Source organism: Mirounga angustirostris, unplaced genomic scaffold, assembly GCF_029215605.1.
Source record: "Mirounga angustirostris isolate CCGP_5_RB_7025 unplaced genomic scaffold, mMirAng1.0.hap1 SCAF_4, whole genome shotgun sequence".
NCBI classification, from domain to species: domain Eukaryota; kingdom Metazoa; phylum Chordata; class Mammalia; order Carnivora; family Phocidae; genus Mirounga; species Mirounga angustirostris.
The window spans coordinates 140,535,755-140,655,395 of record NW_026991712.1 but is presented as its reverse complement, the minus strand read 5'-3'; the positions used below and the strand labels follow the sequence as shown (position 1 = coordinate 140,655,395).

Here is a 119,641-nt window from a genome sequence, read left to right as displayed (position 1 = left end):
GATGAGGGCACAAAGGGGCCAAAAAAAAAGATTCCTGCCCTCAAGAAGTCCCATGGGGAAGATAGTGAATAGGCATTTGGGACACGATGTAATTCGTTTCTGTTCCCAGAACAGCCTCGAGGAGAGGCACCTGAGCCATGAGGGAAATGTTCAGAGAGGAAAGGTCCTTGGAAAATGTTCACAGAGAAGCTTGCACGAGAAATGAGCCTTAGAAACAAGCAGCGGCTAATCGGGATGACAGAGAGGATGTCCGGGCCACTGTCCTGCTTAAAATCTTGTTCCATTCAGTAACATGGCATTTACAATGAACCGCATTCACGATTTACCTCCTACCGCCAAATCCTCAAGCTCATTCCTTGTCATGCCCTGCCTCACGCTTTTGGCTACAGCGACATCAGCTGCTGTGTCGTCTAAACAGTCGTACTGCTCGCTAGCTTTTGCTTTAGATTATACAATCCTCTCTGCCGGAAATACTCCACCATCCCTTAGGGAGGTTAGACCTTCAAGAGTCTTTTAACAATCCTTTTCTGCTTCCCCATCTGGTCTTAGATGTCCCTAATGAACACCCCCGTGTGTATCACTATCCCTGTGCTTATGACCTTGTATTAGATTTAACTATGTGTCTTTTCCTCACTAGACAGTGCGCTAGTTGAAGTCAGGGACTATGTATTTTTTATAGTCAAAACATCCAGCACTCAGCTACTACTTCGTAAATACTTGTATTGTGTTGTATTTTAATTTCCAGTATATTTAACATACAGCGTTCTATTAGTTTCAGGTACACAATATAGTAATTCAACACTCCCATACATCACCCGGTGCTCATCAAAACAAGTGCCCTCCTTAATCCCCATCACCTATTTAACCCATCCTCCCACCTCCCTCCCCCCTGGTCACCATGAGTTTGTTCTCTATAGTTAAGAGTCTCTTTCTTGGTTTGTCTCGCTCTCTTTTTCTTCCTTTGCTTATTTGTTTTGTTTCTTAAATTCCACATATGAATGAAATCATATGGTATTTATCTTTCTCTGACTGACTTATTTCACTTAGCATTATACTCTCTAGCTCCACTCATGTTGTTGCAAATGGCAAGATTTCATTCTTTTCTACGGCTGAGTAATATTCCATTGTGTATACCACATCTTCTTATCCATATACTTGGGCTGCTTCCATAATTTGGCTATTATAAAAAAAACTTTTTGTATTGATTAGTTACTAAAGGTAGGCAGACAAATTTGAATACTTCTTTTCTCCTTACAGTTATCAGCTAGACACAGGACACCCAGTTAAACTGGAATTTGAATTTAATTTTGAGTTTCAGTTAAACAACAAAAAATTTTTTATAAGTATGTCCCAAATGTTACATGGGACATACTTACACTAAGCAGCATGTGTCCCCAATATTTCATGGGACATACAATAAAAAATTATTCAGATAAAAAAAATTATTTATCTGAAATGCAAATTTAACTGAGCATCCTATATTTTTATTTGCTAAATCAGGTAGCCCTATTTCTTCTGTTAAACTTGTAAATACTGAAAAGCACAAAGGATGTGAGCAAGAGCCCGCTCATGCTGCTGATGGAAAAAAATGTTCAATCTGGTAAACAATTTAGCAAATATTTTCAAATATAATTAGATAATTGTATGAAGATAATAGGAATTCATTTTGGCATTTGCAATGACTTAAAGTTAGAAACAACTTAAATGTACATCAATAAGGGGCTTGGTTAAATGAAGCAGAATTTTTTTATATTATTTTATTTTTTTTAAGTAGGTTGTATGCCCAACATGGGGCTCAAACTCATGACCCCAAGATCAAGAGTCACATGTTCGACTGACTGAGCCAGCCAGGCACCATATGAAATAGGATTTTATATGCAATGTAACATTGAGATTAAGAGCACAGGATCTAGAGTCAGGATGCCCAGGTTCAAATCATGACTGCATAGAATCCTGGTTCTAAGATGCTAAGAAGGGTTACTTAATTTTTCCATGCCTCAGTGTATACATGTGTAAAATAGGAATAATAACAAATGTCTACCTCATAAGTTTTGGGAAGCTTAAATGATTAATATATGTTCAGCCCTTACAATAGGGCCTGATAGACAGCAACGTTCAGATAAAGATAGCCATTACTCTTATGATCGTCATCGTTCCTATTGTAGAATACTATGGTGACATTAAAAAAGACTATAGGGTTTATTTATTGACATGAGGCATTCCCATTTTACAAGTGAGGAAACGCAATCAAGACAGCATACCTAAAGCATCCATTAGCAAATAATTTTTGAACACCATCCCTGTTAGACCCGCCATTGGAAGTCAGCAGCAGTGACACAGCAAAGAACAAAGCCGAAATGTATAAAACCTAAAGGATCGTGAACAGACATTACAGAAAATGCATACAAATTAGAAGAAAATTAACAATCGGATGAGAGCAATAGAGGAAAATATGTAACAGTGTAATAGGAAAGACCTAATAAGAAAGGGCTATTTTACTTGAAATCTGAAGGATGAGTGAAGTTAGCCAGGGCAGGGCTCAAAGAAGAATATTTTAAGCAAAGGAAACAGCGTGTGTGAAAGCTGTGGGGAAAGGGAAATCAGACAAGTTTAAGGAACTGGAACAAGGCCATTGTGGTTGGAGCCCAGTGGGAGAATGGAGCAGTGAAACTGGAGAATAAGTAGGAGTTGGCTCATATTGAGCTTTGTAAAATATCAAAAGTCAGATTAGGTAGGGTTGAGTTGTTGGGTCTATATCCTTAGGTCCTCCAATACAATGGCATCATCTGGATTTTTGTTTTTCTTGCTCAAGATTCTGAGTCTTGAAGAAGAACAAAGTTGGAAGACTGACACTACCCAAATTCAAGATGTAACTACGAAGCCACAGTGACCAAGGCAGTGTGGTATTGGCGCAAGAGTAGACAAAGAGATCAATGAAACAGAACGGAGAGCCCAGAAATAGACTCATATAAATATAGGCAACTGACGTTTGACAAAGGGACAAAGGCAAAACAATGGAGCAAAGATAGTCTTCTCAACAAATAGTGCTGGAACAACTGGACATCGACACACAAAAAAAGATGAATCTCTACACAGACCTTCATAAAAATTAACTCAGAGTGAATCATAAACTTAAATGTAAAATGCAAAACTATAAAACTCCTGGAAGATAAGATAGGAGAAAATCTAGATGACCTTGGCATTGATGATGACTTTTTTTTTTTTAAAGATTTTATTTATTTATTTGACAGAGAGAGACACAGCGAGAGAGGGAACACAAGTAGGGGGAGTGGGAGAGGGAGAAGCAGGCTTCCCGCGGAGCAGGGAGCCTGATGCGGGGCTCGATCCCAGGACCCTGGGATCATGACCTGAGCTGAAGGCAGACACTTAACCGACTGAGCCACCCAGGCGCCCCTGATGATGACTTTTTAAATACAACACCAAAGGCATGATCCATGAAAGAAATAATTGATAAGCTGGGCTTCATTAAAATTAAAAACTTCTGCTCTGCAAAAGACAATGTCAAAAGAATGAGAAGGTGAGCCATAAATTGGGAGAAAATATTTGTAAAAGAAACACCTGATAAAAGATTCAGAGCTCTGGGTTGGAAAAATCTCACTGGCTGAATTAAAGCCATGTGTCTCCAGGGAGAGGACAGGAAGGATTTCCCCCTTCGGCTCCTATCTCTGCCATGGTACTGAAAAGGTACCATGTGTCCTTGGCTGCCCCAGGTTCCTCCCATCCCTACTGAATCCAGAAACCCCACGTCAACTGCAGTTCCCATCACAATCTCCAGCCTCCAGATAGCAGTGGCCATGATGAGGACATTGGTGTTTCCCTCCTCCAGGTATTTCTCAAGACTTTGGCAAGGAGGATGTCCTCTGTGCTCTCCTGGGAGACAGAGTTGGGGAGTGAGAGGGCAAGTTGCACATGATAAATTCACTCCAGCATTCCTATCTCTCAGAGTCTTTGGATTCTTTCCTTTACTTGATATCAAGGAATTTATGACATCTCAACTCTGTTTAATGTTGGCCACCACTGAATCCAGATTTCTGTCAACCAACTGAACAAACATTGGTGTCTACTCCCAGCTGCTCGAACTTGCAACAGAATTTGGGGTCTCTGCTAAGTGCATCCATATCAATGACTTTAATTTGGTCTAAAATGATATTCTTCTTGTCTTTAGTCAAGAGCCTACAGAATTCATTCCCACACATACTCCCCAGATCTTTGAAGGTGTAAATTAGCAAAGTTTTGCAAATTACTTGTTATCTATGCCTTCTGCTCCCAGGTTTGACTTTTTACTACCCACCTCCTCCCATGAGTCTTCTAGGTCTGATCCCGAAGACAAGGGAGGGTTGCTGCAATGCAGATCATAAAAATAGACTCTTTCAGTGTAACTCTTTAGGGTAAGGAAGTTATAGTACCTTTGGGTGAAAAGTAAAAAGAGTGAACAGTCAAGGGAGTTAGTCTGCTTTGGCTGGCATGGGAGGGTCAGTTGAGTTCTCTGGGTCATCCCACATAGCCTCGTCTCAAGTCTTGTCTTAGCCATGCCTTAACTTTCTCCTAAGAAGTATGACAAGGCTGAGAACTTAACTGATGTAATTCTACAAACCTCAGAATCCAACTTAAATTTGTTTACCATTTTCTCAGTTGTGTGGCTTTGGAGGTTGGAAATCCATTGAGCACAGCCCCATAGTAAGTTCCTGGGTGTTAATATATGCTTTGAATTGAGGATTCCAGGGCTTAAATTTATCATTCTCTTTTAATAAGCTAACCAGAGCCAGTAGGAGCAGCCACTCCATCCCACAGTCCTTGAACTCCTTCTGTCTCTTACACTGTCTCAGGACAGTGGTTAGGGGGGTCTTGAAACCTTGCTTTTCATGAACCCTTCAAACAAATGACCACAGGTGATAGTTAAGATGCCCCACTGCTGTAAACCATGGGCTTCCAGGTTCCTATCTCTGAATCCTAAAAAAAAATGATCATGATCATCAACTCCCCACTGAGGCATTATAATCAATCCCAGATTTCTCCCCTGAAACCCTTCTGACTTGAGGAGACTGTGGCACACTCCTTGGTACAAATTCCTGTATCACGAAACTGTGGGGAACAGAAACAGATTCTAACTACCTTTCACAAAAGAGGAATTCACTGAAAGGCATTGGGTAGCTCACAGGTCTGGAAAATTGTCAGGAACCAAGAGAGACTAGGCAGCAAGAAAGATTGGCCAGGATGTGGTCACAACCAGTTACAGCAGCCATCCTGTGGTTGGTCTCATCAACCCTCTGCCTTTGCTTCACTCACTCAGGAGTCAAATATCTGGGTAGAAGCATTTAATTAGTGACCATAGATCATATACCCTCCCTCTAGTGGGGGAGAGGGTAGTAGAGAGAGGGAACACTTCCCCTTAAGGCTTCTACCAAAATTCTGGAAAGGGGTTTGGTTTTGAGAAGCCAAAAAAATGACAAAGGATCAGTATTGTGGGATGGTGTTTCCCTTAAGGGGGTGTTACTCGGCATAATGTTGGGAGGCGGGTAGGGGAAGCCTGACCCTTGGTCATTATTCATCTCCATCGGCTCACTGAGATGTTGCCACCTGTATGTGGCCTTATGTCATGAGCCCATGCAGTCACCATGGAATCCGCATCCTCCTACCAACAAGAGCTCTATGCCACATCCACTCTCTGTGTGTTTGGGAAACATCCCTCTACCCACCATTGTGCTGTGCTATGGGAAAATCTGTGGGGACATGGCAGATCTGTTTTCCTACATGATACAGGTGGCTGTTTCTACACTGGTGTATTTCCCCCTTTCACAGATTCTCCTCAGAAAAGGGAAGAGGACTCTTGACTTCCTCAAACCTGTCTGGAATATCTTCTGTCCCCTCTCACCCAAGACTTGACCACAGGTGGGGTGTGATGCAGGGTACATTTCTCAACACCCTACTATATCCAAGCTCTCTATGTTTCTCCTGTGACTTTCTGACCTTCTCCATCCCAAGAGTCTCTTGTTGTTGTTGTTGTTGTTTTGTTCTAATGGCTGGATGGTCTGGCTTTACGTCTATATTCCTGAATCTATTACTTATGCCCTGGGTGTCCCTTCTTTTCTGCATTCTGTTTGGCCTTCCCTCTTCCAAGGCAGAAATCATAGAACATTCAAGCTGTTTGCCAAATCAGGGGAAGGTTTATAAAATAACAGGAAATACTGAGAGGCACAAAAAAAGAAAAAGAGGGGCGCCTGGATGGCTCAGTCATTAAACTTCTGCCTTCAGCTCAGGTCATGATCCAGGGTCCTGGGATCGAGCCCTGCATCAGACTCCCTGCTCCGCGGGAAGCCTGTTTCTCCCTTCTCCCACTCCCCCTGCTTGTGTTCCCTCTCTCACTGTGTCTCTCTCTGTCAAATAAATAAATAAATAAAATCTTTAAAAAAAAAAGAAAAAGAAAGTTAAAACATAATAAATAGTAAGTTAAAATAATAATATAAAATATTCTGCAACATTACTCTTTGGGCTTATCCATATTTTTAATTTTTTCATTAGTTAGACCAGATTACAGTATAATTTAAAAACAAAATTGTCTGCCTTATGAGATAGTGAGATCTCCATCAATGGAGGTATTCAAACAGAGGCAGGATGACCATCTGTTAGGGGTGTAGTAAAAGGAACTTCTCCACTGGTGGGAGGTAGGATGAAATGATGTCTAAGGTCAATTCTAAAGTTAATATTTTATGCTTTAATTTATTTTTTATTACATTTCTTATTTGCTCCACAAATTTTGGCATCTTAAGAGGACTATTTTGAGGTTCTTACTAATTATAAAAATTTTAAATGGTCTCCCTGGTTTCTAATAAATCAGTCAACATTTTTAATAGAGCTTGTTCTGAATGCCCAAGATTGGCTATTTCCAATTCTCTTGGTTCTATTGGCTTTGGTACAACTTTTTCTGTTACAATGGCTTTATTGTTCTTTTCAATTCTTCTGGCCTTTCCTCCATAAATCTTCTATGGAGTGGGTGTTTGCTTATTTTTCCTGGGTAAAGAGGAAAAAGTATTTCTCTGACCCAAGTGTGGGGAAAGCATCCTTGAAAACACTGAAGAAGCCCCAGACTTGAAGTGAAGGGACATGTACTGTCCTCTAGCTCTCTAGCAGTGGGAGCCTGAGAAGTCCTTCAGCCTATCTGAGCCTCAGTTTCTCATAAGCAAAGTTGAGAAAGATAATCTCTACCACATCAACTCAATCAAAATTAAGCAAAAATGACATATCCAGGTGTGATATGATCTAGATGTCACAATTTCGTGGCTTCATCTCTACATCTCTGCCATTTTCTCTCCCCGCCCTCCTCTAGGGGTCCATTTCCCTCCTCCCAGCCCCCTCCCCTGGCTGCTTCGTCCTATGGTAGCAAGAAATGACAGTGGTATTTTCAGGCCCCTCCTGCCCATGCTCTACGTTCCAGAGGAAGAAGGTTGGTCTCCACAGTAGTTATCATGGATGAAAGAGGAAACTTCTTTCCTGGAAGTTCCAACAGCTGTTTCTTCTCATCTCAGCAGCCAAATTGGGTCCCATGCCCATCCTGACAAATCCTTGTGGCCTAGAGTGGGCTGAGCCGAACAACCTAAGCCAATCCAAGTCCCCTATGAGATGAGGTAGATACCATCGCCTCTAGATTGGGGAGCTAAGCCTAGGAAGGAACTTCCCTCCAAATGAAGATTTGGATGCATTTTCTGGAAGAAAGAGATGGAAAAATGAGGTCTTGGGGAGCATCCGCCAAATGATTCCTATTCCTACACAACTCTCTAGGTTAATTTAAAAGTCATATGAGGGGCACCTGGGGGGCTCAGTCAGTTGAGCATCTGACTCTTGGTCTTGGCTCAGGTCACGATCTCAGGGTCGTGCCGTCGAGCCCCATGTCAGGCTCCACGCTCAGCATGGAGTCAGCTTGAGATTCTCTCTCTCCCTCTCCCTCTGCCCCCTCCCTGCTCTCTCTCTCTAAATAAATAAATAAGGTCTTTACAAATAAATAAAAGTCATATGAGATTGTGAACATGGCAATGCCTTATACCTGTAAAAATGTCACATTCCAACAAGCAAAGTGGCCTCAGGGGAATGATTTGATTTTTGACCTACTTACCACTTTGGACAATTTATACAACTTCTTTGAGACTTGGTTTCCCCGGGCGCCTGGGTGGCTCAGTTGGTTAAGCAACTGCCTTCAGCTCAGGTCATGATCCTGGAGTCCCTGGATCGAGTCCCGCATCGGGCTCCCTGCTCGGCAGGGAGTCTGCTTCTCCCTCTGACCCTCCTCCCTCTCATGCTCTCTGTCTCTCATTCTCTCTGTCTCAAATAAATAAATAAAATCTTTAAAGGGCGCCTGGGTGGCTCAGTCGGTTAAGCGACTGCCTTCGGCTCAGGTCATGATCCTGGAGTCCTGGGATCGAGTCCCACATCGGGCTCCCTGCTCAGCAGGGAGTCTGCTTCTCCCTCTGACCCTCCTCCCTCTCCTGCTCTCTGTCTCTCATTCTCTCTCTCTTAAATAAATAAATAAAATCTTTAAAAAAAAAAGAGAGAGACTTGGTTTCCCCATCTGTAGAATGAGGGTGCCACCTAATAATGAGACATGCTCACAAATATTCATATATTACAAATTGTTTCTAATTGAATCCATACTACAATTGAATCAGTTCAGGAAGATACACTTGGAGGTCCTGCTTACAACCTTGAGAAAACCAACCCTAGGCACATCAATAAGTTTCAAGTAACCATGGGACTGAGACTTCAGATGGAAGGAATGCTTTGTGAACCAAATTTTTAGTAACATATAGAAAATCATATTCATGTGTGCATAAGTCATCATGCCCTGAACCCTTAATCTCCATATCTCTGATGCAGAAAGATTAATCTTAGAAGGAATAACTGACAACCCATGGCTTCAGGCTGCAGAGAAGATGGAAATGTCCCTTACAAATGTGATTCATATTACAATACTTAACGCACATTGTGCGCTATCCAGTCTTGTTCGAATGAAAGAAACTTAGTCGACTCTTCTGTTGGAAGATACACATTTTTTCCTTTTTTCTTTTGTATCACTCTCAGAATTGTGAGAAGCTAAAAAGAAGCCTGTTTCTTGCTAACACAATCTTATCTATGAGCCAGGCATTGCTAGGGAGGCAGTATGGCTCACCGGAATTTTGTCAGATTATCCTGTTACCAAATTCTGACTCAACTGTTTTCTTAACCTCTGCAAGCCTCAGTGTTCTCACTGGAGAAGTTGGGGTGATAATAGCACCCAATTCCTTGTAAGAAATAAGTGAGATAATGCATGTTAAATGCATAATAGAGAGCCTAGCAGATTTAATACATGTTAGCCATTGCTGTTTTTGAATTTCTGAAAAAGAAGAAATGTGTTTATTATATTGGAAAAGTACCAGGGTAGGTTGATCTTAATCTGATTTTAGACCTTTTTCCCTCATGGCTGGTTTGTTCCAATATTCGAGGGTTCTGGAACAAGAGTCCACCTAGGGGCCCCTGGTTCATGGTTAGCCCCTTTCTTTTCCTACCCTCAACTCAGTCCTACACTGTGAGGAGTCTTATACACATGCTTGAACATCCCAACCCGAATATCCAAGCTCTGTCTATACTCCCACCCAAATGCAAAGAGAAGCTCTCGTCTACCCTCTCAAAATTAGGAGTATACATACCTGTGACAAAGTCTATCAGTGCCATTGGGAGATGGACAGGTGAATAGTCTATACAAGCCATGAAAACATATTGGGGCCTTTTGAGCAGGAATTCCAGGGTGCCTAGAACCAATAGCATGAGTTATAAGGGGTAGTGAGGGACTGGCGAGCAGGTCCCTTTAGCCCTATGGGCACTCAGTCTGTGGGGAGGCTGCAGCTATAGGAAGGCCAAAGAAAGAGACCTCTAATTCATGGGGCCCAAGGGAGGAGCCTGGGTCTGAGAGTGGTACCAAGCTCATCTCGGGGAAACTTATTCTCTAGAAATGAGTATGCCTTTTAAAAAAACAACAAAACAAAACAAAAAAAAACAGCTTTATTGAGATATAATTTACATATGTGCAATTCACCCATTTAAAGTGTACAATTCAATGGTTTTTAGTATATTCAGAGTTAGGCAACCATCACCACATTCGGTTGACTTCCATTGCAGCAGTGGGGGGGATTGCACTCATTGTACTCAACACGTCTAGCCCAGGGGGAGTGTGAGAGGGGGCCTAGAGTTGGCTCATTCTCAAAGACCTGTCTTCTCCACAGCCTCTCACAGAATTTGTAGCTGCACTGAGTTTGATTCTAATGTTTAGAGATAGGAATTTCTGGTACCACATGGCCACAAAGTACAACTCAGTATTTCACTGGGGTTCAATTAAGAAATAGTGATTTCCCCCCTGCCTCCAAACTAAAGCAAAACCTGACCACATCGGACTTACTGATAGACAGTACACCAACCTCTGAAACGGTATTTTCCTAAGGGATTCTCAAGGACAATTTTGACTACGTGAAACTTTCACCTTACACACTGATATCAGAACCTAATCCTTGAGAAAGATACAGCTTCACTCTACACAGGGGCATGAAAGGAGCGTTTTATTTGGTCTGGGATTATCAGAGATGACCTCGGTTTTGCGAGCCCTGTCGGCCTGTGACTTAAAGTCAGACGTAGCAACATGGTCATCAGCAATGGGATCTCCTGAATTCTTTTCATAGTGAATCTCAGTTAAAAAACAAAACCTGGCGCCTGCATGATTACACACAACTGTCCTTCATTATCCAAATATTGGTTCCTTAGTTAGGATAAAGTATTTGAATGGCGAGGAATACAAACTTATCCAAACCTATTTGGCCCCCGAGTTCCCAAGAGCAAGTAGTCCGAGTTTGGATAGCAAAAAATTCACCCTAAAATTTAGCTGAATTGATTTGACTCTTGTGTTCAGAAAGCAAGAGTTTGGGTAGTGAAGATAGGTATATACTTATTTTAAATTACATTTGTGTACTTCTCTACTAATATATTAAGGACATTATAAAAATCACACAAAAAGAGTCTTCTTTTTAATAGAAGAAATAAAAACAAATGCAAAAAGAAGTTCTAATCATCGTGTGTGTCTCCACTTTGGAGATCACTCCAACAGGGCAAGAACCAGGAGAGTCCTCTGGTCACCATGACGCACGCCCGTAAAACAGCCGGATCTCTTCACTGATTTTCAGCGTAATTCTCTGCTCTCATATATATTCACAGCTATTAGCATGCCTCATGCTTGGGATGACTGCCTTTTCTTCATGTAGTCTCATTTTATCACTTTACAAGTTTTGATGGTATTAGCAAATTTGTAATAGCTTCTCCCTTTCACAGAAGATCAAACATTAGCGTTAAATGGGCAGTTTCTGATTTCTCCTTAAAATAGAATCCTAATTGTGTTTAAACTACCTTCTCCCTGGGTGGTTTCTCAATAATAATTGCCGAAATGCTGAAAGGTTTTTGTCCTTCGAGAAATAACAATCTAAATCTGGCCCTTTTGTGCCTCCTATTGAATTCCAGGTGAGCGTCTGGCTGGCCTTTGCTGACCCCGAGAGAGGCAAGTGGGCCTTCACTCATGAACCACATTTGCCAATGTATTTGAGACTTTCAATTCAGCTTAATCAATATTTCTGAAACCTTACCATGCACAAAATTCGGTAGTCTCTTTGAGCCAGATGTTCCAGTTTACGTTAGTGTTGAATTAGTGACGCAGGCATTATTTATGTGGAAAATGGCTAATATATAAGAACCAGGTCTTCTGATAACGTTCAGATTTTTCACGTCACCTTCATACCAAGTTGCCAATGAAAGGAAAAATAGCTTGTCTATTATAATGGTCTTCAATGTCTCTCAGTGGCACAAGGTCTTTTGTCGGAGATTTTATGTGAACCGTCATGTGTGAAAGAGAGGAGAATGTTCTGATTAATGTAGAGCCAGGAGCCCTGGGTCCCACCTACTTGGCCTTCTTTCCCCCCAGCTCCTGATTCTCTTCTTTGTAGAACACAAGAAAAGAGAAGGAGGTAGGGGGAGATTGAAGCATGTAGACTAAAACCTCTGCTCTGCAAGAAATGACATGAATGTGTGACTTTGAGAAGGGGACTCAACCCCTCTTTGCCTCTGTTTGCTTGTTTTAGAGACAGAACCACTAATATTTATTTCCTGGAATGATCATGAGTCTCACAGGAAAAGTTTGTCTCCTTGTCTTACTTCAATCACTCTGCTCCAAGCAGGCTCAGGTTTCCCAAGCAAGAATAAAAAGGCAGCCATTACCATTGCTCTCAACCCAAGCCCAGGCACACAGGTGAGAAGGAATTTCTGCCTGAGGCTCCTTCTAGGCAGCAACACCGATGGGTAGAAAAACGGACTGAAAACTTGGATGTGCAGCCATAAGATTTATGATCCATACTGACTTCTTCCTGTCAGTGAGAGAAACCACAGATGTTCTCCATAAGGTCTTAGTGACTAGTCCCACTTTCTCCTAAATGTATTAATAGCGTACTTTGCTTCTAATCAGTAAATTTTATGTCTTTCCCTCCTCCCATAACGGAGTCTTTCTCCAGATTCTCCTTCTGATCAGTACTGCCCCCACTCGAGAAAAACAACAGGGAATAGGCTCTGAAATTGTCACGAGCTGTTCACATGTTAGTTACTATTGTTGTTCTTTTATACAAGTTTGCAGAAATTCTACATACCATACCTTCTGACATGACAAGCCAAAGGCCTTCATCATTGGCTTCGACCAGCTTTGCTTTTCCTTTGTCTTCTTTCAAACATCGCTGACCTACACCTCACCCATTCCTCTATAGCCCCTGAAGCCCCTGAAACCTAAATCCAAGACAGATCTGTAACTGGTGCCTCTGCAAGGAGAATTTGGCTTTCGTTGCTCTGTCCCTTTTTTCCCCCCTACCAGCTAGTTTTGTTTTCCCCAGAGTAGAGCCAAAATTCCACACCGGATAGGCTGCTGCTCGGGATTCATTTCATTAATAGGCCATCCACGACTAGGAATCCTCAATTACCACAGTCCTTCCCAATCAGGAGGGTAGTGAGCATACTAGGTCTGGATTCATTTCCTGCCCCCTCCCTCCTCTCTACCCGCCCTGGTGGGTTTCAGAATCTGCATTGTTTTGAGAAGGGGCTGAGGGTCAAGGTCCTGGCTGGGATGATTTCTAGGGGCAGCCAAGGGAAAGTAGAACCTGTGAACAGGGAGTATAATAAGCAGCTGGTGCTTAAAACCTTATTTGGACCTGGGGGACCTCGGGCTACAACAGCTGGGAGGAGATACAACTGGGACGTGTGAGTAAAAAGAGGCAAATGTGGCAGGCAGCTCATGGCTCAGGCTGACACTTCAACCCAGACAATGTCAGAAGCCTTTGCCAATCGCCCCACCCTTCTTTGGAAAGGGTGACTTATTGACTATGAAGAAATAAGATGGGAATAATGGAGGCTGTTTCCATGCAGAGACACCATGAGACGGGGTACTCTTTGAGGAAGTAAGTCTCATCAACAATGGCTTCCCTAAGTGCGTCCAAAGTGTCTATCCATTAGGGCCAAAAGAGGAGCTTTGATTCTCCCTTGGAGGGGAGAGCAGTTTAATAAATCAGCTAGTGGATGGAGCACCTAAATTCAATAATTGTGAAGTGCCGATAAATCACAGCTGTCAATGCTGACTTAGACTTTATTCATTCAAAAGAGTTAAATTCAAACAGCAATACTCCTATCCAGCCTCCAGACACACGCAGCTCACAGCCCCCACCCACCGGGCTAAAATGTCTTCCCAGAGTCAGGCTTCATTCCTGGCCATCTGTGGGGAAGTGGGGAAGGAGGAAGGAGGTTGAATTACAGCCTGAGAGATGACCCATTCTAGTGACAGAGAGATCATGGAAGTTCAAAGTGAATAATTCATTGTGCTGTCAGCTGTGCGTTAGGTTTCATCCCAAGAGCTGCTGATGGAAAGGAAATCAGTCTCTGGCATCTTACTCGAGCTGCACAACTGGGCCTTCCAACACATTATTTGTGGTTGATTTGCTCACCAGCGACACGAGGGCGTGAACAATGGTAGGGGATTGTAGCTGGACGCTTTGTAGATTCGAGTTGAGCCAAGACTGGAGGATATTTCCATCTCCTCCCCCAGATTCTTTCCCATAAAGTCGGGGGTGGTTTCTACCCCCTCCATTCAACTCTAAGTAAGTTTCATGTAAAATGCAAGAAAGTGTAGCCCTTATATTTATAAACATGCCAACTTGCAAATGGTTGGATAGGTATTTGAATTATTGATTGTTAAATATTTAAGCTAAATTCCTCATCCATCAGTTCTCGTGAGAAGCCTGGGGACAGATTTACGATGCTGGAGTTTTTCTGGTTAGTTGGCAGTTGGCATCTCTATTAATTATGGCCCCCACGGTGGGGCTCTGTAGGGCTCACTGCAGCATGGAAGTCAGTGTCTCTAATACTCCTTTTAAAGAAAGTTTGTGCTGCAAGAGCTGCTGAAATGAAAAAGGAAAGGAACAGTCATGACCGGATCATCGCTGCCCCTGTTGGAGGTTGCCTAGAACAGTGCCTGATACAGAGAAGAAACTCAATAAATATTTGTTGAATTAATAAATGAGCACATTCTATGTTCTAGAAACTGTGCCCTTTGCCATTTAATCTCGTGACAACCCTATAAGGCAGGTATTACCATTTTTTTAGATCAGGCCACAGAGAATGAGGTTGAGTAATTTTCCCAGTGTCCCCCAGTGCTCAGTGCTCCCACTAAAGGCTACAGTGAGTGCTGAGATCTCTTCGAAGGTTTCTGAGCCCCATGGCTAAGGGGCTATCACATGTAGGAAGGCAAGCCCTGTCTCAAGGAGGCCCTCACTTATCCTCACAAGATGAAGAATTCTGAGGCTCCTTTCCCCTTGCCGTTTCACAGCTAAAGGCTCAAAATTCAGCAAGCTCCCCCAAACCAGCAGAAGAGAAGATAAGTGCCAGTTTGTCAAGCTCATGGAGACTCTGAGGATGGGACAAAGGTCGGGGCACAGGAAGGAAAGGGCCTTGAAGTCCTCAGGGAAAGAAAGTTTTCCTTCCTTCTCTAGGCTGTCTGTGGTCAAAATACCAACATTGTTCTCTCTTTCCTGAAGAGAAACACTCCGCTGTGGCAGAGAGGGATGAGGAGCTGCTTTGGGATGATGCCGTTTGCCAACGGGGTCCAGGAGGAGGAGCTGAGCAAGAACTATTATGTTTTCTGATAGATATGGGGATGGGTGTGTGTGTGTGTGTGTGTGTGTGTGTGTGTGATGTTTGGGTGTGGAAACCATGAAGACCAGAACTACCCCTTATTCACCATTGTATCCCTGTGCTGGGCACAGTGTCCAGCACAGAGCAGACCCGCAACAATTCTTTACTGAATAAATGGATTCTGGGTCTGCCCCCAACCAATTTAGTTAATATGAAGTAAGTGCTCTCTATGAGCCAGGCACAGTGCCACTCTACCTGTGTGATATGAGCAACCCCATCACACAAATGAGGAAACTGAGGCTTCAGAACTGTAAGTAATACTCCAATGGTTATGTGGCGAGTATGTGGTGGATAGTAGGGTCCTGAGTTCAAATCTTGACTCTCAGACTCCAGCCAGTGCTCTTTGCAACAACTCTACGGTTACCTCCTGGTGCTCTAGCTACTTCTAATCCAGGATTTCTCAACCCCAGCACCACGGACATTTGGGGCCAGATAATTCTTTACTGTGGAAAATTGTTCTGTACACTGTATTTAGTGACATTCCTGACTACTAGCACCACTGGACCCTCCCCACACAAAATGCTTCCAGACATCGTGAAGTGTCTCCTGGTGGCAGAGGGAGGCAATATTTCCTCATGTGAGAACCACTGGAACCTCTCTGACTCTTCCCCACCCCATCCGTGACAAAGAATGGAGAAGTCAATCCGTTGGGACATCAAGCCTTATATATCCAGTTGTTTTCTGGATGTTTCCATCGAATGTCCCTAGAATTGAGCTCATCATCCTCTCCTGACTCACATGATGGACGAGCCTCCCAGCTGGTATAAAATTTGAAGGCAGAGTTCCATTCTGGAAACAGCATGCTGATATGGGGGTAGAGAATAGAAATCAGATGAGATTGAGCACGTTCAGGGTGATATGGCCATAGAGGAGAACAGAAATCAAAAGAAAAAATTAGCCAAAGGTTCTGGTGGTGAAGGTGCTTATCCTTTCTGTTCTTCTGTGGATAGAAAAGTTTTCTGGGGCCTTCTTGAATTACTTCCTTCCATTTATTATTTGCTATAAAAAAAATGAAGTGATGTAGTTTCTATTTATTAAAAAAATAACAACACCCCCCCAAATCTTCCTCTCCTCCACCTGCAATATCCAATCCGCCCCAAGTTCTGCCTATATCATCTCTTGCATAGCTCTTAAATGTGTCCATTTCTCTCCGACTCTGCTGACACCCAACATCATTTCTTACCAAGCCTCCTCCTAATGGGCCTCCCTGAGTCCAGAGTCTACAGATTTCCCTGTAGCTCTAAATCTATTCTCCATAGCACAGCCAAAAGGTGTTCCTTCTAAAATATAGATCTAACCGTGCCCTTGTGCAGTTAGCACTGTCCTGTGACACCCAGTCTCACCCAAGGTGAGTGTGAGTTTCCCTTCATGGTTTGTAAGGCCCTTGATGATCTCCCCCTCCAAGCCCATCCCTTCCCCTTTGGTCCTCTGAACTCCATGCTCTGGCCACATGGAACTCTTCCCAATATTCCTGGCTTCCTACAGCCTAAAGGAGCAGAAAATGGGGCAGGATGTGCTCTTTTCTTTTCTATCCCTACCTCCTTTCTTGGGGCCCAGTGCATGTTCACCCCTTTCTCCATGCCTGGTTCTTATCGAAGGTAGGATAACGGAAGGTAGCAATTCAAGTAAAGATTAAGAAAGGACAGACTCTTTCAGCATAACAAAGCACAGGACATATTTAGCATGAGGGGCTCAGCTGCACAGTAAGGTGAGGTGAGGGGCTCAGGAAAGATAAGGAGAGGGGGTCCAGGTTGCAATAATAAACAAGGTGGTCAGGGTAGGTCTCACTGAGAAGGTCTAATCTGAACAGAGTTGTAGAAGGTGAGAGAGGGCACCACCGAGCAAATATCTGGGAAAAGCCTTCCAGAGAGAAAGAAGGAGCTGAGCAAATGGCCCACTGTGTGATTGCACTGGGCTGTGTGAGCCATAGCGGAGGCTAACAGAGCGCCTAAGGAGGGTATAGCGGAAGATGAGAGGTAGGGAGCGACTGTATCTGCTACGCCTAGCACACAGCTAGGTAAATACTTGTCAGGTGAACTTACCCTCTTACCCGTTATAGCTATAGACACACATCTTCAAGCAAACTTTCTCTCCCAGTGAATGAACAGGTGTATGTTAACTGTGATTCAGGGCAAGCCCCTTCTCTCTGACCTTTGATTTTCTCATCTGTGAAATAAGAAAATTGCGCCATTTGGTCTCTTCCTGCTCCAAAATGCTATCACATCAGAAAAAGTGAGATAATAATCTCCATCGTGCCTACAACACAGGATCACTGAGATACTCATGGGAAAAGCATTCCTCGAGAAGTGGAAGTGTGTGAGAGCTGAGGTGTTAAAAAACTTGAGTTTCTCTACCAACAATCTCATCCTTTCTGTGCCTCAATTTGTCCATCTGTGGGATGGGAGACACAACTGCCATCTTACTTTACTTCAGAGCTGGTGTGAGGCTCCTGTGAGGCAATGTACATGGCATGCTTTGAAGGTCTATAAATCATGGAACATGTGCATAGGGTTATTATTATCCCTCCAAACTGCTTATGCTCTGTCTGATCTCTATGGCCTTGCTTGATATACCGAAGATGGGTGAGCACTTTGTCAAGCAATACAAGAGGTCTGTTGTTTGTGGATTATGCTCTTTGAAAGCCAAGATGAAACCCAGATGTGAATCTTCTAGTCCAGGGAGTATTGCCCAGCAATTAAGAAGGAAGGCTTTTAGTGTCAGAGAGAACTGGGGGAGTCTTGGGCAAGTCACTTCTCTGAGTTGCTTGATGACACCCTTTCTCTGGAAACATCCCTGCTCCCCATCACATACAAGGAATCATATTTCTGTCATGTGGCTAAGCCTCAGCCATAGTTGATTGGACTACAGTTGGAGACTGACCTAAGCTAGCCTGTAAAATTCTCTCTATAGAAAATGTACCTGAAAGATGGATCATGGAGTTGGACTGAGAACTGCCATTGGAAGAACTCTAGAACAAAAGGCATCCAACTCCTGCTGTTACAATCCCAGAGTTACTATTCTTCCCCTGCCTGAGGTGTTCAACTATTTTTGGACTCCACAAGAAACCAATGAATCCTTCCAAAAATTTCCTTTTTTATTTGAAAGTGGGCTCTGTGTTATTTGAAATTTTCAGTGGGCTCTGTTTCTTGCAGTCTTAAGAGTCTCAGCTAGCTCTTAGGTAGCCATGTTCTTCTTCCTTGGGATTTTTTTGTGACTGTATTTAGAACCACAGTGTAAAGAATCTCCCTGTGTTCTTGAAACCTGCTTTAAAATTTAGGACAGTGTTTTCCAAACTGCGTTCCCATAGAACACGAGTTCCACGAAATGAATAGTATTACAAAGATAAAGGATTCCAAAATTGGTTTAAGAACAGTAAGTTAAATAAATTATGATAATGGGCACCATTTATGGAGGGCTTGCTTTGTGCCAAACACTAATCTAAGTGCTTTACCTACATAAGATTTTAATTCTCTCAACAACCCTTTTAGGTATGTATCATTTACTAGGCCCATTTTATAGATGAGAAACTAAGGCCCTGAGAATTTAAGGAACTTGTCCAAGTTCATGCAGGTGGTAAGCGGTGGAGCTGGGTTTTGAAGTCCTGCATCTGGGTCCAATAGAACTTTCTACAGTGAAGGAAACATGTTCTATCTGTGCTGTCCAAATGGTAGACACTAGCCACATGTGGCCATTGAATACTTGAAGTGTGGCAAGTGAGACTGGGCAATGGAATTCTTTATTTTGTGTACATTTAATTATTTAAATTAAAATACCCACATGTGGCTAGTGGCAACTGTATTGGACTGCCCAGGTCCAGGCTCTGTGTTTCTAACTGCTACACCACCAGAGGAAAGTTGATTAGGTTTCTTTCCTGAGGGACTTCACAGAGCCTTTATGCATTAATGAATATTGTGAAGCGAAGAAGAAATAGAACATGCCTGAGGGGGTATCATCACAGAAAAGTTTTCTCATAGAACATCTTGAGGGACCAGAGTTCCACAGAATACCGTCACCAACAGGGTGTGACAGTCAGTGTCTGCTCTCCAGAGATGACAGATGACCTCTGTCCCGTCATGGGGAACGTCTGGGGGACTGACATTCCACAGCCAGAGCAGATGCTTGCCCATGAAGCATCGCAGAGGCTGCCGGGTGCCCAGATGCTTTCCTAAAACTTCTACCATGGGAATTGCTCCTCTGGCAGAGAAATAAAGGCATTTCTTCCCCAAAGCACGGAGGTGGTAAGAGATAAACCTTATCCCATGAACACATCATTATTTTAACACAGAATGGATGAATTAATTTAAATGAATTAAGACATAGACTTTACAAATTACAAAGCACTTCAGCTTTTAGCCATGCCACTCAAAGTGTGGTCACCACCAGCAGCAGCAGTTGGACCTGGAAACTAGTTCCAAGTGTGAATTCATCAGCCCGCTCCAGACCTACTTAATCAAACCCTGGGGGTGGGGCCCAGCTCTCTGTTTTAACAAGTCCTCCAGTTGATTCCCATGCATGTTCAAGTTTGAGGTCATTTACATGTATTTCTCTAATTTAATCTTTAGAACTGAAAAAAAAAAAAGAGGTCCAGGAAATTTAAATAACATGCTCAAAGTTACACAGCTGGAAAATTACCGAGCTGGAACAAGAACCCAGCTCTCAACCAACAGAGTGGAATCTGCCTGGAGGCCTTCCAGATTTGCTGGGGAGAATCCCAGCTGCTGGCTGGCCCTCTTCTTTCTTCGAGCTGGCCCAGGATTCAGAGTGGGGTGGTGGCTGCGGTGCAGAAGGGCCAGGGCCATGCTCCCCTGCACACTTTGCTCTCCCACCGCCCCCTCCCTACCTCACCTCCTGTCCCTTTCTGGTTCATCAAGTACAAAGTCAGCAGGTGTTTCATCTTCCCTTCCCTCCCCTTACCCCCTCATTCACCCTCCTCCAGGCTTTTATATATCCCTGGTCTCTCCTGTGAGAAAGTAGAAATTCAATGGGAATAATGGGGGAGGGGCAGAAGGGGTTCCATGGTTAGGAAATGCCGGATTAAACAAGGTAGATTTCTTTATTAAAGGTCTTTTCAGAGCCTTTGCTATGTAAATATGTGAAGCTCTCAAATGAGGGTATGGCTTACAGCATTCACCAACTTCCATGACCACAGAACTTTTTATTCAGGAGACTAGTGTTCTGCAGGGGATGGGTCTTATCTCCATGGAAAGCAGACCATGAGACCTAAGTGGATGAGACATGAGACAGGTAGATTTTGAGAGTCATGGTAAAAGATGGAAAAAGTTCCAGAACACAGAACTCCAGGTGCACCCATTTTTGCCACCCCCGGCCCATCCTCAAGTCTAGCCCCATCAGAGCTCTTTCGAAAGTGCCAAGTTGTATTAAGCGGAGACGAGTAATGCTAGGGAAATAATAGCACTCAGGGTTGAGGGCCAACAGAGAGTGCCCCCCAGCAGTGGGGAGCCAGCTACTAGGGCCCTACTGGGCCAGTTGTTAACCCTTGAGTTGCTGGATCATGGGGAGATGGGATGAAGTGTCCCCCGGGTGAGGGTGCAGGATTGCTGAGTCAGGGAGGGGTGTGTGTGAGTATTCTGAAGGCTTGGGGCAAGAGCATTCTGCCAACTCTGGAATTATTGCCCCCTTGGACAACAAATAGACCTATTTTGGTACCTGCCAGCTAAACATTAGCCCTGAATTCATTTGAATTCAGCAATAGGCTTCAGGAAATATGTCCCTTTGAGCTTGAATTATATGAGTATAACAGCATATGTAACTTTTGGGGACCTGATAAAATACAAAGCTTTATTTTCCACATGAAATCAACTATGTATATTATTAAACACAAGTTATGGTTCCATTCTATAACAATGTAACTATCTGAGATACTGGTGATAAGCTCTCTTTCCCTTCAGGTATCCATTGCTTCTACTTGGTGGACTCAAAACCCCCATTTTTCTATAGGAGTGATCCCATAGCCCAGGCAGAAGTCCCTGGCTTGGTTGGTGGCTCACAATAGGACAAAGAATACTTAAATTAGACTTCAAACCTCGATGCTAGTTCCAGCTCTGCCACTTACTTGCTCCATAGCCTTGGGAAAGTTACATACTTCCTCCTAAGCCTCCTTCTCCTCATTTGGAAAATGGGGGATAATCATAAGGTAATGTGCATGAAAGCAGCTGATATAATGCATGGTGCATAACATGCTTCCAATAAATGTTGCAAGAACTAAAAAATTATTACTAAGACTTGGAAAACTGAAAAAGTCAACTAATTAGCTAACTAAAAAACCACATGCACGCACACATACCAGCTCATTCTGGGCCACAGGCCTCATTTGAAAAATAACGGCTGGTTTGGATTTGGATGTGGCAAGGAATCTGAGATTAACTGCCTCCCCAACTCTGCACCCTTGCCTTCAGTTAAGGAAAAGCAGATGTACAGGAAAAGAGGTACCGATTTGAATGACAAACCCCAGGCTGGAAGAAAGCATTCATAATCCCCATCCCCCGTGAATGGAATGATGCAGAAGGTTATCGCAACCATGGGGAAGAGAGGGATAGTTGTGTGTCCTCGCCTTCTGTGGACTGTGGTGTGGTCTTTAGCCTATGTTTCACCTAAAAAGAGCCACATCAGCACCACCGTCACTTTCCCATCCTCACGTGATGGTAGTTCACAACTCATCAAAGATGCTAAAGAGATCTCAGCTCAGGGGCCCCTCTACAGGAGGTAAGTGGCAGCTTCATGCTCTGCTTTCTGGTAGTCTAACCCCACTTCTGGCCCTTCTCAGATTCCTGAACTATATGATCAGGAAGGATTCTCATGTGTACAATCCCTTCATTCCTCAAGTAGGGAGCCCCAGAGAGGGTATCTTCCTTATTTTATGTCACATGGTATATTAGTAGTGTGTATCAGTTAGCATTTGCCAAGTAACAACCACCCCCAAAACTTAGTGGCAGTGACCGCATATTTAGCTCATTGTTCTGTGTATCAGGATTTGGGGGCTGGGTTCGTGTGGTTTTGCCTGGGCTCATTCATACATGTGCAGTTAGAGACCGAGTCTTCTAGGAGTTGGCTGGCCCATGGTAGCCTCAGTAAGATGGTGCATCCCTGCTCCACATGGTCTGTCCCTCCAGCAGACTAGTCCAAGCTTATTTACAGGGCAGCTGAGCAGGATTCCATGAGAGAACGGAAGTATTCAAGACCTCCCAGGTCTGGTATCAGAATTGGTACGTCACTGCATCCTATTTATTGGTCAAAGCAAGTGACAAAGCCAGCACGGATTCAAGGAGTGGGGAATCGTCTCTGTGTCTTGATGGGAGGAGCTTTAAAGTCACATTTCTAGGGGTCAGCATATAAGGATGGAAATAATGGTGCTTTTTTGCAAACTATCTAACCCTAACTCTATCAGGAATTCTCCCCAAGTCTCCTGATTTTGAAGTATAATGGATACCTGTTGTTTGCCCACCTAGCATCTATTTCCTCTTCTTCTATTAATTCCACTACAATTTACTCTGAATCCAGTCTTGGTAGAACTTTTCATCAAAGACTCCACCTATCCTGGTCAGCAGGTAGGCATTCAACCTAGTAGACCCATCCAGGTGCTGTATGCCTGGAATGTGACCATCAAGTGAAAGGACCAAGCAGAGTGACATTATGACTCCAGAAAGATTCTTCATGTATTCCTGCTACCTTACTTCCCCAGTGGGGCCGAGCCACTCCCCTTTTCAAGCTTGGCTGCTTAGCTTTACTTCAATTCTGTGCATTACCTCCTGTCATGGACACTTTGGTGCACTGTCCAGAATGACTGAGGTACTCATTCTCTCAGCTCCTAGGAGTGTTGCTTACTGATGGTCACAGATAAGTCTCATCCAAGAATTGCCCTTTGCTCATGGGTGCTGTCTCACCCAAGGTTATGTGCCTTCCCTGGCATGGCCTCCCTTGGGACAACTCTGAAAGGTCATCCCTGTGGGATCAACTTCAACTTCTTCCTCTGCCCAATCCTGCTTTGCTCACTCTCTGGTGGGTTTTGTTGCCAAGAGCACTCTCCAGTGAATGTCTTGCAGAAATCTCTCTGCCTGAGAGATGGTTTTATGGGCACTCAACTTAAGATATCTTATATCCCTTCAATAAATTCCATTTTTGCCTAGGTGAATCCATAAGTTTCTGTTGCTTACAATCAAAAACTGTTATGAGATGAAAGAACAAAAACAAACAACATTAACAAAACAGATCCATAAATATAAAGAACAAACCAGTGGTTGCCAGAGAGGAGGTGGTTGGGGGGAATGGGCGAAATAGGTGAAGGGGATTAAGAAGTACAAACTTCCAGTTATAAAATAAATAGTCGGGCACCTGGGTGGCTCAGTTGGTTAAGCGACTGCCTTCGGCTCAGGTCATGATCCTGGAGTCCTGGGATCGAGTCCCGCATCGGGCTCCCTGCTCAGCAGGGAGTCTGCTTCTCCCTCTCCTGCTCCCCCTTCTTGTGCTCTTTCTCTCTCTCACTCTCTCTCTCAAATAAATAAATAAAATCTTTTAAAAAAAAAAAATAAATAAATAAAAGTAAAACCGCAAGTAAAAAATAAATAAATAAATAAAATAAATAGTCATGGAGATAAAAGGTACAGTATAGGGAATATAGTTAATAATATTGTAGTAATTTTGTAGGTGACAGATCACAACTACACTTACTGTTGTAAGCATCACATAATGTATGGAATTGTCGAATCCTATGTTGTACACTTGAAACTAGTATATTATGTCAACTACACTTCAATTTTAAAAAAAACTTATAAAAATAAATAAAAAATTAAAAATGGTTATGATATATTTTAGTTCAGGACTCTTCACTACACTATTTTCTAATTATTTTCTTGTGTAACTACTATTTTACTCCTCAAAATAACCCTCCCATATCCCCATTTTACAATGAAGGTAACTTTAACTCAAAAACCTTAAATGAATTGTCCAAGGTGAATAGCTGATAAACAGAGTAGTTGAGAAAATTGACTTTGGAGCCAGGTTGCCTGGGTCTGATTCCCACTTTCATCTTTGCTTAATCTCTCTTTGCCTCAGTTTCCTCTCTATAAAATGAGGATAATCATCATGCCTATCTCACAGAATTGCTGTGAGAATTAAATGAGGTAACATACACAAAATCTTTGGAACAATGACTGACAAACAGTAAGCTCTACAGAAGTATTTGCTGGTTGATATTAGTAGTAGTAATGGTATTTTTTTTTTAAGGATTTTATTTACTTATTTGAGAAACAGAGAGAGAGAGCAGGGATAGAGACAGAGGGAAAGGGACAGAATCTCAAACAGACTCCATGCTGAGTGTGGAGCCCGACACAGGGCTTGATCCCACTACACTGAGATCAAGACCTGAGCTGAAATCAAGAGTCGGATGCTCAACTGACTGAGCCACCCAGGCACCCCAGTAGTAGTAATGGTATTAATATGGATATTTCTGATTCCAAAGCCTGTGCATGCTGTGTCTACCATCTTCTCCACGAGAACGCTCTTTCTGACGTTTCTCCAGCCCATCTCGCTCTCAGAATGCCAGAACTCGAGCAGAGAGCCACATATCTCTAGTGAAAAGAAGCAACCAAACAGCCACACCAGCTCTGCTGACAGGGCCCCTCTCTGCTGGCCTTCCCATTTCTCTTTGTTGCAGGTTTGATGTACTGTCTCCTCCTTACTCACTGGCTTGGCTGTAAGTAATTGTCTTCTTGGAGCAACCTGAAAGGCGCTCCTGTTTGGTAATTTGTTAAAGTATATTTATACACAATAGACTCCCAGAGCAAATGGGCCCTGGTACCTGCCAGCTCCCTAAGGAGCTGATATAATTATTAGCATGGTTCTGCTGGCCATTCTTTATCTCGGGCCTGCCTCTGTTATCTGTGCATCTTGTGATGGGACACAATGGAAATATCTGAAGCAATAAATTACAAGTTTTCAAGGATGAAGGCCAAACAACAGCAACCTGGTTACTGGGCACTGAAGCCAGCTTCTCCTTAGAAACCTTAATCCTTGAACAAGAAGGCTGGGCAGTAGGACATACTCTTGTTATGGGGCACATGCTGTTCTAAAATTAAAAGAATGTAGGTTGGTCTTAAAACCTGGGACCTTGTAATTACAAGGAATGAATAGCTCATAGTGAAAACAGAAGAATCCCCCGGGGGTTAACTAACATCAGTTTTGAAATCACAATGCCAGAGTGCATGCGAACCACAAAAGTTGACTGAGCATCCCTAAAGGTGCTAAGGGTAAGGAGAGGGGGGTCAGAATCCATGCCATCCTCCCAGGAAGGGAGGTGGGGAGAGATACGAGAAAAGCCTCTTTCCAGGAGAGTCAAGGTGCTATGAAGAGAGGGAAGGGCATCTAGAGCCAGCTGCGTGTCCTGAGCTGAAAAGTCTCAAGATGAGGAAAAGGAGGAGGGGAGAACAGGGCAGAAGGACAAGAGCAATCTTGATGGAGGAAGAAGCTCTCTCAGTGGCACCAATGCATGAATAACTTTGGGAACTGCAAGCATCTCTTCAATCCATTCCCCACCAACTCCACCCCACCTCTTCCCCCTTTCTCACCTACCATCCTGCAGTGGCCTTCTTGCTGGTCCTGCTCTCTCCTGTCCCTCCCATAACCTTCCTACTACTGCTGCCACCCTCCCAAATCCCTCCCCTCTTGAGTAATCCCATTCTGCCTTGAAGGGGCCTCCTCATCAGGATAAGATCTGATCTATTCAGCATGATAGCTGGTGCCCTGTGTGAGCTAATCCCCGGAGGCCTCATCTCCCACATCTCCCCTAGCTTGTGCTCTAATGACACAAAACTAACCTTTGGGTGCCTTCTGTGTGCTAGGCACCATGCTGAATGCTTTTGCCTTATGCATTAGGTCCTTTAATCCTCAGAGCAACCAGGTGGGACAGAGCTACATATCCTCATTTCATAGATGGGTCTAAAAGTTAAGCCAATTTGACCTTAACACCCATGTTATTTCTAGGGCTATAGTTTGAATTAAATTTGCTTATGTTCAGGCTTATAAAGTAATGAGTAAGAAACCCTTAAAAACAAAATTATGTTGGCTACGTAAAAAGAAAATAAACATTTACTCACAATCATTAAATTAATAATCCATCTACTCAAATCACCTTAAAGACAAGGAATTGACACCTGGCGCTATGCTCAGACTCCTGACCACCTGCCTGACCTAATTTCCTAGCAGTTCCCCTCCTGCTCACTTTGCTTCAGCCACACTGGCCTCTTTGTTATTCTCTGAGTAGGCCAGGCAAGCTCCAACCGTGGGTTTTTTGTACTAGCTGTTCCTCTGTCTGGAAGTACTTGTCCATCAAGTTTTTTCATGACTCATTTTCTCACTTCATTGGGATTTTGCTCAGATCATACCTGCTAAGAGAGAACTTCATTGAGCACACTCTCTTAGATAGTCCCATCACTCAATTTCTCTTTCCTGTTACCTTTATTCATAGTCTTATCTCTACATGACATAAGATTAGAGATCCATTTGTCTGTTTATTTGTTATTTGTCGTCCTTACTCCACAGAGTTCTAAAATGATAGAATCTCCAGAACCTAGAACAGTACCAGACACACAATTAATATGGAATGGAAGAATATAGGATGAATGGTAAAATGGCCCCCAATACTTCAAACCTTGACTAAGACCTGACTGAGAGTATTAGAGTAACTAAAACATACGGGGTCATGCAGAAGGTGGCTTGGGTTATTGGTGGACAATGGAAGAACAGGAGAGGTATGGAGGTGAAGTTGGTGGTGTTTACCCACCAGTGCTTAGGGAAGAGCAAGGCTTGTTTAAGTCACACCTTTGTTGGGAGTTTTGTCAGTTATGGAGGTCAATACCTTATCTTTTTATGTTGAGTGCCTGGCTTAGAGAAGACACTCAATAAATACTTAAAGTATTAGTGAATTCTAGAATTTTACAGTTGCCTCAGCCAGCCTCCAGATGGTTCTATTCAAGTTCTGAGAGCTAAGGTTGGCCAATGAGTCTACAAATTATTGTTTCTTAAGTATGCATCTTTTCAATCCTGGGCAAGGAGTGGCAACATTCACAGTCGATTTCTGGTCCCTTTATTGGACAGAAACTGTCCTGTAACTCATCAAGCCAGGCTCAGGCCCAGGCTGTGGAGTCTGGGAAGCTGAGGACTGAATGACTCTTCCAAAGGCCTTCTCTGTATGAACAGTTAGTGTTTCAGCAAGCTTCTTGGACATTCTTCACTATGGGAACCACTGACTTCTCAGGATGATCACAGGGAAAATTCTGTAGGCAGCATTTTTCAATCTGTGGATTTGCAATGGTTTGTGGTGGACTTCAAGCCACTTCAATGTAATGGTTTGTGAAATCAATGTAATGAGTCACATACAGCTTTTTTAAATAAAATATATTACAATAGAAATTATAACTGGGAACCAGAATCAAACATGTATTGCAAAAACAAAGGCAAAATAAGGACATTTTGAGACAACAGATGCACACTAAAGACAATGCTAAAGATGTTCTTCAGGCAGAATGAAAATGATCCCACTCCCAAGTGTAGAGATACGGGAAGGAAAGAACAGAAAAGATAAATTTTAGAAAATCTTATATTAATGTTGACTGTATAAATAATAACAATACTGTCTTGTGAGGTATAAAACACATAGAGAAATAAAATACATGACAACAAAGCACAAAAGTTGCGAGGGTATTAAATGGTATAAGGGTGTTCTAAGGTTCTTGCATTTTTTGTATTGTATTATATGTAATGATATATAATATATTGTATCATTACAGTTAGGTCAAATTTTATATTATTTATAAAATGTAGATTTATATTTATATCAAAATATAGTATGCATATTGTAATCTCTGAGATAAACATTAAAGTAATAATAAAAGAATGTATAACAAATGAGATAATAGAGGGGAAAATGAAACAATAAAAAACTTAACCCAAAAGAAGAAAAGAAAGGAGACAAAAAGTAACATAGAAAAGGTAGAACAAATTAAAAACAAATAGCACAATAATAGATTTCAACCCAAATAAATGAGTAATTCCATTACATTTAAATGGACTAAATATTCTAATTAAAATACAAAGACTGGATAAATCAAACTAAATTCAAATTAAAGACTAGGTAAAATAAAGAAAATACTATATGCTGCTTACAAGAGATATAATGTAAATACAAGCATATAGGATTGAAAATAAAAGTGTAGAAAAAGAAAGCAATGCAAACCTAATAAAAAGAAATAGGATGTAGATAGACCACCATCAGAAAAATAGATTTTAAGGCAAGAAGTATTGCTGGAGATGAAGAGTGATATTTCCTAATAATAAAAGTGTCATTCTGCCAGGAAGACATAAAAATTCATTTTTTTTTGTTCCTAATAACATACTTTCAATATATATATATAATAAAGCAAAATTTGACCAAAAAAAGGGAAATAGACAAATGCATAACCATAGTGGGAGATGTTTAAAATAAAAGATTGATTGAGATATAATTCACATATGAAATTCACCCTTTTAAAGTGTACAATTCAGGGGTTTTTCATATATTCATAGAATTGAGCAACCATCGCCTCTACCTAAATTTAGAACAGTTTTATCTCCTCAAAAAAAACAACATATTTGTATTCACTTCCCTCCTCCCTCTCTGCCCAACTTCTGGCAATAATTTGCCTCCTGTCTGAATGGGTTTGCCAATCCTAGATATTTCTTCATATAAAAAGAATCATACAACATGTGGCCTTATGTGTCTGGCTTCTTCTACTTAGCATAATGTTTTCAATGTGCCTTCATACTGTAGCATGAACCATTATTTCATTCCCTTTTATGGTCAAATAATATTCCCTTGTAAGGATATACCACATTTTATTCATTCATCAGTTGAGGAACATTTGGGTTGTTTTAATCCGAGGCTTTATGAATAATGGTCCTAGGACTATTTCTATACAAGTCTCTGTGTGAACATAGGCCTTCGGTTACCTTGGTAGATACCTAAGAGTAGAATTGCTGGGTCCAATGGTAACTATTTAACTTGAAGAATTGCTAAACTATTTTCCAAAGGGGCTAGCTTATTTTGCATTCCCGCCAGCAACCTGTGAGGCTTCCAATTTCTCCAAACTCTTCTTTTTTTTTTTTTTAAGATTCTATTTATTTATTTGACAAAGAGAGACACAGCAAGAGAGGGAACACAAGCAGGGGGAGTGGGAGAGGGAGAAGCAGACTCCCCGCTGAGGAGGGAGTCCAATGTGGGGCTCGATCCCGCGACCCTGGGATCATGACCTGAGCCAAAGGCAGACGCTTAACGGGCTGAGCCACCCAGGCATCCCCAGGATGTTCTTATTTCTAATTTGCTAAGATTTTGTTCATCATTACCACAAATGGGTATAGGAATTTTATCAACATTTTTAGTGTAATAAATCCAACTCTGGTTTTGCTTATAGTTCATTTGGAAATTTGGCATCCAGGCTCATGGACCAGAGAGAAACTAAATAAGATTATTAGTCCACAGGGGCGCCTGGGTGGCTCAGTTGGTTAAGCGACTGCCTTCGGCTCAGGTCATGATCCTGGAGTCCCGGGATCGAGTCCCGCATCGGGCTCCCTGCTCGGCGGGGAGTCTGCTTCTCCCTCTGATCCTCCCTCTGTCATGCTTTCTGTCTCCCATTCTCTCTCAGATAAATAAATAAAATCTTTAAAAAAAAAAAAGATTATTAGTCCACAGCATCATGTGCTGAAAGTGAAATATCAGTATTATAGGAGGACGTGCCCTGCCTGGTTCTTTGAGACCAGGAAGACTTCACATAGGTTGAGGGCTCTAAGTTAAAGGGTTAGTGGAGTAAGCTGGTTGATGATGAGCTGAGTAGGGGATACAGTGTTTTCCAAGCAGAATAAAGAATATGTTCAAAGGCCTAGAGGTAGGAGAGAACTACCTGCACTGCAGGCGCAGAAAGACATCCCGTATATCTGATCTACAAGGCAAGAGTGGCGGTCCCGAGAGTGGAGGAGGGGAGACCAGCTGAGGAAGGAGGGAGGCCACATGGAAATTTCATCGGTTGGCTTTTTCAGTCCTTGCTCGCTTACATTAACCATATGACTGATACGTTAGTTCCGTGATTTCCCCACCTCTGCTCCAAGCAGCCCCAGGAGTTCAGGAGAGATGCCCGTGGACCGTGCCAGACTGGAAACCTGCTCCTTCGGCATCTATTTTAAAACCCACCATTTCGACCAGCGCAGCGGTTTCACACTTCCTTGATTTGGAAAATGAACTTCTGTGAAAGGTTTCACTGAATTAGATAGAGAGACATATCTGAGTTAGATAGTTCCCAAGAAATGAGCTATTATCTCCACGAACTAGAGTATCTGCCCTGAGGAAAGGATACAGACTCTGTCCTCCTAAGGTAGGCAGGGGTGGGGGTCTCTTTGGTAGAATGGCCAGATGTTCCCAACATGCTGCACTGAAAACCTGACTTGAATGTTCCCAGAGCTGAACTGCGAACATTAAGGGAAGGGGGAGGAACGAGAGCAAGGGGAAAAGTCAGACACGTGAGTGAGGATGCTTGCAGGGACCTTAGAAAATATGTATTCTGAAAGAAGAGAAGCTGCAGAAACTCAAAAGGGACCCTTCTTAGGAGGACTTTCTGAATGAATGAACGAGCTTCTCCTTGTTCCTTGGGCCTTTATCTCCAAAGGCCCAAACGGTGCATGAAGCCAAGCATTTCTCTTCTCATCCTCCTTGTCATCACTGTCTCCATGCCCCCCAACGCTGACTATTGGAGAGAAGATCATTTGAGTTTGGCAGAAAATGCAAAAACAGCTCATTTTCCCCAGACTTTGAAAAACAGCAATTAAAACCATCCCAAACACCTTGAAAATTAATTAATTCTTTTCCAGTTAGGCTGATAGCCTTGTGAAGGCAATGAACTCACCCTGTTAATATACATGGGAACATTTACTCATTATTTCTCCATATCTACCTGTCTTATCTATCTTTATTTAGACTTTTACAAAGTACTTACTAAATTGTGTGCACCAGTAAATATGTTAACTTGGTGCAATTTCATGGAGATTTATGTACCTGCAATGCCGAATATATTAGGTTCCCCTAAAAGCTCGGCATTTGGGGTATGTTCTTTTCAAAGACCCTATGGGGTACCTTTTCAGTGTGCAGAGGGATATGCAGGAGCCAAAATCAATGGGCTTAAATTATTAAAATTCTAAGCAGTCGTTACGGATCGGGTCAGGTATTATAAAACTTACAGTCCATCAATTTACTTTCAATATTAATTTTAGCCTTGTGCCTTGCCATGAAAATCATGAGAATGGAAAGCATGTAACATCTCACTTACAGCTGACACAGAAGGGAAGTGACTCTGAAATATAGGCGCTCTCGGCCTCTGGGGAAGATTTATGTGGCGAGGATCACTCTGCTCAGAGTAAGACTGCAGGTGAGTGGCAAGTCTGCATTATAAATGCCTGGGGTAACTATAAAAACATAAATGGTATCAGGTTATTGATTTTTTTTTTCCTCCTGGAGCCCACAAATTAGAAAAGCCACTGCTAAAAATCACTGGTCTATCCACAAATTTTAATTAAAGCATTATAAATAAATCATTTCGGTTGCCGCACTTGCATATAAACAAAGGGGAGATGGCATCGTTACAAATGCTCGTCAACATTTGGTGACTAATGGCTCACAGGGAAAATACAATCTGAAACAACCGAATTGAAAGCAGATTCTGGAGCTAACTAATATCACATGCAAACCATCTAAAGCTATTACGGCAAGAGGCATTGAAACCACAGATCAGGTTTTTGGGAATGGGTGGAAGGATGAGGATAATTTTGTTAAGTAGAGCAATACTATTTTTTTTATTAAATAAAGTGAAGCCCTGTAATGAGATATTACAGCTGCTGCACTTCCGCCACGTGATGGAGAAATGGATACCCCACCCCTCACACAAAACACCAACCATATGCTGCAGTGTTTCCAAACGGTGATTGTGTTCCTCGAGAAATACACAGCAAGAACGCATATAAATAGGTCTTCAGAAAACAGCGAGGAAGGGGATGTGCTGAGCATTCCTAGGTCCCATTACATAAAAAGAAGAAACTAAGATATTGAAGAGGACAGGAATTCCCAGGGGATTCGCGGTATTGGCGCGGGCACAGGAAGCCGGAACCTGGCATCCACGTTGCGCTCCAGCTCCGGGGGAAGCGCGTGGGCCGTTCCTCGGCACGCATGGCGGGGACCGGCCCTCTGCTTTTCTCCCCGGTGGCTGGAGTGATTTGGAGGCCCTGGGACACTGGGCCCCGCCCGCTGTTGCTACGGGGAGGGGTCATGACGGAAGGACCTGGGGCCCACACTTCCTAATAGAAGGTCTGTCCACAGTGGGCAGATGGACCTCGTGTGACTGTCCTTGCAAGGCTCTGGAAGCTCAGAGAGAGCAGGACGGGTGTTGTCTACAGTAACACCTGGTGTGTCAAATGTTAGTAAAATAAGGAGTAATTTTTTCCCTTCCTTCCTTCCTTCCTTCCTTCTTCCTCCTTCCTTCCTCCTTCCTTCCTTCCTTCCTTCCTCCTTCCTCCCTCCCTTCTTCCTTCCTTCCTTCCTTCCTCCTTCCTCCCTCCCTTCTTCCTTCCTTCCTTCCTTCCTTCCTTCCTTCCTTCCTTCCTTCCTCCTTCCTTCCTTTCTTCCTCCCTCCTTCCTCCTTCCTTCCTTCCTTCCTTCCTTCCTTCCTCCCTCCCTCCCTCCCTCCCTCCTTCCTTCCTTCCTTCCTTCCTCCTTCCTCCCTCCCTCCCTCCCTCCCTCCCTCCCTTCCTTCCTTCCTTCCTTCCTTCCTTCCTTCCTTCCTTCCTTCCTTCCTTCCTTTTCCTGGCAAACTTAACTGTATTCCATGCCTGTTGTTAGCTATTTGAGGATATGGAAAGGTCCGATACAACATCTCTGCCCTCAGGAACAGTTCAAGTTGAAAAAAGAAAAAAGGAAATTCAACACAAGGAGGGAAATATTTTCATAATAGCGTCCTAAGGATCTCAGGGAGCCCAAAGGAAGGTATGCTTAACCTTGGGAGAAAAGCCATGGGGCAGGGAAAGTGTCACAAAAATGGTGGTGTTTGGGCTGAGGTTTAGTCTTGCCATATGAATGTGTTTTGCCAAATAAAAGGATAAAATTTCTAAACAACTGGAACTTAACTTTCTGTGTGCTGAAGACTTGTTTTTTTACCAGTGGTTAAAAGAAGGAAAATTTTATTTAAAGAACAAAAATAAAACAAGGCAAAACAACTGTACCAAAGGCAGAGAACAAATCCTAAAGACAGACTACTTAGTTTTAAATTCTAGCTCCATCACTTCCTAGCTCTGGAAACTTAGGTAAGTGAGTTAGCCTTTCTGTGCCTCAGTTTTCTAATCTTTACAATGGGGCAGCAATAGCAAATAGCACGTATATTATTTTGAGAAGTAAATGAGAGTTAATACCTGTAAACATCCGAGAACAGTGCCTAGCATATAAAAAGGACTGTAACCAGGGGCGCCTGGGTGGCTCAGTAGGTTAAGCCTCCAGATTCTTGATTTTAGCGCAGGTCATGATCTCAGGGTGGTGAGATTGGGCTCCATGCCCAGAAACTGGAAATCATCCCTGACTCCTCTCCCTCTCCCTCACCCCCAAATCCAATCACAAGCCTTTTCAATTTTCTCTCTAAAAGATTTTCAGACCTACCTCCTCTTCTGCATGCTGACACTGACTTCCGGCGCGCAAGCCCTTGCTTGACGTTGCCCTTCTGCGTGACTGCCGAGCCCCTGAGCCAGCCTCCCCTTAAGCCATCAGGCACCCAGCTGCCAGAGGGAACTTTCCAAAATGCAATCTGGCCATGGCCTCTTCACAGTCCTTTAAGTGGATCCTTATTGCTTTTTGTGTATACAGCATGACGTTCGTTGTCCAGCCAAATCAGGCATCATCACATCAAATGGTGCTGCACACCTCGAGCTTCATCCCGAACCCCTCCCTGTCCCATATTTTATCCTCCATCAAGAGGGGGCCGCTTCTGTCCCCACCGTACTCCCCTCCTTCCTCTACCACCTATATTCCACCCCCTGGGAAGCCTCCCCTGACCCCCTCCTTCTGGCTAGTGCCCCTCACTTGTAGTCCCACACCCTCCTGCGCATGACTCTTTCACTTCACACACCACTTGGCATCATGGGTAATTATTAATTCTCCATATCACTGTGCACCGCACCGCACAATGAGCCCAGCATGGCTGCCTGGCACAGAGTAGGAGCATTAGCAATATTCGTTGAAAGAATATAGCGCTTCATCAACCCTAATATGACTTCTTCTGCAAGACACACTATTATTTTATATACCACTGAGGAAGAAAAAAAATGCTACCAATGAAACTGATCCTCCATATTCTTACCATATCTATTTTTTCCTTATTTTTATTTAAGTATAATTAGCGGATGGTGTTGCATTAGTTTTAGGTGTACCATATAATGATTCAACAGTTCTGTGCATTACTCAGTGCTCATCAAGAGAAGTGTACTCTTGCTCCCCTTTATCTGTCTCACCCCTCCTCCCCCCACCTCCCCACTGGCAACCGCCAGTTTGTTCTCTGTTTAAGAAACAGGGCTTTTTTTTGTCTCTCTTTTCTTCTTTTTTCATTTGTTTTGTTTCTTAAGTTCCACATTCATATCTATTATATGGCACATCTCAACTGCAGAGGTATTAAAATGGGAAAGATAGACTTCTTAGAATCCATGAACTATAGTAACTAAAATTGCCTTTTATGATTTTATCAGAATGATGCAGTAATAAAGCATGGGCTCTGCAGTCAGACCAAAATCCTGTCTTCAGTGTTTTTTAGGTTTGTGAACCTGAGCAAATTACATCCCTTCTCTGTGCCTTGGCTTTCTCATTTAGAAAATGGGACATTTAGTCCTACTCTGCTTTGTCCTGCATCATTCCTGAGTATTGGACTTTGAATGATGAAGCCATTGCCTTTCTAGAATGGCTTATTATGTGATTAATAGATATATGCTTGTCTGCCCAGCGTCACTTCCTTTGGTGAGCCAGCCCTCACCCCAGTCCAGTTATCCCTCTCAATCCATGTGGCTCTGGTGGGACAAATGACATTTGTCTCAGCCCAAAGGAGATGGCTGAGGTAGGGGGAGGAGGAGGGCGGGCAGTCCCAGAGGCCTGACCAATCAGAGCACACTATGCAACTTGGCCAAAGAGACCAACTGGTTCAAGGGGAAAAAATTAACATTAGGGTTTCGGTGAGGGTTAAAGAAGCTAATATACAGAAAGTGTACATTAGCCCTTCATGATTATCATCGCTATTAATGTGCTGGATGAGCTGGGAAGTAATGAAGCCTGAAACAACTACGAAAATCCGTCAGGGATATGCCAACATTCTAGATGTACCCATAGATTTTCCGTAACAACCTGGAACTTGCTAGAATGTAAGCTTTATGAGGACAGAGATCTTTCTCTGATTTGTTCACTGATATATCCTCGGTATCTAGAACAGAGGCTGGTATACAACAGGTGCTCAAAAATATTTGTTGAATAAATGAACTCCAGTTTTTCTTAACTTCCTTGCTGTCTTGATGCAAGATATCACTTGTGCTGATTTCAGTGTGTCTACCTCTAACCCCCAACTTTCTTTCTTTTTGCTTCTTTTACTTCTAATCTACTATTCGCTGCAAAGTAAAAATAGCCATTCATATTAGAATTGTTTTTCAGCCGAAGTAAGGCACCCTTATCTCTGTCCACGTCCACCTGTCAATCCTCACCCCTGTCCGTCCCCTCCTGGGGCACCACCTTGCCCCAGAGGGAGCACAGGGGTTTCTCCCTGAGCTGACCACCATGTTTGTATTGACAGAACCTTGCAACTGCAGAGACCATTGTTACACTGCTTCCTCTATGCTTTGCTCCTGGTGGCTTGGCACTGACAGCTCACTCCCCATAGAGACATTCCAAAGAAGGTGTGGGCATTGCAGTGGTCCTGTTTTTGCTTTGGCCTCTCCTAACTTGTCCCATTCCCACCACCCATTCCTGGTTGATTACAAACTTCAAACAGATGGTTGATGCCATCACAGCCCAAGAGACCTCAGAGACAAGCTCCCTCTCCCTTGTCAAAAGGAAGCACACTACTTGGAGGGAAGAAGAAGCTCCCCTCATGCGGGTCCCATTCCAAGAAGTAACACCTGGGCTTACCCTCACTGTCTGGGACCATGGGGAGAATGGAACTATGCACACTTATAGGGTGTAAAGCCCAGCAACATCCCAAAGAGAGAGTCCAAGGACAAAATCCCAATAAAACCTCAATCCAAAAGGGTGGCCAGAGAGGTGACAATAGGATACAGAGCACTGGTATAGAAAACCAAGACACTACTAGTTCGATGTCTCTGGAACCTCTAACGATGGATGTGTATGTGGTTTGGAGATTTCTATCACAATTCGGGCAGCATACGTTTTTTGCCCCACATGCAGTGAGGGACACCTTGAGTCATCTACAGCATTGCATACTTTGGAAGCCCGCTGCTTTTCCTAAAGCAAATATACGATCAGGCCATTTCGTGCCTGTTGTGCTTTGGCACACAAAATGACTGACGAAGAACCGTGGGAGTGAAAGGAGTGACCTTGTTGCACCATCCTAAACCCCCAAACGACCCTAATTAAGGCAATGATCTGGCTGATTTACAAAGACGTAGCCCACAGAATGGCAAATATAACTCAACCACAACCAATCTGGCCCTTGTTAGCTCTGTTGTAACAAGCACTTGTATGAATATCATTATGAAACCCTTACTTAGGACAAGAATTGTGCTGAATTCAGAATTTTCTCCTATGGGGGATGGGGGGGGGACAAAAGCAGTCCGGGATGGTGAAGTGTAGCTACACCTCTACTTTTTAAAAAAGGATTTGAAATGAACATCTTCAAAACCCTGCCTCCTGAGACTCTTTAGCCCTTCAAGGGGATTTAAGTGGTTCAGTTGGATCTCACTGGTTAGTTCCGTTAAACTAATCTAATCTCATACCTTCTCCACCAAGCTGCAGAATCAATAAAAACAAGGAGGGGTAAAACTGGAGAGAATTTGAGTGGAACACTCTTGAGGAAAATGTGGGGTTTTTTTCCTTCCATGGCAGGAAGAAACATTGACATTTCAATAAATTGTATTAGACTATAAACTTATTAGATGTTAGATTGCTTCTCCCCTAAGTTCCATAAAACACCTGCAAGAGTATCATTTACCTATCGGTATTATTTACCTATCAAGTAGCTGGTGATTATTGCAGCCCAAATCTTCCCTTCACTGCCCTAGCTGATGGGACCAGGGTTAAGTCACTTCAAGAGTTTGCCCCTAAATCTGCTCTATTACCAGTCCTCACCTGCCAGATGGCTTATTCAAACCTCCTTTTTTTTGCATCTCTCTGGGAGTTCCAAGGTGAGGTTGGAACGTTGCACATATAGTTGGAACCACTCTGTAGTCACTTCTCCCTTCCCGATCCTCTGACTGTTGTTTCTCTTGTCTAGTATGCTGTGTTTCTATTCAACCACATTGCTGTCCTCTGGGTTGGGTTGGGGGGGAGCCCAATAATGCTAATCACTTCCTTTGCCACCCAGTCCTAGGGAACAGGTGGGATCGGTTTCCTGTGCCCCTTGTGGCCTAGAGAGGCAGGATAAGATGCATAGCCCTTGGGACAGCTTACTCTCAGAGAGAAGAAGGGAGGAGTCTGGCTGACTTTCCATTTATTCTTCCCCAAATTACCAGTTAAGTTTTTCCAACTGTCTGGGAGGGAGTGAATAAAGGAACAGAAAAAGGCCAAGAGTGCCCTGTGGTGTTTGGCTGAGAGTCCTCACTGGTATTGGGATAATGCTGGGAATGCCCTTGGCCTCTCATGCCACTGGGTTTCCTAAAGCTAGATCTCTGGCATTCACCTCTCTCTCTTTCCCCTGCCCTTTTCATAAGGAAGAGGGCCACTGCCAAAGCAGGGTGAAAGGAGGTTAGAGTTATCATTCTAGCTATTTTCATTTTGATTTTTTTTTTCAGTTTGTAACCAGTTTATTGAATGGTCTAAATTCGGTAGAATCAAACATGAAAAATATTATTTCTTCCAGTGGTTGTCCCTAAAAAAAGCTCTCTTGACTCTCATTCTCCTTTCCCTAAATGACATTTTAGGTAAAACTTTTCACCATTTTCAGATATTAAAAAATACAAAATAATACAATTGATCCAGCTTAAAGCTTCAAACTCATATCCAACTTAATTATCTCCCTCCTAACTCAAGAGACTTATTGTCTACTGTGGAAGGGAGTGTGCTTTCTCTCTTTCACTTCTCTTCCTTCCTCCTCTTTCTTCTCCAGTGTTTTGGGACCTTAAAGAAGGGTGGGAAAGGGGGAAGCAAAATTCTTCTATTTAAATGTTGTCTGGCCCCTCCTTCCTTGGCAGTCAATGCCCATAAACAGCCGAAGTCCAAATACTGAGTCTCTCAGGAGCTCACAGGGAGTTCCTACTGAGATCCTCACACTGCACGTGTCCTGTGGGACATGCACTCTGGCATGATTCCTTATAATCCCCCACCCCACCCTGAGTTCCCACTCCCATTGGTAAACCCCACAACATTTTTCTGGATGGAATACCTGGAAAAGAGCTTCAGCCTTATATGTCACCCTAACCCAAACATAGCAGAAATTTGTTTCATTCTGACAAACAGAATTGAGCCAGGAGAGCTCTCTAGCCTGGCTGGGAAGTTCCACCCCCACAGGATCATTCAGGAATGCAGGTCTCCTTATCTGCATCTGCATCTCAGCCTGTGGGAAGGGGAAAGAGGAAGTCAGCATAAGCAGTGTTTCTTTAAAATGATAATTTTTCTTTAAAAGACATCATTCCACTTTCATCCTATTGGCCTGAAATTAGTCACATGACCATAGCTAGTTGCAAGGGAGGCGGGGAAGATGGAATCTTTGGCTGGGTGGCCATCTGACCACCTGAAAGCCTGGAGGAGTTTTTATTACTCAAGATAAACAGACAATGGGTATTGGGGCAGAGTTTAGCAATCTCTGCCCAGGCGTGTTGGGGTATGTCCTCAAATTGTATTCCAAACCATTTTGCCTGCAGGCCCCATTATTGAGTATGGGCCTCAGTACTAGACTTCTTCCTGATTTTCTCTAGACTCCCAATGTCCCTCCCTGTAATGTCTTCCTGCTCCCATCTTACTGTGCATCGAGCACCTCTGTAGATACTAGAATGCCAGTTACAAACAAGTGTCCATGTTCTTTTTTACAGTGACACATGCAGTTGGAATCACTGTGATAAGTGACATAGGAGTAACCTTAGGATGCTCTGAGGACACAGAGAAGAGACACCACACATAAGCAACGTGGAAAGGAAAGAACTGGAGAAGTTTGCTTGGATGACAGTGATGCCTGGACAGAATCCTGAAAGGGGAGGAGTGAGTCAGTGGAACATGAGCAACAAGAAGAGCACGTGCAAGAACCAGAAGAGAAGCAGTACGTTTGTAGAATAGCAAGTAGCCCACTATTGCTTGACGGTCAAGTTTCAGTTGGAATGGGAGATGTTTTTAGAAGATGAGGCTTACAGAGGCAGACAGGAAGCAAAATGATGAAGGCCCTTGTAGACTTGAACTTCATCCTGAGGGCAAATGGAATTTAACGGAGAACTTAAAGCAGGGAAGTGACCCAAACCAATTTGCATTTGCAGAATACGACTCTGATAGCTGGGTGAAGGGTGCCCTGAAGCAGGCAAGGCCGGGTACTGCTGGAACAGTTGGGAGACAGTTGGACAGATCCAAGGGACAAAATTAAGGGCCTGAAGTAGAATAATGACAGGTCTGCCTCCAGAGCTCACATTCTTTCCATGATAATGATGGTTTTCTTCTGTTTGCTTATTTGTTTGTTTGTACACTGTCTCATTCCAAAAAGGATTTGGGATGGCTTTCACAAATTCATTAAGTAGTGTTGTGAATATGAATCCTCGTCTGCAAATTTAGGTATATAAGAAATATTGTCCTTCTTTGTTTTCTATATATCAAATTTAATTTCTAATCCAAGCCTACTTCTGATGTGGTGGGGGGTGGTTTGCCACCCTACCCACCTGGGTTCTTGCCACTTTTGTGAGCTCTGCTTCCCTCTGTTCTCTCTAAACCCACAGACCCAAATAGATTCTGGGAGTCTTTTCGTCATTCTTGGGGAAATCCTCCTCTTTCCATGTTTCCCTCAGAAGCCATTCCTCTCCATGCAGGACACTTAGCTCATCCTCCCTAAAGACTTTAGACTTTTCTAAACAAATCCAGAAAGGGAAGTAAACCATTAGTTTACCACCCCTGAAGCAAGAAGACACAGAACCTGTAAGCTACTCTCACAGAAAAGGGAAGAGACAAAAACTCTCAAACTGGCACATCAAAAGTGGTCCTGTCATGATACCATATGATTATTTTATGTATAAATACTTCATGGTGAAGGGAAAACAAAATAAAATAAAACCAGTGAGAGAATTAATGTTTTGAAAACTTGAAACACTTTCCAAAGTTAGAACCATGACTTCGGCTCTGAGCAATCGAGTGACCAAAGTAAAAATGGACACATGAACTAATAGTACAACTGTCATTGTTTCCACTAAAGAAAGTATACCTGTTTTTCAGGAGTGACAAGGTTCTACCCATCCCTGGTATGAGAGGAAAGTTTCTCCACTGGATCCTTGTAAAGGAGACACCACATGATGCAGGCCACTCCACGTTCAACGTCATCCCTATCATGAGTTTTGTCAGATAGTTCTTATAACAATATGGGCACCAGAGATTAAAAAGAACAACTCAGAAACAGCCCCTGCTCTTGGTATGCCCTGGTCTAGTCAGGAACATGGGTAAACAGACAATAGCCACGTGTCACTAAAGTACCACAGTGGGGGTGTGGTAGAAAGTGCAAAGGGAGCACTTCTACAAGTTTCTAGAAGAAAGGATAGTGGGAGCCCAGCACCCAAAGATCAGGGGAGCTGGAAGGAGGATGGAAAGTGCTCAGGTCACTGATATATTTCTGACAAGCAGAAAATATACAATCTTATATTCAAAACAAACTCATACAAAATACTGAAAGGAAGTGTGCTACTAAATTATTCTTAGTTGTTGTTGCCAGGCGATCATATTGTTGGTGGTTTTTGTACTTTGCCCTCAGCTTATCTACATTTTCAAATTTTTATGAGGAGAAAGTTATTAATATTTAGAGACTAGTTTTAGTTGTAACAGAAGACCCAAATAAAAGTAGCTTTCAGCTTTTGTCATGCATGATGTAATCCAGAATGAAATAATATGAGGTCTGGGATTTGCTTCAAAATAATGTGGGGCAGAGGAAAAGTGGACAGGGGCACAAATGAGGCAAGGCTGGCCATAAGTTGGTAATTGTTTAAACTGGATGATTGATGGCTACGTGGGGATTCATTATGCTAGTCTCTACTTGAGCATATACTTTAACTTTTCTATAATAAAAAGCTGGAAAAACAAATAAGGAGAGTGACCTCGGCACATTAACCCCTCTCTGGTTCAGGTGGCTCAAGTATAAAATGAAAATAATTAAAATGCCCACTTCATACGGTGTTTTGGTGATTGAGTGAGTTAACGTGTGTAAGATGCTCATAACAGCGCCTGACACGTAAGTCACAATTGTAATTATTATTACGATGGCTTAAGCCAGGGGCACAATGACCCCTTCAAGTTCTCAGGTTCCTCCCATCTGCCATCTCCTGAGTGCCACCTGCTCTCGTGGTTCTGTGATGCTGAAGCTATTCTAGGCATCACGGCCCGCACAGCCTTGTCTAGAAGCAGAAGAGAGGTGGGTCTCCGCCTTTCGGTGTGTGTCCTCTTTTAAGGTGCAGGAAACTTTGCCAGAAATCTCCTAGCAGCCTTCCCTTCACTTCTCATCAGCCAGGATGACATCACGTACCGATGTCAAAATCACTCACTTACCAAGGAAAGGGATCCACCAGCTTGGCTGTAGCCTAATCAAAACCTCTACCCTGGGGCTTTGTGAGGGCACCTGAAACATAAGGTCTACAAATGCCAGAAGGAAGAAAATCATGGTTCTGTTAGAGAGGAAGAAAGTGAGCAAGTGCCTAACAGACCGTCAACTAATAGTCACTTCCGTGTGCCTACTGCATCAAGTATTGTAGGGACCAGGAAAAGAGACGGTAACTGTAGGACAGGTGGGGTAGGACTATAATGCACCAGGCAGAGGACACTGCATTTTTTCCTCTAGGCAATGGGAGCCATGAAGACTGAGGCACAAAAGCTAAGGAAAGCATAATTAGGGAAAATATAACTAATTTCACTTTAACTTAGAATTTTTCCGAAGACAGTATAATTTTATGCAAATGATTCACATATCATATGCAAATGTCTTTACTGCTCCCTCAAATATTTACACAATGGGATGTGGTCTGTGCAAGAAAAAAAAACAAATCTTGGTGGAAATAACTGACTCAGCAATAATCTCTCTAAGTGGGGAAGCAAACTAGCCTTGGATTCGATATTTACATCCTGCAACTTTGTTTTCTACTGACTAAGACCTTTTTTTAGCTTCTGTACTAAGTTCCTTTGTAATTTGCCTTCAAGGAGCTGGTGAATATCCACATCCCTCACCACAGTGTGTAGCCTCAGTGCTGACTGTAATTATCCCTATGTGAAAATGAATTCCACATGAAGATTTTGAGGAAGGCAGAGCCATTTTGAGAAATGGATTATTTGATTCATTAAAGAAGACCATGACGCAGAGAGGCTGACCTCAAACTGATGAAGCTTTTCAAATTAAGATCCTGGGAGCTTCATTATCGGCATAAGTTTTGTTTACAGTGGGTGGGGTGGGGGTGGGGATGGGGGCGGGGCTGCACATGTGATGAAATGCACATGGATCAAGAAGGAGAAATGAGAGTGTGTTTGTCACATATGGAACTTTCTAGTATTTTTGAACAAAAAACCTTGATTTCAGCCAGATCTTTGTTGAAAAAAGGAAGATTATTTCTTTCATTTCCATGAAAGTCAAGTTGCTCCTTCTCCTCCATGGACAAAAATAGTGTAAAATAAGAAAGGTAATAAGTTCCCATGTATCTGGTATGTCTGAGGATGGGGATGTTCTCCTTGAGGCATAGAGACTCGCAGAAGTTGTTATATACTCAAATTTGTTCCGAATAAATCAATAGTACCCAACCCTGGTTTAAACCAAATCCCAAGCCTGGGCAACTGAAAATCACTGTATATTTTACATGGATCACTACTTGTATCTTTCTTGTCATTTGCTCATTTATTCAACAAATTTTTATCTAACACTTCTATATAGCAGTTACTATTCTAGACACTGGGACCACAACATTGAATAAAACAGGCTTAAAATCTCTTTTTCCTTGAAGTTGACATTCTAATGGGGACTGATATAAAACAAACAAGATAAACAAGTAATGTATGGAGTATATGTAGATAGTGAGAGATACTAAAGAGATAAATAAAGTAGGTATGGGGAATAGGGGAAGGAGAAAGTAGCTGGGAAGGCATGTAATTTTTTATTGCATGGCCATGGAAGGTCTCAGATGATGACTGTGATAACCATTAATGTTATAGTACTGTTCATCAGTATTTCTGGTTCTTCTTCTGGGCACATGATAGGATTGTATTTCCTTGCCACATTGGAATTAGAGAAGCCTAGTGACTTGCTATTGCTGATGAAATGTGAGTAGAAGTGAGGTATGCTGTTTGGGTGTGGGAGCGCTAAGAGCTAGTTTATGATTCTTCGTGCTCTTTCTTTCCCTTCACCAGCCATGTTTCAATAGTGACCTTTCTGTCAGCTTGAAACCTGGAGTGAGGACAACATGGAGGAGCTTAGCCACCCCCAACATGGACATGCATTATGACTGGTTTCAAGCAACTGAGATGTTGAGGTTGCTTGGTACTTGGCAATAACCTAGCCCTTCCAGTCTGACACAGGGGCAATTGATTGAAGACCCGAAGGGAGTGGTGGAGTGAGAAGTGCGGATAGCAAGGGAGGAGCACTCCCAACACGGGTGATAGTGCCAAGGCCTCAAAGTGGGAGTGTGCTTAGCATTTTAGAGTCAAATAAATGAGGCTAACAGTAATAGAAGATGCAATCTGAGACATAATGGACTTCCAGATCATGTAAGGTTTTGTGTACCGTCGTAAGGACTTCGACTTTTTCTCTAGATGAGTGACACTAGATGAGAGATCAGTCACTAAAAAGAGGAGTCACATTATCCGACTTTAATTTTTTTAAACATTCTACTTGGTGGTCGGGAATAAGCTGAGGTGGGGACAAGACGGGAGCAGGGAGAACAGTAAGGAGGCTGTGGCTCTAAAACCAGGTAAGAGAAGAGAGTCGCCTGAATCATAGCAGTAGCGGTGGAGGCAGTGAGAAATGCTTGAATTCTTGATATATTATTTTCATGGAAAGCTGGTAGCGTTTGCCAGTGGAAAAAGACTGGAGTCAAGTATGACTTCAAGGTTTTGGCCTTAGGTAAATGGAAGGATAGAGCTGTTATTTCCTGAAATGGAGAAGACTGGTAAGTTTGTTTGGGAGAGCACAGAACCCTAATCTTGAACAGTGTTAAGTTTGGGATGCCCATTAGACTTCCAAGTGGGGATATAGGGCAGACAGGTCCATAATGGAGACATAAATTTGGGAGCCATTGGTGTATAGATAGTATTTGAGTTCATGAGACTCGATGATAGCACCAAGGGCAAAAGTGTAAAGAGACAGGTGTAGAGCTCTATGAAATGAGCTTCTTAACGGAATGTTAAGAGATCAGGGAGAAAAAAAGGAACAGCAAAAGTCAGCTGAGAAGGAGCTGTCAATGGGGTAGCAAAAAAAAAACCAAAACAAAATAGAAACAGGAAAATGTGTTGAAGAAAGAGTGTTAAATTCTGCAGATATGTCAAGAAAAATGAGGCCTAAAATGGAGCATGGGATTTAGAAGATGGAGGAAGTCATTTGTAACCTTGATACGAAGAGTTTCCCTGGAGGGGTGTGCCAACAGCCTGAGGGGACTACGCTCAAGAGCTAATGAGAGAAAAGAAATGGAGACAACTCATTTAAGGAGTTTTGTTGTAAAAGGAAGTAAAGAAATGGAGCTTTACTGGGCAAGAAATGAAGTCAAGAGAAGAATGGGAAATGGGACAATTAATAGCAAGTTTGTAGGGAAATGGGAAAGATCCACTAGAAAGGAAAAATTTGATAATGCTGGAGAGAGAGGGGGGACTGCTGGAGCAGTGTCCTCAAATGGACAAGAAAACATAAAACCTAGTGCACGAATAGGGAGTTGGCCTTTGCTAGGGGTTCGCCCAAGAGAAACAGGCATAGATGCAGGGAGGTGGCTGTGTATGGAGATGGGAGTGTGTGGAAGCTATCATCTGAGTGCTTGTATTTTCTTAGTGACACTGGAAGCAAGTTCATGGGCTCAGAGTTAAGTGTGGCAATTTGAGGAGAGATGAGAAGGTATGAAATAGTCATCAAGGAGAGGGAAAGTGAATGGATTAGGAAATTATACGGTGATTGCGAGGCAGCATTGAAGTGAGTGAACAAGAATTGAAAGGAGACCAATTAGCATGGTAGTGTGGTTTCCTCAGGCCACATTCAGCTGTGTGGGAGCGGGCATGGAGCAGGTAGAAAGATGGATTTACACAGGCGGGTGTTGTACCACAGTAGAAGGACAAGGAAAGAAAGGGGCAAGACAGTTAATGGGTTTACACAAGGGTGGGATGATACTGTAATTATTGTAGTGATGGCGTGGGAGCTGGCCGATGAGGGAGTGAGGAAATGAGCAGGCTGAGTTAAGGAAATGCATTAGGATCAATGGGTTGTAAAAACAGTAGCAGTGGCTATGGCTGGCTGAGTGTTTGTAATGGGCCATCACTGGGGTAGGGGCTTCCTAATAATTAATGCTACTTCACAACAACCCTACCAGGTAGGTATTAAAATTCCAAATGTATAGATTGCTAATAGACTGACCTGACATATTGTGTCCACGAGTGAAGCCATGAGAGATACTTGAAATTCAATCAGCTATCATTTCAATATCCAACGCATATATTCAGTATCAATAACAAGTGTTACGGGACTCTAGGAACATGGAAGAAGCAGGGAGACACAGATCTTAAGGTTTTGCCAAGAAAATGCAAAACTCAACCAAGAGACTACCTGGGGCAGGAGTTACGGGTTTCCTTTATACACATAGGAATGTGTAGAAATGGACTCCAGGGACAAGAGCGACTTAAACAGCCTCAACTTGAAATTGAGCTGCAACTATAAAGTTCAACACATCCAAGCAGCATCAACGGCAAGAGTCCAATCGGCATCCGGTCTGAAATCTCTAGGAACATAGGAAGCAACCTCAGAAAGCCAACCCATGTATTACATGGGAAGATACAATAGTTTTCTAATTGAGGTGTGAAAGGAGTCACTGCAGGTACTAGAAGTGTTTTAAACGACCTGGGGGACTTCAGTGATGTTTGTATAGACAAATACAGAAGGGTTTAATATTAAGATTTCAGGCTAAGGAGTCTATGCAAGTGTTTTATACTTCCCACGCTTATGTGAGTTTGACCAGGAGAGTGACAGTCTTGGAACTCCAACTTAAATTATGTAACCGAATACCTAATTAAATTTGTGATTTTAAATTTGAAGTCTCACTAAGTTTATTTAAGAGAACTACAGTTTCCCATATTTATAAGCTTAATTTGTTAGACGTATAAGGGTTTTTTTTTTTAAGACTAAGGAAGTTTTATTTGTTGTCAGGGAATTGAAATCCTTAAGGAAGGGAGCAAATACATTAAATGTATAACCGCACTTCTAAAATATTAGAAGATGTTCAATTAACCCAGTTTGTAAATTAAACCAACATTAGTCACAGCCACCCCAAAAGTGATTGTTAAAATTTGCCAGACTTAAAAATGGATTCATATGATTTGAAGCCAAATTTAAAAGCTTAAGGATGTACTCAAGTTTTCCCTTTGTAACTTTAAGAACAGAACAGAATTTATAAAGCCAAACTAAGCCTCTGATTAATCTTCCTGTGCACTAAAACTGATCTTGAAGATACCCCAAAACTCTTACTAATAAATATGAGGGAACTGAGGCAGTTACTAAGTGGCAGAGCTGGCATTTAATCCCAAGTCCACCAGCTGCAAAACCCATGCTTTTCTCATCATTATTCATTGCCTTTTCCTGACAAATAATTAGACAACAGTAACATGCAATTAACATAGAAACTTGACAAGAAGACTTCATTCTTTCTCCCATGTCCTGCAATGCCTCAGGGTTATAATTATATCATTACCCCACAGTGCAGACTGAGGCGGAATAGGTGTTTAAGGATTGGGCTGAATTAGTATGACTTTAATTATAATATACCCTGGAAACGGCTTTCTTACTAAATCCCTAACATTGGGGTGTGTGTATATACTTTGCCAGTTTCTCATAAAAGTAGTGTATAAATAGAGAAAAGGAACCCAATAACCTATGGCTGATTATTTAAACTATAAGTATGTTTGTTTTATAGATAAACTGGAGTTTCCTGTCCTCAAGGTTTTTCCTTGGATTGGTTCTGTGTGTCCCTAGGAAGAGGGATTGGATGGAGGGGGGTTCCCTGTTGAGCATTCTCATGAAAAACAAAATCCAAATCTCCAAGCAGGTAAGATAGGATTATTCTCATAAGCAACCAGCGCTGTTGAAGCTCCAGTCAGAGCACTCAGCCTATTATCAGGGACTGCGCTCCGATGATCCAGCTCATTTTTGCAGAAGTGTTGTCAATTGCTCCATCCACGGCTTCTTCAGCAGCGCCTGTCTCCCACTGTCGCTTCATTTTCTATTAACAAGAAGGAAGGCCAGTGATGGTTGTTGAGGGATACAGTTGGTGGCCTTCCCAATAACCAGCAAGCCCTTCCTCCTTGCTAACAGATCCCCAGTGCTGCTCAGTATCAGGCAGCCCTGGGAAACAGCTGTGATTATCCCAGTCCTCTTTGCCAGTGATGAGTGGATAGGTGTTCATGGGGCTGAGTTGTAGCCAATGAGACATGAGGGTAAGACTGCGGTTGTGGATAGGAGACTTCTAGGAAGGATTTCTTCCCTGATAGAAGAGGGAGTACTGTGAGCAAAACTACTCTGGCTATGCCCTCCCTTCTCATGGGACGCTGTCCTTTAAACAGATGATGACTGGAATTTCAGAATCTTGGATCCCAGTAAGGTAAAATTTTCATCTACATCAGCACTTGCCTGGAGAGATCAAAACTTACTGTTTTGTTCCATCACAGCTGATTCTAAGCAGTGGAACTTGATGAAGGACCATGAACTTTGAGGGACCCCCAAGAATCAGATTCCTACTGGACTGAACTGGAGACCTTTTGCGGGCTGATGAACATTGAGACTGGTTTTGACAAATCCTGGACAAACTAATGGATTTACTCTGCTTTAGGCAGAGTACTAGTTTTCAATCCTTAGTTAACCTAACTAGCACGAATCACTCCTCATCTAGCACTTAAAACCCCTGACTTTTCCCCCTCAAGAAACATTCTCAGTGAATTTCTTCACCGATATATGTCTCCTTGACTATTAATTTAATACACTTGTATTTTTAAAAATAGTAACCTGGTGTCTTTGTTATATTTGCTCACATGACTATAAGGGAATCACAGAGCTGATTCTTCAGCTTCCTTACCCCATGATGTTGCTGGACCAGCCCTACAACAACCACTGTCACACTTCTTGCTAAGTGAACCATAAGTACCCTATGATATGCCAGAGATCCACAAACTCCAACCCATGGGCCAATAAATAAAGCTTTATTGGAACAGAGCCATGCTCCCTTTTTCAGATATCGTCTATGGCTACTTTAGGGCTACACCTGCAAAGTCAAGTAATTGCAATCGAGACAGCATGGCCTTGCAAAGTCTCAAATATTTACAATCTGGTCGTCTACAGAAAAGGTTTGCTGACCTCAGTTTTAAGTACTACTAGATGGGCTCTCTGTCACCTCATTTGAAAGCATGCCAAAATAATACAGCTACATTTCAGCTACCTTCCAACTCGTGAATTCTCCCAGGAAGCTCCCAGTAAGATCATGGGTATTCCTCCATACACCTCGTTGTGGACCATGAGCTGAATCCAACAGCTACTTAGTCTAAAATCTTGTACAACTGACCTCACTACTATCCTGTCGTCCCAGCTCTTTTTCAGGTCTGTGGCTAAGCCACGCTCTGTCTTCATAGGACAACACACATGTGGTCTGGAACATTCTATAACTCTTCCTTTCCCCTCAGCTAGCATCTATTCATCTTTTATAGCTTTGCTCAAATGCCATTGCCTCAAGAAAAGATTCCCTGATCCACCAAATAGGCCGTGTCCTTATTTTATGGTCTCATGGGACCCAAAATTTCTCTATCATAGCATTTATAAAAAATGATAATAAGGCATGAATAGTGTAATCAGTTTTTATTCTTTCCCTTCCTCTTTAGAATAAAAGCTCTGTAAGTGCAGGGGCAGTGTGTCTTGTTTATGTTCTTTATCCCTAGTGCTTAGAACATTACCTTATTTGTAAAACACACAAAAAAGATATGTAATAAATCAATGAGAAATAAGTGAATGGAACAAATAGGGCAAATCATACTTTGAGTCATGTGAAATCCTATGTCCTTTATTGGACCATGTTCCTCTTTCAGAAATACAGAAGCGACTCAATTGTGTCAGGCTGGTGTGTTTTATAGGAGTCTGGGAGTGTCCTGACAAGTGTATCAAGATCTAGCACCTCAGCCACCCAACCCAGCCAGCATGCCCCTCATTCTTCCGACATGTCAATGGCTTAATCCACTCACCTGGCAATCTTGCATTTATGTGCATCAACCTCTGCCCAACTACAGAGGGAGTTCTGCCCCTCACTAGCTATGGACCCTTACAGGCTACTGAACCTCTATTTTCTCCTCTGCAAAATGAGGACACAGTACATGGATTAGAGACTTCTCCTCCCACTGTGAAAAGGACAAGTAAGGTTCTGCCTAAACTCAGACACCATCACAGAAATAAGGAGGAAAAGAGAAAACAACCTGAGAAGGAGATACAGTTGTGGTACTCCTACTAACAGAATCCACTGAATATTTACCTGGGACAGTTTTAAACCTAGAGACTGCATTACCTTTCTTCTCTTTTCTTTTTTTCCTTTCCTTTCCTTTCCTCTCCTCTCTTCTTTCTTTCTTTCTTTCTTTCTTTCTTTCTTTCTTTCTTTCTTTCTTTCTTTCTTTCTTTCTTTTCTTTCTTTCTTTTCTTTCTTTCTTTCTCTTTCTTTCTTTCTTCTCTCTCTCTCTTTTTTTAAGATTTATTTATTTATTTGAGAGAGAGAGTGGGGGGAGGTGGGGGAGGGCAGAGGGGGAGTGAGAGTGAGAATCCCAAGCAGACTTCCTGCTGAACGCAGAGCCCGATGCAGGGCTTGATCCCATGACCCAGAGATCATGACCTGACCTGAAATGAAGAGTTGGACAATCAATTGAGCCACCCAGGAGCCACACCCCCCCTTTTTTTTTTAAGAAACTGTTTAATTTTCTATCCATATTATTTCCATGTTCTGTTTTAGAGCCTGTGGAAGAACAGCTGAAGACCACTCAGTGTTGTTCTTACCCAGTCAGTGGCCTGAGCAATGGGAGCTGAGAGCAGTCTTCAGTGGCAGGCCAGTGGCTCTGGTCTTCAGTGGGGGACTGCTGGATAGGCACAGAGGCCACCTGCGTGCTTTCAGGCCCGTCTGCCACCTGGGCTCGGTAGCCATCAACTCAAGCCGTTTACTTGGGCTGGAGCAGTCGTTCACCCGGAAATTCCTCCTCGGTCGTGGCCTTTTCAGCAGCAGCCTGCTCTTCCTTTTCAATCTCTTGAGGGTCTCTGTCAAAATGGATCAGGCATGAGCTCCCCTGGGTGTCCATGAGGGAAGGTGGCACACACACACAGAACTTCCCCGGTCATCACATAGCATGTTAGACCCACTGGGCTCTCTTGTTGTTGCGAAGATGACAGTGTCCACATAGCACGGAGGAGAGTCTGTGTTACACTGAGCAGTGGTTGGCAGGTTAACCTAAGATGCCTCTGTGGGAGGCTGGTGGTCAACCCCAGGATCAGGAGCCACCAGGAGATGTGGCTCCTGGAGGGCTGCCTGGATCTGGTTAGTGAAGGTTCTGGGAGTGAAGTAGTCAGCAGGAGGAGTGGCTCCAGGGGCAGCAGCAAATTCGGGACAGCCCACTGGCCACATACCAGAAGAAAGGAGGCTCTGAACATTGTGAATGCTTCCCTTGAAAGCTGAGTTATTTTTCACTGGCCAATCTGAAGCGCTCCCCCTCCATCATCAGGAATGGGATCTTGAAAGCAAACTGGATCCACAAGGAAAATGTCACTTTCAATTATAATGGCAAGTTTCACTGAGCCTAAATCCAAGTTTCCATCTCGCTTTCAGTAAGAACTTCTGCTCTCCCCAGCATCCTCCAATTTGTAACCCATAGGCCTGAATCGTGGCCAGCCCCTCTTAGTGAGGACTGGGAGCTGCGTGTCTGGGTCTGTTTTTCTCCCACCACTGGCTCTCCAGAATTGGGGTGGAAGAGAGGGAAAGAGGAAGAGAGAGAAACATGCTCTCCCCACGGCTGCTGCCCCTGCTTCGGTCTTAGGTCTCCCTTGGCTAATTGGGCCTGTCTGTGATTGGAGGCTCCCATACCCTGGGTCTCTGGAGCGTTGGGCGTGTGGGTTAATGGCCTGCACCCCAACGACCACACAGTGTGCAGCTCCCTGACATTAGTGGTAGTGACATCTTGCCATCTTCCACACCAAGCTTTGGCAGCAACCCTAGATCGTTTTATGCTGGGGTGACCTTCAAGGAGCTTTAAATCCAGTTACCTTCCAAAATACTCTCTTGGCCTGTGGAAAGCTGAGGCATCCCTTCCACGCTGAATAGTGGAGTCACACGGCCCCTCTGCTGCTTCTTCTCCTTGCCCTGTTGTTGCAGACTGCTCCTCCACCCTCTGGGCTTCAGGGTGCTCAGACAGGATATAGCACAACTCTCTGGGTTCACCTGTGACCCCCGCCCCTAGGAAAGGGAGTTCCTATCTAAGCAAATTGACTTTGAGTGTCTCATCTTTGCTTATGTAGGCTGATTGAGGTGGTGGGGTGTTACAAGACTATCTGGTCTACCTTTTAATAGCATCTGCAATTATGTACCTAGCATCTCCTCTTTAGAATGTGAGGGTTCTTTCAGCTTTGCTGCTGTAGCCTGGAGTCCAAGACAAGAAGAGTCCTATTTATCATCCTGTTAAATAAATTTAATTATGTACACATATCATATTTTACCAGATTTGGATTGCATTATTTTATAACTCGTTGTTTCTTACTAAAGATGTGTAGTAAGATATCCCGTGCTACTAAAAGTGCTTTGAAAAAAATTTTTTTTAATTGGAGTACAGTTAACACACAATGTGACATTAGTTTCAGATGTACAACATAGTGATTCGACAAGTTTATACATCACGCTATGCTCACCCCAAGTGTAGCTGCCATCTGTCCCCATACAGCACTATCACCTGTGAGAGGGAGACCAGGAATCTCTCACAGGATCAGCAATATCTGGGCTGCCCGTAAAAGGCTGAGTCACAGTTTTCTAGGGAGAGAGAATGGGAAGGAAGCCTTGTATTGAAAGATAATAGAAGCAAGAAAGAACATTAAATGTTCTGGAAACAGGAAGGAGAGGGAGGAGCCTTGATCTATACAATCTTGTGAAATTTGAGTGTAAAATGTAACTATTATTATTACTATTAGTATTAATTTTATTTTCAAAAGAGGAAACTGAGGTATAGACCAAGTGAGAGATTTGTTAACTTTAACTAGCCGGTCAGCCGCAAAGCCAAAATTCAAAGTTGAGATTTCTGGAAACTCAGAGGAAACGGAATGCAAGCAGGAAAGGAAGAAATCAAGGAAACCTGAACCATGATGAAGGAGTGGGAGGTCCCTAGCAGTGAAGAGTGGGAAGAGAAGGATAACTGTCTGCTCCATGTCCAATCCAATCTCTTTTTTTCTCAGAGAGGCCTGGGAAATTGACCGCCAACTTCCCTCATCTGATGAGTGAAGTGCAATAAATGTGTGGGTTTTTTTTTTTTTTTTTTGGACAATGTGAAGTAGTTTCCAAAATTAGCCCTGTCCAACTGTTAAAATCCCCAAATTCCCAAACTCTCTCAACAGGAAACAAGCAGTGGACATCCAGATGTTTCTCCTCACCGTATTTGTCTGTGTTATTTACACTGATGTTTCTCTTGTCAAACCATGACTTTATGAGATGCTTTATTATGCTGATTGATCATTTACACAAAAGAACTAAGAAGGGGAACTGAGGGAAACATGGGTACAGGGTGCCATGTGGCTCCTTAGCCAGTGATCCATCTCAGAAAACCATACTTCCAGCAAATGCTCAGAGTTAAGAAATTCACCAAGTACAAGACTAAATTGAGACTGCCTCTTTTCTGTATCAAGAAAGCCAGCCCAAGGAGCAAATCTTGATGAACCCATCCTCTGGAGATTACGAAGGAAAATGATCTGTCTACAAATCATGGAATCTACTGAAGGCTGTGAAGACCAAGAGAATACCTTTCTGCAGGGAGAAAACTGAACAAAAGCCTGGGATGGAGAGTAAAAAATAGGCCATCACCTTGGGTATCATTAGTTATCTCACCTTTTGTCAGGATCTGGGCTATAAAGGTAAGTATTTGCATGGATACTCATTTTGTCTTCACCACAGTCCTAAGAAGAAGGTACTGGGGCACCTGGGTGGTGCAGTCCATTAAGCGACCCACTCTTGATTTTCGCTCAGGTCATGATCTCAGGGTCATGAGATCGAGTCCCTCATTGGTCTCCATGCTCAGTGGGGAGTCTGCTGGAGATTCTCCCTCTCCCTCTGCCCCTCTCCCCTACTCTCTTTTTCTAAAATAGTAAATAAACCTTTAAAAAAAAAAAAAGGTACTATTTTCATGCCCTGTTTATAGATGAGGAAACCAAAATCCAAGAGGGGTTAAAAACCTAAAAGTTTACATACCTGATGAGCAGCTGAACTGGGAATCTAACCTAGGTCTACCTCAGTCCAAAGAGATTGTGAATTTAACTAACCATTATATTCTCAATGTAATGCTATGTAATTCTGTTCTAAAAAAAAAAAAAAAAAAAAAAAAAGCTGGCGGACCCACTTTGTTGATTCTCCCAGGAGAAGATGGGATTTTCGCCTCAGTTGCTAACACTACCAGAACTGTTTTACTCTCTCTTAACAACTATTTCATGAGAGCCATTCTCCACCCCTCTCCATGGCAGCTATTTTGCTTAGGCGATGGGGTCACTGTTGATCACTTTCTTTGTCTTCCTTTTGAGCTATCAGTGTTTCATTCTTTCTTTGAACCCCAAAGAAAGATATTAAAGGTGAACAGCCTACACCTGGAGGTCACAGTGATTAGCAATGAAAAAACAAAAACAAAACCAAAAAAACAGCAACAGGATTGGATCTCAGAAGCATTTCTCTTGTGGGGCAACTGGTGACCAAAGAGAGAACGTATCAGACCTTCAACTGATACCATGTTTGATGAATTAGTCTCTCTTCTTCCTCTTTAATTATAATCTTAGCCCAAACTCCATGTTGTTTGTCCCCCTATTAAAGGGAGGGAAGAAAGAAATGAAGATAAATATAACCAACTTTATTTGGATGAACTATGTCTCATTAGCAATTTAATGGTTGTAGTGTAGAGAATACTTAGTACAGAAAAGGCATTTTCTCTTTCTATTTTTTTTAACTGAATGTTTAATTGGTTTATCCCCTTTGGGTTAGCTAGAGAAATGCTTCTATCCAACATGCACATACTATATGTAAGAATGGGCATAAACAAAAGTCAAACATCTGCTTACCAGACCTGCCCCTCGGTCTTCTTCTTAAGCACCAGGAAAAGCATCTCAAGTTAGTCCCCAGTTTGACTTTGCAGGAATGCTGGATTCTCTGTAGCGTTTTTGCCTCTCACCTTTCCTAGGAGTTTATAGGGGGCTTTGAAGTTCCTCTGAACAAACAGGGTCTCTGTGTTTCACTTATTGCTGAGCCAACCCTGGGGCCTTGGTTCCATCAGCTCCTTATTAAGTGTTTAGTCATTTCAGTTTCCACCTTTTGGTCTTGCTCGCTTTGCAAACATCTGGAGAGAATTAGCTCCCAGGCCTCTGTAACATACCCATTTTGTGGTTCTAGAGAGAGTTGTGGGCTAGGGGATGTTGTTGCCCTTAACGAGCTTTCTTTATGGTTTTTAACTGTAAAAGGTACCCTCGTTAATATTAACAAAGAGAAAGCGAGGCCACTCCATCCCTGTTTAGCTCTTGCCTTCTTGACTGTGAGCAAGAACTTCGTGCTGAAAAGGAAAGAAGAAATATTTTGAAAATAGGAATGAAGTACAAGATAAAATAATACATAATAATAACAACAATAATGTCCAGCCCTTGAAATGAGCATGTCTATACCTGTGTGATTCATTGTGATCACTGCTAGCTCTGTGTGGTTTGTGAGCACTTAAAACATGTCTAGTACATAATAAGATTTACTGTTAGGAAATCACACACTAGATTTAGAAGACAGTATAAAAAATGTAAAATATCTCATCAATAATTTTACACAGATTATATGTAGAAATGATAATAATTTGGAGATATAAAGTTAAAATTAATTTTACCTGGGTTTTTTTTCACTTTTTTAATGTTGCTATTAGAAAAATTTTAATTATATAAGTCACTCACCTTTGTGGTTTGCATCATGTTTCTATTAGACAGCAGTGCACTGAAGAACCAGACAAATTATTTAACAGGATATGAGTAGGACTAGCAAGATTCCCATGATGGAATCCATGGGACATCAGAGTGACTAGGATGGGTATCAAAAGAAGTGTTAAGAAGAAACCCTGAATTTTGATAAGCAGGAAAGGATGGCTATCAGAAACTACTGATTGGTAAGGGGCACATGGGTGGCTCAGTCGGTTAAGCGTCTGACCCTTGATCAGGTCATGACCTCAGGGTTATGAGATCGAGCCCTGCATTGGGCTCTGGGAGTGGAGCCTGCTTAAGATTCTCCCTCTCCCTCTTCCCCTCCACCCCCTTGGGTGCATGTGTGCTCTCTCTCTCTCAAAAAAAAAAAAAAAGAAAGAAAGAAAGAAGGAAAGAACTGATTGGTAAGTTTTTTTCTCAAGACAAAATTCTAGAATCAATGATTAAATGCAACATTTATAAGCAGATTAGGAAACAAATAGATAATCATAAGAAGCTGGCTGAGTTCACTAAAAGCAAGGCATGCTACATTAAATTCACTACCATTTTTGATTCAGTGACTGGACTTACAAATCTAGGGAATTATATAAACATGCCTGATTTCAGCAAACTATTGGATAAAACTTCTTATGGCATCCATTTAACCAAATTTCAGAAAGTTCTATTGAATAATAGTAATTAAATAAAACTGCAACTGGTTGAATATTTGTATTTAGTCTTGAAATCTATCTATAGAAAGGCCTTTGAGGGGGAAACCACAAAACTAAAAAATTAACACGATGAATACCAAAATAAGTACTCAAAAAAATAAATAATGCCTCAATCATGGGAATATGACGTATAACTTCCATAAATGTAAAGGGCTGAGCTCATAAAATGAATTGTGTTAGGTACATCACTGAAGGGCCCCAGCTTGAAAATGATGCCCATGCAAAGAATTAATTTTTTTTAAGTATAACACAAACCAAAGGTGTCATATGCTTGTGGAAAAATATCACAGGGAGTGGGAGTCTCACTTGAATGTACTGAACTGGCCAAATCTAGAATATTTTGTTCAGTTCTTGGATAGTGACATGGTAAGCATGTCTTAACAGCTGGAGGACGAAGGCCATACAGCCCAACAAAGAGGAGCTCTGAGAGTGTGCACAATGCTATCACTCGGTGAGTGTAGACGTTCTGCTTTGCTACAGAAAACAGGCGGGCCCAAGAACAATTGGTGGAAGTTACAGGAGAGGTAGGAACAGATCCTTACGAAGGAAAATTTTTGAGTAACTATGGAGCTCTCCATGAGAAAGACTGCCTGGAAGATAATAAATGTGTTCCTTATCCTTAAGAGTGTTGTTCTGTAGAGGCCAAATGGGCATTCATCAGAAATGTCAAAGAAGATATTTCTACACTGGAAGGGAGGTTAAAGTAAGTGACATCTTTTTTTTTTTTTTAAGATTTTATTTATTTATTTGAGAGAGAGAGAATGAGAGACAGAGAGCACGAGAGGGAGGAGGGTCAGAGGGAGAAGCAGACTCCCCACCGAGCAGGGAGCCCGATGCGGGACTCGATCCCAGGACTCCAGGATCATGACCTGAGCCGAAGGCAGACGCTTAACCAACTGAGCCACCCAGGCGCCCCGTAAGTGACATCTTTTAAGTTTCCAATTCTAAGGCTGGAAATCCTATTAATCGGTATAGCTGGTTCAAGATACTCTGCAGGTTTCTGCTCTGGTAAAACCAAGCTAAATATCATCTGGAAGTCTCTTTAAAATAATGATGCACCAGAAATTAGACTATCAGGACATCTAGCACACAACTGGTTCTCTGTGTGTGTTTAGAGGTGGAGAGGGAGCAAAACCCTGAGTCGCAGGGTTTGCCAATTTCTGTGGTGTAAATACTCCTACCATAGCAAAATTTTAAGTATCCACAGTTTAACAACTGGCCCACGCATTCCCTGAGAATTTAATGTGACTTGCACAAGCCAGTATGAGCTGGTTCCAATACTCCACTGCTCACATGTCGCTTCACAGTCAGAACACGGTGTCAACGAGACAGAATCGATCAATCAATCAATTTTTTAAAAATGTTTGCTATGGGTCATACACCCTAAAAGGTGTTAATATATGACATGGTATTTTCCCTCAAAGAACTTAAGACCAGCTGGTGGAAGAGGGAAATGGGTTGGGGGACAAAGATTAACACACACAGGAAAAACAGAAAATATTTTAGGACATGAACCAGTGCTGACCATATAGGTCCCTAACAGTGGCGCTTAGAAAGCAGTGAAGAGACGAGCCAACGTTTATGAAGCATTGAAAGGTTCCATGTGCTCTGTGAGCCACCACTTCTTATATCTCAAGAAACAGAATCATAACCCTGTCAGGTAGTGATTGTGCCATCGTATGGATGGGGCACCAGAGCTCAGAAATGTCAAGACACGGACCTGAGGCCAACCACCAGTAGCCACACAAATCCATCTTTATCTACACATCAGAGTCGTGTTGCCGGTCCCTCCTCAGCACTGTCAGGGAAGGATCGGGGGAAGACTGAAGCTTAGCTGGAAGGATGGAGAGAATTTAAATGCCTCCTTCAAAACTAGCGTTTACGAAGCAGAGGAATAGCCCCACCTGCTTGCAAGGCAGTCGGGCTGCAGCTGACTTGAACAGCTTCTCTGTGATAGTGTCACTCCCAAGTCACAGCTGACTCAGAAAGCAAGGCAAAGCGGACTGCAAGGTGGCCATACCCCCCAGCCTCAGCCAGCCGCTCTAGCCCATGTCTCCCTGCCACCGTATGTCACTGACCTAGACGGGGGTTTTCAGCTGTTGTGCAAAATCCCAGCAGCTTGAGTTAGGGAAGTAAATAGCTCCCTGAGCCTCAGTTCCTCCTAACATAAAATGAAAAGAAATACTAACCAATTCACATTTTGTTGCGATTAAATGTGTTCATTAAAAAAAAAAAAAAATCTAGTACAATGCCAAGCACAGAGAGACATTCAATAAATATTAAATTCCCTTCCCAGGTGCCTGGGTGGCTCAGTCGTTAAGCATCTGCCTTTGGCTCAGGTCATGATCCCAGGGTCCTGGGATCGAGCCCCGCGTCGGGCTCCCTGCTCGGCGGAGAGTCTGCTTCTCCCTCTCCCACTCCCCCTGCTTGTGTTCCCGTCTCTCTCTGTCAAATAAATAAAATCTTTACAAAAATTAAATAAAATAAAAATAAAAATAAATTCCCTTCCTTCCATACAGGTGCATGGTTGTCTCCCTACTAGACTGTCATGTGTATCTTTGTGTCCCCGGCAACCTACTCAGTACAGGGCAAAGAGCACAAGTTAATTTTGTGTAGTGACAGCACTGATTCCTTACTCTGGGCTCAGAAACACTGCAGACATCCAATAAAACAAATATATGTACACGTGCAAAAATCCATTCCCAAGTCACGAAGTCTGTATATGCTCTTCCAGGGGCTGCTCGTTCCGTGCAGATGAGTGAGTGCCAGCTCTCTGACGAGGCATCCAGATGGTCGACTGTCCTCAGTCTGAAAACTGCCTCCACCAGTTTCCTTACATCAACGAGGTGTCCTCTTTCTACCGTGATCTTTCAATTCTGGTGAGCTGTTTGTCCCACTACACTCTCACGGGACAGTGCTGGGGTGACCACTAAGGGTCCAAGGAAGAGCGCCATGCTGGATGCAAGAGATCAAGTATGATGGCAGCTCGAGGCAAGTTCAGTCAAGGCAGTGGCAGTGAAGGTCATGGAGCTGTTGGGGAGGCCCGGGAGACCGTCACTGCTGCTTGGAAGAATTGACCAGTAATGCATGAATGGGAGCCGGAAGGAACTGCAGCCTGAGACTTGTCATGACTCCAGGGGATTGAAGAGAACAGAAGAGTGGTTGGCAAGGTACGAAGCGCCATAGGCTCAAGCCAAAGCACCCAAAAGTGCGAGTTCACCCTTTCCATTAACTCCTCTCCCCCCACCTAGTGCTGGTCACCAGGGCGTGCCTGCAGGTGCTCCCCCCCAACCCCGCCCCGGGTGCTGCAGGAGCCAGCCTCGAAATCCACCTATGTGTTCGCCGTGGGAGCCGCCTCTGATTTTAGCAGACCGCGGGTGCTGTCATCTGGTTTTTATTAAATTCCATAAGTAAGAGAATCGTTCATACTCCAAAATGTTATAGACTCACTATTTACATAGTGAGACTCTGAAAACTGTTTTGTGCTTTTCTGCTTTTCTTCCTTTTGCAAATTTTCTTTAATGAGCATGGAGTACTTTTATATTTAAAAAAGTAAACAGTTTTTAAAAGAGTAAGGGTTTCATGCCAAAAGCAGAAGTTGAGGCACAGAAATGGCCATTACTAAAGGCTTTGAGAACCATATTCCTACAGCTCTGATGATCAGCAAATCATGTTAGATGTTTTCCTCGACTTTCTGTGAATTTGAGTGAGCTTTGTGCTGAGACTGCCAGTGGGAGAATGGGAATTACACATTATTAGAAGAGTAACTGAATTCCCTAGCACCAACTGCAGTTTGAGTTTTGGGTTAAGTATTTGAAAATGATAGATTTCCTGGGCTTTCTCAGCATGGGATGACAAGATATATGACAGCTCTTTGTCCAGTGGTTTACTGAGCAGCACCTGGGTGCCAGGCACCGTTCTGGGCATTGAAGATACAAAGACAGTTTGCGTCTTCACTCTAGTTAGGAGGCTAGATATGAAAACATTACAGCAGTACCAGATGGTGACTTATGTCCAAGAGGGTATGGGTGAATGGTCAGAGCAGGTGTCTTAAAGGCCAGAACATTTCAACAGTCTTCACTTTAAAGTAGGAATTTGCGAAGCAGACCAGATATGGTTGGGTGGTAAAGGGATGGGCAGAGGTAAGGAGAATCCAGCAGAGGGAAAAGATGGTAGCATGATCAGGGTCCTAGGACCTAACTCATTTCAAGTTCTCCAAGACATAACGGTTCTTGCTCCCAATTGAGAAGCTAGGCTAGGGAAGCCATTGTAAACTCCAATTCCATCAAACACCTATTAGCCCTGCCATGTACCCAGCAAAAGTATGGTAATGATTCAAGAAAACAACATGATATCACCATCCAAAAATCACTTGATGATCAGAGTGTTGTCTTACTGTGATACTTCCTGTCCTTTCGGTGAAATCATGGGAGTAGAATTTAAATGCTGAGGCCGCCCATTTGAGAATGAGAACTTGCGTACTAGGATTAGCATGATAAAAACTTTAATTTTGTAACAAGTCAGGAAACGACAGATGTTGGCTGGGATGCGGAGAAAGGGGAACCCTCCTACACTGTTGGTGGGAATGCAAGCTGGTGCAGCCACTCTGGAAAACGGTATGGAGGTTCTTTAAAAAGTTGAAAATAGAGCTACCATACGACCCAGCAATCGCACTACTGGGTATTACCCCAAAGATACAAATGTAGTGATCCGAAGGGGTACTGCACCCTGAGGTTTATGGCAGCAATGTCCACAATAGCCAAACTGTGGAAAGAGCCAAGATGTCCATCGACAGATGAATGGATAAAGAAGATGTGGTATATATATACAATGGAATATTATGCAGCCATCAAAAGGAATGAGATCTTGCCATTGGCAACGACGTGGATGGAACTGGAGGGTGTTATGTTGAGAGAAACAAGTCAATCTGAGAAAGACATGTATCATATGACCTCACTGATATGAAGAATTCTTAATCTCAGGAAACAAACTGAGGGTTGCTGGAGTGGTGGGGGGTGGGAGGGATGGGGTGGCTGGGTGATAGACATTGGGGAGGGTATGTGCTATGGTGAGCGCTGTGAACTGTGCAAGACTGTTGAATCACAGACCTGTACCTCTGAAACAAATAATACAATATATGTTAAAAAAAAAAAAAGAAGAAGAAGATAGCAGGAGGGGAAGAATGAAGGGGGGAAATCAGAGGGGGAGACGAACCATGAGAGACAATGGACTCTGAAAAACAAACTGAGGGTTCCAGAGGGGAGGGGGGGAGGATGGGTTAGCCTGGTGATGGGTATTGAGGAGGGCACGTTCTGCATGGAGCACTGGGTGTTATACGCAAACAATGAATCATGGAACGCTACATTAAAAACTAATGATGTAATGTATGGTGGTTAACACAACAATAAAAATTAAAAACAAAACTTTAATTTTGTATAATCTACTGGAGATCCTGGGATGACTTTTCCTGAAAGAAATTACAACCTGGATACTGTCCCACCAGTTAGACATGTAGGAAAAGGAAGGGGTTGGTGACCCGGATGGTGCTTTGCTCGTGGCCTCGGCAGCCTTCCAGTCCAAGAAATAAGAATCATTGTAAGGCAACTTTAATCTTCTCCGAGCTCTCTTGAAGCGTATCAAAGAGAATCCCAAATGCACAGCAAAACCTCTTAAAATTGCCTTTCCCCATCCCTCTCTAGTCATATATATCATACACATACGGTGCCCTCCTCCTCCTTCTTTCCCCCTTCTCCCTGTATGCTTCCAATCTCTCCTAAACCCAGCTGCAAGAGCACTTGTCCTCCACCCCCAGCTCCCTTCCCCATTTCTGAATTGATTTCTCCTGTGGCTGGTGACACTCTCCCCCCTTTCTAAAGTAAATCAATTTCACCTTCCCGCCCTGCTCCTCCAATCAACACCACGGTATTTTTATATTTGTGGCAAAAGTTTAATAGGCAGAATTGAGGGGGTGCTTTACAGAGGCTAGAATACCCAGGAGAATGATTTGTTTTCCTTGTCATCCGAACAGCAAGCATTCTTAACCCCTGCCGGCTAAGTTTCTTTCTGATGGATTCCATATTTTAGGGCTTGCTCGCCCTAAAAACATAAGGCTGCCCATATCAGAGAAGTTGCGATGTAAAATGATCTTCAGGAGACTATTTTTCCTTAAGACTTACTTAAGTCTTTCCTTTTTGTGGATAGCAAACTTGAGTCTCCTTTCCTTTACTCATCCAAGGTGGTTAACTATGAGAATACTCCTCATCTAATGCCTGTGGTCCCCACAATCCTCAAGGGCAGAGGCCCTGGCCATCAGCGGGGGGAAATGGAATGCACTCCTTTCTCACTGTATTTAGTATTTGTTGAAGTGAACTGAAGGTGAGCATAAATTTCTCAAAGGATCTTTTAGTCCCTCGAGCCACTTGTGAACCAAGTGTCACTGAAATCATGAAACCTGGCGCATACACAATCACATTTCACCCAGCCTCGAGCCACCACGTGAATGGGTGACCAGGAAGCAATCTTCCCTTCAGAGGATTTCCTCCAATATCTACGCTGCATGCCAAGGATCCGTAAGTACAGAAAAAGCCATTTGTTTTTCCCTTCCTTTGAGGGAAATGACCAGATGCAAAGTTTTCAGACCCAATTCCGGTCGGCGCTGTGCCCATTCTGGCATTGGAAGAGTTAATCTGCTGCCACCTAGTGGATCTCGGCCAACCTGCGACCCCCAGCTCACAGGGGAGGAATGAGTGAGCGCGACTGGGGTGAGGTTGCCTTGGTGAAGGGGGCAAAGTTCCGGAGTGGCTTTGTCCTTCCACCCCAAAGTACTAGTTAGAAGTGTTGCCTTTTCGAAAGCAGATTCTCTCTCTCCTCTGTCCTCTCTCTCTCTTTCTCCTTCTCCACCCCACCCCCCCCCCCCCATCGCTCCTCTCTTTCTCACTTGCAGTTGCGGCCTGTTTCCTCTAGACTTGAGGCAAAAGAGTAGGACAGGCTGGGATTTCTTGCAAGTTTTCCACGGTGGGCTGCCTTAACAGCTGTGACCCTGGCTTGATTTTGATGTAGACTTCAAGGGCGCCGTCCCCAGCAGGGGGAACATTTTTACCTCAGGAGCCTATTCACATTGGTAGCCTTGGCAGGGAAAGTTCCAGAAGCTTTGATTACACAAATACCTCTGCTAGGTACAGGCCCCTTCTTGGCAACCTGGGGAGAGAGAATGTGCACGTGGGCTGATTAAACCAAATGACCCGTTTCCTTTGCTGGGGTGGAGGCTGGGGGCTGGGGCTCTTCGGCTTGGAAATGATTTTTTTCCTTGGCTGTGTTGCCTGGAAACTTGGAGAGTTTAATTAGGACTGGGGAGGTTTTTGGCTTCTGCAGCTGCCTCTGCTCTCCCAAAGTGAGTAAGTGTGTGTCTCCGTGTGTGTGTGTGTGTGTGTGTGTCCCGTAGCGCAGGCCAAAGCCGTCTGGAGAAGTGAATTGTGTACCATGGCAGATGTGACTCTTTTTATTTCAATTGATTTCAGGTAATAACTTTTAACCTGGTGAACCAGAGAGGCTGCGTGTGGTTTATGTATCATGTACTGGAACCTGGACAATGGTAGCTATTACCTTACTTCCTATATCCGTCAAGGACCAATCCTGGAAAATTTCCTAAATGTTCCAAGCAAGTCCAAGAAGGACTACCCCAGGTCAGTGTCTCCCTGACTCTGTGTGTTCCCAGGGAGAAGTCAGACAGAGCCCAGCCTGCCCAAAAACAGTTATCCTACTTTGTTAGGGAAAAGGAACAAATTAAAATACAATATTTTTATTCTTTATTAACCTCAATGCCATTTATTAAACTTCAACATCATCAATTAGTTATTCTCACATTTGGAGATTTTGAAGAATTGAAGAGTTGTCTTTTCCATTTTTTTTTTTTTTTTAGTATATGTATATGTTTTATCTACTTACTTTTCAACTACAAACATAGTGCATACATATGTTCCAGTTATAAAAGAATTAAAGGGCCGTCTGGGTGGCTCAGTCGGTTAATTGCCTGCCTTCAGCTCAGGTCATGATCCCGAGGTCCTGGGATGGAGCCTGAATCAGACTCCCTGCTCAGCGGGGAGCCTGCTTCTCCCTCTCCCTCTCCCGGCCCCTCTGCCTGTTTGTGCTCTCTCTCTCTCTGTCAAATAAATAAATAAAATCTCAAAATAAATAAATAAAAAATTTTAAAAATAATAAAAGAATTAAAGGCAGAAGTAAAACCCATCTTGCACAAAGGCAGTTTTTTCCCCTCTGGAGTCAAGGTCAATCTAGGCACATTTTGGTCCTTCTCTTCTCCCCTTCGTCCTTTTGTTTCCTCTCTTCCTTTTCTTCTTCCTCCAGAGGAAGAGTCAGAGACACGGTCCTTTACTTTACAGAGTGCACGTAAGTGAGCCATCGCATACCATGTGTATGAGCTCCTGAGGGCCCACCATAACAACGGGCCACAGACTGCAAGTCTCGGACAACAGTGTGTTGTTGCACATTACTGGACGCTGGAAGTCCAAGATCAAGGTGTCAAGCTTCTGATGGTTTGCTGTCAGTCTTTGGCTCTCCTTGGCTTGTAGGTACATTGCTTGATCTCCACCTTCATCTTCACATGGCATTCTCCCTGTGTGTGTCTGTCTCTGTGTCCAAATTTCCCCTTTTTATAAGGATGTCAGTCATATTGGATTAGGTCCCACTCTTGCTTTAACTTGGTTATCTCTACAAAGACCCAGTCTCCAAATACAATCACATTCTGAGGTACTTTGGGTTAGGTCTTCAACATCTTTGAGAAACACAATTTAACCCATAATACCAGGTAAAGCCATGAATGTATACTTGGTATTGTGGTAGTACCCAGGAGAAAGCTTTATTAAAAAGCTAATAATGGGAAGGGCGCCTGGGTAGCTCAGTTGGTTAAGCGACTGCCTTCGGCTCAGGTCATGATCCTGGAGTCCCAGGATCGAGTCCCGCATCGGGCTCCCTGCTCAGTGGAGAGCCTGCTTCTGCCTCTCTCTCTGCCTGCCTCTCTGCCTACTTGTGCTTTCTCTCTGTGTGTCAAATAAATAAAAAAAATCTTAAAAAAAAAAAAAAGAGTAAGAAAAGAATGCAAACAGACAAGTATGCACACCATGTTAAGTGATTTCATAAAGAATTTCCCCATTGGGGGCGCCTGGGTGGCTCAGTTGGTTAAGCGACTGCCTTTGGCTCATGTCATGATCCTGGAGTCCCGGGATCGAGTCCCGCTTCGGGCTCCCTGCTCGGCAGGGAGCCTGCTTCTCCCTCTGACCCTTCCCCCTCTCAAGTGCTCTCTGTCTCTCTCATTCTCTCTGTCTCAAATAAATAAATAAAATCTTAAAAAAAAAAAAGCTAATAATGGGATATATTAACATGACTACTTTTTTCTTTCCTTTTTAAATTTACTGTTCATTTTCATTAACATTATATATACACATATATGAAAGAGTCAAGTAGGTTTATGTATATGAAAAATGCAAGTCAATAAGCCATGCAGTGCTTCCCACCTCCATTTCATGCTCTCAAAGGCAGCCTCTTTCAACTCGTCTGATTCTGTTAATATTTAACTGTAAATTTCCAAATAACAGATTTATGTAGCTACATGATTTTTCAATTATAGATATTATCTATTGGTTTTCCAACATGGAAGATGGCGACTCAGCTCTCTATAGATACATTCCACCTCTAACACACACAGGCACGCACACACACAAAACACTTCTAGTATTCCATCTGCCCAATATAGTGGTGTTGTGATTCCATTAGATTGATATCCAGTGTTTACATCACCATGACTATAAACGCTATGGGCAGCTAAGTCGTATGGGATACCAAGAGTACTTTTTCTTTCCTGCACAAAACTTTTCCCACCTGGAATGACTTGTTTTTTCATTTGCTTGGTTTTTAATATACTTATCACTTATCAAACCCAAATTCTGCCCCAGTTGCATAAAAGCCTCTCAATACATTCAAACACATTAGTAACTATTGATTTCATCTTCTCGGAGTCTCTTCCAGAACCCTCTGACCTGCTCCAACCTGGCCCTGGGAGGGGGGATCACACGACCAGACTGTTTGCTAGGGAACCCTCAACCTAGGCCTCTCCTCTTGGACTGGTCAGATGTCCAGAGAAGACTCTGCAGGCCCCTACTTGGCAAGTATATGCCTGACTGCTATGTTCTCGGAGCCGAGTGTGGGAAGAAGGCTGGAGCCCAAATATTCAGTCGGGCCATCAATATTCCTTGAGTCTTTCTGTTGTCGATACAGCATCCTCCCATACCTCACCTCTGCCTAGCATCTCCGCCTCAGAAATCCCGTTTACCGTCTCTCGAAAATGAATCTCACCTGTCACTTACTACAGTGAAGAAGGAGTCACTCAACTTGCTGGCATAGGAGGCAGGGGGCTCAGGGGACACCTCCCTACCTCTAGACCCTCTCCCCTAACCCTCCTGTGTCTGGCCCACCTTCGTTCTCACTTTCAGACACAGCAGGTGCCACTAATTCCTGCTTCACTTTTGGAGTTTCCCCACTGCAGGCTTAGCACACGGCTTGGTTGACCAAGTCTGCTAGGTTTGCTGCCAGTCTGACAGCATTTCTGTCCCCAGGTTTTGCTGTTTTCCCCTTTTCCATCCTCTTTGTTTCTGTGTTAGTAGGTTACCAGGAGAAAGGGAGCCAAATATATGCGTCCAGTTTGCCAGCTTTAACTCTAAAGCTGTTCTTGTCCTTTAACCAGGATGTTCTGGAGATATTCTCAAATCCCAAAGGAGGGATCCTATTGCTGGGCTATCTGGAAGCTGTGGGCAAGTTTAGGGAGAAGAGAGGATCCATGAACATGTGCACATGTGCACACAAGTACCCATGCGTGCCAACCGTCCTCTCTGCGTCACCTACAGCCAACCTGGGCTGAAGATCGGGATGCACTCGCTCTAGATTCTTATTTAGTTCTTTGTGTCATTTTCTTACATTCCCCAATTTTCTCTTTCTCCCCCTCTCTCATTTATTCTTGAAAATACAGCCAAAGTGTTCCTTTGACAAATGCAAATCCTATTATTATGTCATTCTCCCACTACAAAGGCTTTGCCCTTGTAATAAAGTCCCACACTCTACTCTTGTCTTGTAAGGTGCCCACAGTCTAGGCCCTGACTACCTGCCCAGTCTTCCATTAGTCTCCCCTCCTTGGCAAAGCTTCAGCTTCTTTGACTACTTCTCCGTTCCATTAGGCCTTTACACATGTTCTCGCCTCTGCCTGGAACACTCTCTACCTCAGCCCCCGCAAAGGCCCTTATGGGAAAACATCCTGTTCCCAGGGAGACCTTCTCAGACTACCTCTCAGCTTCTCCCCATATACATTAGATTATATTCTACCTTACACACCCTCCTGACACCCTGCTCTTTTGCTTTGTTAACTCTTTCGTTACATGTCCAGGCTAGACTGGAAGCATTAAGAGCACAGGACCCTTTTCTGTCTTGGTCACATCATAACCCTGGAAATGAACACCAGGCCAGGCTCCTAGAAAGTATTCAAAGATATTTATGTAATCAATTGTACATTTCACTCTAGATTTTTCTAATCCTTGCTCCCTCTCTCACCCCAACATATTCTCCATTCTAAAGCTATGGTTTTAATCAGGGAGAACATTAGCTAAATATCAAACGTATTTGGCCTGGAAAGATATTCATAATTCCCTTTCTGGAAAACTAGGCTTGGTGCCTCTCTTTCTCTCTCCCTTGTGGAAAATAGGCCTAGATGTCCTCAGGACACTGGAGCTGGGGACCAGGTGTCTCTTAGCCTGTTCTGCTGGCTCTGAAAATAGAGATTATAAAAATTATAAAGAGAAAGGGAAAGATTTGATTTTTGTTTTTCATAGACAATCAGGGAAGTTGATTATAGTGATAAAGTTAGTAGGTCCTAGGAGGGTTCTCATAAAAGAAACTGAGTGGAGGTCCCCACTACAGAATTACAGTTGCAGTAAGACGTGTAAATGTTACCCTAGATTTTTTTTCTCACTGCTTTTCTTACATGAGAAAAAAAAAATGTAGCCCACTATATGCAATAATTGGAAGTTTGAAACTGAAACTATTTGTTTCTTCATCTGTAAAATGAGGAGGTTGAACTAAGGGCCCTCGAAGGCTGCTCTAAAACTCTTTGACCTCATTCTATGATGCTTTATAAGAGCTGTTCACAAGAACTTCTGGGTTTCTGAAAATACATTGCTCTTGAGAAAATCAATATAATTATTGCAAGGTTTTTTAAAAAATATAAACACCTTTATGAACTTGGCAAACAGTCAGGTGAAGAATAGTGTGGATTTGTGATCTGCCAACAATGGTTCTGTTCTAAAGAGGTCAAGAGCCTGCATTTTAGTGCTCAGCAGAGAACTGCATAAGGGATAGAAGGGCTAAAATCTTCAATAGTAGCTTTGGCATTTTGTACCTTTGCACAGGGACAAAAATAAAATAATACCTGCCCAAATGCAAAGGATTATGTATTCTAGACTTTGTTTTAAAAATAAATAAATAAAAGTACTGTGTGATACACTGTATTCTTATTCAGTAAATATCTACCCCAATCCCCATCCCATCATGGGCCTTCACCTTCCTCCTCCACTAATGTTGGGTTTGGCCCTGCGATTAGCAGATGACATGTTTGTGGACATGACGCTTACCTGAAATGTGTTTTCTCAGTTTCACTTTGATCTTGTGCACTAGTGAACTGCCTGCCACAAGATGCCCTGAGTAACTACTATCCCTTTAGCCTTGACCCCAAAATAAAAATGTGGAACAAATATAAACTGAACCCACAGACCCTTCCAGCTGAGCTCAGCCTAACTCAGCTGAATCACAGTTGATCTGCAGACCTGTGATCATGAGATAAATGCTTGTCATTTTAAGCCCTTGAGCTTTGAGGTGGTTGTTAGACAGCATTCTTGTGAAAAAGCTGACTATTACAGGATGAAATGCGTATTCTCATGAGATATAACATGATGGTTAAGAGTATGGTTTCTGAAATTTAGCACATCTTGTTTTGACTCTCACTTCTGTTATTTACTTGATGTAAAATGTTATGCAGTTTACTTAATCTGAGGCTCAATTTCCTCATCTGCAAAATGGGAATAATCATGGTACCAACCTCACAGCACTGTTGTATAGACCAAATGAGACAATACATATTAAGCAGTTAAGTCAGTGCCTGGTACATAGCAAAGATCCAGTAAATGTTTGCTGAACAATAATAATAATTTTAATTTCTATAAAATGAATCTCCCCGGGGCGCCTGGGTGGCTCAGTCGGTTGAGCGACTGCCTTCGGCTCAGGTCGTGATCCTGGAGTCCCGGGATCGAGTCCCGCATCGGGCTCCCTGCTCGGCAGGGAGTCTGCTTCTCCCTCTGACCCTCCTCCCTCTCATGCTGTCTCTCATTCTCTCTCTCTCAAATAAATAAATAAAATCTTTAAAAAAAAAAAAATGAATCTCCCCACTTTCCAACTAACCTACATTATAAAATGAGATATATTTTTTTCTATAAAATTGGATACAAAGACTTGTTTGGAAATATTTGGCGAAGAAGGATGAAGAAGATAAATACCTTACCACATGGCTGATAAGTTCCATATGGTATTAAAAGTTTCTTGTGTATGGGAGGCATCTTTCTACCAAACAAGACTGTCTGTATGTGTATGTGTGTATAAGACAGTTTTGAGTTACTTTGCAACAATTTCCCACATCTGAGCTCCTTTCATAATCAGAACTGACATTTCCCTATCCCAGGCTCCAGGATATGAAGTGTGGTGTCGAGTAATACTAACAGCCTACACCTCCCTTCCATGCTCTTGGTGCCCAGCCTTGTTCCTTCAAGTTCACATCTAATAGTTCAGTGCTGTCATACTTCACCTTCGTGTACTTAACATTTCTTAAGTACTAGGTATTGCACCAGGTACTAGAGGTAGAGAGATAAGTAAGACATGGCCCTGCACTCAGGGCAGGTCAGAGTTTAGCTGCAGACTGGCAAATATATTTCACACTGGTATCAACTCTCATGGATGTAGAGGGTTGCCCAGAGCACTGGTTAAACCTGATTATAAGCAGCTCTGATCTCAGCAGGGAAAAGAACCAAAGGCATGGAAAGAAGGAATGGTTTTGAATGTTTGCTAATCCAGGTTTAGCTGGGGACAGAAATATATACAACAAAATATAACTTAATAGAGTAAGTGCTATTTGTGAGGTAAGAACAAAGGAGCATCGAACACAAAGCAAGGAGTAATTAATTTTGCCAAGAGGGGAGTGGAGTAAGGAAAGGATTAATTGGAGAGGTGAAATTGAAGCTGGGCCTTGATGGATAACCAGGAATTTAGTAGGTGCTAAAGTGATGAAAGAAGATCTCAGGCCAAGAACACATCATGAGCAAAGGCACAGAGGTGTATAATTGTGTGGGATGTTCAGGCAACAGTGGGTAGTCCTGTTTGGTTAGAATGCAGGGTGTAGGGATGATGCTGGTAAAATGAGTTAGAATAATGGGTTGGGACCAGACTGTACTGCTTTATCCTATGAGCCACAGGACTCATGGAAGGCTTGGAAGCTAGAGCATGCTATGGCCAAATATGTGTTTTACAGAAGTTACTCAAGAAGAACTAGATTGTAGATGGAAAAAAAAAAAAAGAGGAAGAGGAGGGAGAGCAGGGGCTGCTACAACCACGTAGACAAGGGACACAGAGCATCTAAACTGAGGTGGCATGGGAGGGGGCAGAGAGAGAGGACATAGTAGCATCATCACGCAGCATGAGGATGCTCTTCTCTCAAAAATGACCTTTAATTAGGGCTTCCATCAACATAAAGCAAATCAATGGTCTAATTTTTTCATTGCTCATGTTCTACTATTACTGTTTACATATGTATACATGTCACAAAATGACACATAGCAATGGGATTTCCAAGAGATTTTTAAATTGATCCTCACAACAGTCCTACAAAGTAGATACTGTAATTCCCATTTTGCAGAGAAGAAAACTGAGGCTCAGCCATTGAAAAAGCCCAAGATCAGTGATCTTGGACTATACATCTTCTAAATGTCAAAGATCCCATTTGAACCCCAGGCGACTTGAGGCTGGAGTCTATGGTCTTACTCACTACTCTATCAGGGTAATAGAACAGAAACATGAATCCTGCAGTGCTGTTGTCCATTTCTACTAAATGTTAAATCTCTCACCTACCTCTTCTTTTCAGTTTCCTGTATCTTGATCCAGGAGATAAGCCAATGAGTATCAGACAAGTGTTGAAAACAGGAGAAAGTACCAAAAATTTAAAGACAACAGTGACTAAGACTAACCTCTGAGATAATCCAGATCACTTGGACTTGAAGTCTAAGAAAAGCTATTGATTTTTTCCGTGTGCCTGAGAGATTTGTCAACTAATCCTGAATCTCTTACACCATTGGAATCAGAGCATTAAGCAATTCACTGGCAGCGTACCTATCACGTGCTGGGGAATCCGTCACCTGTGACTCGGCCCTCAGCACAGACGCAGGAGAGCGAGCCCAGGACTATGAGATGGAAGACATACTTCAGAGTCCTGGCCCTGCCGCTCACCTGCCCTGGGGCTTTGGACAAGTCACTTTCCCAGGAGGGGCCTTTTTCCACCACAGGAAATCACCCCAGTGATCACAAATGTCCTTACCATTCCTACAACATTTCTGCGCCTGCCTTCTAGGATTCATGTGAAGGAAAAAATAAAAGTGCAGTTAATATTCAACATAAAAGTCTGGTAATAAAACACATTCGATTGCCACGACTGGTTTAGCAATCGCTTGGCCTCTGAAACAACCTCCTAAATATGCGGGGAGAGTGTTTATCATTTCTGCTCCTGCAGGGCCTGACACTTCACTAAGGGAATAGGCTGCACAATTTCTTACTCTTTCAAAAACTGTTGCATTTGAATTCTTGCAAAATATTTAAAATTTGTTTTAGAGGACCAGAGGTACTTCTAAGCTGAGTTACTGCTGTATCCCTCCTTTCTTTTCATCTGGCCTGGAGAAGCCTCAGTGGTGAGGTTTAAACATGGTTAGGTACTTCATCGAGGCCCTTCGGGGTTTGGGCAGTGCAGAGTTTGCTCCAAGGCAAAATATTTGTAACAATAGCAGGATATGCTCACTGTTTCCTGGAGTTAAAGATCACAAATAGATTTTTGCATCCCATTGCTTCCAGAGGGAGACTGGAGGGTGAATGGAAACACAAATTGGCTTTTGCCACTTGAAAAGCATGGTCCACTTTCTTGTGGCTCTCATTCTGGCTTCCAGAGGAACCGAAGGAGTGGATGTGGAGCCTTGCAAACGGTGCAATCCCAGCTGCCTTCCAGCTCCAACAATCAAGATACAAGTCTCCAGAGAGCCAAGCTCCAAGCAATTATTAGAGATGATGGCATCCCTGGAGTGCTGGGACCGCATGCTCTGCTCTCCAAAATAAACGCTTCTCTCAGGCTTCCCACTCTGCGTTCCTCCTTATATTAACACAGGAGCTGACAGATTGGTTGCGACGCTGCAACTAATATTTTTGAGGGCATAAGAGATGATTGTGCTCGTTCTCATTCCAGAGCCGATCTTTTTAGCAGATTATGATGGATGACTCGCCACGGTGGTCAGCGACTCCTGTATATTTTAGGCGGAATGCTTTCTTTTGACACGTACTTTACAGAGACATATGTGTATCCTATTTTAATTAATGGAAGAAATGATTCATTCACAAGTGAAAGATTTAATTAAATAAAGGGTCAGCATGGGTCAGCCATGAATTGCAAAATACCTCCGCTGTTTATTATACTCTCCGCTGTCTCTGCATGCTGTCTGGAGGGGTACACGGCAGCCAAGGCAGGCCCTGGAAAGAAGTGAAATGACGTTTAATTAATTAATTCATTCAACAGATATTAATTGAGTCCCTACTGTGTTCTAGGCACTGTGCTAGGCTCTGCAGATAAAATGATGAACAGTCAGACATGGTTTTTGCCCTGACGGCAGCTACAATGCAGCAGGGGAGACAGGGAAAAATGAGGAACAAATAGAACACTATTATTACAGATTAATCGTAACATGTTTTATGAAGGAAAAGGTCATTTGTGGGCTGTCCTCCTTGCAATGTTTTGGAATGGTTTTTAAAGATCTTCATAGCCAACTTCATGGTGCCCTACTTATTTAACTTTGGAGTATCTACCTCAAACCAATCTGACCCAAGTCCGGGAGATACCATCACACATGCTGAGTTACCCAAACTTGACTTGTCACAGTAGCTCCTTCCTCTAAGTAAACCCTGTGCTTTAGAATCAGACAAACAGGAATTCAAATCCTAGCTTCTGAGCCTAATTGATTTCTGACCTTATGCTATTACTTTGCTTTTGTGACCTCAGTTTCCTATTTACAGGGAATAATAATAATTGTACATAAGACATTGTGTCATTGTGAAAAAATATATGAATGGTACCTAGGGCACAGCACTACTATTAACCAGCATTAGTATTTATAATTTGTGTTCCTAGTTCATTAGTATTAGTGGTAGTATTTTTGTCTCTCTTCTGGAATTTTCTTCATTCCACTTTTGTTCTGGTTGTCCACATCATTTTATTATCCCCTCATTTGATGACAGAGGTCCCAACCTTATTTTTTTCCTTTTGGTTTTCTAGATTCATATTCAAAGGGCAAAAACACTTAGACAATCTAAATACAAGTCTAAGCAGAATTACACTGTCAAAGTCAGCAATAATGCAAAAACACGTTCTCACTTGCAGACACTCGCCAGTATCTTCTGAGTCTTCTCTCAGTGAAGAAGAGGAGTCTGGTATTTTATTCATGTGCATCCTTCGTATCCTCAACGTAATCTACAATTTCTTGTAGACACATGAACTTCTCTGCTTCTCCATCAGGAATTTCAAACCCAAATGCGTCCTCCAATGGCCATGATAATCTCCGCTTGATCCAAAGCGTCTAAGCCCACGTCTTTCATAAAGTGGGAATTTACCAAGTTTTCCTGGGTCAATCTTGCCACAGAGTGTCAAGAGTAAAGAACGTGTAATTGATGTCCTCTAAAGTCAAAGGGGTAGCATCAGTGTGCTGGAGGCACGACTGTGTCACTCTACCTGGAACCTGCACGAGCCCCACGGCCAGCTGCCAAACCTGGGCCTGCTTTCGCCTCTTGGGGCACAGGGTGGTGCTGGGCAGCTCACCTGTGGCCAGCATGTGGCCCAGGGCAGGGGTGCGAAGGCCACGGGCAGCCAGCGGACATTGGGGGGAAAGGACCCAAGCTGCTGTGGCTACCTGGACCCCTAGAGGTCACAACTTTTTAAGCACTGGACCCAGCTGGATATATGGTTGGTGTTTGATGAATAACTATTGAATGAATGGATGCAATTCTTTCTCTTTTTGGAACTGGGTAGGAAAAAAAGCTGACAATAAACAAAGTCAATCAATGGCTTCCCATAACTCTTGGAATAACATCTGTATTCCCTATCATGGTAAACAGGAGCCTATTTGCCCTGGTCTCTGCCTAGCTTCCAATCTCAGCCACCACCATTTTCCCTCCTGTACTCAGCTTCAGCCACCAGCCTTGCCTGCAATGCCCTTCCCCTAGAACTGTGCATGGTTCTCTCCTGCCAGTCCTTCAGTCCTTTAAGTATATTCTCTTCCCAGGGGCCTTCTCTGACCACCTTGCCTATTCATTTTCTATCTCCTTACCCTGTTTTACTTTTCCTCAGAACATTATCACTGTTAGAAATTACATGATACATTTCAGAGTTTCCAAATTTACTATCTATTTCCCCCACTTATCACCTGTGAGCTCCTGAGGGCAGGAGCCTAGTCTGTTCTTGTCCAGCCCTGAGTCACCATGCCACTGAATGAATCAAACAAATGAAGTATCCATTTTTCATTTCCTAGGAAAATATACGTATAAAAACTATCCAAATAGTACAGTGGCCTCCAAAATTTCCAGAAGAAATCTGCCCCCTCCCTGCAATTTTTGCTTGCAGCACTAAATTTAATTTTTCACCACAGAATGGCAGCAAGAGGGAAAATAAATTATTCTGGCTGTATGGAAAGTAGAGACACAGTCACTATAGGAGGTCTCTCGATGCCCAAATTTTAATAGAATTCCTCCCCATTCTACTTTCTCATCGTGAGTCTGGCTCTTTTCTAAATCGCTTCCTTTGAGCTTAAGAAGTAGTTTGCTCACTCCTGTTCTCAAAGCCAGCAAACATGGATTTTCTTTAGTTTTCACATGATCTGGCTCAAAACATCAGGAAACTTGGATGTTTCGTTTGGCATCTTTCACTGACCAAGCACTGAAGGACTGCAAACAAGAGAACAAGAGGTGTCTCCGTTTGCCCCGGACGCCTTCGCAGTGGAGAGGAGAGGCGAGAGCCGTGTGTACCACAGCGCCGTCCGGGAAGCCGTGACCGTGACGAACTGGCACGGGACTGGAAGGAAGGAGGGCACCGGGGAGCTTTTCTCCACCCGCGAACGTGAGCGCCGTGGGCCCGGGCGGGCGGCGTGCTCGCTGCTGCGCGGCGGCCCGGCGGAGCACTGTGTCCCGGAAGTCTCTCCGAGGAGCCAGACAATGCCGGCTGTTCCTGGCAAGGCCAGCCCTGGCTTACTCAGTTTCGTGTTTTAGGAGAGGTGCTTTGGGGTAACAGAACTGGCTCCATTTCCACCATGACCACATCAGCCCTGGTTTCCGCTGTGCAAAAACAAAACTCTAAAAAATGTTACCATACCAAATTGTATGCGGCTTTTGTTTTATAAACAACTTTTTTTTTTTTTTAAGGCTGTGGAAACTGTAATAAAGACCAATACCATATCCAGTTGTTTTCCAGAAAGCCAACTCGATTTGGGAGACTTTCTCTCAGCAGGAGGTCCTGTTCTTCTTTTCTAGCAGATAGCCTTAAAATCTGCCTCCACGTGGTCAAGAGCGCAGCAGTGGATTCTCAGCACCTCATCTTGGAACGATGGGCTTCTTCCAGCTTCTGAAGGAGGAGATGGCCAGAGTCGAGGAAGTGTTCTCAGAGAGGATCTCAACTCTGCTGGGGAACGGAGGGACTCCGTTGTTTAGAGTGCCTGGCATTCTGGGCTCACATATGCCACAGGCACTGAGAATAATTCGCCAAGGCTCTGATATTCTCAGATGCCCAGCTCACTCCCTGAAGCTCGTTGCTTCCAAATGCCTTAACTCCTTTCAATTTCATTTAGGACAAGTAAGATGAAAGCTTACAACAGGATGTTACTGATTTTCAAACACAAAGAAGGCGAGGGTGATATTAATGGAATAAATATGTTTTAGGAGAAAATCTAGCACATTCTTATTATTTACACACATGACAAATCACAAAGTAGAGATGAGTGCCAGGAGCCTTTCCCATGGGACCAAGAAACTATGGGCTCATCTGCAGTAATCCCCTGAGCATGGATCCCATTTACAGCTGACTCCAATGGAGCATGTACAGCTGAGGGAATTTGTGTCTGCATTTTCATCCCAGATTGCATAAAGCAGTGGTTAGACTCAGACAGCCATTTTCAAATCTGACTCTGTCACCTCCTCCCTGTGCCTCAAATTCCACATCTACAAAATGGGGATGATAATATGCATATTTCAAAGTGTTGTTATGGGGACACCTGAGTGACTCAGTTGGTTAAGCTTGATTTCAGCTGAGGTCATGATCTCCCACGCGTGGGGCGCCACGCTCATTGGGGAGTCTGCTTCCCCTCTCCCTCTCTTTCTGCCCCTCCCCCCGCTTGCACACACGCACACACACTCACTCTCTCAAATAAATAAATCAATCTTTAAAAAAATAAAAGTATTGTTATGAAAAATAACATAATCCATGAAAGCGCTTGGCGTAGGATCTGACATATAGTAAGTGCCCATTAAATGTTACTTATAAAAATTATTCTAACAATTATCATTTATGGCATTATTACTAAATCTAATATTTGTTTTTTAATGAATCCTATCCATTTCTTTCTATTTTTTCTTCCATTGTTTTCACTGCCTTTTGAATTCAGAATATCTGGTATATTAAGTAGTAAAATATAAAATCACTTCCTCAAAGCCAATCTCTCTGAGAAATACTATAGGTCACACTACAGATTTCTTTAAGCATCTGCCTTCACTAATTCCCATAGCAAGGTAACACTAAAATCAGCATTCTTCTGGATGATAACCCCCTTTTATCATAGTAAAGATGTAGTTCTTTACTATTCCCTTTTCAGCTCTTGACATGTGGGGCTGCTCAAAAAATATTTGTTGAGTAAGTGTTCTTTATTCATACAAGGGGAGAAAAACTACTTCTGCCTTAGTAATCTCCACCATTCTTCCATCTAACACTTTTCTGACAAAGAAATTTCTCTGATGCATAGAAGGTTCTAAGATAGAGGTGATTGGGAGCAAGAAAACCTCTCCATTCTTGCATTTGCCTCTTGCTGGTGGTCTGTGTTAAAGAGGTTGCTCTTAGGAACAAAAGCTATATGACTGGCTAGTACACCTCCTTAGATGTGTCATTTGAAATACTGACTGATTATTTTAATAGCCCCTTTCTTAACTTAGGGTCAGAGTTCTTTTACTAGCATCACCCGTTTCATCTATTTTAGGAAGAACTGTCACTGTCTCACATCCCCTCTAATTGGAAAAGTGATTCTTCCTAACCTTGAAACAGCTAAGTAGAAAGTATGCCAAGTGACCTTAAAAAGTCTTCTCCTTTTCTAATTGGCATGCAGAATCTATAATTTTTTTAAACAGTGCTTTGAGTTCCCACACCTTCCTGTAAAGGGGCATGTATGTGAGTGGGTGAAAGATGGGAAGCTGGTGATGGAAAGCCAGATGAAGAGGGCTTCCATTGGGCCACATGGTAAAAGCAACATGTTGGCAGATACAACCATGGCCTATATTCTGACTCCTGCTGGGCTTTCTCGAAGCTGAGCAATGGAATGACGGGCCACTTTGATGGTGGAGTCAGGAGAGGGCTGCTCAGTTGGGGAAAGTCCTGCACATCCTTAGTCTGGGGGGACACAGGGAGAGTATTTCCCATGGAACAGATGTGGCAATGCTAAAGAGAGCTGAGCCCCAGACCTGTTAAGTTCTGTCCAATTGAACCTCCTGGGTAAGAGTGAGCCCATGGAGAGTGGCTCCTGTTAAGCCAGGGTCTACAGAAAGAGAATAGTCAAGCCAAAGAGAAATGTAAGTTGAAGTTGGAGAGCTGGGCTGGCAACCTCTAGAAGAGCCTGGAAAGCACTCCAGCTTTAAACATCTGTCTAGCCCAAGAATAGAAGGCCAGCCTATGATAGAAGGAATTCAAATATAGTAGTTCCTGACCTTTATCTCCTCCACTCTCCCTCACGCACACTGTAAGAGTCGGAAACTGGAGAGCAAGCTGAGGGGGTAGGGGAAGGGAAGGCCAGGAGAAAGAAATATGCAAGGCCTCCCAGACCCCATCCCACCATAGTCTCCCTTGCTCACTGTAACAGAGTCCTTCTGACCTCTCCTCTGTTACTCAAACACCCCAAATTTGCTCCCAACCCATGGTCTCTGTACTTGCTGTTCCCTCTATCAGATATATGCTTCCCCTAGATTATCAAATGGTTGGCAGAGTTCATTTTCTGTAGAAACATGATCTGATTTACATTAAAAAAAAATTATTCTGACTCTCCTGTGGAAAAAACACAGTAAAGAGGCAATAGAGGAAACAGGAAGACCAAATTCAGGGCTATTTCACTGGTCCCTATGAGGTATAAGGAAGCCTTGGACCAGGGCCACAGTGATTGAATTCAGAATATATTTTGAAGCTGTTGCCCAGAGGACTTAATGCATGTGAGGGGAAAAGAGGAGACTTCTTTGATTACAAAGTCTTTGACCTGAGCAATTCTTTGAGTGAATGAATTCATTACTGAGCGAATGAATGAATGGGGAGTTAAGATCAGATAAGATCAGATTTACATTTCAGAAAGCTCACTCTGGCAGTTTAATAAAAGATGGATTGAGCTTGAGGACTAAAGGCCAAGAGAGAAGTTGGAAGGCTACTGAGACAGTCTAGGGGAAAGATGCTGAGGCTCTGAGCTCTTGTGGGAAGTATGGAAAGGAAGGGATAGAGGTGGAAAATATTCAAGATATCAAATTATTAAAATGTCGTGACGTGATTATTGTGAGGGATGAGAAACAGAATGGCTTCCAGATGCCTGGTTGAGGAGTAGCTCCACCCATACTGATGAAGAACATGGAAGAAAAAAGGTGTGAAGGAGGAAAAAAAGAGGATAGAAGTTGTGATGTCTAATTTTATGTGTCAACTGAAGGGATGCCCAGATAGCTGGTAAAACATTACTTCTGGATATTTCAGAAGAGATTAGCATTTGAATCTATAGATGGAGTAAAGATTGCCCTCACCAATGTGGGTGGGCATCAATCCAATATGCCAAGGGCCTGAATGGAAGAAAAAGGTGGAGGAAAGCTGAGTTTGCTCTCCATTTGAGCTGGGACATCCATCTTTTCCTGCCCTCACACATCGCTGCTCCTGGTTCTTGGGCTTTTGGACCCAGACTCCTTATACCATTGACTCACCTGGTTCTCAGGCCTTCAGGTTTGGTCTAAAGCTACTCCACCAGCTTTCCTGGTTTTCCAGCTTATAGGCAGCAGATCATGGGACTTTTCAGCTTCTATAACTCCATGAGCCAATCTTTTATGTCTTTATCTATCTATCTACCTAACTGTATAGACATAGATAGGTATATATAAGCACACACACACATATATATATGTTCTGTTTTCTCTGGAGTCCCCTGATACAGATATTGAGTTCACTGTTAAATGTTGCAGTGGAGGGCGCCTGGGTGGCTCAGTTGGTTAAGCGACTGCCTTCGGCTCAGGTCATGATCCTGGAGTCCCAGGATCGAGTCCCGCATCAGGCTCCCTGCTCAGCAGGGAGTCTGCTTCTCCCTCTGACCCTCTCCCTGTCATGCTCTCTGTCTCTCATTCTCTCTCTCAAATAAATAAATAAAATCTTTTTTAAAAATAAATAAATAAATAAAATAAATGTTGCGGTGGACATGAAGGTATGCCACCCAGATCCTGCTTCAAGGTAGAACTTTTTGCCCCAGCAACCGGGAGTGCTATCAGCAGACAGCCTCCAGATGTCAGTCTCTTCAGGGTTTGCCTCAGCTGCAGAGAACCACTTCACTCAAGGTCATGCCCTTCCTAGAGAGCTCATGTCCAATACTTGATGCCATGGGGGTATAAAGGCCCAGCTAGTCCACCCCATGATGAGATAATTCTAACAGATCATATACACTCTGGAGCCCCCTAGAGAGTTGGCTGAGGATTTATCAGGCATGCACCAGAGTTGGACTGCTTTCTCTGCCTAATCCTCCTACCTCCCCTGCCTTCCACAGGTGTTGACCCCTACTAAACATCCTGCATGGCAATCTCTGCCTCAGCATCTGCTTTCCGAGAACCCAACCTGTGATAGTTGGCACCAGGAATGGACCAAAAGAGCATGATGTAAGGTGGAATTTGGGAGCTGGATCACTCATCATCTGGCTGGCAAGAAGGACTCCATCACTTGTGGAATACAGATGGACCTTGGTAGCAGGTGGTGATCTAGTTGTGAACATGCTCCTTTGTGGTCCATTAGAATGGTGTATTAGAGGAGAGGATTGTGCTAGTTGGTATAAAGCATCAGGCATTTGAGAAGTATGGGGTAATTACTAATTATAAGGAAAATAGAATTGGATACTTGTTGATAAGTGCCACTGATAACTTAGAAAAAGATAATGAAGAGCAATGAGAGATCACAGGCATTTGAAAACCAAGTGTGAAAGCTGAAGGGGCTCCTTGGTAGCTTCTAACAATGCTCCCATGTGCTGCAGCAGGAGGGCAGAGAAAGTTAAGGCTGAGACCCAAGAGTTAAGTCAAAGTGGCTGAACTCTAGAAAAGTTTAAATGACCAACCAAGCCACATCTGTTACACAGGGACAAGGCTCTGTTGGGGGCCGGGGGGAGGCAGGAAAGAGAGAGAGCCGACACAGGATTATCCAGCTGAATGTCCCTTCAAGTTTTGAACTCTTAGACTCCTCTGAACTCTCTCAGCCTACAGAAATGTCCCACCCTCCTTAGTAAGGCTGAGAATCCCCCTTGCTTAAAGACAATGCAGAGATCTCTGCCCTGAAAGACAGCATGTGACCCTCGCAGTATCTTTGCCCACATCCTTCCCACCCTTGACAGTAGGCTTTACCTAGAAGTAGGTCACCATGTAATCCAGCTGGAGATATACTAGGTCTAAAAAGGGAGGAAAGGGACTGTTCCCACTATTCCCCAAAGACATAACCAACATGTACCAGCGGGAACTGGAGAGTAAGTGTGGGCCAGATTCTGAGGGTGCATGATCAAGGGGGCTAGAACGTGAGATTAGGTAAGGATGAGTTTATTTATTTCAGAGCACTCTGTCAAAATGCAGGATTTAACATTCCAGCAAGAAATCCAAGAGATAATACAAACTTGCTTCTAGGACAGCTCCTAAAAATATTGGGGAAAGCACTGGACCACATTAAATGAAATCAAAATTTCAGAATTGCTGTGCCAGATGTTTGAGAAAGTGATTAGAAGGTTCACAGAAGTAGGCACGCTGGAATGGATTTAATAAGTAAGGCCCAAAGACTCACCAAATGATTGTGCTCCATGGGAACGCCAAGATACACCATTTACAAAGACCAGAAAGAATGTTGTGGTGAGGATGTCAGAAAGCTGCCAAACTAACCTCTCTAAAATATACATCTGACTTTATTACCTCTGTTTAAAAACTCTTCAGTGACTCCCCATTCTTCTGGGCATCATCAAATGTTCCAGAGCCTTGTACAGAAGGCCAGGGCTATTAGTAGGAGTAGGCCATTTCAGAAATAGACTCAGATAGCAATGAGTATAATAAACCCCCCCAGAATAGTAGAACTATAGGGACCAGGTAAAGGATGGAATCCTGGCCAAGATCCATTTTACCCTGGATCCATGGACTCACCCAGTGGTCATTTCCCCATTCCTGAATGTTCACTTGGGTTTGATATACTTGGTGCAACTCCCATATTGGGTCCTTGATCTGTAGGATAAAAGCTACCATAGTGGGTAAAGTCAAGTGGAGGTCTCTGAAATTGCCCTACCTCCAGCACAGCCCAAAGAGTAAATCAGAAACAGTATCACATTCCAGAAAGATAGCGCAAATTAGTTGAGTAATCTATTGATATCACCTGGGAAACATCTGGTCTCTGAAGGGGCTAACCTGGAGAATTCAATGAAGATATGGTGGGACCTTCATGAAGAGGCTACCATGATGCCAACGGAGGAGTGACAGCAAGAGAGGTAGAAAGAGAACCAGCAAAGAGTGGTGCCACGAAACTTAAGGGATTAAAGCATGAATACTAGCAGAGTACGATAGGAAGGTCTGAAAGTGTCCATTGTCCATTTGGTAAATGGCGTGCCACTAATGGCCTTAGAAATGGCAATTCTAGCCAAATCACCCACTCATTCCTTCACAAATATTCACTGCATATGTTATCTATACTGCTGGTAGGTGAGTGAAATAGATATGATCCCTTCACCCACAAAAGTGGGTAATCTAGTGGACAGTAGAGAAAACCAGGTTGTGTGGAATAAGTAATAGGAAAGGAAATGAAATCAGCTAGTTCTTATGACTCAAGGTTTGGAGATAATAGGAAAGAAGTATAAAAAAAAACCATGCGCACAATTAGAGCCAAAAGCCCACACCAAGCCCCATATTCACATACTTATAAGGCCCAAAAAGTACCTCCTGACTAGTTTTTAGCTGGTTTTCATGTGAGAGGGGCCAGCTTACCTACCCTCAGCAGATGTGCCTCGAACAAGCATCATGATGTGAGAAGTCAATGCTTGAGCTGAGATCTGTAGGATTAGGCACTAAATAGGAGAGGGAAGTGGGGAGAAGGGGAGGGAAGGAAGGAAGAGGAGGGGAAGAGAGTAGGCTCAGAACTTGAGGAAGGGTGAGGCTGGCTGATGTTGGCACTTCTAAGGGGAAAGGGCACAGCTGGTTTGAGGAGTGCCAGATGAAGCTGAGGGCTGGGAACCGCAGCTGCACCTTGTTGCTGTTTTGCTGTAGGGACACTGACACTAGAAATAGAAAGTTCCTTCTTCTCCTTTCCATCTCCCAATCCCCCTCCAGTTCTTCCCTTTGGCAGTCCATCAGCTAATATGAAGCCAATTGGCAAGAGCTTCTGAGAAATACAGTTTGCAGACCCTGAGCCCAGCATCACAGAGCAGAACGTAGAGGAGCTGTTTTGGACCTGACAGACAAGAGGTAAATAAACACCACAACCATATCTGAGGAAATGGATGACTGGAGGGGCTTCGTCTGGGGCTTAAACAAGGAGACAGGTGTACCGTGGCTGGAGGGCCAGCAAGTATATGTGCTCGTACCTCACAGGGAGCCAGCAGGTGGGGGGTAGGACCAGGCATACCTTCTCCTTTGTTGGCTGCTATTGGCAGATGCAGAGATGCCACAGAGCTGGACGAGAGTGAGAAAGAGCACTGGGGACGGTGCTGAGCACATCTGGCAAGTGTCCCTTGGGGGTCCTGGAACCTACATTCTTTACTCAGAGGAGTTCAGGCGGTCCACCACAGTCTCTTCCTCATTGTTAAGATTTTCCTAGGTGGAAAAGCATTAGAAGGGCTTTCTAAGAGAGCCAGACCATATGAACAAAATTTAGAGGAGGATAAATTGCAAAGCATGTTTGGAAGGTAGTCAGAGCATCTCCTCCTTTTTACTTTTTCTTTCCTTTACAAGATGGGAAGGAGATAAAAAAAAAAAAGTTTTAAAATCAATTGTTTTCTTATGTGGCAGAGGCAGCTAATGAAAAAATACAATGAGAAAATAACCCATTCTCAATATCAGTAGTAATAAATACCTAGGAATAACCTTAACAAGAAATGTGTGTAACTTACACATAAATGAAAACTTTAAAAATTTAAAGGACCAAAAATAACACTGACTGGAATAACTGGAGAGACATAATCTATTGGAAGTTTAAATATCATTAATATATAAATTATTTTCCAACTTGTCTGGATGTTTAATAAAGTTACATACACACACACACACACACACACACAAAACCGAACCAGCCTAGTTTCTAGCCTGACGTATGCTTAAATATCCTGAAAATGAATCATTCTCATGCAATTTGTTGATAATAATTCTCATATAGTTTATTTTTTTAGGGATGCCTGGGTGGCTCAGTCGGTTAAGCATCTGCCTTCGGCTCAGGTCATGATCCCAGGGTCCTGGGATCCAGTCCCGAGTTGGGCTCCCTGCTCAGTGGAGAGCCTGCTTCTCCCTCTGCCTCTGTCCCCCATTCGTGCTTCCTCTCTCTCTCAAATAAATAAATAAAATCTTTTAAAAAATTATTTTTTTTTCTAGAGAGGGAGGGAGAGGGGAGAGGGAGAGGGAGAGAGAGAAACTTGAGCAGGTTCCACGCCCAGAGCTAAGCCCAATGCAGGGCCCCAGCTCACAATCCTGAGATCATGACTTGAGCCGAAATCAAGAGTTCAAGGCTTAACCGACTAAGCTGCACAGGTGCCTCTCATAATTTGATGAGAATATAAATTGGTAAAATTATTCTAGAAAACATGTGGCTATGTAAATCGAAGATTGTTTTAAATGTCCACAATATTTTGATCCAGAATTTTATTTTTACTTTTTATTTATTTTTGTAAGATTTTATTTTTAAGTTATCTCTACCCCCTATGTGGGGCTCACACTAACACAACCCTGAGATCAAGAGTCACATGCTCTACTGACTGAGGCACCCAGGCACCCCAGAATTTTATTTTTAAGAATTTATTTAAAGAGATAACCAGAGATGCTGATAAAATTTGCCTATGAGGATACTTGTAAAATGTTTATCACTTACAAAAACTAGAAACACCCTAAATACCTAACTACAAGAGAATGATGAAATAACTATATCTCAATTGATAGATATTTATATAGACAATTACAAAGCATAGTATCCATGAGTACTCAAAGATCGGGAGAAAGTTTAGGTTAAATGCTAAGTGAGAAGAGCAGAATTCAACATTTTATCTAATGAGATTCATGTGTGCATATGTGTGCACGTGTGTGTGTATATTTATACACACATATGCTTCTACATACATAGGAAAAAAAAGGAAATTCACCTAAAAGTTATCAATGGTTAATCCTGGATAATGAAATGATAAGTAATTTTTATTTTAATTTTTGTGTGTCTTAATTTTTACCATGAAAACACTATTTCATCAGAAAAAGAACAAGCATTACAAAAAGAGGGAAAGAGAGCCACTTGATTTTCTTTAATTCTTCTTTCAAAAATTCAATAAATCTTTAAGCGCGGGTATGTGCCAGGCACTTTGTCACAGTGTCATTTGAGGTTCAGACCACCTTGATCAGAGCTGAGTATCTACATGAGAGAGTGGCAGGAAATGGGGCTGGAAAGATGGGTCAGATCAGGTTGTTCCTGGCCTTGTAGGTCAGACAAGAGAGCTGGGATGCTATCTTGTACATGCTGAAGTGTCAAAGGTAATCATTATGAAGAAAAACTATAAATGTAGCAATTGCCTGCTGGAAAAAACTAAAGATAGCCTTTAATTCCATTCTGTAGAATGGAATGATTAAGCACCACTCCACTTTTCATATCACTAGGCTGCTATCCCTAAATTATGAAGACTAAGTCAATAAAGCATAATATTAAAATTCTCTCCTTCTGTACAAGGGCCACAGATATAGGAACAAGCTGTATCAAAGCTGTATCAGATATTAACAAAGGTCACAGGAACTGCTGACAGTAGGAAGGTAAATATGGTTAAAATTAGCGATGGACTCTTTACTGGGGTAGGCACAAAGGATCCTGAGAAGTCACCTTGTCCCTGTTTCTACTGCAGACAACAATGTTCTCTGCAGTCTCTCTCATGAATCCATCTAGCTTCTGGGGACACTTCAAGTTTGCATTATAAAGATGAGTTTCCAAACCAAATTTTGTGATCTACCGAAAACATCTGGTTCTTTCTCTTATGGATTTACAGCACCATCTGCCAAGTTACCAAAGCTGGAAAACGTGTGGTCATCTCAGACTTCTCCCTTTCTCTCACTGACAATATCCTATCAGTTGTCAAGTCCTATCAATAACGTCTCCTAAATCACATTACTTCAATTACGTCTTCGCCATTTCTCCCTCAGATTACTGTGTGAGGTCTCTGCCTCCAGTCCATGTGCCTTCCAATCTATTCTCCACCTGAGGCCACAAAACACAAACTTCATCATGTAACTTTCCGACTTTAACTACTTTAGATGCTTTGCAAGTCATGTAGATCCCTCATACTCTAGCCCCTTATATTTCTTTAGGCTTTTCTCATGAAAAATCCCCCAAAACATGCTGCACTGGAGCCTTTTCCAAATATTTGGGGTTCCTCAAATGGCCTTTATGCTGTCTCATCTCTCTGCTTCTGTTTGTGGTATGTCTAATGCCAAAAAATCTATTCTGCACCCCCCATTCACTGACAACCCCTATTTATTTGTCCATCAAGATTCAACCAAGGAACCATCACTCACAGTCCAAATCTGAGTTACAGGCCCCCACTCTGTGGTCGCATAGTGCTCTGGGCTTATCTGCACTATATTAGCTTTCATCTGACTATTTTGCTGCTGTTCGTATGTCCCTCTCCTACACCATACTCGGAGTTTCTTGAGGAAGGGGCTCAGTCTTTTGTTATAGACATCAGTTCTATTTGTGTGGTCGGGACCATTCTTTCCATTGTGGAAAAGCCACTCCTTCTTTCCATGTAGTTCTGCTGAGACTGGGCCTCACAGTGCTCTGCCTACCTGCCTCCAGCAGTCTCGGGCCTGTAACCCGGGCCTGGCAAACTCTGGTACCATAGCCTCTTGACAATGGTTGATGTAAACATAGGCGAGTGATTGAATACTCTTTCCATGATATTAATATATGAATCTTGGAAAAAGAAGATCCCTCTTTTTCTTTTGGATTGAACACTATAATGATAGAGGCCTTGGACCACCACAATTCCCCTTCCCCATCTCATGAAGAGAGCATGTCTATGAAGTTAAGCCAACCCTAGAGAGAGAGGCACCGTTAGAATATGGAAATAGAGCCCAAATAATTTAGCCCCTGGATCAGTATCTGAGAAACAAGTACATGCTGCCTTTCCCTGTTATATAAGCCAATAAATTCCCTTTTGTGCGTTAAGTCCTATGAATTACATTCTGATACTTGCAACCAAGAAGCCTGGCTCGGATATCTTTGGAATTTGTGTGCCCTCAGAATGGCAGTAACTGGAATGTAAGACCCAATAAAAAACATGTTACATAGATGAACAAATAGCTTAGCAAAATGTTTAGGAGTTCCCTCTGTATAAAGTGAATTCCTTCTACCCCCAAACCTGCTTAGTATCTGCTGTTCATCAACACCGTACCCAGTTCTCACATCCTGATACAGAGGCTACACTACCTGTGTCTACAGGCGCTTTCTCCTTAAACAATTATTTGCTAGTTAGCCAGTGCCTAGAATGTTCATTAACCTGTAAACACTTGTAAAGACTCTAGTTTGTATTCTTATTTTCCTATTTAAATTACTAAATGAACCTAAAGTTAAGAAAACTCTTACCAGAAGAGCCATCATGCCCAGTCCAATTCACCGAACAGATGGAGCTCTCCATCTGACATTGGACTTTGTAAAAGGAGCCTTGACTTAAGTGTGCTTGAGACTTGTGACTGTGGGGGAATGAGTCTAAGGAGTGATTTTCCTTCTTGCAGGTACTGATCGGGTAAGTCCTCAAGTGTGTAGCTACTGAGGACTCTGTCTTGAATGAAAGAAAGTAGAGCTTCTAAACCATTAGTAGATTAATCCTCTTCCTTGGTTTTTGGAGAATAAAAGGCAGGGGTTTTTTTTCTTTTAATAAGCACATTTCATTTGATTTTTGAAGCATTTTCTCCATACTGTATAAGGTAAATGTCCTATTCAAATTTATTTCTCCCTTCTTAAACACAGCAAATCTAATCCTCTTTCAACATACACGTGAAAGTCATAGCATTTTATATACTAAAAGCAATTCAAGGTTCTTTGCATCGGAAACAATCTCACTTGAATCCACTTAAGTCATATAAATATTTAGCAAGGTCAACAAGGATGCTTCTGAAATTCTTCCTTTCAATTATTTCTTAAGGTCAATAATCTAAAATCATGGTCAGTGTGATATATTTTTACAGCAAAAGATAAATACATAAAGAAAAATAAAAGCAAAAATTAGAACTGCCTTATCCATGTGCTCTTGAGGAGTGAGGAAAATCTGAAGGTATCCAATAATTTCTGCTTGAAAATTAGGTGTAATAGAAGAGCCAAAACCAGGCATGACCTATCCCCCCGCAGAGAAAGAGGAGGATTATCAAAAAATATAATGGCATGAGGTCTTGCACACAGTGATTTTTAAGCTTGGACAGAGTTCTTGTATTTACAAAGAAAAGCCAGGGATTGTGGGGATTTGGAATAGGGTGGAGAGAGTTAGATTGCTCCACATAGAGAGTAGGAAGAATTTGAGGAAGCCATTTTGTTTCTGAGGGGAAAGGGGCATAGAAGAGAGAAGGGAATATAGAGAGATGGGAAATAATGGGCAAGTAGCTGGAAGACTAGAAGAACTTTCAAAAACACATCAAAGTTTTCTTTTAATTTGTCTATACTGCTGAATCTCCCATTTGTTTAACCGAACATTGGTTTGCCACATATACAGAGGCCTTTGGTGTTTAAACACACACACACACACACGTATATGTATTATATACACACATATATATATATATTATGTATAAACACATGTATATGTATATGTACATGTATAGATAGATACGCATCTGGGGAGGAGGAGTGTGTTTGAGTTCTTTTGGGGTCAATACTAAAGTGAAGAAGAGAAATGACCAACCACAAAAAGGCAGAATGGAAAATAAAAATTGACTAGAAATACAAGACTCAGAGATGACTACAAGAAATTAAGAGAGGTGCCTGGGTGGCTCAGTTGGTTATGCATCTTCATTTGGCTCAAGTCATGATCCCTGATCCAGGGGTCCTGGGATCAAGCTCCATGTCCAGCTCCCTGCTCAACCAGGAGTCTGCTTCTCCCTCTCCCTCTCCCCCTCCCCCAACTCCCGGCTCATGTGCACTCTCTTGAGCGCGCTCTCTCTCTCTCTCGAATAAATAAATAAAATCTTAAAAAAAAAAAAAAAAGAAATTAAGGTCCCTGAGAATCTGCACAAATGCTAGAGAGGGCATTAGACTTTCCTACCGGGTGTGGAATGTGTTTCAGGTTAATTGCAAGAGTGCCCCAGAGAACACTCAGATTATATAAACATTTACATGATATGATTTTCCCCAAACCCCAAGATCTAAGCACTCAACTAACTAGAGATGGGTCATATTGATGACTCAAAATGAGTTTATTCTATAAATAACTATAGGAATTCACAGAAACAGCTCATGATGAATCAAGAACCAGAAAACAGAGAGGTATAAAAATGTGGAACGGTAGCCTCGCAAATCATGGTAGAAACAGGAAAGAGTCTATGAGGGCAATCGTGCAGAGTAATAAATAACTATTGACAAGCTTGGGCAGCAAAGCTTCAGATTGAAAAAAAATCTATATACTCTGTATAGGAATAAAAACAGATTAATACCACGTTATTATTTCACTGCATGTAGACACATCATTTGTAAATACAGCTAGAAACTGTAATTATAGAAAACATCTCACATGGTCTTTAATATTTCATTAGTCTCCCCACTAGAAATCAACCACCTAGAAAAGAAACGCTTTCTCAATAGGTTAATATTAATTACTTAACAACCCTGACATTGATATTTATGGAATATTTAGAAACAAGCATTCATGAAGTGGAAGCATGTTCATCCGTCTACTGGGAGGCTTACAGCATTTTTCAAAGTGGCAAATTCACTTTGTGCTCTGCCTCTTTATGTTGTGAAAATTTGAAATTACTGTTGATTTGAAGGCTTTTCAAAAGGCTCTTTTTTTATCCCTAGCTGAGAAGGAAAAAAATCGAAACAGATTAATCTGGTATTCTTTAAGCATGTCATTTCTTAATCTTGCAAAAGGGTGATGATAACCATATGAGGAAAAGAAATCTTACGGAGGAGAAAAAACTCGAGAGGTAATCACATCAGCGTAGGACACAAAAGTAAAAGTTAAAGGCAGCAACCAGCCGTACAAGGAGATGGAGGAGGAGGGTGAGTAACTCATAAAATTTTATGGATATTAGAAAAGATGCCTCACCATTAGGATAACTTTGTCAGAACCATGGAAGTGTGGTACCTAAGACTATATCCGCTGTGCCTGGTGGATCAAATCATTCATTTGTTCAATCATTCCTTCCACCATGTATATTGAATCCCCACTCTGCTCTACCTTGGCCGGGGTGCTGACACACAGTGACAAATAAAATCCAGTCCCTGTCCTTAGGAGCTCAGAGTCCAGTTGGGGAGACATATAAGTAAGAAACACTTTCAGTTTTCTCTGCTAAGTGGCCACAGAGATCAATGAGAATAGGAATTCTAGGTAAGGAGGGATCACTTTGTGTGTAATTGTAGGTCACTTATTAAATAAATACGCAATTCAAAATATATCTTTTCCCTTAGTATCTGAAAATTCTGTTTTTAACTCATCATCTTGTGAAGCTTATGGGCAATGATGCAAGGTAGATTAGACCCCAAATGGGTTTCAGGGCTGGCTCTATCCCTTCCTTGCCCTCAGACCCCTAGCAAGTCCTATGAGGCCTGGGAGCATGGGCGGCCTCCTCTGTACAATCAGAGTATTTATCCTGATGATCTATAAGCTACTTGCTGAGCTTGACAGTCTAAGAAGCTTCATTTAAAATGCAAATGTTATCCTCAAAGAGTGATGCATGAAAGGGGGGGGGGGGGCTTTATTGTGCATTTGTTAATTAAATTTACTAACCAGTCACCTTGCAGAGCCCTGAGAGAAAGGGACACAGGTAGGATTCATCTCAAAAATGTGAGGAAGGGCCCTAGATTTGGGTGGGTGGGAAAAGAGGGTAGCTAGGCCAACAGAGGTAGTACAAGGCATTGAGCCTCCAGTGGATGTGTCAGGGAGAAAGGAGAATCACAGACAGAATTTTTAACACATTATAGGAAAGTGTTTTTCAACTTTGTTTTCCTGATAAAGCATTAGAACATGCATCTGGGATGAAAGTCTGTAGCAGCTCCAGACTATCTCCACAGCAAGGGCTTCGGGTCACGGCTGGTGGGAATGGGTGGCTCGGGGCCTGCCTTCAGGGCACATTTGCATTACATTTGCACAAACCATTCTTAATTGGATTGTAGGTTTATTTAGGATGATGGATGTAGAGGGAAAGTGGGGGGTGAGAATATATGGGACAGTTCAGAGTCACCCAAGTGACCTCTTGGACCCAAGACCAACTGAAGAAAATGAAGAGGGGAAATTGGGAATCCTTTTACTTTCCCTTGGAAAGTTCCCTCGAAATCACCACTCCTCTCAAGGAATCTGCTCAACCTTCACCTCTCTGCTGGCCACCTGGGAAGACCCAATCACATCACCTCAAGAGGACTGACTCTCTCTGCTTTCCACTTGCCCTTACACACAAGAGCCTCCTGCCTGGATGTTTTAAACCTAACAGCCCCAGCAAAAGATAAATGTGAAGGCAGATCTCATTCTGTCCTGACCCCCTACTTTTGCTTTTTTTGCATAACCTACTTCAAAATGTCCATTCTTATCATATTGATTTCCAAGGGTAGACATTTTTACTGTGGATATAACTTCATTGTTGCATTATTTTTCCCAACCAATGCTAACTTGTTTTTCAGGGGCTTACAACAGGCCACATCAACCATGGCTAGAGTTAAGTTATGGAGCTGTGGGCTGGCTAGCAGAAATGGAAGACTGTATAGGCTTGAGCAGAGCGGTGTGGAGTCCTGAGCAAGCCATTGATCCACTGTTGGTTGTTTTCACACATTTACAAGAATACTGCTTCACAGTGTTCCTCTTTAACCCAATACAGGTTGGATCTAATCTGTCCTAAGTAAATATCTGACAACAAGTGGCTTAAAGTATTTGAAAGATGAAATGCCCCAAAATAAGTTCTTCATTTGAAAACAACTGGAACTACATGTACATCTAGTCATCTATTTTATACAAACTACTCTTGTATGACTGATATAGATATGAGGTTGCCTATGATCATGCTCCCTGCTTTCGCACATCTGACAGGACCTTGCATGTTCAAAATCCTGGCAGGATCCCCATAGAGTAAAGCTGATCCTCTTGCTTCTCTGTTTGAGGCCAACTTTGATGCCTGTAACCCTAATCCTTACCTTCCCACCTCCTGCAGACCTTGTATGATCAATTGTCCCTTGTGACCTATTCTAAGTCCTCAACCAACCTCTTCTCTACTCTTTGCTCCCCCCCCAACCCATAACAATGCTTAAATCTCTTACATCTAAATAGAAACTGTCCCTTTCCTCTGAATTCTCCCACTAATTACCATCTCATCTCTCTCTTCATATACAAACTTTTTAAAGAGTATACCATTTTTGCTCTTTATATGGCCTCATTTCCATTAACTTTTCTTTTTTCTTTTTTTTTTTTAAAGATTTTATTTATTTATTTGACAGAGAGAGAGACAGTGAGAGAGGGAACACAAGCAGGAGGAGAGGAAGAAGCAGGCTTCCCGCTGAGCAGGGAGCCTGACATGGGGCTCGATCCCAGGACCCTGGGATCATGACTCGGGCCGAAGGCAGACACTTAACGACTGAGCCACCCAGGTGCCCCACCATTAACTTTTCACCTCATTATAGTTTATCTCCCATTTTGCATAAAGCAACAGCAACTGATTTACATAAGCCAAAAAAAAAGCATTTGGCTTTTTGATATACTGGATAGCATCCATTCTCACCTTAAAGAGCCTAGATAGTTAAAAATGGCATTTCCCAGACTCTCTTGCAGCTAGTGTTCTATATGCAAATTAGGTTCTGCCAATTAAGACTCTCACAAGTTTTGGAAGAAAAAGACAGAAGACACTATCTTCCTATTTTTTTAAAAGATTTTATTTATTTATTTGAGAGAGAGAAAGAGCGTGCACAAGTGAGCACAAGCAGGAGGGGAGGGGCAGAGGGAGAGGGAGAGGCAGGCTCCCCGCGGAGCAGGGAGCCTGATGTGGGACTCGATCCCAGGACCCTGGGATCATGACCTGAGCTGAAGGCAGACGTTCAACTGACTGAGCCACCCAGGTGTCCCTATCTTCCTATTATTAACAAGCAAGCTCATAAAAAGGCAAGTAGCAAAAGGCAAGTCAGAGGACACATGGGTGGCTCAGTCGGTTAAGCGACTGCCTTCAGCTCAGGTCATGATCCTGGAGTCCTGGGATCGAGTCCCACATCGGGCTCCCTGTCAGCAGGGAGTCTGCTTCTCCTTCTGACCCTCCCCCCTCTCATGCTCTCTCTCTCATTCTCTCTCTCAAATAAATAAATTTTTAAAAATCCTAAAAAAAAAAAAAAAGCAAGTCAGAGGCAATGATGACCAGATTCAGTGCCTGGTTAACACCTTTGTTAAGGGTGTCAAGAAAGTTTCGATGGTGACAGAGGAAGTGGCTTTCTAACCCCAGCTACCTGATCTCTGAGTAGCATCTATGATAAGCACTGAACTTAATAGATCTCCTGATTCATGCTACTCTAACATTTCTAGCCATTTCTTAAAGCATCCAATTTCTTATACAAAATCCTTTAGTGTTTAAAATACCTGGGATAGTTTCCATTGCCTATACTGAGCCTTGACTAATATATAGTTTGTGAAACTAGATGTGTTTATAGACAACAGACTCTCAACAAGGATTTGGAAGTGGTTATCTGATATGGTTGGATTTGAAGGCAGAGATGATTCGGTTCCCACTGAAAAATGGGAACTGACAGTCCATGGCACAGTTGCAAATAGAGTTACTTAAGTTATCACATTTTTTGGAGGACTTAAATTAAATGCCTATTGAAGGCAAGTCTTTGGTGGATTTGTATGGTTGGAATGAGCCAAACAAGGACTATGGGGCAAGCTCAACACTTCTGAAGCCCTGGAGAGCTTATAGAAAGGGGCCAATGTATATTTTTTAAAATGCTACACTCTAGGCAAAATTAGAGGATTGGAAAGTTTCTGTAACTGCCATCAAACAATCTCTAATCTCTTCAAGCCAACAGGGTGACATGTCCAAAAGTAAGATGCCAAGGCTGTCATGTGACTATTGATTTACGAATGAAATCGAATTCACAGCCTCCCCCACTCTTTTATGGTCAAGACAGACTTTGATTAGGGAAGGAATGGAACCCTGAGAACTGAGATGAGAACATCTGGACAAATTCTGATGACTGTGAGTCTCTGGAGCCCTCAGTATACACTGAGCCTTACTTGGTAAAAGAAGCAGTCCTTCTTTCCCACATGAGAAAGCTAGCTCCACCTTTTGTGGAAAGCCTGCGCTGACTTTACCAGAAGTATCTACCTTCAGGAGACGCCAGTTAACCTCGTGTTTCACCATAGCCATGGCTATGTTTCACCATTTTCATCGTTTCTTGCCCCATAAAAAAAGTCAGATCCCATTATACCTCAAGGAGACCAGTAAAGAGAGTTTACCATTTAATATTACAATTTCCTGCTTACTTACATCTGTAGAAACCTGGGGAATATGTGTAATAATGGATTCAGAGAGGGAAAGGACTAGATCAATAAGAAATAATTATCAACATGGATGCATTTACTAGAGATTTTTATTTTTTTTAAAGATTTTATTTATTTATTTGACAGAGAGAGACACAGCGAGAGAGAGGGAACACAAACAGGGAGAGTGGGATAGGGAGAAGCAGGCTTCCCGCCAAGCAGGGAGCCTGACGTGGGGCTTAATCCCAGGACCCTGGGACTATGACCTGAGCCAAAGGCAGACGCCCAATGACTAAGACACCCAGGCACCCCCATTTACTAGAGACTTTTAATTCAGTAATCTAATTCAGGAGAATGCACCTGTTTGTTCAGCTGATCAATTTAAATCTGGTTTCAACAGAGACCTACCCCAAGTGAGATTGAAATGTCAAAATTCCTTGGCAGAATGTAGTGGTGGGGGAAGGGGGGCATGGATACAAAGTCTTAGGGAGATAACAGTGTTGAAATGAATTACTATTTATGACCTGTTCATTCACCATCTAACTATGCTTGCCAAGAGGGCCCAAAGAATGCTCCCTTAACTAAGACACAGAGAAATAGATCTGGTTGAAGCACCAATATCCTTTAAAACACTACAGTGGCTGCCCTATGTAGGAGAGCCTGGTATTAAAATAGGTGTACTGAGTTCAGGGGTGATGATACGATTCTGGAGTGGCAGAGGGCAAGTGGTAGTACTAACTGGTTACCGTATAAGCAGCAGGAATACAGCTGTAATCAGAATGATCTGACCTGGGACTAGGAAACATGGCGGAGGAGTAGGGGACCCTATTTCCACTGGTCCCCGGAATTGAGCTGGATATCTACCAGACCACTCTGAGCACCCACGAAACCAGCCTGAGATGTAAGATCTGGATCTCTACAAGCAGAATATCGCAGGCAGTTGGTTTTGAGGTACGAAGCGGAGAGCCCTGATTCTGCGGGCAGATATCGGAGGATAAACGGCAGCGGGAGGGAGCCTGGACCTGGGGATCCGACACCGCCGGTGAGTGACAGCCTCACACGCTGGGGACGGGGCACAGACTTGCAGACCGGTAGCGGCAGGGAAAGGACTCTAGGGCAGCCCCCGGGGTGGAAACCCGGAGCGGCGGGGTCGTGCCTGCGAACTGCAGCCCCCAGGACGGAAACCCAGAGTGGCGGTGTCGCCCATGCGCGAACCGGAGCGGCTGGCGGTTTTAGAAGCACAAAGGGCAGAGACGTGCCCCGACCTGGAGGCAGGACTGGGGGCGCTGCGGAGGGGCGCACAACCCAGGATGCTGCAGTTTATAGCAGCACGGACAGAAACGGAGACAATGTGGCCTGGAGGGCTCACTGAAGAACAGACTGCGGTGTCTCTGCTCTAAGGCAGAGGGTTGGACACTGTCTCTTCTGCTGACTTGCGGAAGAGATGCGGAAAGCCGCCAGGGAAAGGCGCCAGAAAACAAAAGCCCCAAAAACTGATTCCCGCTGAGCCCATCCCCCCCACAGGGGGGCAGGGCAACTCGGCCCAAACAGGGTTGCCTGAGTAACAGCGCAGCAGGCCCCTCCCACAGAAGACAGGCTGGGAAAACAAGAGGCCAGCAACCCTAAGGTCCCAAGAAAACAGGTGCATCTTGCTTGGGTTCTGGTCAATAATTTGGACTCTATACATTCCCTCAAACACCCATCAACAGAATGACTAGGAGGAGGAGCCCCCAAAATAGAAAAGACTCAGAGATTATGACTTATGCTGCAGATCTACAAATGGATGCAGATATAACCAAGATGTCGGAGATGGAATTGAGGCTAGCAATTGTGAAGACAATGGCTAGAATGGAGAAGTCAATTAATGGCAACATAGAGTCTCTAAGGGCAGAAATGAAAGCTGAATTGGCAGAACTTAAAAATGCTATCAGTGAGGTCCAATCCAATCTAGATAATCTAACAGCTAGGGTAACTGAGGCAGAAGAACGCATAAGTGACGTGGAAGACAATATAATAGATAAAAAGGGGAAAGAGGAGGCCAGGGAAAAACAACTCAGAATCCATGAAAACAGAATCAGAGAAATAAGTGACACCATGAAGCGTTCCAATGTCAGAATAATTGGAATCCCGGAGGGAGTGGAGAGAGAGGACTAGAAGATGTATTTGAGCAAATCGTAGCTGAGAACTTCCCTAATCTGGGGAATAAAACAAACATTCGCATCCTAGAGGCAGAGAGGACCCCTCCCGAGATCAAGGAAAACAGGCCAACACCCGGCATGTAATAGTAAAACTTGCAAATCTTAGAACCAAGGAAACCATCTTAAGGGCAGTTAGGGGGAAAAGATTCCTTATGTACAGAGGAAGGAACATCAGAATAACGTCAGACCTATCCACAGAGACCTGGCAAGCCAGAAAGGCCTGGCAAGACATATTTAGGGTACTAGATGAGAAGAACATGCAGCCAAGAATACTTTATCCGGCAAGGCTTTCATTTAGAATGGATGGAGAGATGCAGAGCTTCCATGACTGGCAGAAGCTGAAAGAATATGTGACCCCTAAGCTGGCCCTGCAAGAAATATTAAGGGGGGTTCTATAAAAGGAGAAAGACTCCAAGATCGATATACAACAGAAATTTACAGGGACAATCTATAAAAACAATGTCTTCACAGGCAACATGATGACAATTCATATCTTTCAATAATCACTCTCAACGTGAATGGCCTAAATGCTCCCATAAAACGGCACAGGGTTGCAGATTGGCTAAAAAGACAGGACCCATCTATATGCTGCCTACAAGAGACTCATTTCGAACCTAAAGATACATCCAGACTGAAAGTGAAGGCATGGAGATCCATCTTCCATGCCAGCGGACCTCAAAAGAAAGCTGGGGTAGCAATTCTTATATCAGACAAATTATATTTTAAACTAAAGTCTGTAATTAGAGACACAGAAGGACACTATATCATTCTTAAAGGGTCTATCCAACAAGAAGAACACAACTGTAAATATCTATGCCCCCAACATGGGAACAGCCATCTACATAAGCCAACTGTTAACCAAAATAAAGAGTCATATTGATAAGAATACGTTAATTGTAGGAGACCTCAATACTCCACTCTCAGCAATGGACAGATCATCTAAGCAGAAAATCAACAAGGAAACAAGAGCTTTGAATGATACACTGGATCAGATGGACCTCATAGATATTTACAGAACATTCCACCCTAAAACAACAGAATACTCATTCTTCTCGAGTGCACATGGAACTTTCTCCAGAATAGACCACATACTGGGTCACAAATCAGGCCTCAACCGATACCAAAAGATTGAGATTATTCCCTGCATATTCTCAGACCACAATGCTTTAAAACTGGAACTCAATCACAAGAAAAAATTTGGCAGAAATTCAAACACTTGGAAGCTAAAGACCACTCTGCTCAAGAATGTATGGGTCAACCAGGAAATCAAAGAACTTAAACAATTCATGGAAATCAATGAGAACGAAAACACATCGGTCCAAAACCTATGGGATACTGCAAAGGCGGTCCTAAGGGGGAAATACATAGCCATCCAAGCCTCACTCAAAAAAATAGAAAAATCCCAAATTCACCAACTAACTCTACACCCTAAAGAACTAGAGAAAAAGCAACAAACGATGCCTAAGCCACACATTAGAAGAGAAATAATTAAAATTAAAGCAGAGATCAATGAATTAGAAACCAGAAACACAGTAGATCAGATCGACGAAACTAGAAGTTGGTTCTGTGAAAGAATTAATAAGATCGATAAACTACTGGCCAGGCTTATCCAAAAGAAAAGAGAAAGGACCCAAATTAATAAAATTATGAATGAAAGGGGAGAGATCACGACTAACACCAAGGAAATAGAAACAATTATTAGAAATTATTATCAACAACTATATGCCAATAAACTGAGCAATCTGGATGAAATGGAGGCCTTCCTGGAAACCTATAAGCTGCCAAGACTGAAACAGGAAGAAATTGACAACCTGAATAGGCCAATAACCAGTAACGAAATTGAAGCAGTGATCAAAAACCTCCCAAAAAGCAAGAGTCCAGGGCCTGATGGATTCCCTGGGGAATTCTACCAAACATCCAAAGAAGAAATAATACCTATTCTACTGAAGCTGTTTCAAAAAATAGAAACAGAAGGAAAACTTCCAAACTCATTCTATGAGGCCAGCATTACCTTAATCCCGAAACCAGGCAAAGACCCCATCAAAAAGGAGAATTTCAGACCGATATCCCTGATGAATATGGATTCCAAAATCCTCAACAAAATCCTAGCTAATAGGATCCAACAATACATTAAAAGGATCATCCACCACGACCAAGTGGGATTTATCCCCGGGATGCAAGGGTGGTTCAACATTCACAAATCAATCAATGTGATAGAACACATTAATAAGAGGAGGGAGAAGAACCATATGGTCCTCTCAATTGATGCAGAAAAAGCATTTGACAAAATACAACATCTTTTCCTGATTAAAACTCTTCAGAGTATAGGGATAGAGGGAACATTCCTCAAGTTCATAAAATCCATCTATGAAAAACCCACAGCGAATATCATCCTCGATGGGGAAAAGCTGAGAGCCTTTCCCTTAAGATCAGGAACACGTCAACGATGCCCACTCTCCCCACTATTGTTCAACATAGTACTAGAAGTCCTAGCAACAGCAATCAGACAACATAAAGAAATAAAAGGTATTCAAATTGGCAAAGAAGAAGTCAAACTCTCTCTTTTCGCAGATGACATGATACTTTACGTGGAAAACCCAAAAGATGCCACCCCCAAATTACTAGAACTCATACAGTATTTCAGTAATGTGGCAGGATACAAAATCAATGCACAGAAATCAGTTGCTTTCTTATACACTAACAACACACTGTAGAAAGAGAAATTAGAGAAACGATTCCATTTACAATAGCACCAAAAACTGTAAGATACCTCGGAATAAACCTAACCAAAGAGGTAAAGGATCTATACTCCAGGAACTACAGAACACTCATGAAAGAAATTGAAGAAGACACAAAAAGATGGAAAAATATTCCATGCTCATGGATCAGAAGAATAAACATTGTTAAAATGTCTATGCTACCCAGAGCAATCTATACCTTCAATACCATCCTGATCAAAATTCCAATGACATTTTTCAAAGTGCTGGAACAAACAATCCTAAAATTTGTATGGAATCAGAAAAGACCCCGAATCGCCAAGGAAATGTTGAAAAAGAAAAACAAAGCTAGGGGCATCACGTTGCCCAATTTCAAGCTATATTACAAAGCTGTGATCACCAAGACAGCATGGTACCGGCACAAAAACAGACATATAGACCAATGGAACAGAATAGAGAGCCCAGATATGGGCCCTCAACTCTATGGTCAAATAATCTTTGACAAAGCAGGAAAAAACATGCAATGGAAAAAAGACAGTCTCGTCAATAAATGGTGCTGGGAAAATTGGACAGCCACATGCGAAAGAATGAAACTCGACCATTCTCTAACACCATTCACAAAGATAAACTCAAAGTGGATGAAAGATCTCAATGTGAGACAGGAATCCATCAAAATCCTAGAGGAGAACATAGGCAGTAACCTCTTTGACATCAGCCACAGCAACTTCTTTCAAGATACATCTCCAAAAGCTAGTGAAACAAAAGCAAAAATGAATTTTTGGGACTTCATCAAGATTAAAAGCTTCTGCACAGCAAAGGAAACAGTCAACAAAACAAAGAGGCAACCCACAGAATGGGAGAAGATATTTGCAAATGACACTACAGATAAAGGGCTGGTATCCAAGATCTATAAAGAACTTCTCAAACTCAACACCCAAAAAACAAATAATCAAGTCAAAAAGTGGGCAGAAGATATGAAAAGACACTTCTCTGAAGAAGACATACAAATGGCTAACAGACACATGAAAAAATGTTCATCATCATTAGCCATCAGGGAAATTCAAATCAAAACCACACTGAGATACCACCTTACACCAGTTAGAATGGCAAAAATGGACAGGGAAAGAAACAACAAATGTTGGAGAGGTTGTGGAGAAAGGGGAACCCTCTTACACGTTTGGTGGGAATGCGAGTTGGTACAGCTACTTTGGAAAACAGTGTGGAGTTTCCTTAAAAATTTAAAAATAGAGCTACCCTATGACCCAGCAATTGCACTCCTGGGTATTTACCCCAAAGACACAGATGTAGTGAAAAGAAGGGCCATATGCACCCCAATGTTCATAGCAGCAATGTCCACAATAGCCAAACTGTGGAAAGAGCAGAGATGTCCTTCAACAGATGAATGGACATCATTCATTGTCCAGGGCGCCTGGGTGGCTCAGTTGGTTAAGCGACTGCCTTCGGCTCAGGTCATGATCCTGGAGTCCCAGGATCGAGTCCCACATTGGGCTCCCTGCTCGGCAGGGAGTCTGCTTCTCCCTCTGACCCTCCCCCATCTCATGTGCTCTCTCTCTCATTCTCTCTCTGTCAAATAAATAAATAAATAAATAAATAATATCTTAAAAAAAAAGATGTGGTCCATATATACAATGGAATGTTACTCAGCCATCAGAAAGGATGAATACCCAACTTTACATCAACATGGATGGGACTGGAGGAGATTATGCTAAGTGAAATAAGTCAAGCGGAGAAAGTCAATTATCATATGGTTTCACTTATTTGTGGAACATAAGGAATAGCATGGAGGACACTAGGAGAAGGAAGGGAAAAATGAGGGGGGGGGGAATTGGAGGGAGAGATGAACCATGAGAGACAATTGACTCTGAGAAACAAACAGGGTTTTAGAGGGGAGGGGGGAGGGGGGATTGGTTAGCCCCGTGATGGGTATTAAGGAGGGCACGTACTGCATGGAGCACTGGGTGTTATACGAAAACAACGGATCATGGATCACCACATCAAAAACTAATGATGTATTGTATGGTGACTAACATAACATAATAAAAAATAAATAAAAGATCTGACCTTCAAGAATGAGATTATTTATGGCCGGATTCCTAGGATTGAACCAAAGGGGAACAAAAAAGTCAGGAAAAAAAAATCTGGGATATTTGAGCAGTGGGTTTGAGTTGCCTCAGTGAAAAGTCAGATTACCTCACCCAATTCCCAGAAATGGATCCAGTTCACAGTTTGAGCTTATTGAATATAGAAGCCAGGTACCCCTGAGCAAGGATCCTGTGGCATTGTCTCAAGCACGTAAACTTCTTCTTTGTCTCCTTAAATAAACTTAAGCCACTTGCCAGAGTAACTGTCTATTGGGAAAGGGAAATACCCATTCTTTAGGGTTTAACTGGACACTGGTTCTTAGCATTAATCCTTAGGGATACAAAAGATAAACATGACCCACTAGTAAGAGTAAGAGCTTAGGAGGGTCAAGTAATACATGCAGTTTTGGCCAGAATCCATCTTGCAATGGGCCAAGAAAGTCCATGAACCCATTCTGTGGTTATTTTCCCATTCCAGAAGACAAAGTTGTAATAACATTTCATCAAGTAGGAGATTATCCACATTCATTCTCTTGTCATGAAGGGAAGGGACTAATGAAGTGAACCAAATAGCGAATCAAAAACAGTATCACATCCCTGAGGGAATTACACATTAATACCACCATCAAAGACTTGAGGGTCTCACCTGTAGCTCACTACAGTTTGCATTTCTTGAATTGCAATCCCTCTGCTATCCCTGAAAAACAACAACAACAACAACAACAACAACAACAACTCAATTTCTGGTAATTCAGGAAGGGAAAAAAAAAATTTGAAAGAGGAAGATGGTGGTAGCAGGGGGCAGCATAGTTTAGAATCTTTTTGAATTCACACATAAAAATATACAGAAAAATTTATATGTAACCAATATTTACAGCAAAACTAGATGATAAGATATCCAACAAACCCCAAAATACAAATGGGAGTGGGGGAGACAGTAACATGAACTACGTGTTATCTATCGTCATTTGGGTTGGAGAAATGAGAGAAATGCAACAATGTAAGTGATGGATAGAAACCCCTTCAAAAAGGCAACAGAAACTGACAGAAAGTACAGCTGGTCAGTTTGAGAAAGGAGCAGAAACTCCACTAGTGGGTGAGTGTAAGGGGCCAGGAGCAAGGCCTAAAACGGGCTGGAGTTGTCAAATCCCCTTGAACTTCTGACAAACCTCCCCAGGAGAAACTGCTGCCAGTAGCCTTACATCTGAGTAAAATAGGAGCAACAGAAATAAATGTAAAGGAAGGTCTAGATCAAAGTGTGGGAGGGGGGAAAAGAGCCAGAAAAATCTCAGAAACCAAACCACCACATTTTTAGACATTACATGAAAACAACAGAAGAGGACACTGTAAAGTTCGAAGATCTATCTGAAACAAGCCTCCTCTAAAAGTGCAATAATAACCAAATTTATATTAAAATGAGTAACACAAAAATGTGTCAAAATCAAGTCCCATAAAATGTTACTATTTGAAAAAAAAAGAAAAGGAGCAGAATGATATCCCTACAAGCAAAGAAAACACACTCAAAAGCTGTGCTCAAAAACAAATCAAAACTGTAATATACTATTTCAAAATGAGCTAAAAGATACTAAGAAAATAATACAATATAGGGGAAAAGAGCATAATTCAGAATCAGGAAAACTCAGAAGTGATGTGACAGAAGTCAAGAAGAATTACCAATAAAAAGCAAAAAAAATTTTTTTTAAATAAAGATTACTGTAGGAGAAAAGTAAGGGTAAATAAACACAAGTGAAGCCTTTAAAACATGGAAGGTAAAAGGAAGGAAAATTTTTAATTCAAAAATAAATGAGAAAAAGCAAAAAAGAATTCAAGAGAAAGGGATAAATACTGAAGATAGGCAAAGAAAATCCAATATATGGATAATAGGAGTCCCTGAAGAAACATACCCAAAGCAGGGGAATAGACCAAATACTGGAATCTTTCTTGAAATAAAAAACAAAAGTATTTGAAATTGTATATTGAAAGAGCACACTGTATGCTTGAGAAAAGATATGTAAGGTGGTCACGCCATTTATAAAGTTAATGTCTCTCTTTTATAACAAATTCACTCTGTTCTAATTATTAGAATGGTTTCTGTCTCCTGATTCAGAAATTGGTACCAGCATTGGTCCCAGGAAATAGACCTTCAAAGATTGAATTTGAGGATTTGGTGATATCCTGGCTCTGGAGAAGAGTGCAGAACTTTCACCAATGGAAAACAGGATGTTAGGTAATCCACGGCATGCAGTGGCATTCACAATTAATGAAATTATCATCGGTGGTTAATTATGATGAAGTATCTACACAAACACTAAGACATATTCTAGTAAAATTCCTGAGCTTTAAGGAAAAAAATATTTCAGGCTTCTAGGTAAAAAGGCACACATGACATACAATGAAAAAAAAAAGTATTATCACTGGATTTTTCAACAGCAACATTTTATGTCAGGAGAAAATAAAACAACATACTTAAATTGCTTGAAGGGAGAAAATGTGAGCCAGGGATTATATATACAGTAAAACTGATCTACAAATATAAAAGGTGCAGACAAATTATTATCAACATGCAAGAACTTAAAGAATACTATTCCCATGAGTCCTTCCTAAGAGATCTACTAGAGCTGACTGACCAATATGGTAGCCACTAGGCACGTGTTGCTATTTAAATTTTAATTTTAATGAGTTAAATGAAGTAAAGTTAAAAATTCAATTCTTTAATCAAACTAGCTAAATTTTAAGTGCTCAAGACCTATATGCAGCTGGTGGCTACCATGCTGAATAGGGCAGATATAGAACATTTCTATCACCTCAGAAAATTCTATGGGATAGTACTGTCTTAAGCCAATGAGCTTCAGACAACCAAATGACTGGACAATCATCAACATAAAGACTGATGGTGGGTATTAAATATATATTTAATTGAATAGCAAAGACTAAATAAGGATTAAAAGGGAGAGGTGATAGTATATAAAAGCTGCATAATTTGACAATTGACATAGTAAAACCATTAAAAATGGGGGAGAAGGAAATGGGGATATATGTAAAATAAAAATATTTTTAAATTATTTTTCAATAATCATAATTGATCGTAGTAGTATTAGCATCACTAACCTGAGACTATTCTAAGTGTAATGCACGACAAAACAAATTAAAAAGTATGGAATATTCTAATTCTATCATGTCCTTGCAAACCAGATCCTCAGTGTAGAAGAAAGGGATACAGATGTAATATAGAAAAGGTTAAATAAAAAATCTTGGAGCCTGAATTTTTTTTTTAAAAGATTTTATTTATTTACCCGACAGAGAGAGACACAGCAAGAGAGGGAACACAAGCATGGGGGGTGGGAGAGGGAGAAGCAGGCTTCCCGCTGAGCAGGGAGCCCGATGCGGGGCTCGATCCCAGGACCCTGGGATCATGACCTGAGCCGAAGGCAGACGCTTAATGACTGAGCCACCCAGGCGCCCCGGAGCCGGAATTTAAATGGGAAATGTTAGTATGAATAAAAACCCATGACCAACCCAGTAATCACAGGTATCCCAAGGGCCCATGTTGTAGTTTTGAAATATCATTCCTCGTTAAAAGAAAACAGGGATTTTCAGAGAAATGACTGGATCCAGGTCTAGGTAAAGATGTACAAGACATGCCTGGAACATCTTGACATAGCAGATAGCAAGGAAGCTATCAAAGACCGGGGTCATGTCTAAAAGATCCAGGAGCTGACTTGAAGAAGCTCCTATTGGCCAAAAATGATACAATTTCAGCTTCAAAAAAATTGCAATAGATTAAAACTCATCAAATATGTTTAAATCCATAAGTTTTATAGTAAGAGAAAAAACAACCAATTGGTCACATTCTGAGGATAAAAAGGAACTCAGTTTACTTCCTTGAGAACTGGATAAATGAAAGGAAAGAATCAAGCATTTATCTTGCTTATTTTACATAAACTAGCTTAATAGATAGGAGGAAGTTTCCCTTTATAAAATTACTTCAGGGGCGCCTGGGTGGCTGAGTCAGTTAAGCGTCGGACTCTTGATTTCAGCTCAGGTCATGATCTCAAGGCAGTGAGATGGAGCCCCGAGTCAGCCTTCTCTCTCAGTGGGGAGTCTGCTTGAGATTCTCTCTCTCCCTCTCCCTCTGCCCCTCCCCCACTCCATGCGTGTGCATGCATGTGTATATCTGTGTCTGTGCGTGCACATGCACTTTCTCTCAAATAAATAAATCTTTTCAAAAAATAATAAAATTACTTCAGCTAATATGAAAACAAAATGACAGAATATCACAATTTTGAAACCTCGAATAAATAAATGGGCCTCGGCCTTGAGCTTCACCAGCTGTTGAAATCATAAAAAGAGTGAAAAATTGGACAGACACGCATCTTCTAATGAAAAAACACAATATCACCTATAGTATTGCCAAAGGGATTGAACCTGAGTCCAGGCCTCTGGATCCAGGTGCCAATTTGCAGTAAATACAAAGGGGGAAGAAGCATGTAGAATTGCCCCATGAATACACAATTTAAAAAAAAAAAAATCCAGACTTTGGGAACTCTTCAGTTTCAAATAGGCTGGGATAAATTGTATAAAATGGGTGTGATTAAACCATAATATTTAAGGATGCACATTCAGGTGATAAAAGCATAAAAAGGCAAGGAAGTGATCGCTACATAGAAGTCAGAATAGTTGTTACTTTTGAAGGGAGAAGGCTGTGATTGGCATGAGGTACACGTAGAAGCTTCTAGAGTGATTGGCAAAAGTTCTGTTTCTTGACTCATGTGTTGGTTACACGGATGTTCACTTTAAAGTAATACACTAAGCTGTTAAAAAAAAATAAGATTGGGGGTGCCAGGGTGGCTCAGATGGTTAAGCATCTGCCTTTGGCTCAGGTCATGATCCCGGGGTCCTGGGATCGAGTCCCGCATCGGGCTCTCTGCTCCTTGGGAGCCTGCTTCTCCCTCTGCCTCTCTCTCTCTCTCTCTCTGTCTCTCATGAATAAATAAATAAAATCTTTAAAAAAAAATAAGATTTGAAAGATGCTGGGGTGGTGACTTTTAATAAAACCCCATTCAATTCACCCACTATGACCAAGGCAGAAGACATTTTGGAGAATGGCAATGAATTCTCTTAAATTTCGTCATGTAAACAGCATTGCAATTGCAATTGCTTTTTCAGATATGGTCTGTTTACTAGAGCACATCAGCCCAGACCCTGGCACTTGGTATGCAGTTATCAATCTGATAAATACTTCGTTCTCTACACCAATAAGCAGAGGCTACCAGAAGAGTTTGCTATCATCTGTCAAGAAAGTAATTCGCCTGTCCTGTTTTACTTCCTGGCTACAACAACTCTGACTCTCTGTGAAAATGTAGTCAACAGGACATTGATAACCTCCCCATCCCACAGGATATCATTGTAGTTCAGTACATGGATGATAGCCTTATCCTTAAGACATAGAAAATAAGAAGCAGCTGTAGTTCTAGACTCCTTGATAAAACACATGTGCATGAAAGAGTCTGAGATAAACCTCATAAAAACCCAGGGCTCTGCCACCTCAACACAGAGATGCTTAGAAGGTCTCTTAGGGTTTTGGAGGCAATTCAAACCACATTGGGATAAACTGCTGGACACATTTACCAAGTAACACCTAAGGACTGTCAACTTTGATTAGGTCCCAGAGCAAGCAACAATTCTCCAGCTGGTCCAGGATGCAGAGCAAGCAGCTTGGACATATGATCTAGCAGAATCATGGTGCTCTAGGTGTGTATGACTGATGAGGATACGGGACAGACAGCTCTGATAGAAGAATCAAGATACAAGCCCCTAGGGTTTGGAGCAAAGCCCTACACTCTTCCACAAACACATAGTCTCTTTTGAAGAAACATCTCCTGGCTGGTAAAGACTGCTTGCTTAGCCTTGGGACAACCAAGAGATCATGTGACCTGAGCTGCCCATTACAACTGTGTATTATCTAATACATCAATCTATAAATTGGGTATCCACAGCAACACTCCAAAATCAAGTGGAAGTGTTAAATATGCACTCGTCCTAAAACACGTGGTAAAGGCAGTGGTAAGCTGCCCAGGCACGTCATTTACCTTCCCATGCCCCTGCTCCGGTGGCACTGCCTCATCCTTCTATAGCTCATCTTATCTTATTTTTTAAAGATTTATTCATTTATTTGAGAGCAAGAGAGAGCGAGCAGGGGGAGGGGCAGAGGGAGAGGGAGAGAGAGAATCCTTAAGCAGACTCCCTGCCAAGCGTGAAGCCCGACGAGGGACTCCATCCCAAGACCCCAAGATCGTGACCTGAGCTGAAATTAAGAGTCGGCTGCTCAATGGACTGAGCCACCAAGTGCCCCTCTTTAACTTATTTTAATAGCTTTGTAGGGATTTGTTTATGAAAAGTGACCCGAAGGAGCAAAAAAAAAAAGGAAAAGAAACAAACTCTGCAGGAATATGCACTGGTTAAAAGCAGACTGCAGGAACAGTATGCCCGACTTAAAGGTGGCTCCTGAAGGACACTAGGGAAAGGTACTTCTTTCAGTAGGCAGAACCTTAAGCAGTACATATGGACTGTCCCCTTCCTGGAAGGAAACAGAAGAGGTACAGATCTACAGAAATTTCTGGGTAGTGCTGAATGGTTTAGCTAGATGGTCACAGACTTGGAAGGAACAAGATTAAAGGGCTGTTAACAAGGATGAATGGGAGAGAGTTGTGAGGTTGCACCTCACAGAATGGCCCCAGAGTGTGTGAATATTTGTGTCCTGGGTGAATGCTCATTGGAGGACACCCACTGCAGAGGAGGCTCTCAGTAACAGAAGGGAAGATGATCTGATCTGTGAATATCAGTCAGCATCTTTCCTAGCAATGAAGGCCAGAGCTTGCTCAATGTGCAAGGGACCACAATGGCAGAGATGGTTGTTATTTATGGGTTCAGTAACAGAGTAAGATTTCTCTCCTCACTGGGTTGGATCTGGATGGCACCACTGCGGAGTGCTCACTTTTCCCACAGCAGAGACCCCAGCTTAGCTCCTTATCTGATGCCACCCTCTGGGGAGAGCAGATAGCCACCCGGTGGCAGATGAATTGGACCACGCCCACAATGGAGGGGGCAACAATTTGTCCTCGCTGGAACAGAAATTTGTCCTACACATAGTTTTACTTTTCTTGCCTGCAGGGAAGTATCATCACCATATTCTCTTTTAAGAAGAATAATCAGAGGGACGCCTGGGTGGCTCCGTCAGTGAAGCGTCTGCCTTCTGCTCAGGTCATGATCCCAGGGTCTCAGGATGAAGCCCCGTATCGGGCTCCCTGCTCCGAGGGAAGCCTGCTTCTCCCTCTCCCACTGCCCCTCCCTCCTGCTCGTGCTTTCTCTCACTCTCTCTCAAATAAATAAATGAAATCTTTTTTAAAAAAAAAGGAAGAAGAAGAATCAGCTAGTGAATTATAGGGGAAGGATTAGAAACAGGAAGATCAAGTACAAAGTACCATAAAAAAAAAAACCCAAAAGCTATTCAAGGTCAGGTTATATCTGTCATGTGCTACCAAAATTCCTGTGACTCCCCCGCTGTGGTACTTCTCATGCTTCTTTATAAAGAAAACTCGTGAGAGCAGAGCACGGGCTGTGTTGCTCTCCATCAGATCTCCAGCCTCAGCACTGTCCCTGGGACATAACAGAGCTCAACAGATACATGTTGAATATTTGTTGAACGTGTTCTATATTTTAATACTTCTCATAATGCTTTGAAAGCATTTTGGTCAGAGTAGGTGCTTAACAGACATTTGTTAAATGAAAACAATATATGATCAGCTAGGTCAGAAGCCAGCAAACTACAGCGTATGAGCCAAATCTGGCCTGCCACCTGATTTTGTATGGCCTGTGAACTAACAATAGTTTTTACATTTTTAAAGAGTTGGAAAAAATGAAAAGAATAACAATATTTCATGACACAGTCCAATTAAAAAATGGGCAGAAGGGGTGCCTGGGTGGCCCGGTGGGTTAAAAGTCTGGTCTTGATGTCGGCTCAGGTCATGATCTCAGGGTTGTGAGATTGAGCCCCTGAAGCCCCACCTTTGGCTCTGCGCTCAGCAGGGGGTCTACTTGAGATTCTCTCCCTCTGCCCCTCCCCCCATGTGCCCACTCTCACTCACTCTCTCTCCCTCTCTCGCTCTCAAATAAATATATAAATCTTTTTTAAAAATGGGCAGAGGATCTGAATAGACATTTTTCCAAAGACATACAGATAGCCAACAGGCACATGAAAATATCACCAATCATCAGGGAAATGCAACTCAAAACCACAATAAGATATATCACCTTATACCTGTCAGGATGGCTAGTATAGAAAAGACAAGAAATAACAAGTGTTGGAGAGGTTGCCGAAAAAGGGAACCCTCATACACAGTTGGTGGGAATGTGAATTGGTGAAGCCAATATGAAAAACAGTATAGAATCTCTTCAAAAACTTAAAAATAGAATTACCATATGATCCAGGTATTTGACTTCTGGGTACTATCTGAAGAAAATGAAAACACTAATTTTAAAAGATAACATGCACTACTATGTTCATTGCAGCATTATTTATAATAGAGTATAGAAAAACCTAAGTGTCCATCAGTGGATAAGTGGGTAAAGAAGATGTGAGATAGATATATACCTATAGATCTATCTATATCTATATCTATATCTATATCTATATCTATTACTCAGCCATTAAAAAGAATGAGATCTTGCCATTTGCAACAATATGGATGGACCTTAAGGACATTATCCTAAGTGAAATAAGCCAGATAAAGACAAATACAGTATGATTTTCCTTATATGTGGAATCTAAAAAACAAAACAAATAAATAAGCAAAACGAAACTCAGAGATACAGAGAATATGCTAGTGGCTATCAGCGGGACAGAGGGTTGTGTGGTAAATGAAATGGTTGAAGAGGATCAGTTATATGGTAATAGATGGTAACTAGACGTATTGTAGTGATAACTCCGTAGTGTATACAAATCTCAAATTATGTTGTGCACATAACTAAAACTAATATAATGTCATATACCAATTTTACCTCAATAAAAAATTAATTAATTAATTAACCAATAAAGAGTGAGCTCACAAAACCCTAGGCTACCACTCTTGACCTCAATTAAAACAGAACCCCAGAGCCATGGGCTCTCTTTCTCTCCCACCCAGGACCTCGCTGTGTGGCCTCAGGTATGCTATGTAATGTCTAGGTCTTGTGAGTAATAAGTCTTTATTTTTTTCAAGGCTTCCTGATGGTTGTTGCCAAAGGGCATCTTGCAATTTTAATAAGAACCACAAGGGCTGGCGCGCCTGGGTGGCTCAGTTGGTTAAGTGTCTGCCTTTGGCTCGGGTCATGATCCCAGGGTCCTGGGACCCAGCCCTGCATTGGGCTCCCTGCTCAGCGGGGAGCCTGCTTCTCCCTTTCCCACACCCCCTGCTTGTGCTCTCTCTCTCTCTGTGTCAAATAAATAAATAAAATCTTAAACACACACACACACACACACACAAGGACTGGTACAACCACAACATTGGTTATTGATAGGCTGTGACTGGCACAAAACACCAGCCCTTTATAGAAAAAGTTTGCTGACCCCTGCGCCAGACCTTCCAAAGTACAGAACACAGCAATTTTTAAGACAATGGCTGATATGGTGCTGCCTCTTTCCTTTGCAGAGCACTACTCCTTCGCTTCAATTCCTTCTAAAAATACCAAACTGTATTTTTCTATTTCATGGCTTCCAGGTGAGGTTTACTCAGAGATTTGCCAGTGCCTTTAGGCTCTGTTTAGCCGTATTGGAAACAACAAGACATATAGTAGCCGAATTAGATAAATACAGAGAGGCAGGAAAGAATCAGAGACAATGAGGGGAGAAGCCGGGATGCCCCACTTTGGCACAGTGAATCCAAAAGGGAAATTTTATTTCTGTCAGCATTATTTCAAACTATGTAATGTGGCCTTTTCCAAAGCTTGGAGCTATTTTTACTATAGTAAAGTGTACATTGTGATTACTGAGAAAATTGTTGTCTTAAAACTGATGTTTACTGTAGTAGGGTTTCACCTGTATTTGGTGAAGCTGTGTTTTAAAATAATTCAAATCAACTTTTCCAAAACAGAGAAATTGAAGAGTTTCTTTTACTAAAATGATTATTTCATTAAATTGGAAAATTTGATATCCTTTTGTTAACTTCTTCAACACTTCCTATAAAATACTCCACTGCGTGATACCTACTGTTCATCTGAAATAACCACATGCTAGCAAATGACATCCCTTTATTTTTCCCTTTATTTATTCTTTATCATTTAACTTTATTACAGGCAGGCAGAGCCTGGTCTCTATTAGAGTGACAAGAACTATTTCCTTAATTACTGTACAGACTGTAGTAATATTCTGGCAAATCCTGTACTATTCAATCAAGCGAGATTCAATACAAAAAAAAAAAAGCTGATTGCCAAAATCAGACATTTGTTAAGTGAAAAACATTATGTAGGGCCTTATTAGCATAAGTGCCTACAGTGACATTCTACTTCTTGAAGTTTACAGCTCTCAGGGAGCACTTCTTGCTGGAAGTTCTATTTAAAAATTACGTAGGGATTACGATACTCGCATCTACCTGATAGGGGAAAACGAGAAAGGCGAGTGGGTCATTTTAGAAATCACAACTTTTAAGCTAATTGCAATTTCTAAAGTAAACCTAATGGGACTGCAGAAAACAAGAACATCTCTAATCTAATCTTGGCAGCGTTGTGATTTCAAACTGCTCAGCCACACAAAGTATATTCACTTTCCCTTTGTGTGGGCATGCATATTTACCCTCACCAGGGATCCTTCTCTGGGCTTTGGTCATGTACTGCAGCACTCATGATTGATGAATTATTGTCAAAGACAAACTAATTTTTTTTTTTTTTTACTGAAACAACTTTTTATGGAGCACAATTTTTTTTTCCGAGGGAGAAATGCAGATTTAGCATTCCAGTTTTTTGTGAAGAGGTTAAGGAGGATGGTCTCATAGAAATGGTGAATGAGAGCAAACGAGAAAGCAACCACAAGTGATTGACTTGAATTAAGGGTAAATGTATGCAAATTTTTTGGCCTTAAAGCTGTCTTCTGAGGAAAAAGCCAATGCTATGGATTGTCTTTCAGAAGTTAAGATGCCTATCACCCAGTTGTTTTGCCTTTTACTTAGAACACCAGAAGGAAATACTTCCAACTAATCCAAAATGTCACTGCTAAAGAAAAATTGAGTACATACGCCCATGATGACCACAAAGCATGGAAATATTTTCCCATTTTTTTATCTTTTCTAAACTGTTAAGACAATTTCTTGATCTCTCTCCCCACACTTCCAAAAACCTTCCTCGTCTTTGGATCCTCATGATCTCATCTACAATACAGACGAGGAATCCTTACTGAATCCATTTCAACACCTGAAAAGACTTACAACTTGCAGGTACTTCTCTGTAATGAAATGTACATCCTCCTGATTCAAGTGTATTAAAGTATGTCAGCACTTAATTGATAAACCTCATCAATATTGTACTTTAATTCATGGTAGTCTACCTTTGATCCCAAAAAGAAAAGAAAGCACACATAGGAAACATCAGACAAAAGATCTGCTGGAAATAGGAAAAAATTACTGTTAATTCTGAGTGGTGGGTATAAGGATGTCTGATGTTTCGTCTATTTTTCTTTTTTTTTTTTTTAAGATTTTATTTATTTATTCATGAGAGAGAGAGAGAGGCAGAGCGAGAAGCAGGCTCCCAAGGAGCAGGGAGCCCGATGCGGGACTCAATCCCAGGACCCTGAGATCATGACCTGAGCCGAAGGCAGACGCTTAACCATCTGAGCCACCCAGGCACCCCTCGTCTATTTTTCTGTATTTGGAATGCTTTATAATTTTTAAATTGCTTTTCTAAAGAAAAATAAAGCTAAAGAAATTCCCAGGTACTCAAATCTAAATGAAGAAATGAAAAGGAAGAGGAAGAATTGCACAGCATTTTTCTTTTCCGGGGCAGTAAGTTGAAGAAAACTCTGAACTGCTGTTGCATTGGAGGGACGGTGATCTAGGGGGTCCCTGGGAGCAATATTCTTATTCCACTGAAGGAGGTGAGCCAAGATACTTATAAGCTCTAGAGAACCTTTAACACAGGAAGCTATTTATCATAACAAGGTTGGTTGATACTGTTCCCATACTGAACCAATTAGGTTCGCCTATTTCGTCATACTTCATAACTTGGGATGATAGGTTTCCAAGTATGGTACAGTGTAGTAATTGAATTTTGATCAAACACACATGGCCCATAACCCAGTATGTGAAATTTTCAGAACAGTTCACAGCTTTTAAATATCCAGTCAACATGTTGCCAAAAGTACAGGATGTACTTGATGCAAGGGGGAGAGTAGGGGAGGGCTGACTCTTGGTAGAGCTGTAAAACAAATATTTTTGTTCTTGTTCTCTTCTTATTTTTCAAACAGCAGTGGAGAAAGGCCGTGGGATATCATATCATAACTCAAGTCTTCCTTTTGCTTGCTCCATGTGCATAAACATCTTTGAGTCTCATTTCAGATTTTTTTTTTTTGCATGAAACTATTTTCATGTCCCAGGCCTGTTACACATGACCTGCTAGCGTTTCTCATTGCAGCACTACCCAGAGTATTTCTTGACTCCCTACTATGTGTTAGGTACTGGTACACAGGTGCACTCTTCTGAATAAAGAGAGATGGTCCCTGCCTTCATGTGATCTACTGTGGATGGGAAGACAGGCATAAATTGAATAAAAACATCAATAACTTTTATCACTGTAAACATGTGATAACTAACATAAAGAAAAAGTAGAGCATCAGGAGGAACAAAAATGGGGATCTCCATAAGCAGGAGAAATGGAGTGGGGAAGAGAAGCAGGGAACACATCTCCAAGAAAGTGCCATTGAAATCAATTTCTGAAAGATGAGAACTAATCCAAGGGAGTGGATGAGTATTCCCAGGAGAAGTAAGCACACAGATAAGACTTGAAGTAGGCAAGACTTGGGCAAGTTCAAGGATCTGAAGGCTAGTGTATTCAGCGAGAAAGAAGCTAAAAAGATAGGGGAGAGCCAGATCAAACTTTGTCATGTGAAGAATTATGCTAAGACTATGTAAGGATTATGCAGCCACTCAAAGGTGGTAGGCCACGGGTTGACATGATGGGAGGCAGGCAAGACAAGAAGCAGAAAGACGAACTAGAAGACTTTGACTATTGTCCAGATGGGAAGTGATAGTGGCTTAGAATGGGACAATGGCAGAGGTGAAGAACAATGAACAAATATAAGCAATATTTTGGAGAAGAAGTGACATAACTTGGTGATAACTGGACAAGGGACCTGAGGGAAAGGAAGCTTCCAAGCACACGTCCAGGTTTGTGGCTTCAGCAACTTAATGAATAAAGTCTAATAAATAGCAACCTGTTAGCGTAACTCGTAAGAGTACCCCAAAGTGATAGGAGAACTATATCACTCCCACAGACTCCCATGTCTGCAGTGATATTCTGCTCTCCTTGGATTGTGTAGGAACAGATGCATTAATCAGATGGTGGGGATACAGAAATTTTCCACCTACATGCACATCAAACTTTTCTTACCATAAGCAGGAGAATGTCTCTCAGATGGGAAAATCAGACTTTAATATAAACTTAAGATGTTTACTCTCAGCTCTACAGACACGGTCAAAGATGTCTGGCTGTTGAACTAGGAGAACCTGAAAAAAAAAAATTGCTCCTTTGAATATATTTAAAAACCAAGCATGTTTCTTTATTCATTCAACAGATTTTCCTAAGCATTTTTAGTATGAGGGGTATGAGGTAAAAACGATGTGTTCCCTGCCTTTGCAAAGAGTATATTGTCAGGAGAGAAAGAGGCAAAAAAAAAAAAAAAAAAAAAAAGTCTAATACAGTGCAGTATGTTATATAGCTCAAACAATAGAGTTATATATTTTTTTTAAGATTTTATTTATTTACTTGAGAGACAGAGAATGAGAGACAGAGAGCATGAGAGGGAGGAGGGTCAGAGGGAGAAGCAGACTCCCTGCCGAGCAGGGAGCCCGATGCGGGACTCGATCCCGGGACTCCAGGATCATGACCTGAGCCGAAGGCAGTCGCTTAACCAACTGAGCCACCCAGGCGCCCAATAGAGTTATATTTAACAGATGACAGGATTATTAATTTTACGGGGGTGTGGGGGACCATAGCCATGGGCATGGCTATGAAGGACTTCAGAGAGGTTGCATTTAAGACAAGTCTTAAAGGACAAACAGGAGTTTGCTAAGCAAAGAAGAGGATAGGGGAGATAGTCTGAGAGGATGCAACAGCACAAGCCAAGGCATGAGGGTCCCAAAGAACACTGGGTACTCAGGACTAGAGCCCTCAGGGTGTCTGATCCAAACTGGAAGTCATCCTTCCATTCTGAAGTCTGAAAAACGCTACCTGTCTAGTCTGATTTATCTGCTATCGCTTGACCCAGACAGAGAATTCTAATTTGTACAGACCCAAATCAACAAAACCTCTTCATGTGACTACCGCCTGAACATTGCCCGGTGTTCATGAGAGTTTGAGGTTGACCTGTGGAGATGGGTGGTCCTCTCTCCCACAATCATAATCAGTCCAAGAGCTTGGCCACGGCCACAAGACCCAGCTTTTACTGTACCTAGAAAGACACGGCCGTGGCCCAAGGCAACGCCAATGTGGCCTGAAGAATGCAGATAATAGAACGTTTCTGACGCTTCGCCGGGCAAACCGGGACAGCTGCCTTTGGACGGCAGTCAGGCATAGTGAGTGACCGCCACCCAAAAAACTAAATAAAGTATGTGTGTGTGTGCATGTGTGATCTTTACTTTTTTTTTTTTAATAGCTGTTCAGACAGGCCTTAGAGAGGGAGCCGGCAGCTTCAGCTGGAGGCTGCTCCCCCACCTGTCTCCAGGCACTGCAAACACAGCTGTGTAAGGAGCCGGGCAAAGCTTCCAAGGAAAGAAATGGTACGATCCGGTGGGGAAGCGCCTTTCTCACCAACCCGCTTGGGACGCGGCCTGTCTGGCGACTGCAAAAAATACACAGTAAGTGAAACCATTCGAGACCCAGCTCAACGGCCATTTAAAACTATCTGTTAAAAAAGGATGAGACGGAGCCCTCGAGCCCACGTTCCGGTTTGCTCCTTGCGTCCCGAGGGCGCGGAGAGACGACTCGGGCACTACCACAGAGCTCGTGGCTCGTGCCACCAAACCCAGAACTGGCCGGCGAAGTACCTAGAAACTTCATTTGTATCTCTCCAGGCTGAAAAGCGCAGGCATTTTAGAAGTTCAACTCTTTAGGAAAGTCAGCAGGGGCAAGATTTCAGCAGACGCTGGTCCAAATGTTAGCGGTTCTCGAGCGGTCAGGGGTCGGCCGCTCCCCACCCAGAGGGGAGATTCGAGGAGGGAAAGCCACGAGTCGCTTTAGCAGATGAAAACCAAAGCAAGGAGGTATTTTCGGTATCATTTTAATCACAAAATAGCACGAACGCGGTCTGTGCCTGCGTGCTACCCAAACGTCGATTTGAATACCACTGAACGCTAGTTTGAACATTTCCATTTTTGTAATTTGCTTTCCTTTGTGAAGCCAAGACTTGAGAGGGAGCTGGCAGCCGTCTCCAAGTCTGGCACGACTTCACCTCAGACGCACTCGGTTGGTTTGGATGTTGAGGGAGACCGCACAAGAGAGAAGGGGAGAGGGAGCCCGCGAGCCTCGGCCGGGGCTGCCCGGCGAGCAGCGTCCGCCGCGCAGCCGGGCTCTGGCTCCACCTGCAGGAATCGGAAGGCACGCGGCGTAGATGCCCCGCGTCGGCACGAAGCGGGTGGGGGTGGGGCTGGGGGTGGGGCTGGGGGCGGGGGTGGGGACCGACCACCGCGGGGAAAGGGGGCGGCGGTCCCAGCGGGCGCGGCGGGAAGGAGCGGGAGGTACGGATCTCCATCACCGAGCAAGGGCGGCGGGCCAGACTCAGGACAGGAATTTGGATTTGGAGGAGAAAAGACATCAAGCCCTTCCTCCAACCTATGCTCGTTAAACGTAAGCCCCATTTGAGGGCCAAGGCTGTATTTGGTTCTCGTTCAGACGCGGCACCTAGCATGCGCTCAACTACTGAATACATGGATGGGCAAATCCACTCTATCAAACAACAGAGACGGAAAGTGATCCCCCCCCCAAAAAAAAACAACTCTTTTTTTTTCAGGTGTATTTATGAGTTGTCAAGCATTTTGTTAATGGCTAGTAATTGCTACTAAAATCCTGCACTATCTGCACTAATACAGTGTTCCGCCTCCAAGGCGTGCAGCACCAAGAACCACTCCTTTCATCCGATGCCCTTATTTTGCAGATGAGCAAACAGAAGTATGGAGAGGAGCTCCCCTTCCTGCCCCCGCCCCGCCACAGCCGCAGTCAGCCAGTTTGTTGGTGATAGAAATGGTTTGGAGCGAAGTTTTCCTAACCTCTCTGGTGTCTCTAAAGCAAGAGAATTATCCTGCTTTACTGTAGATTGGCCTGCATGGATCCGCTCAGCTGATCGGCTATCTCAGGAGGAAATTGGCTTCCCCTCCTACCTGTTGTCCTGTCCTGAGCTTCTGTCCCAGCTTCTGCTCTGGGCCAAGGCAGCTGCTCATGCTGCTTTACTCCAAATATCAAATGCTGCCTGGAGCTGATGCCAACCCGTTGCAAAACTTATGAATTCATTTTTTCAAGGCTAAAGGACAGAATCTTTGAGCTTGTGGGTTTGTAATCTACAAACAGGCAGGTGCTTTGTTTTAGCAACACAGGTGTCTTATATCCAGTATCCAGCGCATCTACTTATCCAAAGTGCTTAATAAGCAGTCACTGAGTTTCCCAGTGATAGTTACAGATGAAGATGGTGTTTACCAATTGAAAAGGAATTTTTGCTGTAGGCAGTTAGGGCTCA

The 119,641-nt window shown here is 42.6% G+C and overlaps 2 long non-coding RNA genes across 3 annotated transcripts; one reads left to right on the top strand and one right to left on the bottom strand.

Annotated features, from left to right (window-relative positions):
* Nucleotides 1-10,042: 10,042 nt before the first annotated feature.
* LOC123859547 (uncharacterized) lies at nt 10,043-119,420 on the bottom strand. 2 transcript variants are annotated; one of them, XR_010410920.1, is made up of 7 exons: nt 119,289-119,420; nt 116,305-116,420; nt 84,393-84,580; nt 73,694-73,765; nt 55,284-55,768; nt 11,670-12,443; nt 10,043-11,352 (listed from the first exon to the last, which is right to left on the bottom strand). It is a non-coding gene; the product is annotated as an uncharacterized LOC123859547 (long non-coding RNA). The 2 variants fall into 2 exon arrangements; XR_010410919.1 differs by lacking the exons at nt 10,043-11,352; nt 11,670-12,443; nt 84,393-84,580 and adding exons at nt 37,537-39,131; nt 46,341-46,451; nt 76,729-76,952 and having other exon boundaries at nt 119,289-119,419.
* LOC135364168 (uncharacterized) lies at nt 63,335-72,913 on the top strand. Its single transcript, XR_010410921.1, has 3 exons — nt 63,335-63,453; nt 64,402-64,566; nt 72,123-72,913. It is a non-coding gene; the product is annotated as an uncharacterized LOC135364168 (long non-coding RNA).
* Nucleotides 119,421-119,641: the final 221 nt, after the last annotated feature.